Below are 144,179 nucleotides of genomic sequence, written 5' to 3'. Positions count from 1 at the left end.
TTAGACTGCTGCGCCCCTCGGGAGCCTAACGACGCACCGTTTTAGTGGTCTGAAGCAGGTGTTAGATTTCCAGTGCTTTCAAGTGCAACGTTAACAACAATGGTGCTCCTACGAAGGTTCTAACAATGAACTTCGCCATAAGATGCTTTTGGGAAACCGGGTCCAGAGCCAGTAATCAGTCTAACCTCATTATTCTAATAGAACATTGTGAGGAGTGTTCGCTGAAATCTCCCCACTTCTGTTTCAGAGCTAGTTGCTCTGTTAATAACTATCACTTTGTAATGAATGTGGATATTGATGCAAAAGCTGTACGGCGTGGGGAAAATGGAGGAAAAACTACAAATCACAAATTCCACTGAACCAGACAACCAGCCAATAATAAAGGAGATAGATACATTTCCATTGAAATAGCCCCGTGTTCCCCCTCCCTCAGGACGCCTCTCGCACCTTGTGTGTGTGTGTGTGTGTGTGTGTGTGTGTGTGTGTGTGTGGTCTCCCATGACAAACCAAAGTAGATTAGAATGTTAGAATAATGTCAGCTCAGTAGTCAGGTATGCTACAGTACCCAGTCCCCACTGCACTTTGAATCTTTTCTAACGGTTTCATCTCCTATGCAAAGAGTAACCCTCTTTCAGTTGTTTATCTCTCTCCCTCTATTACACACGTCCATGTATGCACACTCTCTCTCTCTCTCTCTCTCTCTCTCTCTCTCTCTCTCTCTCTCTCTTTCTCGCTCTGTATTGAAATAAGGGGAAGTATAATGTTCACTTATTTAGCCAGCTGCAACTCACATGAAAAGTATGTGTGTGTCTGGATTGACTTTGTCCTCCATTGGGCTGCTAAACTACCCTACCCAGCACTGATACCATTGCCATACGGCATAGACCAGTTGATCTACAGTAGCCTACTGTGCAGCACACATATTGTAACTGGGAGTGAGAATACTGTGGGGTGAGAGTAAGAGAGGGATGTTTATCATGTTATGTATATGAACGCCAATGCCAGCGAGCTAATTCAAATTTGTGACCAGACTCTCTGGATGATATATAGTGCTTAGTTTAAATTACATGGAAACGGCGCATGTATCAAACCATCATCTTAAACCAACACCAAAAAAATGAGACTCCCAAGATGCAGCAGCACTGCTACTCCCGTTTTCCAGTATCTCTCTCCAGCGTCTCGGTTTGATCCCTGCAGGAATTTCTCTCTGTGTATTAATATCCACTTCAAAGCAAATAGGCTTTTCCTGAACGCCTCTCTGCAGCGACGTCGCCACCGTCGAGGTCTATCCATCACCGTTGTGATCCCCCGGAGCTGAATACATGTAAACATATTTGCAAGCAGTCACAGAAATGCCGACCTGCTAATCTTCAGAGTCTGTGGCACTGCACGTATACATCTGTCTGCACATGTTTTGATACTCAGGCGTAAGGCGTTAAGAAGAACATATGCTGGGCGATGAGTTTATTTGATTAAAGTTCATCATTAGTCTATAACTGGGTAGGATTATTTGTTCAAGAACAAATACTTTCATTGATAATCTACAGGTAACTGCCAAAATAAATGAAACACCAACATAAACTGTCTTAATAGGGCATTGGGCCACCACAAGCCAGAACAACTTCAATGCACCTTGGTATAGATTGTACAAGTGTCTGGAAGTCTACTGGAGGGATGCAACACCATTCTTACATGAGAAATTCCATCATTTGGTGTTTTGTTGATGGTGGTGGAAAACCCTGTCTCAGGGTTTGTATATAAGATATGAAAAGGTAACAGAAATTGGGCAGTTACCTGTATATGAGAAGGTAATAGAAATGGGGCAGTTACCTGTATATAGGATATGAAAAGATAATAGAAATGGGGCAGTTACCTGTATATAGGATATGAAAAGGTAACAGAAATGGGGCAGTTATCTGTATATAGGTTATGAAAAGGTAACAGAAATGGGGCAGTTACCTGTATACGGGATATGAAAAGGTAACAGAAATGGGGCAGTTACCTGTATACGGGATATGAAAAGGTAACAGAAATGGGGCAGTTACCTGTATACGGGATATGAAAAGGTAACAGAAATGGTGCAGTTACCTGTATACGGGATATGAAAAGGTAACAGAAATGGTGCAGTTACCTGTATACGGGATATGAAAAGGTAACAGAAATGGGGCAGTTACCTGTATACGGGATATGAAAAGGTAACAGAAATGGGGCAGTTACCTGTATACGGGATATGAACAGGTAACAGAAATGGGGCAGTTACCTGTATACGGGATATGAAAAGGTAACAGAAATGGGGCAGTTACCTGTATACGGGATATGAAAAGGTAACAGAAATGGGGCAGTTACCTGTATACGGGATATGAAAAGGTAACAGAAATGGGGCAGTTACCTGTATACGGGATATGAAAAGGTAACAGAAATGGGGCAGTTACCTGTATACGGGATATGAAAAGGTAACAGAAATGGGGCAGTTACCTGTATATGGGATATGAAAAGGTAACAGAAATGGGGCAGTTACCTGTATATGGGATATGAAAAGGTAACAGAAATGGGATATGAAAAGGTCATAGAAATGGGAACACATCAACACAAACTAGGCCCTACCTTCAACTGGCCCAATGTGCTGCGTAATAGTGTTATGAACAGATCATAAATAGATAGAAAATAGTCATAAGCAATGACTACTTTACAGTGCCTTAATGCCAAGGATAGGTCTAAGGATAGCACATCATGTCACTGAAGGCAAACAGTTGCGTCCTGTTTTTTGACCGTTGCCCTGTCAGGTGTATTATGTATTTTGCTGTTGGAGCCCTCAGTTGTTGTTTGAGCTTCTGGCTTTCTAATGCATGTAGACTATGGATGAGTCCCAAATAGCTCCCTATTCCCTGTATAGTGCCCCACTTTTCACCAGATTCATATGGGCCCTGGTCAAAAGTAGTGCACTATAAAAGGAATAGGGTGCATATTCCCCTCAGGCTGTCATCACACTTAAATAGAGCGTCGTCTAGACCCCGCAGCTCCGCCCGGAGAAAAACTGCCAGTGGTGCAGTTCCCCCACTACCGAGGCCTTAGGGCCCATAATTCTCTTTGTAGGTTTGTCTGACAATTTGCTAAGCAGTTGAATACAGTGGAGTGAGGGATGGAAGCCTGAGAATTAACGTAGTTTAAGCTCAATTCACTGAACAGAGAGTTTTACTGACAATTATTCAAAACTCAAACAGTCGTAGACGCTTGGTGTCTTCCACTCATTTCTGTACATAGAAATTCTAAGGATTCTCCTTTCATTGTCAGCTTAGAGAAATGTTCATGAAGTCATCTGGATAGTCATTCTATGGATATTTGATTCATAACAAATCAGTCACAGCCGTACACTGACTTACGGATTAAAGATAATAAATAGAATGTGTGCATTCACAGATGCAGGGACCTGCACGCTCACACACACACACACACACACACACACACACACACTTGTTTGTATCTCTTTCAGCAAAACAGCCACTCATATTGGCACAATTTCCCAGTGGAGTTGAAATCATATTTTCATATTTTCTCTCCGTTTTCGCGCTCACAGTGAATCATTCCCAATCAACCTGTAATTGATTGTACGAATCCTCTAGCGCACATTGATAATTATGTGAAACACCCTGTCCTTACAACACAGAGTAAAGTCAATATTCTGAGTGAACTTAAATTGATTGAATGGGGACTTACTCTTTACACTAGCTATTATCTTGGAGCCAAACTGTGTGCAAGATCAAGTTTCTTATCTTTTCTGTGGAGGCTTTCTGGACTAATTATGTGATACAAAACACAGAAGAGAGTTAGTTCCAAGGTGACATGAAATGGGAGAGTGCGTAATTAATTAGGATGTCAAATTCAAAGAGCGCCCTCGCCTTCATTTTTCTTCTTAATTGGTCAATCATTTGGAATCTGGAGAGGTGTCGGATCGCAGGTAATGAAGATTGACACCTGTTATTGCCGTGACAACCGCCACATGCGTGGCTCCTTATTGACGGCTGGCGGTGACCTTCTGTTGGGTCGCCTGAACCTCCCGTGTTTTCACTATAAGGTCACAGAGGTCAGATCAACGAGTGATGACCCCAACGCCAGATGATAGCTGTAGCCTCTGTGGCTAGTGGCAACACGGCTACACTACCTGGCTGCTACTACAGTGTCACAGCCTTCTACAGTCGCTGGAACATATAGGACAGACATAGGACAGACATAGGGCAGACATAGGGTAGACATAGGACAGACATAGGACAGACATAGGGTAGACATAGGACAGACATAGGGTAGACATTGGACAGACATAGGACAGACATTGGAGGACAGACATAGGACAGACATAGGACAGACATAGGGTAGACATAGGACAGACATAGGACAGACATAGGACAGACATTGGAGGACAGACATAGGACAGACATAGGACAGACATAGGGTAGACATAGGACAGACATAGGACAGACATTGGAGGACAGACATAGGACAGACATAGCCTACAGCATGCACACACAGACACAGACATACAGCTTTGGACAGTCTTGTCATTCTTTCAACCAGCTTCAAGAGGTAGTCACCTGGAATGCATTTCAATTAACAGGTGTGCCTTGTAAAAAGTTAATTTGTGGAATTTCTTTCCTTCTTAAAGCGCTTGAGCCAATCAGTTGTGTTGTGACAAGGTAGGAATGGTATACCGAAGATAGACCTATTTGTCCTTCTTGGTCAAATAGCCCTTACACAGCCTGGAGGTGTGTTGGGTCATTGTCTTGTTGAAAAATAAATGATAGTCCCACTAAGCGCAAACCAGATGGGATGGTGTATCGCTGCAGAATGCTGTGGTAGCCATGCTGGTTAAGTGTGTCTTGAATTTTGAATAAATCACTGACAGTGTCACCAGCAAAGCACCTTTTCACCATCACACCTCCTCCATGCTTCACGGTGGGAACCACACATGCAGAGATCATTCGAGCCAACAAGTGCTCAACTTATGTGGGATCTCCTTCAAGACTGTTGGAAAAGCATTCCAGGTGAAGCTGGTTGAGAGAATGCCAAGAGTGTGCAAAGCTGTCATCAAGGCAAAGGGTGGCTACTTTGAAGAATTTCAAATATAAAACATATTTTGATTTGTTTAACACTTTTTTGGTTACTACATGATTCGATATGTGCTATGTAATAATTTTGAAGTATTCACTATTATTCTACAATGTAGAAAATAGTAACAAATAAAGAAAAACCCTTTAATGAGTAGGTGTGTCCAAACTTTTGACTGGTACAGCACACAGACATGCACACACAGACACAGAAACACATGCAGAGAGTCCCCGTCCCCGTCCCCCCCACACACACACATACACAATGAGTCCCTTACTTAAATCCTAATGCCAGTGTGCGAGCCAGACTAAAGCAGCGGTGCCGGAGCCCCCTAACCAGTGCTGCAGCTGTGTTGTCACCAGACAGTGGCCCTTAATCAAACACCGAGCTTGATAGCTCCATTATCGGCTTTTCTTCCCTGCGAGAGAGGGGAGGGAGGCAGGGAAGGGGGGGGGGGGGGGGGGGGGGGGGGAGGGAGGGAGAGCTGGCCTGAATCTGGTACCACAAGTCGGCATCAAAGGAGAAAGACAAAGAATCATTATTTTGCATGGTGGAAGAATGGGCAGCTTGAAAATGGTTAAGCGTGAGTGGATTAAAAATGCCAGCACACATCCATTTCCATCCACTAATCCTCTTAGTGCAGAATCCTAATACGTTTTTATATCTTTCCTATCTGCCGAGGTGAAATATCTGATTAATGGCCCGGCTTTGAGTATATCATATTACCTTCTTATCTAACACTGAGGGACTGACTGAGTAGTTGGGTTGATTCGGCGGAGATGGTTACAAGCATCAACGTTGGCAAGGGCTCAGCAGTTGATAATTTCTTATGAATATTGAAAAACAAAACCCAACTGAAATATGTTACTCCCTCCCTCTCCACTGTTATTACAGTTAAAAACCTCTTAAGGATCTGCCCCTTTTTTTCAATTTTCACCTAAAATGACATACCCAAATCTAACTGCCTGTGGCTCAGGACCTGAAGCAAGGATATGCATATTCTTGATACCATTTGAAAGGAAACACGTTGAAGTTTGTGGAAATGTGAAATGAATGTAGGTGAATATAACACATTAGATCTGGTAAAAGATAATACAAAGAAAAAAACCATGCGTTTTTTTGCAGTTTGTTGTACCATCATCTTTAAAATGCAAGAGAAAGGTCATAATGTATTATTCCAGCCAAGGCGCAATTTAGATTTTGGACACTAGATGGCAGCAGTGTTTGTGCAAAGTTTTAGACGGATCCAATGAACCATTGCATTTCTGTTCAAACTTTTGTATCAAGACTGCACAAATGTGCCTAATTGGTTTATTAATAATTTTTCAAGTTCATACCTGTGCACTCTCCTCAAACAATAGCATAGTATTATTTCACTGTAATAGCTACTGCAAATTGGACAGTGCAGTTAGATTAACAAGAATTTAAGCTTTCTGCCAATATCAGATATGTCTATGTCCTGGGGAATGTTCTTGTAACTTACAACCTCATGCTAATCTCATTAGCCTACGTTAGCTCAACCGTCCCGTAGGGGACCCACCAATCCTGTAGAGGTTTTAATATCTAAAATAGAAAAACAATTGTATATCCTGTGATTTGCGGGTAGATTCTGCTTCCACGCTCTCCTTGTTTACAACACTGTTGACAGAAATAATTTCCTTCCCACCAGTGAGGTGGCAGTTAGAAATTAATCGTTCTTCAATTGTGTACATAGATTATGTGGTTCTCCAACGTGCTCTGCGGTGGAGGTGGTTCATGATAAAGTCATTCCCTCTTGGCTTGCCTTGCTTATTTCACCATGCTAGGCTAAACCATCCCACTGAATACATGGTGTGCTACGTGTTTACTATATTTTACATGGGGGATGCCTGCATTCAGAACATCTGCATTACACAGGCCATATACAGACAGACAGACATATGCTCGCAATCATTCACACACACTATCATACCTGAATGTACAGTAGGCCTAAGCACAAACAATCACACACACACACACACACACACACACACACACACACACACACACACACACACACACACACACACACACACACACACACACACACACACACACACAGTTGCAATATGTTTCTCATAACCCACACCCATTCCCACGCACAATTCACGATGCCCTCGCTGGGGCCTACATTCAATTTACACATATCGCCTTTCCCCTGAACATCCCCTCCAAATTTTATGGAAGAACATCTTTTTTTTTTTACAATAGTTAATGAGAAATAAAGTGACATAGGGTGTCTAATCAATGCTTTCGTCCCCATGGCGATTCTCAAAGACCATGGTAAAACGGAAAATACCTTGGTTTCTCTACTGTGTACTGCATCATGTACATTAAGCCAGGATTACAATAGTCAAGTGTACTCCTTTCTGCTCCTTCAACAATATATCACACTAATTATTTCTCTCACATGACATCATGTGGGCTACTGTACAACATCTCTGCACCTGTTTCCGAATGAAAAATGTTACTGTACATTTCCATGTCCTCTGTGAGAAGAATACAAATAGACATTACACCAATGAATGAATACACCCGCTGGGCTTACACATCAGGAATACACAGTCCTTTCAAATCATCACAGCATAGTGAATCCAGCCAACCCTTCCCATAAAGAAAGTCCCCCTTTAAATCCAGCTTAAGATGGGCCTTGCTCCTGAGCCCAGTCTTATGTGAAGGGAAGATATCAGTGCTATGGCCGAGGAGAGGAGAAAAGCAAATGAGTATTTGCAGGATCTACAGCCGAGCTCTTCTAGCTACGTGCACTTGCTTACCTCCCAGCAGACAGCCAGCCTAACCTGGATATGTTGGAACTGTGCCAAAGACAAATAACTGCAAAACAAAAACAGTGAGTCAAAGATTGCTGCCTTTTGCTTAAAGAAACGCTGACTGTGGCTGTATAAACAATCTGACTTGTATAGCTCTCATATAAATGACTGGAATTGCAAATGCATGGTTAAGACACACTAATGGGGGAATCGAGAATGCTGGTGAAATCCCAGTGTGAATCCAAGCTATAGTAGGCTCTATGGCTAGCGGTGAGGGGAAATTACCCATGAATGAAACAACTGTTGACACAAGGAGAATTCTTCTTTCCTGCCTCCAAGCACAGGGCCGATGGATTGTGAAATACTGTGCTCTTTCCCCGGCGTCTCCGGTCCCTCAGGGCTTAGCAAACATTAGCTGACACATGGGGGCAAGGAATTCTCATAGCCCCAGGGATAGCTTTCCTCCTGGCACAATACGCAGCCCTGCTGCCCACTACCTGGCAAGGCTAGATAATGAAGCCATGAGGAATGGAGGCAGCAATTACCACAGGGCCCAAAACCAGGGAGGTGGGTATTAGTGAGTTTAGCAGTTTAACAAATGCCTCAAGAATGCAGAGCATCACACCGTGAACGAACAAACGAACATGCGACTGGGAGAGAAAGCTAGGGATAAGATGATACAACAATCTAGGAGAGCAGGGTTGACTTTGTGACATTCTGACCTATTGTTGAACCATGCATGCTGAGAAAGGGATGTTTGTCTCTTTAACACACCAGATACAGTCAGTCTATCTGTTACACCATGTACATCCCTATGGAAACAGAAGCAAACAGCAATTAGGTCAAGCAAATATCCGAGGTCCTCACCCGGATATTTTTTTATGACATTTTAAAACGCATTTCTACACAATTTGACATTACTTATTATGCCTCTGGAGGGGTATATGGAGGGGTATCTGGAAGGGTATATGGAGTGGTATAGTATTAAGAAGACACGAAAGATAAAGACTGAGTTTTTATAGTTGGAGTTCGCCTACCTTATGCCCAGTCCACATTTTTCTTTTAAGTATAGTAATTGAGTGTGGACATTCCATGGACATGGACTGACACTGGTGGCAGGAAGCCAAGCGGTTAGAGTATTGGGCCAGTAACTGAAAGGTTCCTAGTTCGAATCCCCGAGCTGACAAGGTATAAACTCTGTCGATGTGCCCTTGAGAATGGCGCTAATTGCTTCAGGGTTGTCATTGAGAATGGTAGATCCTGGCAATGACCCCACTCTCAGAGAGGATTTGCAAAAAAAACACATTGGGTTGGGATATGCAAAAAAACACATTTCCAATTCAATGAAATTGGACAAAAATTAGCACCCACCAAATTATTATTATTATTACACTTGTGCCGTTAATAAATTAACCCTACAGATGATTAACCATATACTCTGTATGTGCCTTGTAATTTTTCAGATTAGTGATGTTTTCAAATGTGATTATCTTCTGACTAACATCAAGAGTTGTTTAGAGACAGAAGTAGAGACATAGAAGTAGAGACATAGATGTAGATAGTAAAGGTTGTGTCCTTTCAGGTGATATAACATTCTAACTCCAAATCATTTAGATTGTTTACACAAATGCAACTACATCAGCTGTTAAAATAATTAAAAATGGAGATACATGGCTCTTCTTCTGTAAGGCTCAAATGTTGATCCCGACTCCCGAGTTTGTCTCCCAACCGTATTATGTCAGCATGCACTCTGTCATTCCAAAAGTTTTTCTTCTAATGACAACGACGGTTTTGGCGTGTTCGTTTTAGCCTGCCAGGCGTGCCTGGGCGTTATCATCTCGTTAAAGTCAATGGAGCAGCCCGAACATTATTACAGCCAACGGGATAACCAGAACAAACACATCTATTTTTCCCCAGATTGACATCGCTCTGACCCAATGAGAATGGGGGAGCGCCAAGGGTGGCCAATCACATTTCCGCCTCCCCGCCTCCCCCCTCCCCGCCTCCCCCCTCATACTGAAATGAGTCTGGAGGGGCATGAATAGACAGATCGGCTGTCTATACAAAGCACGGTTGAGCGGATGAGACGCAATGCATCGGAACAGGGCCGACTAACTCATTTGGGGCCCTGGCGCACCTACCTCCAGGCTATGCTGAACCCCTAGTTATCTAAAAAAAAATGATGTAAAATACAGTATAATCTGGCCACCCCAAACTTTTTTAATATACTGCATGTGCAATTAGGGTACACTAAACAGTATGCTTTGCCTTTCATATGCTATTTCCTTAATCCCCCCAACACTGCAAAGGAGAGGAAATGAGTCTCCCAAGGAAAGCAATCGCCGTTTTCTACACCTCAGATATCTGCAAAGGGAAACTGACACCTTCTCGGCTTGTTCCCTAAACCACCTTTAATCGCCAGCGGCATTAAAGGGGGCTAATTTCCATACTAATTTCTTTCTTCTCTACTCACTCGCCTTAATTCCAGTGCCGGGCGCCAGGCTAGCAGATGTGTGTCTCTTGATCCAATGGCGGAAGATTAATTGCATTCTGGGTTACACGCTCGGAATTCAGAATGTGAGGGGAAACGCAGACGGCATCTATGCAGGCAGACCACATACGACATAGTGACAATTAATAACCCTCCTTCAGGGAAGAGAAAATTGAACTGTCCAGCCATCCCAAAAGACTGCAGTGCTTCTGCCTTTATTGATATCTTTGGCCAGATAGAAGCACCATTAACGTCCCCAGGCAGCGTGACTCCACTGGGGCTAATGCTGTGACTCTGCTGTTACCAGTCCAAGTTAGTAGACCTGCACCAATCATAGCAGCGCAAACAAGTCCCACCACCGCCACTGAATGCTAAACCAGATTAGTCTCTGGGGTTGTTTGTCAGGTTTTATGGGAATAAAATAACATGACATGTGCAGTGAGGCTCACACACACGCCCACTCACACACACACACACCCACATACACAAATGTTTGGACACACACGTGCATGCTTATACACACGCACGCACATACACAACACCATCACCCACACACACCTTTCCCATAACCAATACTCAGTGAACCATCCATGATTGCCACATTGTGGGAGGTTGACATTGAACCGCCCATGATTGCCAAATTGTGGGAGGTCTACATTGCTTAGGGACCAATAAGCTCTTAGCAGAGAAGTGAAGATGAGTTGTTGGTTGATAAGGGGCTATATAAATAAACAGGGGTTCTGATTACACCTGCCTTATGGAGCCTGCCAGCAGTGTACATTCCAGCCCTGCTGGAGTCCGACGGCGAAGGTGATGAAGTGTAACATTTAAAGCTGGCACAATCATAGGGCAAAGTCCCCATTACCGTCAAGCCTGGTGGCACATTACGGAAAGCAATAAACACGAGGGCCTCTGTGCTACTGCGTTTATCAACAGTGGCAACATATGGGTAACACCCCTCCCCTCCCACGGGTGATAACCACAGTGCTGTGGACAGTGGAAAGGGGAAATTGTCACATTCTAATGACATGTCATCATTCATCAGAGGTATTATGAGGCAAGAATATATCAACAAAAGAAGATTAGGTGTATCCAGGTTTTCCCTGATTTCCACTCTCAATTAAACACTAACAATCCCCAGTGTCATTGAGAGAGAGAGAGAGAGAGAGAGAGAGAGAGAGAGAGAGAGAGAGAGAGAGAGAGAGAGAGAGGGTTATCCCCTGTCACTATAACCTCTTGTCCTCCTGATAAGCCACTCAATAGCCAACTGAGACTAGGGAGGGATTTAGAATATTACTGGGGATCTAAATCAGCCAGAGCAGCTGCTCATAAACTAGATTTTAGATAGACAGATTTGGGGAGGAAAATAAACATGGCAATATGTTTCTCCGACTTAAGTCCCCGCCTCCGTAAATACATATCAACTCACAAACACACTTACACATGCTGCTGGATGGAGACAGTAGTCAGTATACTTTGTGCTCTTGTACTGTAGTAGGCTGATGTCAATGACCTCTTTATCCTTCTGTTGCTGTCTATGGCCTTAAGCCTCAGCTCAGAGTTCGACATGCATCAGTACAGTTACATAGAGAGACTATACAGTATCAACCAGCCATAGATTTAAATAGAATGAAATGTATCTCTATGCTACCAACATCTGCCTTTCTGCACCCACAACATCTAAGGGGAACACAATCGGTAGCAGAGCGCTAATTTGTCTTGACTAGAAAACAGCTGTAAACACCCCAGAGGGGAAGCGGAGATAAGCGCGCCTGTGGTGGGTCGTGGAGATGCTATCAGACAGGGAGACATGCCCCACCAAGGCCTGATTCAGTTTTAGGTGTTACCATCATCCATGTTCCCCAATTAATCAGGGAGGGTGACACTGAATAAACACACTAAGTACAAAGCTAATTGAGTGTACACCAGGTACACTAGGACTATAGAACCAGGTCCTTGTGCATTCAGGACGTTGTGTTTGTGTGGCTTTCTTGTCAGGTGCCCCGGGGCTTCACAACAAAGGCTACTGATTTTGCACATTGTGGTAACCAGATCAAAATGAAAATCTCCCGAACTGCATTGTGTGTGTGATTGGGCCTATTGTGCTAAATGCTAGTGAACCGGTGGGAGGAATGTAAAATGTCAGGGTTCAAACAGGGTTCAGGTCTAGCAGACATCAATAGGGCAAACTCATTCAGACTTGGGTCCTGATTCATGGCGTTATTGCCTATACCTAAACTAGGGCCCTTCTCAAGCCTAGCTGAACCGCATAGAGGAAAAAGGGATACGTCGATACATTGTTATTTTATTTGAGTGCTCGTTCTCATTATTAGTGTGGAAAATGTATCAATATGCAAAGAACACATACTTCATAATAACCTATTTTTTGTCAGATGAATAAGTTATGACATCCAATATATTCATTTGGTAAACTTTCAAGGCCAGATAATTGCACATTGACAGGAAGAAAGAGCTAATTCAACAATTTGGGGAGGGGGGGTAGATATAATAGCTGTTAATTAGTCTGACATCTTCTAAGTTTAGCAGTTGTAGGAGAACATTTGGCCATTCCCATAGGGAGGACTACATAGTGCATGTTAATTGCCATCTAATGGCATAAATATTCAGATTAATCATGCACAAATATAGCATATTTCTCTTAAACATGTTTCATTTCAGAAGCAAATGGGTTATTGGGTGACTAATTATGAATTGCTTGAAAATCCACAAACCGCATATTAGATCAGCGTTTGGCAGCGTTTGATGACCAGGAACCCTACCAACCCTCCTGCACACTTCAAACAATATTCCTTTATTCACTTGCATCTCATTCCCCATTTAGAGCCACACAACCATTCCAATACAATACCATCTGCACGTAACTCTTATCCAGTGCCAAAACATAGGAGATAGAGGGGATAACATTTGGATCATTAAACCTGCGAGAGCACGGTTCCAGAAATCCATGACATATTTGACAAGAGAAACATCCAAATCAATCTGAGTGGAAACCGAAATGCAAATGTGCTGGCTGCTGGTTGCCGTGCCAACTGGCTGCTGGTTGTCGTGGTCATGTCGGGCAGAGAGGGCCACAGTATGTATCAACACCAGCCATGGGGAAAAGCCTCATATCTGGCCTCTGGTAACACACAACTGGATACTAGGAAATACGGTGCACAGACCAGAAACGGCTTCCCCACAAACACTACTCTGAATGTAATAATCACCTGCCATCAAACACAAATGCATCCACTTCATTCCTAATCAGAGCGCCACACAGAGAGAAGTGGTATTAATGTTAGGTGAGGGACACAGAGAGAAGTGAGAGAAGGGTGATATTAACAGATCGGAACACACCGTGAGCTCTCATCACTATCATACTTACAAACGTGCTCTACCTTTGACAGACAGACTGCAAGGTTTTTCTTGATCTCGCAATATGGAGTGATGCATATGAATGAGGTTTTAATCCATTGTAGCTCCATTCCTTTTCATGGAACAGAAATGACCATCAAAGGGAGCAAGGAGCATTGGCTGTTGTGCGTAGAGTGAGAGAAAGTCAGAGATGGGTTCTGCTGCCTCGGTAGTCTGAAGTGGGGAGATGAGATGGCTCTCTGTCAGAGATGGGTTCTGCCGCCTCGGTAGACTGAAGTGGGGAGATGAGATGGCTCTCTGTCAGAAAACACAGAGACTGGACTGCACGGAGATGCTTTGAAATTGCTATCAGGTGAAGTTGGGGGAGGGGAGAGCGGCTAATCAGAGATGACAAAGGCTGTTACAGTGTTTGAGGCAGCTCAGACTTTTTTCTTTGTACATTTATAGTGTACCACCATTGCTGATATTTGTTTGTTGCTCTCTGCACTGTTATCAGCTCTTTCTAAGAGCCAATTTATGCTTAATGTGAAAATGTGGTCGGAGGCGCCGTATGGATGGGGTGACAGAATTGCGGCGCCTCTGGAGACACACAGAAGCCAAATTGAGCTCCATAACGCATCGCTGTGCACCTCTCAAATGTTGTTACAATGAGGAGGGCTCCGTATACCGTAGCTCCGCAATGACATGATTGGTTGGTGGTAGGTGGGGGCGGGGGGGTCCTGTATAAACACAAACTCACTTCCTTGACAACTTCCTTCACAACAGCTCTGCGCTGCTCTACCAAGCGCAAGAAGTGTGGATGCCCTGACTTCTGCAGATGCCGTATCACGGTAAATGCTGCACGCCAATGCAGACATCGGATTGACCACGAAACGCCATTAACAGTGGAGGGTCCTCAGAGGAGGAAGTGGAGGACCATCCTCCTCAGTGAATTTCGAAAATATATATATACATCCTTTTTAAATTAAACTATACTAAATATATTCACATCACCAAATAATTTATTAAAACACGCTGTTTTGCAATGATGGTCTACAGTAGCCTCAACAGCACTCTGTAGGGTAGCACCATGGTGTAGCCGGAAGAACAGCTGGTTTCCATCCTCCTCTGGGTACATTGATGTCAATACAAAACCTAGGAGGCTCGTGGTTCTCACCCCCTTCCATAGACTTACACAGTAATTTACACAACTTCCGGTGGACGTCCTCCAACCTATCAGAGCTCTTGCAGAATGAACTGAATGTCAACCCAAACAAAGGATCAGAGAATTAATCTATTACTGAACATATACGCTACAGCTAGCTAGCACTGCAATGCATAAAATGTGGTGAGTAGTTGACTCAAAGAGAGAGAAAGACAATAGTTGAACAGTTTTGAACAAATTAACTTCTAAAAAAATGAAGAAACAATAGAGAGAGTGAGAACTAGCTCTGTTTAGTATTTTTTTTCACTTTCACTTACTTAGCTAGCGAATGCAGCTAGCTAGTTTAGCCTACTCAAACACCCGGCTCAAACAGAGAGGGATGCTATGTTACCTAGCTGACTATGGCTATCCAACACTGGACTCTTTCAAGTCAAGTCAAGGTAAGCTTTTGGTTTTATTAATTTATTGCCACCGAAGCCAACTGGTGTAACCGCTAAACTGCTTGCTAACTGTACACTGTACTGCATGATTGTTGCGGGTTTACTAACATGTTAGTTCTAGTAGTTATGTTGACTTGATGTTAGCTAATATGGTGACAATGATGTAGGCTGTGTAGCGGTTAGCGGTTATGATATGAAGGTTTGGCTTGGAAATGTTTTTTGCCTGGTCACAAACAGCTGATGTGTTGTGCACTGAAGTCCACAAGTGAATGTAACAAGAAGGAAGATGTGTGTAGATGCGAGAAGGAATTATCCAACGATCAAAGGGATCATTCTGTTTGTATGCGGCTACTATGAAAGTGAACTGTGTTTACATGTGATCAGGGGTGTATTCATACCACCAATTCTGTTAAAAAAAACGTTTCTTAAACGGAAGCAAACAGAACGAAACAGGGATAAACATAACTGAATTTGTCCAATAGAAACTCTCATTTTCAACTGTTGGATTAATGATTACATCCTAGATCAGCTAGATGTAGGCAAGATTGTGCAAGGCGGTATTAAATGTGTCAATGTCTGTCACCTTGATTAATCAAATTTCTCTCGACCTGTGCACCTACGTTGAGTATCATGTACATTTAACATTTACATTTAAGTCATTTAGCAGACGCTCTTATCCAGAGCGACTTACAAATTGGTGCATTCACCTTATAATATCCAGTGGAACAACCACTTTACAATAGTGCATCTACATCTTTTAAGGGGGGGGTTAGAAGGATTACTTTATCCTATCCCAGGTATTCCTTGAAGAGGTGGGGTTTCAGGTGTCTCCGGAAGGTGGTGATTGACTCCGCTGTCCTGGCGTCGTGAGGGAGCTTGTTCCACCATTGGGGTGCCAGAGCAGCGAACAGTTTTGACTGGGCTGAGCGGGAACTGTGCTTCCTCAGAGGTAGGGAGGCGAGCAGGCCAGAGGTGGATGAACGGAGTGCCCTTGTTTGGGTGTAGGGCCTGATCAGAGCCTGAAGGTACGGAGGTGCCGTTCCCCTCACAGCTCCGTAGGCAAGCACCATGGTCTTGTAGCGGATGCGAGCTTCGACTGGAAGCCAGTGGAGAGAGCGGAGGAGCGGGGTGACGTGAGAGAACTTGGGAAGGTTGAACACCAGACGGGCTGCGGCGTTCTGGATGAGTTGTAGGGGTTTAATGGCACAGGCAGGGAGCCCAGCCAACAGTGAGTTGCAATAATCCAGACGGGAGATGACAAGTGCCTGGATTAGGACCTGCGCCGCTTCCTGTGTGAGGCAGGGTCGTACTCTGCGAATGTTGTAGAGCATGAACCTACAGGATCGGGTCACCGCCTTGATGTTGGTGGAGAACGACAGGGTGTTGTCCAGGGTCACGCCAAGGCTCTTAGCACTCTGGGAGGAGGACACAAGGGAGTTGTCAACCGTGATGGCGAGATCATGGAACGGGCAGTCCTTCCCCTGGAGGAAGAGCAGCTCCGTCTTGCCGAGGTTCAGCTTGAGGTGGTGATCCGTCATCCACACTGATATGTCTGCCAGACATGCAGAGATGCGATTCGCCACCTGGTTGTCAGAAGGGGGAAAGGAGAAGATTAATTGTGTGTCATCTGCATAGCAATGATATGAGAGACCATGTGAGGATATGACAGAGCCAAGTGACTTGGTGTATAGCGAGATTAGGAGTGGGCCAAGAACAGAGCCCTGGGGGACACCAGTGGTGAGAGCACGTGGTGCGGAGACAGATTCTCGCCACGCCACCTGGTAGGAGCGACCTGTCAGGTAGGACGCAATCCAAGCGTGGGCGGCGCCGGAGATGCCCAGCTCGGAGAGGGTGGAGAGGAGGATCTGATGGTTCACGGTATTAAAGGCAGCAGATAGGTCTAGAAGGATGAGAGCAGAGGAGAGAGAGTTAGCTTTAGCAGTGCGGAGAGCCTCCGTGACACAGAGAAGTATTAGCCTAAACCTGTTAAACAGCACAGACCGCCACTTCTTTCTAACCCTGTGTGAAGTAAAGCATTGCGGAGGAGCATGATGACGCGCAGACGGTAACAAAAGCTAGGCTAGTTAGGGTGAAGGGGAGTTTCACACTCCAAGTCTGCTTTTGAGCATATTTAAGACTTTTTTAGCCTGGAAGACTTGAACCGCCACAGTTCAAAGTACACAGAGAATTATTGATTCTCAATTTTTTCTCCAGCAAGGAATGTCTGCATGGCACACACACTCTTAGAAAAAAAAGTGTGATCTAGCACCTAAAAGAGTTCTTTGGCTGTCCCCATAGGAGAACCCTTTGAAGAACCCTTTTTGATTCTAGGTAGAACCCTTTTTGGGTTCTACAGAGGGTTCTACATGGAACCCAAAAGGGTTCAAATCAAGTGTTACTGGTCACATGTTGGGGAAAAACTAGTGTTAGACTAACAGTGAAATGCTTATTTCCCAACAATGCAGAGAGAAAAATAGTAACACGAGGAATAAATACAAAATGAGTAATGATTACTTGGCTATATACACTACATGGGGTACCAGTACAGAGTTGATGTGCAGAGGTATGAGGAAATTGATGTAGAATTCTACATATAGGTAGGAATAAAGTGACTAGTCAACAGGATAGGTAATAAACAGTAGAAGCAGCATATGTGATGAGTCAAAAGAGTTAGTGTGAAAAGAGTCAATGCAGAAAGTCCGGGTAGCTATTTGGTTAACTATTTAGCAGACATATGGCTTGGGTGTAGAAGCTGTTCAGGGTCCTGGTTCTAGACTTGGTGAATCGGTACCGCTTGCCATGCGGTAGCAGAGAGAACAATCTATGACATGATTAGCGGGTCGAGAGCTTCAATTTCCTCGGTGTCCACATCACTAAGGAATTAACATAATCCACACACACCAACACAATCCTGAAGAGGGCACAACAACCCAACTCTTCCCCCTCAGGAGGCTAAAACGATTTGGCATTGGCCCTCAGATCCTCAAAAGGTTATATAGCTGCACCATTGAGAGCATCTTGACTGGCTTCATCACCGCTTGTTATGGCGCTACAGAGGGTAGTGCGTACCACCCAGTACATCACTAGGACCGAGCTCCCTGCCATCCAGGAACTCTTTACCAGGCGGTGTCAGAGGAAGGCCCTAAAAATTGTCAAAGGCTCCCTCCACTACAGCAATGTTGATGTGCTACCTTTAACCAAAAAGGGATATCCTATGGGGGCAGCCGAAGAACCCTTTTAGAACTGTACTTCTGTAGTCTGACTTTCTGTCCCTGCTGCTCGGCTCAAGAGTAGTTGCTGAGTCCCTCTATCACTGCATTGGCACTATCCTCACCCATCGCAGTCCAACACGCCTGTCCATGCCTCTCTGCCCACTGAAACTTGGCCCACACTCAGACACATAGCTACAGGTAGCTAGCGGAAGACAGAGACAGACAGTGGTGCATTGATTCGGAATGGGCAAGATGGCGGTGCTTGTTTTGGCTGTGGTGGAGGACAACCTTATTATTGGTATTCATCCACACGACATCGCAAGAAATTGATTCCCCCTCACCGCCCTTGCCAGAGGCTGAAGGAAGAGGAAGGGACAGGCTTAATCTGTCTATGAGCCCTGTCTCTCAAATATGTTATGCCCTCCATGCCATGGACATGGTGATGATATGTCCATTAATATCTCTTCAACTCTCTCTATCCGAGGGCACAGTCCTAGAAGCACTGGTATAAGTTTTTCTTATGCCAATATAACCAAGCATGTTGTTAGTTAGCCACAGTCCTTAAAGCACGGCTAGGTGGATTCCACTTGGACTCCATATACTGTATGTCAACATAACAGGGATGTTGTTTTGCCATAGACTCCAGTTAGACAACAACATGTATTTTTTTATCCATATGTGAATATAACTGGAATGTTGTCTTTTGTCAATTTGATGGTGTTTTCTTTATTATGAGCTTGACAATAAGCCATTGTCTGGATGGAAGCTTGTTGATGGTGAAGGGCACAGGGAGTTCATCCTTGCTTGGTGTCCCTCACCCAGTGTTGGAAAAAGTACCCAATTGTCATACTTGAGTAAAAGTAAAGATACCTTAATAGAAAATGACTCACGTAAAAGTGAGTCACCCAATAAAATATTACTTGAGTAAAGTTTTAAATACACTTAAGTATATTTTAGCAATTACATTTACTTTTGCTCCTTAAGTACCAAAATTAAAAGTAAAAGTATAAATCATTTCAAATTCCTTATATTAAGCAAATATTTTTAATTTCAGATAGCCAGGGGCACAGTCCAACACTTAGCCATAATTTACAAACAAAGAATTTCTGTTATGTGAGTCCGTTAGTCCGCCAGATCAGAGGCAATAGGGATTACCAGGGATATTCTCTTGATTAGTGCGTGAATTGGACCATTTTCCTGTCCTGCTAAGCAATCAAAATGTAATGAGTACTTTTGGGTGTTAAGAAAAATGTATGGAGTAAAAAGTACATCATTTTCTTTAGGAATGTAGTGAAGTAAAAGTAAAAATAGTCAAAAATATAAATATTAAAGTACAGATACCCAAAAAACTACTTAAGTAGTACTTTAAAGTACTTTTACTTAAGTATTTTACACCACTGCCCTCACCGAACATTAATACCACCCTTGTCTCACTTCTCTCTGTGTCCTTCACCCAATGTTTATAGTAGAAATTAATTACATATAGGTGTGGGTCATGACTCATAGGTAAACAGAACCCAACACCATCTGGGTAATGCTTAAGGTTCCTTTAATTGCAAACAAGTAACACCTTTCCCCATGCACAGTAGGGGTGTGCTGACTGTGCTCCACATGTGGTCCAATGTCTAAGGAGAAACACATTGTCATGGCCACTTTGTTAATGAGAGTTAAATTGGCAGTACATTCTGGTTAATTAGACTTTGAAACAATAAAAAGTCACAATCATAATGAAGGGAGAAGTAGCCTAGCCAATCACCATCGTCTCCTCTTAGATGACAGAGGAGATACAGTATATTAGTGTCTGAGATCAATATCTGGCTTCGACCAAATGATACAGATAAAACAACACCATGCTTAGAAATGTAAACAATTATCTTTACAACCACTCAACACAAAGCACTCAAATCATTAAAATCAAAAGGACAAACCAATGAGTGTAATTTGTCCAGTAGTCTACTCTATCGCCACTTCCATGGAGACAGAGACATAGCTAGTGGCTAGGCTACTGGCACTATTGATTTGTTCACCTTAATTCCCCTTTACTATGAAACAGCAACTTTGTTTCAACCTTTGCACAGTTTCAAATGGAACATAATACAGAATCAAATGTGCAGGTCTTTACTCTGCAACGGGATTAAAATATGGCGTCTAAGAAGCCTCGAGTAAAAAGCCCCACAGCCACCTATGGTTGTTTTAATTCCCTGTCCATTAAGAATTTATTACGAGGATACTGCATCTAGCCTCACAATCCACCCAGTGTATTGTCTTGTAAAAGCACACGCAATGTACCCTATTACAGGCTACACAGAGAGAAATGTTGCTTGTTTTGCTTTTCAAAGAAGCAGAATGACAGAGTAGTGTAGCCTGTAGTTGACAGTTAGAAGTAAAATAACTCAGAAAAACATTTATAATGCATCCATCCATCCAAGCCCATTCTATATCTACATACTGTTACAGTTCTATAGGGATTCTTGTCTTACTAGAGCCTCTTATTTCATGTGGCGTAAGACTGTGAGATACTCTGATGCATATTTCACAAGGAATCAGTGTTTTGGCCTTTTCCATGTTGGGGTGTACAGCCAGTAATTTGAATATAACAGTACCCCCACTCTGAAAGTGGAGGGCTGTTTGAGGCTTTGGTGTACAGGGGTGCAATTTTCACTGGGGACAGAGGGTACGGGGACGGGACAGGGGGACATGTCCCCCGAACATTCTGAAATTGTGATACAAAACGAGGCAACGGTGTGCTTTAGGACCGTGCGGACGCCTCCGAGCGGTCGGGTAGACTGTTTGGAGTGTTATCCGACAGGATAAAAAAAAAATATATAATATTAATATTATGTCCCCCCCACTTCTAAAACCAAAGTTGCGCCCCTGGTGTTGTATTACAGAAATATGGCTATTTGGTATAATAGTTTGATGTATGGCTATTATTATTTTTCATTACATCTCAGGTAAGATAGGCAGAATACAAAACATTTCTGTGAAAGCATAACTTGAGGACAAATACTGTATGTTGATCATGAGAAAACAATAATCACCTGTAATACAAACAGGAAATCAAGCAAACTACATCCAAACGAAATAAAACGTTGAAAAGCAAAATAACTGCATATCACAGAGCAAGATGGTCTGCCACAATGAGAAAGGTATTCGTTATGCAATTTAACAAAAGGCAGAATGTTTGTGACAAATGTTGTTGGGTCAATGTCAATAACCGAGCCAAGCAGCAAAAGGACGCTAGGTGTCACCCTTGTGACTTTTAAACCGGGTTACCCTCGATATGGTCTGGGTTGTCTGCAGCCAAGTTTACCAGATGGGGAGGAGTGAGCTGGGGAGTGAGAAGGCAGCGAAACCCACGAGGGATAAGGAGGTCTATTCTAAATGATAAATAAGCCTTACAACACACATACTAGGCCTAGTCGTTGCAAAAAAAAAAAAAACATTATTAGACTACATATCCAAGCAAATAGCCAACCTTTTTGACGACGGATAACATATGCAGTCTATCGCATCCTTAAAATAGTAATTTTAGGAATAGGACCTGGACAATTTTTATACACATGACACAAATGTTAGTAAAAATCAGTGTGCTTTCTGTACCATTAATACAACAATTAAATATTGCCACTCAGTGTCGTGAACTTCTGAATGTAAGTTGATATGAGTTTTCAGGTAGGCTTGCCTTCATTTCCACTGATTGACGTGGGAAGTTATATTGCTGATCCACCCAAAAGCAGATCGAAGTAGCCTAGTCTACAGGTAATTTACCGTACTGGCCTTATCAGGGATCAGCTCGCATGACACAAAAAGTGTTCATTTCAACAGACCAAAGGACTGCAGTGACCTATCGTAAAGAATTCTCTCAAATGATTTTAATTACAACATGTTTCTGCATCAATGCAATCATATATATATTTTTTGTTATACATTTTAGTGGCCATATCGTTTTCTTCACATCTAAGAAATGCAACGTGTGTGTTTGCGTGTGTGTGTGTGTGTGTGTGTGTGTGTGTGTGTGCGCGCGCACGTGACTGAGTGTATGTGTGAGAGAGAGGGAGATTTTGCAGCCTGCGACTACAATCACATTTGTTTCATTGTCCAGAAATAAGACATGATGTTACACAAATAATATGCAACATAACACTTGTCGTCGTTGTATTGGTAACGCACGTGTCCTCGTTTTACATGCCAAACTATACCTACCTGTTTCTCAAGAATGCTTGGTGTTACATTTCACGCATCTACAGTACAGCATTCTGAAGCAGCAAAAATAATCAGCGTTTCATAATCAAATTTGGCTCACCTTAACAAAATAGGCTACAATAAGATATAGGCTACGTCCATTATGTAAAAAAAATACTATATCAAATCATCGGGATGTCATCAGCAATCATGTGTGGATCAAGTATTATTTCGATTCATTGAAGGATTGGAATCTCTGTCCTCAGATCACAGTCGCCTTTGGGGCAAACACTGAATACCACCGGTATATCACACTTAGAAAGAAAGCATGTAAACACTCCGATTGCAGTGGAATGACGAGTAAACATACCAAGAGTTCTAACCATTAGGCTATATAGACGTAGGGTAGTTAATTAGTCCTACTACATTAACTACATGATACACATCGAGTAATAAATAAATACATGTATTTACACTACTTAACCCATTCCACAGCTGAACAAGTGTGCAGGTAGCTGGCCGAGTTTTCATTGCTGTATATTTCCCCACCAACCAGCAAATCCAACCCTCCTGTGTAACCTCTGATTGGTTGAGGGGATTGCGGGTCCTGGTCCGGAGAATTAGCGCTCAGCGCTGAGCTGTGCATTCGGCAGTGTGCAGCATTGATGCGAGCGGAGCCGGAGCGCGTGTTGGGGTGAACTAGTATCCTATTGACAACGATTGGTGCTGGATATTTTTCATGCAATTGGCTCTGCAGCATGCTTGAAACGAACTGCTTTTAATTGTGACGGCATAACATCCTTTTTTTGCCTCTATATTTTTACACTGGATTTGATATTGACCATATCTCCCCGGGACGTGTTCGGTGTATTCATGTGTGAGATTGGAGGAAATTAGTAAAAGAAAGATAAAAGACTTTGACAGAAAGAGAGTGAAACCTCTATCGGCTCGCCTGGAAATTAAAAGGTAACCGTGGTCTTCACTGACAGCATTAGGCCCGTAAGATTCTTTCTGTCAACAGCATTATTGGTCTACATTCGATGACTGGACTTTGGCTATTCACGGATTTTCTCAATGCGGATTCCTTTTTTACGTTTCCATCGGATATGTGGTGTGATATAATTGCCCATTGAAGAGGAAAAGTCAGTAAAACTTGAACAAATCATTCATATGAATTTGTGGACGTATGCGTAAAATTCAATGTGTCTAAAATTCTCCTTATGGTTGTTGAATCGGAATCATGATGCTGGGAAGAATTGAACTGGATTATTTTTAGCCAATCATTTAATCTTCAGTGAACATTATTTTTTGGGTAAACCAGTTCATTAGAATTTTCCTCCCTTTTGATTTTTTAATTCATTATTTGCATTGTTTTCCAGCCTGCATCGAAATGGTCGGTTTATTATGTCAGACGTTCCTATAGTTGTAGCTTGATATAAACAGCGCAGATGTACATGTTGTTCTGAGACCATCAGTGTTCTGAGACCATTCAGAATGTTTTCTAATATCTATCCTCAAGATCTCACGCGTTGCAGCAGATTGGAGAATGTGGTTTATCTCAGAAGAGTACAATGAGCTAGATGGACTTAAGACCATATCGATATAATCAAGTTACATATTTATCAGATAGGAGCCTTTTCTGTTATCGAAACCTATTCCAAGGATAACTTTTCGACGAGATCAGCTAACTGGTACATTTTGCCAGTTATCTCTGACATGCATAGGTGTGCGTGATCATACGAGGTCCCAATTAAATCTAAGGAAAAATCAACAGGTACAATGTACGTCAAGGAAATGGATTTTATGCAAATTCTTTGGATAGTCCTTTTATGCTGGACTGGGGCTGATTCTGTTATCAATTTGAAATACTCGATAAACGAGGAGCAGAAGGCTGGGTATATCATTGGAAACGTGACAAAGGACGCACAAACTCAAGGATTTGCCATTGCACCGCGTGCGCCGTACTTGCGGGTCATCTCGAATTCAGAGCCGCGATGGGTGGAACTCAGCCCGGCTGGACTTCTCCTCACACATCAGAAAATAGACCGGGATGTGGCTTGCCGACAGACGTCAAAGTGCACTGTCTCTCTGGAGGTGATGTCAAACTCCATGGAGATCTGTGTGATTAAAGTTGAAATTGTGGATTTGAACGATAATGCGCCCAGGTTCCCCACAAACCACATTGACATTGAAATCTCAGAGAATGCTTCCCCTGGAACCAGGTTTCCCCTAGAGGGGGCAAGCGATCCGGACTCTGGGATTTTCGGTGTGCAATCATATTCGATCACCCCGAATGAGCTCTTCGGGTTGGAGATTAAGACTAGGGGGGACGGGTCCAAGATTGCCGAACTCGTAGTGCAAAAATCGTTAGATAGGGAGACCCAGTCTCACTACTCATACGAAATCAGTGCAGAAGACGGCGGAGACCCCCCAAAGATTGGCGCAGTCCAGCTCAATATTAAAGTAATGGATTCGAATGATAATAATCCCGTTTTTGACCAGCCTGTGTATACAGTGAACGTGATGGAGAATTCTCCTATTAATACACTTGTAATTGACTTGAATGCAACGGATCCTGACGAGGGAACTAATGGTGAGGTTGTATACTCGTTTAACAGTTACGTCACCGAGAAAACTAGAGATGTATTCAAAATCGACCCTAGAACCGGTATTATCACTGTAAATGGCCCGTTGGATTATGAAGCAACCCATATTTACGAGATTGATGTCCAAGCCAAAGATTTAGGTCCAAATTCTATTCCGGCTCATTGTAAAGTCACGGTCAATGTGATGGATGCAAATGACAACCCACCTGTCATTAGTTTATTGTCGGTGAACACAGAGCTGATTGAAGTTAGTGAGAACGCGCCACGTGGATACGTTATTGCATTAGTCAGGGTCTCAGATAAGGACGCGGGCGCGAATGGCAAGGTGCAGTGTAGACTACAAGGCAACGTCCCTTTCAGGCTCCAGGAATACGAGAGCTTCTCAACCATCCTTGTCGATGGCAGGCTAGACAGAGAACAGAGGGACACGTACAATCTAACTATCCAAGCAGAGGACAGTGGCACCCCCCCTTTACGCGCCACTAAGTCGTTTGTAGTGAAAGTCACAGATGAAAATGATAACCCTCCCCACTTCCTAAAACCCCATTACCAAGAGATGGTCCTAGAAAATAACCTGCCTGGCTCATGTTTGCTGGCAGTGTCTGCTGTAGATCCCGATTTGGGCATGAATGGCACCGTTTCATACACCATCGTACCCAGTGAGATTAAACACATGGACGTAAACACATATGTCAGTATAAATCCTTCAGGACGTATTTACTCCATGAGATCATTCGACCATGAGTACACTAGGACTTTTGACTTCAAAGTTTTGGCCAGGGACCAGGGGAATCCGTCCTTATCCAGTAACGCGACGGTGCGCATTGTCGTTTTGGATGTGAATGACAATACACCTGTTATGACCACTCCACCCCTGGTAAATGGCACCGCGGAAGTATCCATTCCAAGGAACGCAGGAGTGGGTTACCTGGTGACCCAAGTCAAGGCCGACGACTATGACGAAGGGGAGAATGGAAGGCTGACCTATACCATTTCGGAGGGAGACAGGCCTTTCTTTGAGATAGACCAGGTGAATGGAGAGGTGCGGTCCACCAAGATGTTCGGGGAGCAGGTCAAGTCGACCTATGAGATCACAGTGGTGGCACGCGACCACGGGAAACCGTCGTTGTCGGCCTCTGCATACATTGTTGTCTACCTCTCACCGGACCTGAACGCCCAGGAATCTATTGGACCAGTAAACCTGTCATTGATTTTCATCATTGCCCTGGGCTCTATTGCAGCTATCCTGTTTGTCACTATGATTTTTGTGGCAGTCAAGTGCAAAAGGGATAACAAGGAGATCCGAACGTACAACTGCAGGTACTGAAAACAGCTCTTCATACGCATCTCATTACTTTGGTGTTTCAGTCAGTCATGGTTATAGCCAATGACCTATTTTCTTATTCTCATGGGCCTACATTTACGCCCTTTATTGCCCATTCAGTGGTGCGCGCGTGTGTATGTGCTGGCGATATGCGCGTCCTTGCGTGCGTGCCTCCTTGTGTGTGTTGTTCAGGCAAGTCGTGAGTGCACTTAGCTGTATTTCTAGTGCATGTTGAGGGCCCCAGATGTTAGGCGGCACTAAGGAATGCAGGTGCCCATAACTGATAAGAAAAAATGGCCAATGGACTCCTAGACCAGGCGGCGTTGCCTTACTTCTTTTTTTCAACACGCACAATTAACTAGGACTAATAATCTTGACTAGGCGAGGACAATTAGCTGAATTGTACGGCTATTGAATTTCTAGTGAATTCTATTCCCAAAGGTTTAAATGGATGTTCTAAAGAAGACAGCATGGACTACGATTCTGCAAGAATGATGACATAGTAGTGATGATAATGGTAATAATAGTGTTAATAATAATACAGAATAAAAAAAAAAAGTAATACAAATCAAGTGGGATCTACTATTATACTAAAACTACTAAGTAATGCAGCTTTGAACCATCTAGGCCTCTACTCCGTGTATGACTATGCCTCAGAAGGGAAGCACATTATTATCTTGATCCATCATAATACAAATATTTTTTTCTTCATCAATCTGTACAGCATCAGCTCTCACTTTCCTTGTGTATTACCACTTAAAATATATAAAATATATACAGTACCAGTCAAAAGTTTGGACACACCTACTCATTCAAGTGTTTTTCTTTATTTTTTACTATTTTCTACATTGTAGAAATAATAGTGAAGACATCAAAACTCTTTGCCTTGATGACAGCTTTGCACACTCTTGGCATTCTCTCAACCAGTTTCACCTGGAATGCTTTTCCAACAGTCTTGAAGGAGTTCCCACATATGCTGAACACTTGTTGACTGCTTTTCCTTCACTCTGCGGTCCAACTCATCTCAAACCATCTCAATTGGGTTAAGGTCGGGTGATTGTGGAGGCCAGGTCATCTGATGCAGCACTCCATCACTCTCCTTCTTGGTCAAATTGCCCTTACACAGCCTGAAGGTGTGTTGGGTCATTGTCCTGTTGAAAAACAAGCTGTCATCAAGGCAAAGTGTGGCTACTTTGAAGAATCTCAAATATAAAATATATTTTGATTTGTTTAACACCTTTTTGGTTACTACATGATTCCATATGTTTATTTCATAGTTTTTATGTCCTCACTAATATTCTACGATGTAGAAAATAGTCAAAATAAAGAAAAACCCTGGAATGAGTAGGTGTGTCCAAACTTTTGACTGGTACTGTGAATTTGTCAATTTAACTTGAAGCTATTATCATATTTCATATTTTACACTCAACATCATTTTTGTTGATGTGCTGCTATGTCAGGTCATTTCATACGTGTGGCAATTGGCTGACCCTGTATAAATCCTCCATAAAGTAGAGCAAATATACATCTCTCAGTAAGTCCCAGTGGATGAAGCTCTATTGACCAAAATGTTGGGTTGAGATCCATTAAACATACATGTAGCCAAAGAATGCCATTGTCTGGCAGTTATTCGTTTTTTTAAACATTGAGTTTCTTCTCCTTTATACACTTAAAGAACTACATAAGGTGTGCAGACAAATCTCTTGTTTAAAGTGTGGACCTTCACAGGCACACAGAACAGTTTATTTTCAAAACGCTATATCCACCAATTTTTCACATTTGTTTTTTCATCAGAAATGATTGCTTATGGGTACCTTCATATCTGTTTAAAATATTACTCATCTCAGATTTGTAAATCATAGATTTTAGATCTGCATGAAAATGTAAAAATAATACACTTGTGCAAAACGCTATATATCCATTGTTTAGCTGGAATAGAACGTTTGCATCCTGTATATTTGCCTCAACTACTGTAGCTATATTAAGATTAATGCACTAACTGTAAGTCACTCTGGATAAGAGCATCTGCTAAATTCCCCCCCAAAAATGTACATGTAAATGTTTTACATACAGATCTTATATTACTGAATTGATTATTTTGTTACAAAATATATTATTTACATATATTGTCACAAATGTATCATTTGTACAGTTCTTTATATAAAAAAATGCAATTTGTTACATTTGATGTGTAAAACTTAGCAGTACCACTTATTTCTCAGAGAGTGAGGCGGATATATAGTGTTTTGCAAAAAAATATGACTATTTGTTTAAAGTGATAGATTTCAAACAAATATATGTTTCTCATTCAACAACTCCATGCCATGATTAGATAGTGAACAAACACACCAATCTATTTCTTTGAAGAATCTCATTAAAGAATCTCTTTCATAAGTTCTTTAAAGAATAAACATTTATGTACCAATATTTCTGAAAATGTATATATTGCGTTCTGAAATGAAACTTTTCACATACTCATGGATAATGGTTAATATTGATCACCTATTGATTTGAAATCTAAAGCAGTCGTGTATTTGCAATATCATGTGATGGTTGGTGAGATATCCACATCAGGTTTCTCCAATCCTTATTCTTTAGAGATGTAGATTTGATGAGGGTTTCACCAGGGAGGAGAGCATCTTTACATTCAGTATTCTAAGTATGTAGTATAGCACCTAGAAGGCCTCACTTGTTAAGATACATAGCTTCTACTGAACAAAAATATAAACGCAACGTGCAACAATTGCAACAATTTTACTGAGTTAGATTTTATATAAGGAAATCAGTTAATTGAAATAAATTCATTAGGCCCGGATCTTTGGATTTCACATGACTGGGCATGGGCGCAGCATTGGGCAAAGGCCCACCTACTGGGGATAATTTGTTTTTTCTGAATTAGTTTTTCCCAACAAAAGGGCTTTATTACAGACATAAATACTCCTCCGTTTCATCAGCTGTCTGGGTTGCTGGTCTCAAACAATCCCCGAAGGTGAAGAAGCCGGATGTGGAGGTCCTGGGCTACAGTGGTTACACGTGATCTGCGGTTGTGAGGCCGGTTGGATGTACTGCCAAATTCTCTAAAACAACGTTGGAGGCGGCTTATGGTAGAGAAATGAACATTATATTCTCTGGCAATAGCTCTGGTGGACATTCCTGCAGTCAGCATGCCAATTGCGCGCTCCCTCAAAACTTGAGACATGTCTGGCATTGTGTTGTGTGATAAAACTGCACTTTTTAGAGTGGCCTTTTATTGTCCCCAGCACAAGGTGCACCTGTGCAATGATCATGCTGTTTAATCAGCTTATTTTTATACCACATCTGTCAGGTGGATGGATTATCTTGGCAAAGGAGAAATCCTCACTAACATGGATGTAAACAAATTTGTGCACAACATTTGGGACAAATAACCTTTTTGTGCGTATGGACATTTTTTGATATTTTATTTCAGCTCATGAAACATGGGACCAACACTTTACATGTTGCATTTATATTTTTGTTCAGTATAGTTTCAAAGTGACATTGTTGTCAACACAACAGACCACAGACTAATTTAACGACATAAGAATAAAAACATCTGTTTTCTGAAAACCCAATGCTCTTAGAGAACTATGCAAAAGACTCTCAACATAAGTTATGTTATTAAGACAATTTATAGGGGTTTTAGAGCATTTTAAATGATTTGAGGGCTGTCATTGTCATATTGACAAATATAGCCTAGTACATTTCTCAACATGCTTTCTCATTTGGATGTGACCCATAATGCACTATTTCTCTAATGAAAAAAACACAAGAAACCAACCAACCATTCAAACAAACAACTAAGGTAAATCAAATAATATCTGACCAACACCACCTAACCACCTAACCTTCCTCTTTAAAAATCCTGTTTTGTGGCATAAAAATCCTTTTCCTGCTGGGTACTTTAATCAATATTGATTTGCAGTGCTCCTGAGTAGTTAGCTACCACCTCAAACCTGAGCAGTAGCTTATCTGCAATTTATTGCTAATTCTCTTTGATTCTTCTGTCCATTTTCTGATTTTGGGCCCAGAAGCACTAGAGAGAACAATGACAGAACAATGCACTCTTTTTTTACCCTCAGTCTCTTCTCTCCCCTACTCAGACTCTAAAGATGGAGAGAGAGAGAGAGAGAGATAGAGAGAAAAAAATAACAGTTTCGAGATATCCTGAAAAAGAAACATTCTAAGTCTGCTATTACCATTTTCTTTGCTAGAATGAAGGCATGGAAGAGCAGACAGACCCAGACTTCATCATACATGAAAAGGAAAACCCATCCAGTAAATACTAAGGATCGGGAATCTTGCTAGGGCATTTCAGCATATGCAGCCAAGGCCTCAAGTGTTATTAGATGCAGGCTAGAAACAAGAGTAAATAACACACTATTTCCAACCAGGGCTAAAAATATACTTTTGGAGAGTGGGAGTCCATGCAAATGTTTGACACGTTAAAAACTCAGAGGAAAGGCCTGGGTCAGGAGGGATTCAAGGGTTCAGAGCACAAGCTGCTTAAAACACAGCTTCCCCTCATAAGAATTTGCAAGCCTGGATGGAGAATGGACCTGAGCATCAGCAGCATCCTTTCCATAAAGAATCTCCGGCTTTCTCATTTGGGCTGATTAGAATCAAAATGCTCTGCTCAAGTTAGGGAACAGCCACAGAGACTAGGCTCTAAATGAATTTGAATTTACAGTGCTCCTGCACTCCATATCGCCAGTGGGCCCCGCTTGATAATGAAAGAAAAAAGTGAATTAGCAGTGAGGCTTTAATATGATGCAGATTCTGGTTGGTGATCTTCAGTATCGTCTGTTGTTGTTGCCTTGTGTGCTTTTGTGGTTTGGCATGTTTGCGTTGTGTGTGCTTGTTGTTTGTGACATGTCAACTGTGCCGAGCATGCAAATAAAAACAAATGAGGGATGACGGCTCCATTGGTGGCCCGGGGAAGGCGGTCAGGCTTGGGTGGATGGGGGGGTCACTTGAGCGTGGCTCCTCTGTCTCGCTACCCCGGATGCTTACCAATGTGCTTGCCACCACCACGGCACACTTCGGTCAGCACTCTGGCATGGCTGAGCGGGCCGCCTCTGGCCGAACGGCGTGTGCCTGTGGGCGGGTACGACAGAGCACTGCTTTATTGAGTCTGTTCAGTTTCTTCTACTTGCGCAGGGTGGCGGAGTACTCGTATGGCAGCCAGAAGAAGTCGAGCAAGAAGAAGCTGAGCAAGAACGACATCCGCCTCGTGCCGCGCGACGTGGAGGAGACGGACAAGATGAACGTGGTGAGTTGCTCGTCTCTCACCTCCTCGCTCAACTACTTCGACTACCACCAGCAGAGCCTGCCGCTGGGCTGCAGGCGCTCCGAGAGCACCTTCCTCAACGTGGAGAACCAGAACTCACGCAATGCCGCGCCCAACCACGGTGGCTATCAGCAGCATCCCTTCGCCAGCGGGCAGGGTCCCCAGCAGCCTGACCTCATCATCAACGGCATGCCGCTGCCAGAGGTGAGACCACGCTTAGTTCGCTCTGATCTGATCTGTCCCTGCAGCGTGTTGCTGTTGTGCCAATCTGTGCCAATGCCCTGGGGGAGAGGGGGGACAGGGGGTGGGTGTACAGGACAGGGGAAATTGATGGTTAAGACGGGCCCAGTCGACTCTCAGTCTCAATACTCATTGTCATGACTGCGTAGTGCTTCAGCATCCAATGGGTGTATAGTTGTTGTGCGTTACAATATAGTCTTTGTAGGATGTATAGTCACTGTGGTTCATAATATAGTCTTGTAGAGAGTATAGTCACTGTGGGTTATAATATAGTCTTTGTAGGGAGTATAGTCACTGTGGGTTACAGATTCCAATGCGACTTCTGCAGTAGAGAGATAGAGACATTTTAAAATGTATGCTGATGCTCTTGCTTTTCAAGAGAGTGGAGCATGGCGTGTGTAGATTGTTGTTATTGTTGGCCAATCATAAGTCACCAAAGCGGCAATAGTCTACAGTCATAGATCCTCCATGGGTGGCAAAAGTTAGGAGATATCTAATCAGTGGAAGATGGAATTAAAATGGCGGAATTAAAAGTTAAAGGACAAGGATAGGCTACAACAACCAAGAGCCAACAGGTAGGCTGCTGCTTAATATTCTGGGTGGAGTTGTTGTTATTTGTAACTGTAGGATGAGAAGCACATCCACAGCAGCCTGAATTAGCCTAACTAGCTAACGTTATCTTAACTAGGTTCTCACGGTTTGATGCAGTCAAGACAGGTACTACGTAATCATATTGCATGATAAATAACCTAGCTATGGCAGCTGTTAGTCTACTACAGAGCGAGTCGATTTGGTTGGTTGCTGTCTCTTGTATCTCCCTCCCTCCTCCCTGTTCCCTGTGTCACTCTCTCACAGTACGGCCCCTCCCCCGCCTGCTACGGCGACACCTCTCTCTACTACGTTTAATAAAGTAGCTTAAAAAATGACTTTTCTGCTGCTTCTATCGCTCGGATCGGACCGGGTCTGGATCTGACCAGATCTGTACGGAACAGGTGTAATTGTCCTCAGGTCTGTTCGAAACGGGACTCTATATTTAACGAAGACCATTTATGTATCGGTTCGGGGTGGGAAAGCCCCAGGTTATTTTCGGAACAGGTCCAACTTTTTAGATCTGTGAAGACGTCTAAAGTGAATGAATGGTCACATTTACCGTGGATGTTCTGTCAACAGATTGAGCCACACCTTCTGGGCCAGTCATAAGCTCATATGTTCCAGAAACATAACAGATATTCTATACGGAGTCTGGTCAGACAGATACATTTCAGAGAAATAGATCAAGGCCTTTCAGAGGTTTATTTGTTTCAACTAATTATTATTAAGTAACTGGTTCCATAGCCTTTTTGTTTACTTAACTTTTCGATCCAAGTGTTACCAAACTTAGTTCCAACTTGAGAAAACATTCCGAAAAAATTCAGTAAATGTATTATGCTGTGTTTGCTCAACAAGTTGAAAACATTGTATGTTAAAAATACTGTAACTAGTTCCACAGCCTTTTTTTAGGTAAGATATCCAAATAATAATTTGTAGTTGTAACGTGGGCGCTGGGAGTCGGGAAGCAAGTTCAGGGAGTGCATAATTTAATAAACAAAGGAACAAAACAAGAAACACGAACAATACACAGACAGGAAACAGAAACAATGAAGCCTGGGGAAGAAACCAAAGGGAGTGACATATATAGGGCAGGTAATCAAGGAGGTGATGGAGTCCAGGTGAGTGTGATGACGCGCAGGTGCGCGTAACGATGGTGACAGGTGTGCGCCATAATGAGCAGCCTGGTGACCTAGAGGCCGGAGAGGGAGCACACGTGACAGTAGTTGAATGAACATATGAAGCAATTGGAGCAAACACATAATTTTTGCCTATGTTTTCTCATGTTGGTGCTAAGTTTAGGCAAACAAAAAAATATTAAGTTCAGGTAACACTTTGACAGAAAAGTTGAGTAAACAATAAAAAGGCTGTGGAAACAGTTACTTAATAATATTTAGTTGAAGTATCTTGTTGTTTTTTTTACAGAGTGCCAGACGCATTGATCCAGGTTATCAGCTCCACCACCACATGTTATTTTAGGTGGTAGCAGAAAGAATAATCATTGCTCGATGTTCGAACTGCCCAATCGTCATGCAGTGAAGGCCAAGGCTGCAGCTTTGCACTCTGCGCAGCTTGCTATTATATAGCTATAGTCACCCCACCATGAATAGGGGTTGATTGTATTGCCGTAGTGATGCAGAAGAAAGCAAAAGTCTCGCTCGAGTGGGCTATTCAAGCTGACAAAAGTGTCCACCAACCAGCTGATCTTAAGACTATAGATTTTTGCCTCTATGACGTAGTCTACTGGATTCCTGGACAATCTCTCTAGCTTGACCTACTGCTATGGCCCTCAGCTGGGTAGGGGGTTCTCACAATCCTGTTCAGCTCCAAGTAAAGCAACCCCAACCCACCCATCACATATTTGACGACTCCAAATCCTGTTTGACATTCAGCAAGAAGAAGAAAAGTCTAAAAACAAAACCAGAAACATAAGAACGATTATTGATTCATTGATTGGCGGATCCAGTTAGGATCGAGACCCAATAAGGACACTTATTGGGTCTCGCGAGGGTCAAAGAGGCCCCATTTACAGCCACAATGATTTACTGCAGACTGTCTGGGACAGATGGAGAGAGAGGGGGATGGGGAGAGGGAGAGAGAGAGGGAGAGGGGGCAGGCGGAGAGAGAGAGAGACAAAGAAAGAAAGAAAGAAAGAAAGAAAGAAAGAAAGAAAGAAAGAAAGAAAGAAAGAAAGAAAGAAAGAAAGAAAGAAAGAAAGAAAGAAAGAAAGAAAGAGAGGGAGAGGGGGCAGGGGGAGAGAGAGACAAAGAAAAAAAGAAAGAAAGAAAGAAAGAAAGAAAGAAAGAAAGAAAGAAAGAAAGAAAGAAAGAAAGAAAGAAAGGGTGTAGAGCCATCCCGTGGAACTGTGAAGTTAAGCGTTAGTAGAGGGGAACGAGTGCATGCCGCTATGCTGTGTCCAGGCCTTTATCTACCCACAGGTAGCATTCAGGTCACAACCCTCTCCATGAGCAAAACACAAGGATAGTCCAGCCGGCACAAAGGAATTCCTGAGCAGTTGTTAAACCCAGGCGTAGTAGCCTGTCTTGGCGGCTTAAGCATCCAATAAAAAAGCACCTTAGCCGCGGGATTAGGGAGGCCTTTCTTTGTTTCGGTTCATGAAAAGAGGAGAGAGGGAGAGGGAGAGGGGGAAACAAATAGGGCCGCAGATCGAATCTGATGATCTCATATGCAAAGCTTGGAGGTGTCTGATAGGGCTGAGTTAGGGGATGGCTGAATAGAAGAAAGGAGGGAGAGGGATGGAGGGAAGGAGGGAGAGTGTCTTAATGCCAGGTGTCTGGGCCCTACCGCATTTTCTCATTTTCCTAGCGCCTGTGATTGGCTTGATTAAGGCAGAGGGGCTGCTTAACATGCAAGCATCGTCGCAGCTCCGCGTTCCACATGACGTTGACAAACATCCCTTTGACTGCGGCCCCATGCATATTTCCTGTGGACTGATGGAGAGAGGAGGTGCTGATAGCTAGTCGATGGAAGAGAGGGAAGGAGGGAGAGAGAGAGAGAGCGAGAGAGAGAGCGAGAGAGAGAGAGAGAGAGAGAGAGAGAGAGAGAGAATGTTCATGTACGTGTGTGAATTCTCCCCCTCAAGCAGGCTGCAGCTATCTCCAAATATTTCTTCTCCACTCTGACATTTAGAAAAGACAGTAACTCCGTAACCACACATTGCTGTTAAATTACAAAAACTGTTGTCAAGTGCAATTACATAGCCATTTATGAAAAGTGTAAACAAACAGCGCATCTGTAAAGTTAATGAAAATACAGCTGTAGGATCTTAACTTGACTAGTATTATAGCAGAAAAAGAATCCTGCAGCAACAGGATTTGAATGTTTAGTTCATAATGTTGCTTGATCGGTAGATAGGCGATTAGCTGGCCAAAATGAGACTATAATAAAGTGCAATAATATCAATGCGTGTTAGTGCCGGTTTTGACTGAATGTATGTAAATCATAAAGCTCATCTGCGGTGCAGGAAAATTCTCTGTAACAAAATTAAGATCCTACATCTGTAGCTCTGTCACGGTGAGCAAGCCCGGGCTTGAAACCCACTTGACTCCACAAGTCCACATTTCCCCGAGGTCTAGCTAGGACACTAGAGCACTGTTGTGATTAGTGAGGCTTTTGCTTTGTCCCCAAAAACATTTGTCATCACCTTGGCCCCAGGGCGCCGTCATAATCATTTGTGAGTCAACCACTGTTTTACTGGTTTAATTTCCAACCTACTGTATGAAGCCTAGGCCGAGCCTCATGGAATTATACTATTAGGATTTGAATAAGAGGAGAATAAAGAAGAAGAATAGAAAAGAGGAGAGTAAAAGACTTCATGTATAATAATGAGGATTTGATTTTAGGAGATTCATTATTGTTATTGGATTTGGCTTGTTGGTGTAGATGGGTCTCATCAACACCCAGTACAAGTATCAGGTCTGCTACAGTGGTTGTAGTATTCTACTTCAGATAGAGAGAGCTTTTTAGTAGTACTTCACTGACCGGGTATTTACTGAGAAAGAACATGGTCAAATGGTAGTTAGGCAGGAAGCATCTATGTACAGTATTACTTGTTTGTTTTCAGGGATTCACAAAAAAATAACCACTGGGCACCATTGGTACCAGGTAATCACCAACAGTAATGAATTGCACCCATTGTTACCCCAGAATTTACAATAAAACACCAGATAAATACCAGTGGAAAGAGTAGCATAAAATGAACTGCCATCAGCTGTTCCAGCAAGGAGACACAGGCAGACTACACATAGCAGCAGACTGATGCATAGTATACAGTAGTTGGCCAAGAAAACAGTGGCAACGCTTCCCCAAAGGCTTTCTACCTGCAATTGCATTGTGTGTACAGTATTCCCTCTCCCGAGACACATGCAGCTCCAATAGACATCCCAGAGGAACCCCTGTCCATTGTTGAGAAGCAGCAGCAGCAGCTGAGAGATGTTTGGTTGACCTGCCTGTGGTTGTGGTTGCAGATGAAAAGACTAGAAGTCACTGGAGAATAGAGCCTTCTTCCATGGCTTAATTATATCAGATCAGTTGGTGGAGAGAGACAATTAGACAGTAAGCAATGGCCTTTGGCTATAATGTGTTTTTGAATTGGTAATGTGTATTACTATGACTTGATTTTTCCTCCACCTGTGTTTCCAGAAAATGAATACAGCAGAAAGAAAATAACTTATCTTGGGTATTGATTCAGTTTATGCTTATCCTTATGCGGGAAAGAGATTGAATTTTATAAAATTGTTATTGGGTTTCATTATGGTGTTCAATGAAATGACCAAAATAAAATCTAGAATCGGCTTCCTATATCGCAACAAAGCATCCTTCACTCATGCTGCCAAACATACCCTCGTAAAACTGACCATCCTACCAATCCTCGACTTCGGCGATGTCATCTATAAAATAGCCTCCAACACTCTACTCAACAAATTGGATGCAGTCTATCACAGTGCCATCCGTTTTGTCACCAAAGCCCCATACACTACCCACCACTGGGACCTGTACGCTCTCCTTGGTTGGCCCTCGCTTCATACTCGTTGCCAAACCCACTGGCTACAGGTTATCTACAAGTCTCTGCTAGGTAAAGCCCCGCCTTGTCTCAGCTCACTGGTCACCATAGCAGCACCCACTCGTAGCACGCGCTCCAGCAGGTATATCTCACTGGTCACCCCCAAAGCCAATTCCTCCTTTAGTCTCCTTTCCTTCCAGTTCTCTGCTGCCAATGACTGGAACAAACTGCAAAAATCACTGAAGCTGGAGACTCATATCTCCCTCACTAACTTTAAGCACCAGCTGTCAGAGCAGCTCACAGATCACTGCACCTGTACATAGCCCATCTATCTACCTTATCCCCTTACTGTATTTATTTATTTATTTATCTTGCTCCTTTACACCCCAGTATCTCTACTTGCACATTCATCTTCTGCACATCTACCATTCCAGTGTTTAATTGCTATATTGTAATTACTTCGCCACCATGGCCTATTTATTGCCTTAACTCCTTTATCTTTCCTCATTTGCACTCACTGTATATAGACTTTTTGTTTTCTTTTTTTCTACTGTATTATTGACTGTATGTTTTGTTTATTCCATGTGTAACTCTGTGTTGTTTTATGTGTCAAATTGCTATGCTTATCTTGGCCAGGTCGCAGTTGCAAATGAGAACTTGTTCTCAACTAGCCTACCTGGTTAAATAAAGGTGAAATAAAAAAAAATGTAATAAAAAAATGAAAAAAGGGAGGCAGTCTTTTAACTCTAGTGTTAGACTTTCTGTGGAGAAACTGTAAGAAGACCATTATTCTTGAGTTCTATCATTTTTATCAAATTTAGTCAAATGAAATCAAATGTTATAGGTCACATACACATGGTTAGCAGATGTTATTGCGAGTGTAGCGAAATGCTTGTGCTTCTAGTTCCGACAGTGCAATAATATCTAACAAGTAATCAAACAATTCCCCAACAACTACCTAATACACACAAATCTAAAGTGGTGAATGAGAATATGTACATATAAATACATGGATGAGCGATGGCCCGAGCGACATAGGCAAGGTGCAGTAGATGGTATAAAATACTGTATATACATATGATATGTAAGATATGTAAACATTATTAAAGTGGCATTGTTTAAAGTGACTAGTGATCCATTTATTAAAGTGACCAGTGATTGGGTCTCAATGTAGGCAGCAGCCTCTCTGAGTTAGTGATTGCTGTTTAGCAGTCTGATGGCCATGAGATAGAAGCTGATTTTCAATCTCTCGGTCGCAGCTTTGCTGCACCTGTACTGCACCTGTACTGACCTTGCCTTCTGGATGGTACAGTAGCGGTGTGAACAGACAGTGGCTCAGGTGGTTGTTGTCCTTGATGATTTTTTGGGCCTTCCTGTGACAACGGGTGTTGTAGGTGTCATGGAGGGCAGGTAGTTTGGCTGTGATACAGCCCGACAGGATGCTCTCGATTGAGTTTGTCAGGGATTTGGGTGACAAGACAAATTTCTTCAGCCTCCTGAGGTTGAAGAGGCGCTGTTGTGTTTACTTGATAGCTACCTACACAAATAGCTAGCTAGAACAAAGTGTTAATAAGATTAAAATTCATTAAAAAGATTTAAGAGCAATACAACTCTTGCTCAAAGGCTTCGTGTCGTGTTGAACGTTGTTCAGACGTTGGCTCGACTTTCTCACAGCTTTTTGTTTTCTACACAAACATCTAGCTACCGTATGGCATACTGTCTGTACGGTTCCGTGCAAGACCAGCAGTAGCAGTTACACAGACTCAGACTTTGTGAGAAAGACAGAGAGAAGACAGGTGAGTAGAAATGCACGCTGTCTGGGCGCTGTTGCGCCTTCTTCACCACCATGTCTTCCTTGTTATTGGGCCGCGACGGTTGCACTGTACTTTCCTCAAAGCGAGCAAAGTAGATGTTTAGTTTGTCTGGAAGCGTGATGTCGGTGTCCGTGACGTGGCCTGGTTTTCTTTTTATAGCCCGTGATTTCCTGTAGACCCTGCCACATACGTCTCGTGTCTGAGCCGTTGAATTGCGACTCCACTTTGACCCTGTACCGGCATTTCACTTGTTTGATTGCCTTTCGGAGTGAATAACTACACTGTTTATATTCAGCCATATTCCCAGACGTTTTTTCATGGTTAAATGCGGTGGTTCGTGCTTTCAGTTTTGCGTGAATGCCGCCATCCATCCACGGTTTCTGGTTAGGGTAGGTTTTAATAGTCACAGTTGGTACAACATCTCCAATGCACTTCCTTATAAACTCACTCACCAAGTTAGTGTATAGATCGATGTTGTTCTCTGAGGCTGACCAGAACATATCCCAGTCCGCGTGATCAAAACAATCTTGAAGCGTGGATTCTCATTGTTCAGACCAGCATTGAATGGTTCTAGTCACTGGTGCATCCTTTTTGAGTTTCTGCCTATAAGATGGTAGGAGCAAGAAGGCATCGTGGTCGGATTTGCCGAAGGGAGGGAGGGGAGGGCTTTGTATCCATCACGGAAGTTAGAGTAGCAGTGATCAAGTGTATTACTCCCTTCGTAGTGCAATCAATATGCTGATAGAATTTAGGTAGCCTTGTTCTCAAATTTGCTTTGTTAAAATCCCCAGCTACAATAAATGCAGCCTCAGGATATATGGTTTCCAGTTTACATAGAGTCCAATAAAGTTCCTTGAGGGCCGTCTTGGTGTCTGCTTGAGGGGGAATGCACATAGCTGTGACGATAACTGACGAGAATTTTCTTGGTAGGTAATATGGCCGGCATTTGATTGTAAGGAATTCTAGATGTGAGCAGAAGACTTGAGTTCCTGTATGTTGTTATGATTACACCATGAGTCGTTAATCATGAAGCATACACCCCCGCCCTCCCTCTTCCCAGAGAGGTGTTTATCTCGGTCGGTGCGATGAATGGAGAAGCCCGATGGCTGAACCAATTTGGACAACATATCCCGAGAGAGCTACAATCTCTGATGTCTCTCTGGAAGGCAACTCTTGCTCAAATTTCGTCTAACTTGTTGTCAAGAGACTGGACATTGGCGAATAGTATACTCGGGAGCGGTGGGCGATGTGCACGTCTACGGAGCCTGACCAGGAGGCCGCTAAGGCTGCCCCTTCTGCGGCGTCTGGGATTAGATCCATTGTCCTGAGTGGTGGTCCAAACAGAGGATCCGCTTCGGGAAAGTCGTATTCCTGGTCGTAATTTTGGTAAGTTGATGTCGTTCTTATATCCAATTGTTCTTCCTGGCTGTATGTAATAAGACATAAGATGTCCTGGGGTAACAATGTAAGAAATAATACATAAAAACGGACTCGAAGCGAGGCAACCATCTCTGTCGGCGCCATCTTGTCCAATTAGTTCAGAGCTACATTGAACAAATTGATGCTAATTGAGTGCTAATTGAGGTAAATCCGCTTCCAGATGCTTCCATTCTGTTACTTGTTAGAGGACCACATAAGTAGCTATTGTATGCATAATGTATAGCATATGCAGTACAGTTCAAATTCTGGCTTTTTGTTGTTGGGCACAACAAAAGGCATTTCTGTGTCTGTGTCTTGAATTTGTTCCTCTCACAGTCAAGGATCTCCATGCTGTAAACAAAACCAAGGTAGCTAGCTACAGCAATATGCTAATCGCTAACTGTTTTGTGAGAAAGCTAGAAATAGTCTACATTTTAATATTGTTTCAAGAGAGGCGATAGGGAGTGGTACTGGGTTCCATATTCCACATGCCTACACATCATCCTGCCCCCACGCAATCTCTTTCACATCAGGACAATATGCACAGAACACATTCAAACTTGTCATATTGAGAATGCAAAGTAGATGTCATGCTGTCAACACATAGTACACATCAGCTGTGCCTGCCAATCACCTTCCATCTTCTATCCCCCCTCTTCCTGTCTTCTAATGTGCTGTCATCCTGTGTCCCTGAAACATATAGGGTGTATCCTAAATGGCACCCTATTCCCTATATACATATGTGGGATCTTAATTTGATCACCCTGTTGTTGCAGGAAATTTGCTGCACACCAGCAAATGCTAACTTTTAGTGTACTCATTTTTTTTTTTTTTTACGTTTTTAATCTAAAAATGTATCAACCCCTACAAAATGTCCAGTAATTATAATGCACACAATAATTCACTTTTCCTGTCGCTACAGGATTATTTTCCTGCTGTGAGAAACTGGTCAAATTAGGATCCTATATCTGGAGTACACTACTTTTGACCAGAGGCCTATGGGTTCTAGTCAGAAGTAGTGCACTATAAAGGGAATAGGGTAGGGTGCCATTTGGGACACAGCCAAAGACTGCAGCTTTGCCATATAAAATATAATTACATTCCCGAAGAGAACAATAGAGGAATTCCAAGCACATTGCCTTGCCTCTTACTAGAGTGTTGGGTCTGGTTTGAGTGGCACAACACAAACTCAAGCTGCTCCACGTTTAGTCTCTGATCTTCCATTGTAATCTGACTATCTAACCCCTCCCTCCCTCCATCTCACTTTCCTTTTTCTGAGAAAAACTTCTGTCTCTTCTAATCTGGTCACCTTCCTCTTTAAGCCACTAACCAATACATGTGACAACACATACAGTATGACGGGCTAATATGTTGCGAATTACAGAATTTGATATTTTCGAAGATTCCCATCGAGGCACCCGACTAGGGCTTTTGTATTTCTCAGAATTTCATCAACCTAATCGAATTAATCATCTCTGCATCCCGTACACAATAAAGTAAAGGTCACAGCATGCTGTCTCGGCAAGGGGCTTTGTGCTGAGAAGAAGATTCAGTCAGGCTCCAGGAGAAAGCTCTGATGAGGCATTTAAACACGTTCAATAAGAGACTTCTCAAAGCGCGGGAAGGAGAAAACAGACTAATCTAGTGGAAAAATGAAACAAAGATTTTACAGATTGGAAACTGACGGATCCTTGACTACTTGAACTTGAAATGTTGCAATGTTAGTGTGTGTGTGTGTGTTTTATCTGTTGAAGGAGTTTAGGGGCAAAGCTTTGCGTGCTTTAATGTCTCCTCTTCAGAGCAATGCGAGAGAGTGAAGCGTCTTATCTGAAGCCCCTGATTGAGTAACTGGCAGATGAGCGTGGGAATTATAGCAAGAAAGGTTAGATTTGTGAGTGAGCCGAGGATTTGGGAATGTCTTGCTCTTTGAGTGTAATTTTATGCCAAGACAAATAAAGCATCAGTCAGTCTGACAGTCAGTTAGTTAGTCAAAGAACCAAGCAAATATTTCAACATTCATGCAGTCATTTCTATGTGTCAGCCAATGGTCATGTCGGGCCATTTCATTTCCTTTCACTGAAATGATGCTGTGATGAACTCTGAAATGGGTTGCACTGGAGCCTCAATGCACTAGTAACATTATCCTATGAGATGCTTTTGCTCATAGATATAGACCCTTTTCACACTACGGTCTAGCCAAGCTGAGCTGTACTGGGCTGGCCTGGTTATGCATCCCACCATAGTTCCTGGCACCTTGCTGCAAAGGACAATGTGAAAAGAAAATATCCAAGACAGCACAGTACGCTTCAGGTCAACACTATAGTGTGGAAAGGTTATCGTGACTGACAAGCCAATGCCAGTTCAGTGTATATATAGCCTTGGCCCTTAAACACTATTCATTGCTTCATATGTTGGGGAGGTACAGTAAATATGTCACAATAAGAGCCAATGGCAGCCTAGTCAAGCCCCAGGCCGCTGCCCTCTTGTCAGGATCGGTGCATACAGGCATCAGCTGAGGTGTAAAAACATACATGAGTGACAGAGCCTGACATACGTATGTCACTATAGCCTGCCTACTACCATGTGTGATGGCTGAGCAGCAATCTGTGCATTGGGGCCAGGGACACTGGACAGGGAGTAACGCCTGGAATAATGAGGAAAGGAAGGAGGAAAGGAGAGAGAGAGAGGGAAATGTAATTCTATTGTAAAGTACAGATAACGTTATTAAACTGAAAGCCCCATCATTTGTTCAGAATATAACCCATATGAAACTGTACAGCAGGAGATTAATAATTTGTTCAGAATATAACCCATATGAAACTGTACAGCCGGAGAGAAATAATTTGTTCAGAATATAACCCATATGAAACTGTACAGCAGGAGAGAAAGAAAATGTCTTTCTTAATGTTGGCTCAGAAGGAATTCTGTGTGCTAAACGAAACATCCAGTCCAGGTCTGCAGCTCCAAATGGTGGATTGCACCTGAACATGTGGAAATACTGTAGTCATTCACCAGAATGCTTATTTTTTTTTGCATGTGCACATTTCGCCTAGAAGCAATGGCGGTCCGAACATTAAAAATATTATATGGTAGACGGTATGAAAAGGTAAGCACTAATTGTGCTTTGAAAACCGAGTCTAACTTTAAAAATAGAATGTTGAAAGGAAAGCACATGAATACCCTTAATTTAACAACTGGCATGCTACACAAGTGTCCTTGCCATGTGATGTTAATAAATTAATAGTATGTTGTTGTACCCAAACCCCTGTCTAAAACAAAATCATAACTCACTAATATAATGATACATTTTACCACCCATCCCAAGATGCAATTCACCTATTGAATTACTTTCTCACTTTTTCAATACATCATCCAGCACTCATGACTAGCAGATGAAAAACAACAACCTCAATTATAAATCCATATTACATATATTACTCAATTATAACTTGACTTATACTTACTGTGAGCCAAGCCGTGATCCATTACAGATGGCAAAACACATTTTGTGCACAAACGTAATGAGTTTCACAATGGCATCAGCGCATTGCAAGTCATACATTAAACACGTAAACTAGCCGAGCTCTTCCATAGATCCCAGAAAGGCAATAAGGAGATAATGGCTTTGGGCCAGGACTGAAGGTATGACATTGGGCCTGGACTGAAGGTATTGCTTTGGGCCTGGACTGAAGCTATGACTATGGGCCTGGACTGAAGCTATGACTTTGGGCCTGGACTGAAGCTATGACTTTGGGCCTGGACTGAAGGTATGAGTTTGGGCCTGGACTGAAGGTAGTAGAGGCATACATGAGGGAAGAAAGTGAGAACGAAACCACCAAAAATAAATGGAGTGAGTGAAATGGACAGAGAGAGAGAGAGAGGGGAAAGGGAAAGAGAGGGATGATGTTTATTGTCGGGGAACATCATTGCGCACCTTGTTAAGCCCTGCTAGCGACGCCGAGTCTCGGACGTAATTACCCATTTAAATGAGTTTCCTGCAGTCACTGTTTTTCTTTTTCAAATTAAAGCCTGTGACACAAATATGCCATATTCGGTTTGCGATTCGCTGCAATCTCTGGACTCTAGTAGATAGGCCTATACCTCCAGCATTTTTAAAATCTACTATTCTATGTTTTTCAACTATATCTCGGAGCGTGTTTTGTCAGGATAAGTAGGCCTACTGCATCCAGTGTTGGTGATGTTGGCAGTTAGAGATACATGGTTAGAAAAAATGACCGCTTCGCTCAAATTCATAATGTCTTAAATACTGTAGACATATTTCTGTTCCTATCAGCAGGATGTATCTTCATCTCATCTTAATCTTGGGTAAGATTTTAAGTGTAGAATATATTTTGGGTCTTAAGCATCTCCCACGGCGCTCTGTCGGTGTGAGAGAAATCCAGTCTACTGCTGGCTTTACTTCCCATCTCATTTTTAAGAGAAGCTTTTGGAAACCAGCACTGAGGGTCGCAAGAAACATAACAATTTCTTTTCATATCATACACATTTCATGTGTTAGATTTCCTACCATCTTCGGTGGAAAACAATTCAAATGAAGGTTGCAAAAGCATACCCAATAAAAGATGACTGGTCTCAGGGAAGAAGCATTTGGCATCGAAGGAAAAAAATATTTTTGTCTCTCCTAGCCTCATCTCTCATTAATACAGATTTGTCTCCTAGCTTTTTTTAAACTCCCGCAGTTCAATTAATGGGGTGGGAAAGGTCGGCCTACATTCCTCAACACAAGCTAGACAACTTGTTATTGCCGTGGGTTAAGGAGGAAAGGCTATTGATCTTTATACAGTGGCCTAGACTCAGAGTTTTTGTGCCAGCAAAAGTGCTGGATAGCTAAGTCTGTCACTCATAGTGCAGGCTGAGGAACATTGAGGAATGGGTGTTTTTGTTTGGAATGCAGCCTTGGTATTTAGGTCCTTCGGATTTGGGGAAGTAGACACCCCTCCAATATGTTTGTCCCTGTTAGCGATAAGACTGACAAGGGACTTACAGGCTTTGAGTTCTCTTTGGGGAAATCTATGTAAATTATCTTCCAAAGTGTGAGGAGCAACAAAACCTAACCATTCCCATCGTGGAAAAAGTAATTAATTATGACTTTATAATGACCACCATTATTCGAGTGCACAAAAATGTATTCAGTCCAAAATGCAAATGGAAAGGTATTAATTAAAATGTATGAATAGCTAGCTCTTCTTTTGGGCTCCCACACTCTCAGCTGAATTGCTAGTTACACCACCAGACTTCCCACCGCTCTGGCTGACAAGGTTTCTCACGACCTCAGCTTGAAGTGGTGATACTGTGTGATAGTTAGAGTGATTGAGTGATGGGGGAGGGCCGTGGTGAGAACACAACAATGCTCATTGTGAAGGAAAATACTATTTTTCCAGGCATCCAACTCAGACAACTAGGAGAGAATGACCTTTCCAAGTGTCCTGCTTTGCCTCCTTAAAACAAAGAGGAGGTAGGGAGGATGTTAGTTAGTTAGCATTTCTCCACCATCCGATTAAATGTCAACTTCTGCATGTGTAATTGTTGGATGGTACAGGAAGGAAAGAATGAGGGGGGGGAAAGGGATAGAGAGATGAACCAATTTGCTGGTGGGTGAAATGGACCCATTGTCTTGTTATCCTTGGCAGTGCTAGGGAAATAGAAGATATGCGTCACTATATTATAGTCATGCACCTTAGGCATGACTGGTCGCCTATTAATGTCATTGAATCTGAATCTAATAAAAGATAGATGGCGTTTGGCTGTCCATGTCCATTTCCATTTCGGCACATTCCTGTTTTGGGTTTTGACCCTGAATGACCCTAAGTCAATTGAAGATAAATGAATTAGGCACTTCATTTCCTCATCACATGTTTTCTTACTTTAATGTCTGACTTTGATATCTATTAGAGCGAGCTGACCCAGAAAAACACAATTGCATTATAAAAACCACATGATAAAAAAACAAACAGCACATTACCTTGGTGTATTATTATCTATCTTAATGGTACACCATACCTCCCCTCATTTCATAGAAACTGATTTACATTTGTTCTTCATAGACATTTATTATCATAAATGTAGCATTAGCATAGCTAGTAGCTATAGGAGTAGTTTAATGAACATAGAAGCCTGTTGGCAGGCTATAGACACAGCAACAGTAGCCTGTTGGCATTCTATAGCCACAGCAACAGTAGCCTCAGAGGCAGACAGTGGTAGGCTGTGGAAACAGCAGGGCGGCGTAATTGTGCATTGTTCATCCCCAAAACAGGAGTCAGAGCATGTAATGAGCTGTAGCACTCTCTCCCCGCGCAGGCCTAATGGGCTATGACCGGCCATAGGACTCAAAGGCCTTTCAGAGCTAACCCCCCCATGCATCTCTTTACCCCAAGCATTTCAAGTCACCATTGCCTCTTTCTGTCTCTGTCTTTGGTTCTCATCTCTCTTTCTCTTTTTCTTCCCCTGCCCCTACCCTCTCTTTTCTCTCCTCCCCTTCCCCCTTCTACCCTCATCCCTCTCTTTTCTCCCCTCCTCTTCTCTCCGCCCTATGTCACCAATGCCTCTGTCTCCATCTTTATTTCTCTCATCTTCCCCTTGCCCCTACCCCTATCCTCATCCCTCTCCTTTGTTTCCCCTTTCTCTCTCGTCCCCTTCCCTCCCTTTGTCCCCTGTCTAAAGAGATGGTGGGACCCCTAATGTGTCACAATGTATCACAATGCCTCTAGCGTTTTCTGTCTGGAAGGCCCCATCAGGAATTCCTCTATTCTGCTGGCCCTAAAGAAACTAGAGAGAATAGCAGTAGTCCATTGACTGGGAGGGTCTGAGATACTACATTATACTATATAATACTACATTCTATTATATAATACTACGTTATGCTATATAATACTAAATTATACTATATAATTCTACATTGTACTATATAATGCTACATTAAAAAGCCAAACACAGAGCAGATGACTACAACGTTTAGGAGGAGAAATGCTGAAGTTATATGTGTACGGATTTGCGCTTTAGAGCTTTGGTGTTTCGGATTGTATTATTTAATCTCGTTTCCTGGAGGCGGAGGAAAGACAAGAACGTCTGCCTCCTGTATATATATTACATAGGTCTATATACTCTTGGTTGACCATGAAAGCAGTAAACAAGTAATGGTGATAATAGCTATGTGTCACGATCCTCGTCTTCTGACGATATGTTGAAGTCACTGTCAGAGAAAGTGGACCAATACGCAGCGGGTTGCGTGCTCATCATCTTAATTTATTAAATAAATGTGAACACGTGAAAACAAAGAACGACTAGTGACAGTTTCACAGGCTATACATTCCCTAGCAGTGCGAAATACAACTACCCACGAAACACAAAGACAAACACACCCTACTATATAGGACTCCCAATCGAAGGCAACTCAACACACCTGCCTTCAATTGAGAGTCCAACCCCAATCAACTCGACATAGAAACACAGACATAGACCAGTGACAAACCCATAAACATACATCAACTACCCTCTGCCACGTCCTGACCAAACTACAATAACCAAATATACTCTATACTGGTCAGGACGTGACACTATGGTTGTGAATTTATAAATATACCACCATTATCCAGTCAGAAAACAACTATAACTATATCACCATTATCCAGTCAGAAAACAACTATAACTATAGCACCATTAACCAGTCAGAAAACAACTATAACTATAGCACCATTAACCAGTCAGAAAACAATGTTCACAGGTCCAGCAGCCAGTGTCTGTGGAAACACAATAGGAAGTAAAGCTTTGAGTTTTTGCTCACGTCCAACGTTTGACATCCCGCTGCACAAGTGGCCGAGTTAATGAATGAAAGCTCCTGGGCTCTGACGTGCTGAGCTGTTCTGGGCTGTTCTGAGTACAGTGCTTACAGCAGGAGCCCTAAGCTCCCTTACTCCCCTCTGCTTTGGCAGCTGTTCCCAGACCTGCCTTACGGGGGAAGGAGTGGAGATTGTGACTTATTTTGCTTGCTGTAATAATGATTGGGATTTAATGTTCCCTCTGGGGGAGTATAGTAGAAGGGTCACCATGGAGTTGTGCTTGGGTGATCTGATCACACCCACCAGTGCTGAGGGATCATTATCCACACACACACACACACACACACACACACACACACACACACACACACACACACACACACACACACACACACACACACACACACACACACACACACACGCACACAGCTACAATGTAATTGCGGGAAAATTGGGTGCATGTGGTTTTCAATCACAACCATCTTAATCTGAGCCATGTCACACTCTAACCATTTCATTTTGGGTGTGTCATGACATGAGTCAAGACATTGTGCACTCTAGGCTTTTTACAAGTTCCATGAGTAATGGTTTTGCACATTGCGGGGAACCGATAAGTAACAAATCATTACTTTCAGCTGTTTTCCTACTGCAGAGCCCTGGTCGATGTACAGGTGTGGGATCTTAATTTGATCACTCTTTTGTTGCTGAGAATTCCTGCACCGCAGGAAATGCAGATGGGCTTCGTGATTTATGCAGATGGACTTCGTAATTTCACTGAAAACCCTCACTAACACATGGTTATATTGACAGTATTGCACTTTTCATGTAGCCTACTTTTGTTGCCAGTTAATAGCCTAACCACCGATCAAGCAACATTATGGACTTAACGTTCAAATCCTGTTACTGCAGGATTATTTTGATCTGACGAAAGAGGACACATTAAGATCCTACACCTGTAGCATAGTTCCCTCGGGTATAGAAATCACTCAGATTCTCATTTCAGTGGTGTTCAGATGCCTTGTTGTTGTTCTTCTTCTTCTTTTTTCTCCTTCTTCTTCTGCTTCTTCTTCTTCTACAATAAACAATAGCCTCTCCTGTGTGTGTATGCTTGTGTGTGTGTCTGCTTTTCCTTTGTGTGTACCACAGCTAAGCCAGGCCAAATACAGTACTGGGAGGAAGTTAGAATTAGAAATGGGGAGTGGCACTCTGACTTTTCATCTGTTTGTACTCCTTAGTAATGATTATTTCCCCCCTCCATCCACTAAGCCCCCCAGATTTGGCCTTGTTTTGCCTGGGAAGCAGCAAAAGTCAACTGGGGGATAGTCAGGGCAGCAGAAGCCTCGCCACGGCTGGCTGGCTGAATGAGAGACTTGTCTGGCTGGCTGAGAGGCTAAGCTGGGTGGCAAAGAATAGGAGAAAAAGAGACAATGGGTTGTTGGAAGGCCAGCTGGGGAGAGGGGGGAGGGAGGAGGAGGGAGGAGGAGGGGTAGGAGTGGGATGGGACAAGGCTTGGCCGATCCTGCTAGTACCTGGGTGCCCAGGGCCAGCAACAGACAACAGAGCAACATAATTCTATTATTCTTAATATTCTAATAATAGCCCTAACCCTTTTCTGATCTCCTTGTTCTGGTTGGTTGGTGGTTGGTGGCCCAACGCCAAACAAGGCAAAGCAGCAGCTTTCATGAGCAACGGCTAGAAAGCTTACTTTTGGTTTAATTTGGAAGGACTAGGCCTAATCCAGACTAAGTCTCTTAAAGCTGCAGCTTCCCCTCAGCGGGATTACCAGGTGGCGTCTTTAAACGGATAAGGGGCTGCTTATCACCGCCTCCCTCAACACTTCAGCTTCCTCCCAAATTACACTGTATTCCCTATTTAGGGCCCATAGGGCTCTGGTCAAAAGTAGTGCAGGGAATATGGTGCCATTTGGGACACACCCTTCTAATAGCAACTTTTTCAAATATGGTGGGAAGATGGCAACGTCATAGAATGGGGCTAGTTTTATGTGTGTGTTATTTGTGTCGTCGTGATTAGGCCATCTGACATTAAGATGATAATCGGGATAACAACAATTTAGAGTTTTTTAATCCTCTGAAGTTATAAAGGCATATGGATTTTAACATAAGCACACACACGCAGGCACACACACACACACACACACACACACACACACACACACACACACACACACACACACACACACACACACACACACACACACACACACACCACTGAATTAAGGCAGTAAGTAAAATCTGACTAAATGTAGCAGCAGAATGGCATGTCCAGCTGTTCTGTTTAAGCTGTACGGTTCACGCCTTTATAATCACTTACAACTCACGCACTTAGCAACTCAATTTGACACGATTGCCCGAGCCTTTACGAAAAGATAAATAAGGATTTAAGCCCAAATGTGAATGCATAAATACTTGAATGTCAAACCGGATCAAAGCAGCATTCTAAAGTTAGCACATTCGCTTAAAGTTTATCTAGTTACTTCTGGATACTTGTTTACGAGGTGACACCTTCTGACTTGGTTTACTAGTACCTGGCTGCACCTGACTCAAGCCGTCTCTCTCTCCTCTCTCTCTCTCTCTCTCTCTCTCTCTCTCTTTGTCTCTTTGTTTCTCCCTCTCTTCCCAGTATTAATTATTGGCGATAAGAAAAGGTAAACACAAACAAACAACATCAGACTTTAACTACTGAACGTAGAGCACAGTGTGGTCCTAGAGCCGTGGTTGCACCCCAAAGGTAAGAGGTAGAGAGAATCAATTTCGGTTGATGTGAATTCACAGCTAGTCCGCTCCCTGGTAATGACCCTCAGAATTCAATCATAGATCCATTTTCACCTTGTTAGATGGAACCCTACAGTATTTGCTGTCATAATAGGTTTTCAATATTGATTTTTGGGAGGGGGGTTGGTTAACAAATGACCATTTTTGAGAGGTAAAACGGAAGCTAGGTCATATAATATAGATCTTCAATACCCACTCCTCTCCTCACCCACTTTCTCCCCACTCTTCTCTCCCCTCATTCTCTCTACCACCCTCTCTTTCCCATTCCCCATGCAGTGTGCATCCTCACTATACAGTAGCATTAATTATTGCCATCACAGAGTCCCTGTAAACCACACTGCTAATTAGATTGGATTGAAGGGACAGTCCTGCCATTCCTCACCAGCCCCATATGGGCTACGTTCCAAATGGCACCCTATTCCCTACATATTCTGGTCAAAACTAGTGCACAATAAAGGGAATAGAATGCCATTTGGGACTTAATCTCAGACTGCTGTCAATGTGGGTGATCTAAACCCTGAAATAGGTTAATTTGGGTGATACAGTTATACGGTAGTAATTAGAGTTACAATCATTAACATGGGTAGTTAGAGCAACAATAAGGATGATGCTCCTAGCTATTAGAAATAGGTCCCGAATTAGTCCAAATGAGGAGGAAATGTACTGCCAAAGAACGAGAGAGATCAAGAGAGAGAGACAGAGGAGAGAAAGACAGTGAGAGACAGAGAGAGAGAGACAGAAAGAGAGAGGAGACGAGGGGGGCAGAGAGAGAGACGAGAGGGCAGAGAGAGAGAGGGGGCAGACGACGAGAGAGGCAGAGAGACGAGAGAGAGAGAGAGGCAGACAGACAGAGATAGAAAGAGACAGAAAGAGAGACAGAGAGAGAGAGAGAGAGACAGGAGGGGGGGCAGAGGGGGGCGCGTAGAGAGAGACAGAGGAGAGAGAGGGAGAATGTGAAAACGTTGTGTAATGCTCGTTCCTAATTACCTTATTACAGAGTCATATCTCTGTCGCTTTTTTTCTGTACTACCTCACCACAACGCCATAGATGTTTTAACAATGGTATGAAAGAGGAATTTTCAAAGATTTGAGAAATTACCCATCAATGCACAGTAGGGTCAGAGGAGCCCCACTGATGTCAGATCTGTTGCATATCTCACGGCGAGCGAGTTAGTACAGGAAGCGATATTTCTCAAAGCTTCCCACATAAACAGAACGGGGGCAGTCGGAGCACTCTTTTGGCTGGCGTGCTACTCTTGCAATGAATCTAAGCGGGGCTCTATTATTCTACTTTCTAAGGAAGAAATAAATAGAAAGAAAAAAGCATTGCTTCTCTGAGTGCTGTTTGATAATCTCCAACGAAGGAACTCTGACAGTGTTTTCTTGTTCTGTCAGAAGGTCTAGCCTAGGCCTCCAAATCATCTTTAGATCTCCTTAGGTTTTCCTCTCTTTCTTCTTTTAATGTTGTTTAGATCTGCTCTGTAATAAAACAACTTTCCCCAGTGCATGGTACATTAGTTTGCTCAGGGAGCCTCATGAAACCTGTCACCTGAGCCAGAAGATATAAAGGAGGTTTTAGATGACCACGGCCTTTGGGCTATAACAGACTTGATGGCTACACAGCACTGCCATATTTTTCACAGCGTGCTATTGTAAATGTTCAGTTGCTAGGAGGTGTACTTATTCACTGGAATAGCCCACGCTGTTATTATTCTCCGGCCGCTCAGTTTTCACTTTTTATTTTCCTAGGCCCGCAGCTCAGCTCTGCAGTTTCCTTTCTCTCTCTCTCTTTCTGTGTTACGGTGTATGTTGTCGTCCGTTGACTTCGCCAGTTGAGTATAAAGAGGTATGTAAAGTTCTTCAATCGTGTGCAGATTTCTACCCATTTTCATTGAATTAATTCCCCAGATTACAAGTAAAGCACATTAGATATCTACGGGGTAAATAAAAGGATTCCTCTATCCCTTATAGGATATCAAACTACATTAGCCTGCAAGGAATAAAATAGCCTGTTAATCAGGAAGCTATGAATAAGGAGAAGATGAATGTCATTATCCTGCCATGGCTGCTGTGTTGAGACAAAGACTAACTTCACCCAATCTTGCATCAGAATGGATAAACATCAACCCCCAAGATATGTTCTCAGCAGATAACCACTGACAGTGTGTGTGCCTAGCATAGCATACTATACACCCACACATACACACACACAATATTTCTCACACACACACACCTACACACACAGCCCTGCTGATAAGCCAACAACAATTACGACAACTTGTTTACGGCGGCAGAACAGAAGGATTTCAGCTCTTCATTTCAAGGAAGTCAAGGTGTGGAGAGTCAAGGTGTGGAGAGGTCAAGGTGTGGAGAGGTCAAGGTGTGGACAGGTCAAGGTGTGGAGAGGTCAAGGTGTGGAGAGGTCAAGGTGTGGACAGGTCAAGGTGTGGAGAGGTCAAGGTGTGGAGAGGTCAAGGTGTGGAGAGGTCAGGGTGTGGAGAGGTGTCGCATTAAGGCAGGCGACTGACTTCATTATGTTGAGGAGGTAAAACACATGCTATCAGGTGTGCTAGAACACCGTGGCCTGGTGACTCCTGCCTCCCTGCAGTATGTAGCAGATCCACGCAGCTCCAGGACTGTAGTATGGAGACAGGGTGTCCGATAATGTAGTACGGAGACAGGGTGTCCGATATGGTAGTACGGAGACAGGGGGTCCGGGACTGTATTATGGAGACAGGGGGTCCGGGACTGTAGTACGGAGACAGGGTGTCCGATATGGTAGTACGGAGACAGGGGGTCCGGGACTGTATTATGGAGACATGGGGTCTGGGACTGCAGTATGGAGACAGGGTGTCCAATGTTGTAGTATGGAGACAGGGTGTCCGGGACTGTGGTATGGAGACAGGGTGTATGGCACTGTAGTGTGGAGACAGGGTGTCCGGGACTACAGTATGGAGACAGGGGGTCCGGGACTGTATTATGGAGACAGGGTGTCCGATATGGTAGTACGAAGACAGGGGGTCCGGGACTGTATTATGGAGACAGGGGGTCCGGGACTGTAGTACGGAGACAGGGTGTCCGATATGGTAGTACGGAGACAGGGGGTCCGGGACTGTATTATGGAGACATGGGGTCTGGGACTGCAGTATGGAGACAGGGTGTCCAATGTTGTAGTATGGAGACAGGGTGTCCGGGACTGTGGTATGGAGACAGGGTGTATGGCACTGTAGTGTGGAGACAGGGTGTCCGGGACTACAGTATGGAGACAGGGGGTCCGGGACTGTATTATGGAGACAGGGTGTCCGATATGGTAGTACGGAGACAGGGGGTCCGGGACTGTATTATGGAGACAGGGGGTCCGGGACTGCAGTACGGAGACAGGGTGTCCGATAATGTAGTACGGAGACAGGGTGTCCGATATGGTAGTACGAAGACAGGGGGTCCGGGACTGTATTATGGAGACAGGGGGTCCGGGACTGTAGTACGGAGACAGGGTGTCCGATAATGTAGTACGGAGACAGGGTGTCCGATATGGTAGTACGAAGACAGGGGGTCCGGGACTGTATTATGGAGACAGGGGGTCCGGGACTGCAGTACGGAGACAGGGTGTCCGATAATGTAGTACGGAGACAGGGTGTCCGATATGGTAGTACGAAGACAGGGGGTCCGGGACTGTATTATGGAGACAGGGGGTCCGGGACTGTATTATGGAGACAGGGGGTCCGGGACTGTAGTACGGAGACAGGGTGTCCGATACTGTAGTACGGAGACAGGGGGTCCGATACTGTAGTATGGAGACAGGGTGTCCGATACTGTAGTATGGAGACAGGGTGTCCGATACTGTAGTATGGAGACAGGGTGTCCGGGACTGTAGTATGGAGACAGGGTGTCCGGGACTGTAGTATGGAGACAGGGGGTCCGGGACTGTATTATGGAGACAGGGGTCCGGGACTGCAGTATGGAGACAGGGGGTCCGGGACTGTATTATGGAGACAGGGGGTCTGGGACTGCAGTATGGAGACAGGGTGTCCAATGTTGTAGTATGGAGACAGGGTGTCCGGGACTGTGGTATGGAGACAGGGTGTCCGATATGGTAGTACGGAGACAGGGGGTCCGGGACTGTATTATGGAGACAGGGGGTCCGGGACTGCAGTACGGAGACAGGGTGTCCGATACTGTAGTACGGAGACAGGGTGTCCGATACTGTAGTACGGAGACAGGGTGTCCGATACTGTAGTATGGAGACAGGGTGTCCGATACTGTAGTATGGAGACAGGGTGTCCCGGACTGCAGTATGGAGACAGGGGGTCCGGGACTGCAGTATGGAGACAGGGGGTCCGGGACTGTATTATGGAGACGGGGTAAGGGACTGTAGTACGGAGACAGGGTGTCCGATACTGTAGTATGGAGACAGGGTGTCCGATACTGTAGTATGGAGACAGGGTGTCCGGGACTGTAGTATGGAGACAGGGTGTCCGGGACTGTATTATGGAGACAGGGTGTCCGATATGGTAGTACGGAGACAGGGGGTCCGGGACTGTAGTATGGAGACAGGGGGTCCGGGACTGTATTATGGAGACAGGGTGTCCGGGACTGCAGTGTGGAGACAGGGGGTCCGGGACTGTATTATGGAGACAGGGTGTCCTGGACTGTAGTATGGAGACAGGTGGTCTGGGAACACAGTATTGAGACAGGGGGTCTGGGAGCACAGTATTGAGACAGGGGGTCTGGGAACACAGTATTGAGACAGGGGGTCTGGGAGCACAGTATTGAGACAGGGGGTCTGGGAACACAGTATTGAGACAGGGGGTCTGGGAGCACAGTATTGAGACAGGGGGTCTGGGAACACAGTATTGAGACAGGGGGTCTGGGAGCACAGTATTGAGACAGGGGGTCTGGGAACACAGTATTGAGACAGGGGGTCTGGGAGCACAGTATTGAGACAGGGGGTCTGGGAGCACAGTATTGAGACAGGGGGTCTGGGAACACAGTATTGAGACAGGGGGTCTGGGAACACAGTATTGAGACAGGGGGTCTGGGAACACAGTATTGAGACAGGGGGTCTGGGAGCACAGTATTGAGACAGGGGGTCTGGGAACACAGTATTGAGACAGGGGGTCTGGGAACACAGTATTGAGACAGGGGGTCTGGGAACACAGTATTGAGACAGGGGGTCTGGGAGCACAGTATTGAGACAGGGGGTCTGGGAGCACAGTATTGAGACAGGGGGTCTGGGAGCCCAGTATTGAGACAGGGGGTCTGGGAGCACAGTATTGAGACAGGGGGTCCGGGAGCACAGTATTGAGACAGGGGGTCTGGGAGCGCCGGAGAGACAGGCCTTCTGTTGTTGTTTTCTGTGACCCTGGCTTCCCTCTCTCTCTTTAAAAACCTGTTTGCTCCCAAAGCCAGGGCCTAATACAAATTAAATTAAATCAAGTTCGTGTAGGCTATGCTAATCCCTGTGTTTATCAGCGGGTTGGAATCCCCCCGTGAGCGAGTGGGTCAAGCGCACTGCATCTGGCCACCTATCGGCCCTAGCCGCGCTCTCAAGCTGCTCAGCCATTCCCTGTTCGCTCCCTGACTGAAGATGACTGCAGGCCGCTATTCGACCCCCCGCCCCCAATGAGAGTGTGTATGTGGGGATGTGAGTGTGGGTGGGTGGTTGGTTGTGTACGTGTGTTTCTCTCCAAGTGTATGCATGCTCATATATGTATATTTAAAACCTTTGCACTCCCCTAGCCCCGTTGTCAGGTAAAGCTCTATCCTATCACTACATTTAGAATCATCCTGGGGAAATACATTTTATAAAGCTCTATCCCACCACTACATTTAGTAGCAGCCTGGGGAAATACATTTTATAAAGCTCTATCCCACCACTACATTTAGAAGCAGCCTGGGGAAATACATTTTATAAAGCTGTATCCTATCACTACATTTAGAATCATCCTGGGGAAATACATTTTATAAAGCTCTATCCTATCAATACATTTAGAATCATCCTTGGGAAATACATTTTATAAAGCTCTATCCTATCACTACATTTAGTAGCAGCCTGGGTAAATACATTTGATAAAGCTCTATCCCACCACTACATTTAGTAGCAGCCTGGGGAAATACATTTGATAAGCTCTATCCTATCACTACATTTAGTAGCAGCCTGGGGAAATACATTTGATAAGCTCTATCCTATCACTACATTTAGTAGCAGCCTGGTGAAATACATTTGATAAGCTCTATCCTATCACTACATTTAGTAGCAGCCTGGGGAAATACATTTGATAAAGCTCTATCCCACCACTACATTTAGTAGCAGCCTGGGGAAATACATTTGATAAGCTCTATCCTATCACTATATTTAGTAGCAGCCTGGGGAAATACATTTGATAAGCTCTATCCTATCACTACATTTAGTAGCAGCCTGGGGAAATACATTTGATAAGCTCTATCCTATCACTACATTTAGTAGCAGCCTGGTGAAATACATTTGATAAGCTCTATCCTATCACTACATTTAGTAGCAGCCTGGGGAAATACATTTGATAAAGCTCTATCCCACCACTACATTTAGTAGCAGCCTGGGGAAATACATTTGATAAGCTCTATCCTATCACTACATTTAGTAGCAGCCTGGTGAAATACATTTGATAAGCTCTATCCTATCACTACATTTAGTAGCAGCCTGGGGAAATACATTTGATAAGCTCTATCCTATCACTACATTTAGTAGCAGCCTGGTGAAATACATTTGATAAGCTCTATCCTATCACTACATTTAGTAGCAGCCTGGGGAAATACATTTGATAAGCTCTATCCTATCACTACATTTAGTAGCAGCCTGGGGAAATACATTTGATAAGCTCTATCCTATCACTACATTTAGTAGCAGCCTGGGGAAATACATTTGCTTATTGAAATAAGGTGGTTGAACTAGAACAACATGGCAGTGTGAATGACATTCCCTGTAGAGATGTGAGAGATAGAATGCTGTTGTTATGACTATGATGCCTTGGTAGCAGCCTGTCATGGCCCCTGGTGGCAGCCAGTCATGGCTCCTGGTGGCAGCCTGTCATGGCCCCTGGTGGCAGCCTGTCATGGCCCCTGTTTACCAAGCTGTTACTTGGCTGTACAGATGTGTGAGTGACGTGCTAGAGGAGGTATTGCGACTCCCGTCAATCCCACCCCTAGCTGACAGCTGCCTAGAAAGGCCAATCTGAAAAATGAGGGTCAGATGTGCCTCACATGTAACCACCGGCACCAGGGGGGCTCAGAGCTAACTAGGGCCTTCCATTACTGGATGGGAGCCGTGATTGGAACAGCCCTGTTGTGGTTAGATGCCACAGATAGTACATGCAGATCTGTCTATTAAATGCCCCCCTCTCTATGATTCAGTAGTTAGCAAGCTGCCCTATCATATCCACCATTCACCTAACCCTATCATGTCCACCATTCACCTAACCCTATCATATCCACCATCCACCTAACCTTTTCATATCCACCATTCACCTAAACCTATCATATCCCCCATTCACCTAAACCTATCATATCCACCATTCACTTAACCCTATCATATCCCCCATTCACCTAAACCTATCATATCCCCCGTTCACCTAAACCTATCATATCCACCATTCAACTAACCCTATCATATCCACGAGTCACCGAAAACCTATCATATCCACCATTCAACTAATCCTATCATATCCACCATTCAACTAATCCTATCATATCCACCATTCAACTAATCCTATCATATCCACCAGTCACCTAAACCTATCATATCCACCAGTCACCTAAACCTACAGTGGCTTGCGAAAGTATTCACCCCCTTGGCATTTTTCCTATTTTGTTGCCTTAACTGGAATTAAAAAATTTTTTTTTTTTTTGGGGGGGGGGGTGTTGTATCATTTGATTTACACAACATGCCTACCACTTTGAAGATGCAAAATCATTTTTTATTGTGAAACAAAAAAGAAATAAGACAAAAAAAAATAAACTTGAGCGTGCATAACTATTCTCCCCCACAAAGTCAATACTTTGTAGAGACACCTTTTGCAGAAGCTGCAAGTCTCTTAGCGTATCTCTCTATAATCTAGCCACTGGGATTTTTGCCAATTTTTCTATTAAAAACTGCTCCAGCTTCTTCAAGTTGGATGGGTTCCGCTGGTGTACAGCAATCTTTATGTCATACCACAGATTCTCAATTGTATTGAGGTCTGGGCTTTGACTAGGCCATTCCAAGACATTTAAATCTTTCCCCTTAAACCACTCGAGTGTTCCTTTAGCAGTATGCTTAGGGTCATTGTCCTGCTGGAAGGTGAACCTCTGTCCCAGTCTCAAATCTCTGGAACACTGAAACAAGTTTCCCTCAAGAATTTCCCTGTATTTAGCACCATCCATCATTCCTTCAATTCTGACCAGTTTCCCAGTCCCTGCCGATGAAAAACATCTCCACAGCATGATGCTGCCACCACCATGCTTCACTGTGGGGATGGTGTTCTCGAGGTGATGAGAGGTGTTGGGTTTGTGCCAGACATAGCATTTTCCTTGATGGCCAAAAAGCTCAATTTTAGTCTCATCTGACCAGAGTTCCTTCTGCAGTATGTTTGGGGAGTCTCCCTCATGCCTTTTGGCAAACACCAAACAAGTTTGCTTATTTTTTTTTTTTAAGCAATGGCTTTTTTCTGGCCACTCTTCTGTAAAGCCCAGCTCTGTGGAGTGTATGGCTTAAAGTGGTCCTATGGACAGATACTCCAATCTCCGCTGTGGAGCTTTGCAGCTCCTTCAGGGTTATCTTTGGTCTCTTTGTCGCCTCTCTGATTAATGCCCTCCTTGCCTGGTCCATGAGTTTTGGTGGGCGGCCCTCTCTTGGCTGGTTTGTTGTGGTGCCATATTCTTTCAATTTTTTAAATAATGGATTTAATGGTGCTCTGTGGGATGTTCAAAGTTTCTGATATTTTTTTATAACCCGACCCTGATCTGTACTTCTCCCCAACTTTTTCCCTGACCTGTTTGGAGAGCTCCTTGATATTCATGGTGCCGCTGGCTTGGTGATGCCCCTTGCTTAGTGGTGTTGCAGACTCTGGGGCCTTTCAGAACAGGTGTATGAGATCATGTGACAGATCATGTGACACTTGCACACAGGTGGACTTTAGTTAACTAATTATGTAGGTAATTGGTTGCACCAGATCTTATTTAGGGGCTTCATAGCAAAGGGGTTGAATACATATGCACGCACAGCTTTTCACTTTTTATTTTTCACTTAAGTTATTTTTTTCATTTCGCTTCCAATTTGGAAATGTTTGTGTATGTCCATTACATGAAATCCAAATAAAAATGAATTTAAATTACAGGTTGTAATGCAACAAAATAGGAAAAACGGCAAGGGGGATGAATACTTTTGCAAGGCACTGTATCATATCCTCCATTCATCTAAACCTACCATATCCACCATTCAACTAACCCTATCATATCCACCATTCAACTAACCCTATCATATCCACCAGTCACCTAAACCTATCATATCCATCGTTCAACTAACCCTGTCATATCCACCAGTCACCCAGTGATGTGAGGACATAGCTAGATAGAGGCTCTCATTTGTGTGACAGGAAAGTGCATCAGTAGTGGTGCTGCACAACCAGTGTATACAGGTACTGTGTGTGTGTGTGTGTGTGTGTGTGTGTGTGTGTGTGTGTGTGTGTGTGTGTGTGTGTGTGTGTGTGTGTGTGTGTGTGTGTGTGTGTGTGTGTGTGTGTGTGTGTGTGTGTGTGTGTGTGTTCGTTGGATTGGGATGGGAGTGAGTGAGTGAATGAGAATGTGTGTGTATAGGTTTATACGTCTGTGTGTGTGTGTGTGTGTGTGTGTGTATGTATGTGTGTATGAGCCTCTTAACCCCTGCACACACGCCCTGGCTAGCGTCCACCCCCACCACCCGTTTGGCCACAATGGCCATCCCAAGCCCAGTGTGTAAACATGACTTGTTTGAGTGAGTATTCAGGGCAAGCAGGATTAATGAGCACTGATGAAGTTCCACCTGTATCCCAATCGGCCGCTGCCTCCCCTATTTGCCAGAGCGGCTCTCTCTGCCTTGTCTGGAGGCAGAGAGTGTGTGTGTGTGTGTGTGTGTGTGTGTGTGGTGTGTGTGTGGTGTGTGGTGTGTGTGTGTGTGTGTGTGTGTGTGTGTGTGTGTGTGTGTGTGTGTGTGCAGACTGTTACTCCCTTAGTCCCTTAGTCAGTGTGACTCATTCCTTATCCAGTGTCAGATTAAAGCATGTCAATAACACGACCCACTCAATCCATCTCAGAGTGCATCCGCTCGCCGAGCCTCCCAGTCTGTAATGAGCTGCCGCAAATCTTCATCCAACAAAAATGTCTGGAAAGATGCCTTGTCATTCTGTTGAAGACGGGGACGAGAGAGAGAGAGAGAGAGGGAGAGAGAGAGAGAGAGAGAGAGAGAGAGAGAGAGAATATGGAATATGAAACGACAACCCAACACGGCAGCCATCTGCCTGCTAGATATTTTGGTGGAAAATATAGCCCCTTGAGGTACATCAGATATGTTGAGGGAAAACATAGCCCCTTGAGGTACATCAGATATGTTGGGGGAAATATAGCCCCCTGAGGTACATCAGATATGTTGAGGGAAAACATAGCCCCTTGAGGTACATCAGATATGTTGGGGGAAAACATAGCCCCCTGAGGTACATCAGATATGTTGGGGGAAAACATAGCCCCCTGAGGTACATCAGATATGTTGAGGGAAAACATAGTCCCCTGAGGTACATCAGATATGTTGGGGGAAAACATAGTCCCCTGAGGTACATCAGATATGTTGGGGGGAAATATAGCCCCCTGAGGTACATCAGATATTTTGGGCGAAAACATAGCCCCCTGAGGTACCATATCAGGTTGTGTCATGTGGTCACAACAAAGTGCGCTGTCCTGGATTGATAGCTTTCTGTACACCCGCTAGAACCCAGAGACATCAAACGTTATGTCATAGGAAAATGTTTATTCAATAATTGAATTATGTACAATAATTCAAGGTTTGGCTTGTTCGTCATCCTGCGGCACACAGCTGTACTGTGAATCATATTTATATACTGTACTCAGTAATACTGTATCCTACAATATATCCTACTATACTGTATATTTGTATTAGAGTGTAAAGCAGCACAGCCTACTCATTAAAGTTCAGCCTACTTCCAGTGCCACTCTTAGTATGTAGGATTATTCGCTAAGAATGTGGGCGAGATGCTGCAGAGTTGCTCCTATTTGAGATTTGGATTTAGTGAAAGGGAAGGAACATTCACTAAAAGCGGTGGGAATTATGATTACATTAAATTAGTCTCCCCTCTCCCCTGTTACATTGGTGAACAGATAGAGGCCACAATTGAGAAGAAGTCCTTCGAAATCCTCGCTAGGTTAATTCACTTGGAAAGCTAAAATGACTGGTAGCAACACCAGTTTCATACCTATCGCCGGAAGAACAGGAAATTTGGTAAATCTGCATGGATTACACATTCCGATTAAACGTTCCAACTTCCACCATTCATCTAATTCCAGGTATTTCTGGAATTCCAGGGCCTGTTCAGGGAATTCCGATGTATCTGTCCATCTGTCTCAGATGACAGGTTTTGGGATGAGAGTGATTTTATTTAGATTTTTCCTTATTTTTCTGTCCTGACTTCCAAATGAAGGGAAATCCCCTGGGACTGCCTCAGGGGAAGTTCCCTCTATTTGAGTTTGATTAGGTTCCACAGGCTTAAGAGAAAAGTAAGCCGATTCATCCCTTTGAAAAAGCTAGTACGTGATAGCCAAGTTTTTTCTCCCTCCCCTTTTTAGTATGTAAAACCCCAAATCTTAATCTCGATGCATTCCTTCAGGATTTTGCTCAAGACAGACGGGCATAATAGATAGCTTTAAAAAAGGCACACGCTGACACACAAACATACACACACACACCCAAACGCGCATACAAACACGCACACACACTTATTGTCTTAACACACTTGACACACACAAGTCTCAAATGTAACCACGGTTCCCCATCCTCCCTTCTCTATATGTCAATGGCGTGACTCTACTGAACTTGATGTTACACAGGTAACCTGCTACTCAGTGGATACATTGTCTTCGTCTCATTTGCATTTTACCACAAAGGCAGATACACGGACAAAGCACAACACAGGTGCTATTCCACTCCTCTCCGACTCTCTCTGACTGGGTGCGGTGGGCTAGAACAATGCTTCTCTCTAGTAAGACAACAACAAGATCAGGCTAAAACAAACCCTCTCAGGCCCCGTCCTCTGGAATGCAGCAACAGACTTCTGGACGGGGGTCTATTATTAAAAATCTTTTCATCACGCTGAAAGGGAGGGAAAGTAGCTTTGACGTTTGACGACCTCATGAATTATTCATACTTTTGCTATTAATGTATGTATAATTAATCACATCTCCACTCACTTGCACACAAATGGAGCCGAAGGAGACCAAGCTTATACAGGCCTGACTGGGATGTTATAGCCTGTGCTTGGCTATTGAGGCTTTTACACTATTACAGGATCAAAACACAAGGGAAATCTCTGTCTGTCTGTCTGTCTGTCTGTCTGTCTGTCTGTCTGTCTGTCTGTCTGTCTGTCTGTCTGTCTGTCTGTCTGTCTGTCTGTCTGTCTGTCTGTCTGTCTGTCTGTCTGTCTGTCTGTCTGTCTGTCTGTCTGTCTGTCTGTCTCTGTGTGTGTGTGTGTGTGTGTGTGTAACCAGAGATGCCGAGGCAGGAAAAAAATAAAAAATATCCACACCTCTTCATCTTTCCTTTTCCTCAATTTATTAGGATGAACAGTTGGCGATTGTTTTCAAACAAAATGGGCAAATATTTGTTCCGTTTCACACAGGAAGGCAGAGAGAAAGATCTGAAATAGAGAAAGACTTGAACCAGGAAGTAGGAGTATTGTGTTGACATATCTGTTTCATTGTGTTTCCTCCCTCGGTAGACCGGTTGTATAGTTGGGTCAAAACAATGCCGACGACACCGCAACACATGTGGTCAAGGTCAGTCCTGTGTTTGATTCACTATTAGTCTGCCAATGCTTTTCTGTTTGTGTGCCCCAAATGGCACCCTATTCCCTACATAGTGAATTACTTATGACTTGAGCTCTAGGGGCCATGGTCAAAAGTAGTGCACTATATAGGGAATATAGTACCGTTTGGGACACAGTCTCTCTGTGTGAACATAGTAGCAATACCACAGTGCCTGCTGACACAAAGAAGTGGTAAACTCCATTTCTTAGCTCAGCTTTCAGAAAGCCATTACTACATTCCCTCCTCGCTCACTTTCATAATAAGATTGATTCCCAATTGTGGCAATTTGAGTTTGGGGGCTGAATTGACAGGTGATGAAGTGAAATGATGTCGAGGACGTGGCAGGTTATTCGTCAGACGTGCCCTCTTGTCACCATAGATCGGCCGTAATTTGAGTTTGCTGGTTGACATTAAATGGTAACAACTCTAACCCTTGTATTCATCATATGGCGGACTTCAGAAAGAGAATGTGTAGTCTCATCCACTAGTTCCATGGGTGTGGTGCCTCAGGCGCTCTTTCCCCCCTGTTTACTGGTTGAGCCTCCCTGAGGGGGCTGGGCTTCTCTGACGGAAGAGGGAAATCTATAGCCTAGAAAATGGTACAGCATCAATAGGAAATTCTATAAGTCTGTGTGTGTTTGTGTGTGTGTGTGGTGAAGGGGGGGATATTAGCAACCCATACAGTCTAGATGAGCGTTTCCACCCTCTCTTGTTGGTAAACGCTGCATAACTCCCACTCCTACCAGGTGCTATGGTGGTCTGGTGTGTTGTCATGGGTAGTGCCACACAGAGCAAATCTGAGCTGGTTAGGGGTTCTACAGTAGCAGGTCTGTTGTGGCGTCAGCAGTAGCAGTGGTGGCGGGGGCGGAAAAACAGGCATGCAAATCAGAGTTTGTCAGAGCAGCGTTTTTTGGAGAGGGGAAGAGAGAGAGACTTGCGTGACAGAGAGAGTGTGAGAGGCTTAAGGGTGAGTATTTCTTTTCACGATCAGAATGTGCAAGAGCAGGGTGTAGGATGAGAGGCTGCACAACCATAACCACGCACGCACGCACACACACACACGCACACACACACACACACGCACGCGCACATGCACACGCACATGCACGCGCACAGACACACACACACACACCTCTCTCTCACTGATCCCTACTAGCTGTCCCCTTCCTGCGGAAGAGGATATAAACAAAATGTCCTTCCCGGGACTCAAGGGACCCTATGAGTAAGCCCTGCTATAAGATGAGTCAACACTGAGACTGCAGACCGAGAGTGTGAAGGACCAAATCAGGCGTGAAAATAAGCCTGATGGAACGCCATCAATCCGTTTTAATTGAGGAAGTTCATGTTTTTTTCTACGTTGATGATGTTGTGGACTATTTTCTTATTTATAGATGTAGTGTTGAAGGAATGGTGTAGCCAGAGGCTGTGTGACTCACTTAAGTGATACAGCCTCGGCCGAGTGTGTCTGCAGAACAACTTGACAGGATTAGAGGCCTGCATCCATGACAGACATGGAGTGCTCCTCTTTCCAGACCTCAATGGCACGTTTTTATTTACCACCACTCACTCAACTCCTCACTGCAACCAAGTCCCAGCAAGGTTTTAGTCATTTGAGTTAAGTGTTTTGCTCTTCTGAAAGGAATTAAATGGCAAACTAATGGCCATTTTATCTACAGCGCCGAAAACAAGGACACGGCACAATAATGAATAATTTGCGGCGAAAGTGTGGCGCTTCAATTAGTCCACAATTTTTTTGCATCCCTCCCTTGTGTAAATGCTAATTGCATTGGTTGATGTATCGGGACTTGACAGTGATAAAAAATATAAAAAAAACATAAATTGCTGAGGCGGTGGTGTGACAAGATTTCTATCATCTGTTATAATTTTTTCTATTTTCCTGACACCTTCTGAACTGGCCTGGTGTTTGTATCTGCTCCCAACCCGTCTTTTCCTACACACACACACTCTCTCTCTCTCTCTCTCTCTCTCTCTCTCTCTCTCTCTCTCTTTCTGTGTGCCCCCTTCACCCCCATATACAATGAATACACTTGCATCCGTACTACGGAACCAATTGTCACACTGGGAAGGAAGACAAATCAAATCTCACGGCAGCCACTAAGCGGGGAGATTGCTTTTCCTCTCTCTGCTGCGGGAGTAAGAGCGCCACAGAGGAGGATCCCACTAGTGCCCCCTTCACAGGAGGAATCGAGGGGAAATGTGGAGGCCTTAGGGCTGGAGCTAGAGGGCTAGGAGATAGAGAAGACTCCTTGGGGGTAAAGTGTCACCTATCTCCCTCATTCCCTCCCTCCATCCCCCTTTCACTATGACACCACCTATCAGTCACACGGCAACAGAAAAATGGCCCGCTTTTGTTTAACTCCCCAAAACGCTGCAAACCTACTGTCCTCCTCTTCTCCAGACGAAACAGAACAATAATTACGGGGATAGAGTAACTCCGGTCGTCAAACTGGGGCCACTCAGATCACAACAACACATTATCCAACCTGATTAAGTACCATTTGCGGTGGCCTCGCGGTAGTTAAGCGGGCCTCTCCTCATCCTCCATCGGCCTGAAACTCAACCTCAGAGCGAGAAATATTGACATGTCCTCCTCTGGCTTTTGAAAGCCGGTCATCTACAGTAGATAGAGGTGGATGGTACATTTCTTTACAGGAAGCCACCCTGCTAATGTATCTGTCCGTATTCTGCCTCAGAACGACCCTCTCCAGAGTGCCTCCTTATCAATGCACTAGGCAAGGTTGTGCACTTTTCTGTTTTGTGTTTGCCTATGTGATAATAGAGGAAACCCACAGAATCAACGTTTTTTTCCACGTCATTTCAACAAAATTCCATGTGGTGATATTGAATCAATGTGGGAAACTGATTGCATTTGCAAAAAGGAATCAAAGAAGAGGAATTTCATAATTTTTTCAGCAAACTTTTAACCTCAATAAGTCTTTTATTGATTTCATGTTGAATTCATATTAGTTGACAACTCAACCAAATGTAAATAAAAAATAGAGGTTGAACTGACGTCTATGCCAGTGGGGATGCACTCACTTTATTGCCACCGATTTTTCTGATGAATAGAGTCCCTTGGGGGAGCACGGGTCCATGTAAGCTGTTCTAGTGTACAGTTGAATGACAGATCAAATCATTTTGAGGGCAGAAGACCTAGAATAACTCATTTCTGGGGACCACATTTATTCCACCAGAATTTCTGGGGACCACATTATTATTTTAATTTTACCCCATCCCAAATCTAATGACAACCTTAAAATCAGGACATTTCTATATTTACGTCAACAAATAACCTTAAATTCATTGCATTTTCATCTTTTATCAAAATGAAAAGAAACCAATAAATATATTTACTCAATAAAATTGTATTTTTTCAATTATCTTTCTCACAAACATTTGTATATTGTCCCATACAAATAATAACAATAAAAAAATGGAATACCACTCTTAAGGGGTTACAATGACATGACTTGTGGTGAACACTGAGCAGTGCATTTTGGGAAATGCAGTCTTTATGACGTAGCCCAGTGTGTAGATAACTAAACCACCATAGAGCCTAAGTATCATCCCTCCCTCCACCACTCCTCTCAGGACTACCTTCCACCACTCCTCTCAAGACAATCCTCCACCGCTACTCTAGGGACTACCCTCCACCACCCCTCTCGGGACTACACTCCACCACTCCTCTCTGGACTACATTCAATGCCATGCTTGCTATTCCAAACCAATTACAGGGCTCGATCCAGAGTAAGATTTATCAGGAAATGTGTATGTCTTTAATAAAGTTTTCCCCTTGTTACTCCCACATTAGCTTCTCACTGAATGCCCGGGCTAGATGGAGATCAAGACATTATAATGAGGGCTCACTGGGACCGAAGTGGAGCACAGGTGGCGCACTCCACCAAAAAAACACATGATACGATATATATTTATATATCTACATACAGTGCGTACACGTCCAACCCCGGTAAGACTAGCGAAAATAATTGCAGACACCCAATTACGTTTGATATTAATGGAGTCAAGCCTGACAGGAACAAAGGAGTTTTGTTCTCTATCCACTGCTTGTTGAGCAAACACGCCATGGTGCGCTCTGAATTAAGGGCAGCTAATAAAATGTTAATTAAAATGGCTTTTTACTAATTATCTCCTTGATAACAATGAGTTAAAGTTTAATTAGACGGAGGGGAAAAAGCGGCCCGCCGCAGCTAACTGCTAACCTTCAGTGCGTCCAGATGCATCGTCATCTCTCAAATCTCAATCAGGAGGCCGCCTGCCCTGCCGTCTTCGCTAATTACAATATTATCTCGCTGCAGAGGTAATTAGCCAGCGTGGAGGTGAGACGACAAACAATGGCCTTATTTGGCCTGTGATTGAAGGTATTTTGGCAGGCCTAGTCTACTAGACAGAGGCGGTGGAAAAAACAAGACATTTAACCCACAATAACAACTGTGACTTACATTGGTGTACAATTAACCATTGTAGTACACCAGGGCTATTCAACTGGCGGCCTATGGGCCAGAACTGACCCATTTACTAATTTAGACTGGTGGTTGAGTTATGAAAATTAATAAAAGTCTGCAAAAAATCCCTGCCAAAATCCAAATTTCAGTTCCAAAATGAGGAGCACTATTTTGGATGTCTATAGTGTGGTTCCTCAAGGTTTCTAGCGCCTATGTGGCATGTTGATCATTTTTTCTTCACATGAATGTGGCTCTAGAATTTGAATGGTTTAAGCATTATGACCCCATTCCTGAAAGCTACGACTCTCAGAAACACGTACGTGCCTTCTGTTTCCATCTCTGATACACAAGGACTCGTTAGAGGAAGTGTGACAAAAAACACCTAATGACTGAGGGAAATTATTTCAAAGCATAACTTCAGACTGGAATTTTTCAGTACCTGATTTTAACTATATTTGTGTTATTTATTGAGATGCTTAGTTTTCAGATCATTTTAAAATGACCTAAGCTTTTAATAGTTAATAATAATAATAAAAATTTTAAAAAATGGTGAGTGAGCATTTTGCCCTATCAAATGTTTTGGTTGCACCTTTACTCACGTTGGTTGAGTGCCCTCCACTTCTTTTCTAATTAACCCCCCCCCCCCCCCTGCAAATAGACTTTTTTACATCTGGCCCCTATAAGAATATAGTTGAAATAGACCTGTTGTACATTCTTAGAAAAAATGGTTCCAAAAGTCTTCTTCAGCTGTCCCTGTAGGATAAGCCTATTTGGTTCCAGGTTGACCCCTTTTTGTTTCCAGGTAGAACCCTTTTGGGTTCAGACAAATGGTGAGCATCAATGGATGTAACGTGATATCTAGAAATGCCTATATAGGAAAATCCCCCTAATTTACGGTCTGCAATTAGTGGCCTCTGCCCTGAGATTGTAAGGTTGCGAGTTCAATCCATGAATGAGTCATACCAAACACTATAAAAATGGGACCTGTTGTGTCTCTGCTTGGCATTCAGCATCAGGGAGATAGATTGGGGGTAAGGCCCTGTGATCGACTAGTGTCCTGTCCAGAGGGTTTACTTGTACATCAAGCTGACTCACGCAACAGAAACAGGAGATAGGCTCCTGGCCTATGAGCTGTTCCAGCTCGCACAAGACAAGGCTACTTACTTACTTTACACTTCTGTGAACTAAAGTACAGTACTTTGTTAAAGCATGGGAGTTCCTCTAAGAACAATGCTAGCGCTGATACCTTTATGATATTTATGATAATGCTTGCATTGTGTTTGTATTTGAAGCTCAGGGAGAAAATTCCAGTGTTACTAAAGAGTAAAACAAACACAGACACATGCATTTACCTAGCATTAACAAGCTGTTCCACTGTTTCAAAGACCACAACGGGATCACAAGGTGCTATTTCGGGGTGGCAGGTAGCCTAGTGGTTAGAGCGTTGGGCCAGTAACCGAAAGGTTGCTAGATCGAATCCCCGAGATGACAAGGTAAATAGCTGTTGTTCTACCTCTGAACAAGGCAGAATAACTGTTCCTAGGCCGTCATTGTAAATAAGAGTTTGTTCTTAACTTACTTGCCTAGTTAAATAAAAACATTTTGGGTCACAGGGTGCTATTTCCCACAGGTAACACTACCCCCCTCCCCTCTCTCTCACTCTCTTTGCTTTTTAATGAAGGGTGGGGGCATGTTTTATGGGGTGTTTTTAAGTCAGTCAGGATGTCTCAATAAAGACCATCAAAAGCCTCTCTTTCTCTTCTGCATTGTGGTTCCTGCCTCAACCTACACAGGTTCAGCTGGAGAGGGCGGGGATTAGGTTTCACCGTCTAACAAGGTGAAAGCAAAACTCAAGTGCCATTTTTAATCCAAATCTGTTTGGTCACCCTGCGTTGCTGCCTCGCTGCCTCAGCGTTGCACGCGGCTCCCCGCTCCCCTGAACAGCAGGGCCGAGCCGGCAAGAAGTGTCCCTCATTTGATAATCAGTGAGTTCGCTCCACCGCCTGCATTAACCTCGTTCATCTAGGGGTGATTCTTTTTTCAGGATGTTTGAGAAGTAACACTTCCTCACCGGATGGGAGCCATTGACTGTCTCTCTATCCCTTTATCTGGGATGTAATGAGTCCATGAGAGGAATTTCTCCCTCTTCCCACAGGAAAACAACTGCATATTATCAAAGTATGTTGAAAGGGTCAGATCAAGGAGTTTTTTATGGGCCGCCTGGGGATGTCCTTTGAGAGTGCCTTTGATACCCTCTTGACATGTTATCTGGATGTGAGTGGATGTTGGCCAAGCACAAAGGACTACCTGTTCAATGTCCCCTCTCTCCCCTGTCAGTACTCTCCTCTCTAACTCACTACAACAGTCTTCTATACATGTTGGGGGATTTTATTTTTATGTTGAATGCTGGATTCCTTTTACTGAGTAGATTCTCACCAGACACAAGGGGATGCCTCAACGTCCTCTCTCTCCGCTGTCAGAGCTCCCCTCTCCCTCAACCTCTTTCTATAAATATGTGTGAAGTTAAAAAGTTAAACGCATGATGCCTTGGAACTATGTGGGTCAGAGATCCATCATATGCAGATTCTTCCGTGCTGGATTTTCATCTGCTATTGCTCAAAGTTAAGATTCCCCCTGGTACGCTCTTAATTTCTTCTTTCCACACTTTTATTTATTTAATATTTATAGATTCCAATCTGCTCAAAAGTGGTTGAGGAGAAAGAGAGAGATCTAGAGAGGAGAAAAAAGGGAAACTTCTCTTCCTCCTCTCTCTCGCTCTATCTCTCTGCGTGATGCACTGTCCTCCCTAATGATCCCATTTTGAAGACTGTGGTCTGACGGAGGGAGGGAGAGGATGGAAGGAGGGTGGGAGGGAGGGAGGAGAGGCCCTGCTCACTGCAGCACTTTCCTCAGCTCTCTCAGCTCCTAGTCTGCCTTTCTCTCTCCCTGGGTGTGCTTTGAAAGAGAATGGTTTCTGCCTTTGAAAGCAGAGGCTCGCTCACCAGCCCTTTGTGTAAAATAAAATGTATATTGAAAGGCAATTACCGGTGTAACATTATTTGGTTCCCTACGTAATTAAATGCATCTCTTCTGTGTTTTTTCTCCCCCCCCTCTTCCCCCTCTTTCTCCTCTTCCCCCTCCTCACCCAATCTTCTGTTATAGACGGAGAACTATATCGACTCCAGCTACGTAAACAGCCGAGCACACCTTATCAAAAGGTACTTGTCGATTAGACAATTTCATTCTTTTCGCTATCAATCATTGTGATCCATAATTGTCTGATGGTATTGGCTGCAAATGCATGAGTGCGCATGTTGTGAAAATCAGTGTTTGTTCTGTGTATTCGATACAAATTGACAGAATCAAGAATACAATTTGGAATTCAACTGTAAAATGTTCCCTCCCTGCTCTGTTAGGTCACCTGTATGACTCTCTATTTTCACATCATGAATAATTCTACCCATTCCCATTAAAAAACAATTATCCATCTTGCACGTTAAGCAATTATGAAAAACTCCTGCTAAATCGCGGCTCTTAAAACAACTTACACATCACGATAAATAAGATTAAAAGAAATCAAATAACATTTTTGCCGGGAAAGTGATTTCAATATTGCAAGAGGTTCGCAGCGCAGTTGGATCCCAGTGTATAAAAATACATCAGCTCAATGCTGTTACGAAAGTACCAATAATGAAGTTAATTTGTCTGCCATTTTGAGAACATTGAGCTGAGCACAAGTGTTGTCTTTGTGAGGTATTAGTAATAGTGCATTCCTGAGTCCACCTGAAGCAGGATATTAGGGGAGTTAGTGGTTCTGAGGGGGGTAGTGTAGACAACCCTAATAACGGCCTGCAGCGATTCGGGGGGGGGGGGGGGGGTTTGCAGCCAGGACTATAATTCCCCCTTTTTACCTGCAGCTAGGAAACATTCCAACCTCCCTTTGTTTGAGCCCATCCCCATTTGAGATTCCCTGTGTTTATGTAAACAAAGCGCCTGAGCGGGGCCTCTGCAGCACACTACAAAGCTATCCCCCCTAGGAGCATGTGGGCCTGTGGTCTGGGACAGATGCCATAACACTGATAACATCACAGAGATGTAGAGCCATCATTACCACCACTGCACTCCCTCTCTCTCTCCCTTTCCCAGGCAGGCTTCTCACAGGAAAGATGGGAACTGCTGCTGCTACTATTTATTTTGTCTTTTCTTTTCTTTTCTCTTTTCTTTACTTCTCTTTTCTTTCCTTCTCTCTTTTCTTTCCTTCTCTTCTCTTTCCTTCTCTCTTCTCTTACCTTCTCTTCCCTTCTCTTCTATTTCATTCTCTTCCCTATCCTTCTCATCTATTTCCTTCTCTTTCATTCTATTTCCTTCTCTTCCATTTCCTTCTCTTTTTTCCCCTCTCTTCTATTTCCTTCTCTTCTCTTTCCTTCTCTTCTATTTCCCACTCTTCTCTTCTATTTCCTTCTCTTCTCTTCTATTTCCTTCTCTTGTCTTCTCTTCTCTTGTCTTCTCTTCTCTTCTCTTCTCTTCCTTCTCTTCTATTTCCTTCTCTTCTCATTCATTCCCTTCTCATTCCTTCCCTTCTCATTCCTTCCCTTCTCTTCTGTTCTCTTCTATTTCCTTCTCTTCTCTTTCCCTCTCCTCTCTTTCCTTCTCTTTCCTTCTCTTCTCTTTCCTTCTCTTCTCTTTCCTTATCTTCTCTTTCCTTCTCTTCTATTTACTTCTCTTCTATTTCCTTCTCTTCTCTTCTCTTTACTTCTCTTCTATTTACTTCTCTTCTCTTTCCTCCTCTTCTCTTTCCTTCTCTTCTATTTACTTCTCTTCCCTTCTCTTCTATTTACTTCTCTTTCCCTATCTTCTATTTCCTTCTCTTTCTTTCTCTTCTCTTTCCTCTCTCACTCTGCTACATGTTGATGTACATGTATACATTCACCCCCTCCCTCAATACCAGTCTTGTTTGCATAGCACAATTTGTTCCAATGGGGTGGCAATCAAATGAATGGAATTCATGCATGAGCTATACAGCTGCTGATGGCCTTTCTCCCCTGCCTCTATTCGCTGTAAGCCCCGAACAAGACAGATGCAATCTGTGCACATACTGTATGTGCGCATAGCATTTTCTATACCCCTTTGATTGAACAGTAGAGAGTGATTGATTGCATCCCATTTTAAAGGCCCCCTCCTTTTTTTTGAAAAACAACACAACGGCAGCTATGACACTTGGTTTGCTATAAAGCTGAGGGAAGGGCTTTCTCTTACATTCTCTTTCCTTCTCTTTTCTTCTCTTCTCTCATTTACAAGTGATATTCTTAATGAATCAATGCGTATATAATAATCTCGTCAATTTAAATGATAAAAACGTCTGTCAATGTCCAGAGTGGGTCTTTAAAGTCACAACGGTTCACACTAGCGATGCCCTTGAAGTCAGTGCATCGGCACCCACGCTGTCCCTTTTAGAAACAGCCTGCAGCCTCTCTGCTCCGCTATCAGCCGAGTAAAATAATGGCCTCTTAATCCCAAAAAGCCCCAACAGAGTTTATCTGTGCCTCCACCACCAACATCACAATCACCACCTTCCGATTACTGCAGGAGTAGCAAGGTTCTGTTCCCTACACTAATACAATGTGGAAGGCTGTGAAGTCGTGTCCTTTATACAGCTGAGGCCAGAGTTAAGAGGAGTCCTCCTGAAGATGCCTATCATCTCTCTCCTTGTGTCAACGTTTCCAGTGCCTCGAGAGCTGTGTGAGAGTGAAGGATGCAGAGAGACACGTTCATTTAGCAGTCAAGGAGGAAAGAGTGAAAAAGGGAAAAGATTGAGAAAAATGTAATAAAGCAAAGAAAGAAAGAGCAAAAAAATAGATCTACAAAGAGAGAGAGAGAGATTGAGGGGGAGAGGTGCTGAAGGAGAAAGGAGAGAGCTTCTGATTGAAGTTGATGTGACAGGAAATCAACATTCTCTCCTCCTCTCCCTCCCTCCTTCCCTCTGTAGCACATCGACATTCAAGGACCTGGAGGGCAATAGTCTGAAGGACAGCGGGCACGAGGAGAGCGACCAGACGGACAGTGAGCACGACGTCCAGAGAGGCCACTACATAGACACGGCAGTCAACGATGTGCTCAATATGACCGTGCCCCCCAACGTCTGCCAGCTGCCTGACCAAGGTAGGAGAAAAGGTGTGGAAAGCTGTGTGTGTTACTCATCATTCATCCCTTAGTGTTAGAATAAGAATTCCCATCAGTTACTTGGTAACTGTGTGTTACGGTTTACACTGCCACCCAGAGCACCTTTAAGCGGTACATTATGCCCACTCCTACCTAAGCCTGAGAGACCTGTGTGTGTGTGTGTGTGTGTGTGTGTGTGTGTGTGTGTGTGTGTGTGTGTGTGTGTGTGTGTGTGTGTGTGTGTGTGTGTGTGTGTGTGTGTGTGTGTGATCATGTTCAAAGTTGTCTGACAACCACCAGAACACTTCAACCACAACGCCATTCTCCCAGAATCCTTTTGCTGGCTTTGACTGTCATATGTGGTTGTTTATCTACCTTAGTTGAATGCACTGACTGTAAGTCCCTCTGGATAAGAGTGTCTATTAAATGACCAAAGTTTAAAATTGAAATGTAGAATTAATTATATTTCTAAGTGTGCATCTGTGTGTTTACACCCAGCAGAGCATTATGCCCACTTTCAGACAAGGGCCCTCAGATCTGTGTGAATACCTCAGTACTTTCCTTTGAAGTCCCGGTGCTAATGTAGAGGGATCCCTCCCAGCCAGGGCAGCCTTTGATACAAGGCTCCGGTAACATTATTGCCTGATAGTAGGCCTAGCCATGTCTGTCTGGCAGTATTCGTTGGCAGCAGACTTCTGAGGCACTTGAATGGCAGATAGCAAGAGCAATTAGGCTGACAAAGGTGGAAGGTGGGTGGGTGGGGGCTCTACATATTGTTGTAACCTCTCTCATACATTATTCAGCAGGATCGTTTAGCGGAGGAATTAATGTTGATGTTTCTTTGCCGACTTCCACAGTTTAACGACACATCCGAATCCCTGGCAGGGGAAGTGGAAGGGGTCATGTTCGTTCTCCACTACTGCTAGTCAGTTAGTGGTTCCTGGTTCCATGGTTCTAGTGTAGTGGAGAGGGGGAGCTTATGTGAAGAAGTGTCATAGAGAAAGGGGGGGTGAGAGGGAATGAGTGTGAGAGGAAGGGAGATCGAGGGGTAGAGGGAGAGCGAGAAAGGGACTGAGCATGAAAGGGAGGGAGATGGAGGGGTAGAGGGAGAGCGAGAAAGGGACTGAGGATTAGAGGGAGGGAGGTGGAGGGGTAGAGGGAGAGCGAGAAAGGGACTGAGGATTAGAGGGAGGGAGGTGGAGGGGTAGAGGGAGAGCGAGAAAGGGACTGAGGATTAGAGGGAGGGAGATGGAGGGGTAGAGGGAGAGCGAGAAAGGGACAGAGCGTGAGAGAGAGGGAGGTGGAGGGGTAGAGGAAGTGCGAGACAGGGACTGAGCATGTGAGAGAGGGAGATGGAGAGCGAGAAAGGGACTGAGTGTGAGAGGGAGGGAGATGGAGGGGGGAAAAAAGAGAGAAAAATGGTTTGATGAAGAATGCAAAAACCTAAGAAAGAAATTGAGAAACCTATCTAACCAAAAACATAGAGACCCAGAAAACCTGAACCTACGCCTTCACTATGGTGAATTCCTAAAACAATACAGAAATACACTACGGGAAAAGAAGGAACGGCACGTCGAAATCAACTCAATGTAATTGAAGAATCCATAGAATCTAACCACTTCTTGGGAAATTGGAAAACTCTAAACAAACAACAACAGGAAGAGTTATCTATCCAAAATGGAGATGTATGGATTAACTACTTCTCCAATCTTTTTGGCTCTTTAACATAGAACAAACAGCAACAACATATACATGATCGAATACAAATCTTAGAATCAACTAGTAAAGACTACCTAAATGGAAGTGATTCCCAAAACGTCCATAACAAAGTCATAACCTACAGATATATTAACCTGGAGAAGAGCCCCCTAAGCAAGTTGGTCCTTGGGCTCTGTTCACAAAAACAAACAGACCTCACAGAGCCCCAGGACAGCAACACAATTAGACACAACCAAATCATGAGAAAACAAAAAGATAATTACTTGACAAATTAGAAAGAATTTACAAAAAAAAACCAGAGTAAACTAGAATGCTATTCGGCCCTTAACAGTGAGTACACAGTGGCAGAATACCTGACCACTGTGACTGGCCCAAACTTAAGAAAAGCTTTGACTATGTACAAACTCAGTGAATACTGCCTTGCTATTGAGAAAGGCCGCCGTATGCAGACCTGGCTCTCAAGAGAAGACAGGCTATGTGCACACTGCCCACAAAATGAGGTGTAATCTGAGCTGCACTTCCTAACGTCCTGCCAAATCTATGACCATATTAGAGACATGTTTCTCTCAGGTTACACAGACCCACAAAGAATTCGAAAACAAATCCAATTATGATAAACTCCCATATCTATTGGGTGAAATACCACAGTGTGCCATCACAGCAGCAAGATGTGTAACCTGTTGCCACAAGAAAAGGGCAACCAGAAAAGAACAAACACCATTGTAAATACAACCTATATTTGCACTTCCTTACACCACTGTATATAGACATAATGACATTTCAGATGTCTTTACTCTTTTGAAACTTTTGTGAGTGTAATGTTTACTGTTAATTTTTTATTGTTTATTTTACTTTTGTTTATTATCTATTTCACTTGCTTCGGCAATGTAAACATATGTTCCCCATGCCAATAAAGCCCTTAAATTGAAATTGAATTGAAAGAGAGGGTGTGTGTGTCAGAGAAAGGTAGTGGGAACTGGCACAGACCTGTGAAGAAATGTAATTATATTTAATTTAATTGAGAGTGAATGAAAGATAGGCCTATAGACCGCGATAGAGAGAGAACACGAAAGGATGGAGAATGAGAGAGCAAGAGAGCAGTAGGTGGATAGAAACTGGCACAGACCTGTGCGCTAGTACTGTATGCACCTGGGGGTGTTTACCCAGCTCTAAGGAAACACAGGTGCTCAGACTTGGGAGAGCACAGAGCAGGGGCGTCAGTGTGTGAACTGATATTTTAAACTGGGTGGTTCAAGCCCTGAATGCTGATTGGTTGACTGTCATGGTATATCAGACCGTATACCACAGGTATGACAAAACATTTATTTTTACTGCTCTAATTATGTTGGTAACCAGTTTATAATAGCAATAAGACACCTCTGGGGTTTGTGGTATATGGCCAATATACTACGGCTAAGCGCTGTATCCAGGCACCCCACGTTGCGTCGCACTTAAGAACAGCCCTTAGCCGTGGTACATTGGCCATATACCACACCCCCTCGTGCCTTATTGCTTAAATGAACAGCAGCCATTTGACTGGCTTGCCTCCTACTCTAGTTAACAATTATTTTATTTTCTGAGGAGACAAGAAGCTAGATTTGCCATGCTTTGTTCAGTCTCGATGACAAGGCCTTTCATCTTAGCAACTTGAAACAATCAAACAAGTCCATTGGTCAATAGGGAAAACTACATCTGCATATTACCCAGGATGCTTCACTTCAGTCTATCTTTCAATTTGTAGAGTTAGCCTACATACTTGGTCATTGGCTTCTGCTATGGAGGAAAACATGAATATAGGACATGTATGGTGAAATGAAATTCTAGCCAAAGTGTGATTTTGTCCAAATGTAGGCACTTAGCAACCGCCCCGTCTACCTGATTTTCCCTCCATTTTCTCAAACCACCGCTATCTCTGGCTACACTTGCACATTTTCAGTCTTCCTTTTTCATGCTCCCTCATCACTTCTCTCAGCCTCGCTCCAGAAAGAGAGCCCAATAAGTGAATGAAAAAATGTGTAAGGAAGTTATTTATGAGGGAGTCAGGTTTTTTTTCCTGCTTCCTTTTCCCCACAGAGAACCTTCTCAATAGTGGGGAATGGGCTGCAGAGCCAATTAGGAAGTTGTTAGCTCAGGATCACGTGGCCTCACGTACAGCTGTTCTACTGGGATAATTTGCCAGCCTTTTACCCCAAAACATTATGGGTAGGGGAGAGAGGTGGCATGATGTTGTGATAGGAGGGCAATAGGGAAGTTTAGTTTAGTCTCTTCCACTTCTGTTTTCATCTGTAGGGGATGCTGCTGTTTAAGGCATGTGGATTGAAGTGGATCTGGCTTAGTGGCTAGTGTTGAAGTCCAGCATGGTACTGGTTGGTTGGGCGGGGCTCATCAGTGCCAGGGCAGGGAGTGTGTGTGAGTGTGTATGAGTGTGTGCATGCGTGCTTGCGTGTGAATGAGTTGGCATGGCTGCACGTGTTGAAGTGTGTATGTGTGTGTGTGTGTGTGTGTGTGTGTGTGTGTGTGTGTGTGTGTGTGTGTGTGTGTGTGTGTGTGTGTGTGTGTGTGTGTGTGTGTGTGTGTGTGTGTGTGTGTGTGTGTGTGTGTGTGTGTGTGTGTGTATCTGCATGTTACCTGCATGGGGAGGCTAGCTGCAGTTGGACTGCTGCCTCTGCAGTGTCAAACAGTAATGAACAATGATTAGTGAGTTCGACACCTATTGGTTAGCTGGACGTCATTATTTCACAAGCCTCTCCGCAAAAATGCCAGCGCCTCCAAAAGATACATACTGACAGGTCTAGGGAACTCATTATTGAATACTGACAGGTCTAGGGAACTCATTATTGGAGACAATTAAAAAATATGTACATGAAGAATATTATGTGGAGAAAGAACGACAGACTAAAAGGGATAGATAGAGAGAAATAGAGAGAGAGGGATAGAGGCAGAGAAAGAAAGAGAGAGGGAGAGAGCTTTTTTCGCATCCAGCTCTTTTTTCATTAACGCTCGTGGTGATTGTATCTGTTTCAGTGAGATGGATGCACACTCCTGGAATGTAGAATGTAAGTAAACTGGTAAACAGAATGACGGAGGCTATTTCACACTGCCTGGCAGGCGGGCACTACTTGCTTTGACCATAGCAGAATAGATAAGGACAAAATATCTATTCGGAATTGGATCCTCGTCTCTATTGTTATTGGGCTCTTCTTCTTCTCCTCTAGATCTAGTTATAATATGGTCTTGCTACTGGCCATTTTCTCCCTCACTTGAAAAAGAAGAAGTGAGAAGCACTGAACAAAATGGCTTAATTCCTCCTCTAAGCTTGCATCCCAAATGGCACTCTAACCCCTATATAGTGGGCCTATGGTGGGCCCATAGTGGGCCTGGACAAAAGTAGTGCAGTATGTAGGAAATAGGGTGCCATTTGAGATGCGACAATGTCTGTCTTCTCAATGTCTTTAAAGGGAGACTGTGGCAGTAAAGCTGCATAAGGGCTCGTCAGTAATGAGGGCCTGTTCATAATTATTAAATGAATTGACCGAAAGACCCTTACACATGCACTAACGTAACGACATAGCCAAATGGAATTGTACTACCATTACCATCTCAGTGGTCTAATTACACAGTTAAAGTGTATGACGGGGCCGGGGCTAAGCTCGACAGAATCAACACAGCCACATTATCTTCCTCTACCCCTCAGACAAGGTCCTATCATAATAAAGCTCTCTCTCTCTCTCTCTCTCTCTCTCCAAACCTATGTTAACATTGCCAAAGCAATGGTCAAAAGTAGTGCACTATATAGGGAATAAGATGTGAGAGCCACAATGGTTCTGAGTGAAGTGAAACCACGGTACGCTCAGACACATCCATTTAATTGACAGTAAGTAAACAAACACTGACCATGCAGTAGCCCCGTTTACCGAAGGGAAATGTGTGTGCGCAAAGCAAATAGTCAGGTTTGTAAAACACCCCATCATTTAGATGTGTTTGGATGGAAATACCTCAGATCTGCAGTTTGCCTCCCTTTCTCATACTACAGCAAAACACACTGCAATTGCCCCAAAGGACACAAACACAGGCTCTGCATCCAAAGGCTTGCCTTTTGTGTTTTTCTTGTGATGTTTTCTTGTGTTTGGAAGAAAAACGCACACAGGAAATAATGAAAGAGGATAAGGGGAGTGCAGTAAATCCCTTCCTGTGCGTTCCCTAGGCTTACAGTGCAAATGTTTACTATTCTCACAGGTGCCATGTAAAGGTGGCGTTTGCACAGTGGGACGTACCGTTACCTCTGTACAAAGAGGGACGCGCACACACACACACACACACACACACACACAACCCCCTACCCCTTGTCTTATAAGTCCCAGTGCGGGAATCCCCCAATATAGAGATGTCTCTGTGAGGCTCTGGGTTTCTCTCACACCATACACAGGCTTCCTCTGTTACAGGCTTCCTTTCTGCACTCTATTACCGGCTTGTTTGTCCATTTCCTGCATTTCTATTTATCCTCCTGGTCTTGATTTGTGATACTCCATAATGTGTTGTGTGTCTGGCATCCAGCAGTAGCTGTACTATAGTCTGAGTCAGTAGAGAGGGCTTTGACAGTGAAAGTCAAGGGGATTTTCTTTCGAAAATGTACTACATGCTAACTTTTGCTCTGGAGGACCATTAGTGTCTCACAGGAGAACAGGCAAACCCCCCCCTTCCCCCCCCTCCCCCCGCGCATCCTTTGATTATCGAAGCGCTTACTTAATCCCTTGCAGACATGGATGAGCCATGTTTTTTTTTAAGGACTGGAGATTCTCTGATTCTCTAGTTAAGCATGGAAGTTATCAATGCGTGGAAACTTGACTTTTACATGCTCTGTCTTTTTTTGTTGCCTTTTATGTATTTTTCCTGTTGACCATTTTGAGGGTTTTAGTTAGCCAGGGGTCTTTTGTTTTGGGATTATGACTGTAAGGGGCAAAGTATGGGTCAGAAAAGCTATTTGTCCTGGCTTTAGCACCAGAGGGGCACAAGTCAGCTAAATTAGCGGCCGCAGGACACTAGTCTCTCTCTTTCCTCACATATTCCATATCGTTCACCCCTGAGGGGCTTTCCCATTCATCATTCCCATCCATGCCCCATGGGTGTGCTCCCTAAACAGAAGCCCAGGAATGAAGCCCCTCCATGGGGCACAGATTCCTCTCTACTTTGCCCCACTCATCCTTCCCCCATCTCCTTGTCTCTCCATCTCTCTCGCTCTTTCACCTCAGACAGGGCCCTATCATCCTATTAGCAAGCTAGCTAAATAACTTGATACTAATCGACTTGAGGGACTGAGGCACAAGTGGGACAACTGGGGTTTGTATAAAAATAAAAAATACACAATGCAAAGATACTTTACTGAACTATGTCTGTGTCTGTAATCCTCTGATCTGCTAATGAAAATGCTGATACAGTGGGGGAAAAAGTATTTGTTCCCCTGCTGATTTTGTACGTTTGCACACTGACAAAGAAAGGATCAGTCTATAATTTTAATGGTAGGTTTATTTGAACAGTGAGAAACAGAATAACAACAAAAATATCCAGAAAAACGCATGTCAGAAATGTTATAAATTGATTTGCATTTTAATGAGGGAAATAAGTATTTGACCTCCACTTAATCAGAAAGATTTCTGGCTCCCAGGTGTCTTTTATGCAGGTAACAAGCTGGGATTAGGAGCACACTCTTAAAGGGAGTGCTCCTAACCGCAGCTTGTTACCTGTAAAAAAGACACCTGTCCACAGAAGCAATCAATCAATCAGATTCCAAACTCTCCACCATGGCCAAGACCAAAGAGCTCTCCAAGGATGTCAGGGACAAGATTGTAGACCTACACAAGGCTGGAATGGGCTACAAGACCATTGCCAAGCAGCTTGGTGAGAAGGTGACAACGTTTGGTGTGATTATTCACAAATGGAAGAAACACAAAAGAACTGTCAATCTCCCTCGGCCTGGGGCTCCATGCAAGATCTCACCTCGTGGAGTTGCAATGATCATGAGAATGGTGAGGAATCAGCCCAGAACTACACGGGAGGATCTTGTCAATGATCTCAAGGCAGCTGGGACCATAGTCACCAAGAAAACAATTGGTAACACACTACGCCGTGAAGGACTGAAATCCTGCAGCGCCCGCAAGGTCCCCCTGCTCAAGAATACATATACATGCCCGTCTGAAGTTTGCCAATGAACATCTGAATGACTCAGAGGACAACTGGTGAAAGTGTTGTGGTCAGATGAGACCAAAATGGAGCTCTTTGACATCAACTCAACTTGCCGTGTTTGGAGGAGGAGGAATGCTGCCTATGACCCCAAGAACACCATCTCCACCGTCAAACATGGAGGTGGAAACATTATGCTTTGGGGGTGTTTTTCTGCTAAGGGGACAGGACAACTTCACCGCATCAAAGGGACGATGGACGGGGCCATGTACCATCAAATCTTGGGTGAGAACCTCCTTCCCTCAGCCAGGGCATTGAAAATGGGTCGTGGATGGGTATTCCAGCATGACAATGAACCAAAACACACGGCCAAGGCAACAAAGGAGTGGCTCAAGAAGAAGCACATTAAGGTCCTGGAGTGGCCTAGTCAGTCTCCAGACCTTAATCCCATAGAAAATCTGTGGAGGGAGCTGAAGGTTCGAGTTGCCAAACGTCAGCCTCGAAACCTTAATGACTTGGAGAAGATCTGCAAAGAGGAGTGGGATGCAAATCATTTATAACATTTTTGAAATGCGTTTTTCTGGATATTTTTGTTGTTATTCTGTCTCTCACTGTTCAAATGAACCTACAATTAAAATTATAGACTGATCATTTCTTTGTAAGTGGGCAAACGTACAAAATCAGCAGGGGATCAAATACTTTTTCCCCCACTGTAGGTGTCAGAATCAGGACATCAACAGGAGCAGGGTTTGTGCTGACAACCTGAGAGAGAGAGGGAGAGAGGGAGGGAGAGGAATTTAAAGTCTAGTAAGCAGTCTTGAAGAGGGAAAATAAAAAGGGAAGAGAGAAAATTATCTCTGATTCTCTCTCTCTCTCTCTCTCTCTCGGCAGGCAAAATACCCCCATGAGTGTGTCAAAGGATTCGACAGCTGCTAAAATAAATATTAACATTTGATTGAATCAAACTCCAAAGACTTTTAGTTGTTTCTGCCCGGCAACAGTCCATGTTGTCTTCTGTGTAGAATGATGTAGAATTGCCTAGTCAAATATGGAACTGTTTGAACGACTTGAGATGAAATGTTGACAACAAGTAGACTGGTAGGCAGCATATTAGACAAACCAAATGAGTATAAAAACTCATTCTACCAGGGATGCCATCTTTTGAAAAAAGCTTGGAGTGGATCTCCTATGTGAATTTCATTGCACCCTGGCATATCTCCTAGATGGAAAATTTTACTTTTTAAAGCTATTTTTCTGCAATTCTACATATTTTGACATGGCTTAGGTGTATGACCAGGGTAAAAAAGTAATAAAAACCACAGGTTAGGTGTATTCAGGATGCTTTGAACATTAAATTAACACTCAAAATACACCAACTTTGTTACTTAGAGATCTTTTGAAGATAACATTTTAAGTACAATTGTAATATTGACGGTTGATGGCAGTGGATAACCAAATCATAGATTACAGTCTCCTTGTTCATAGACTGCTTTCAAGTTAAGGACACAAATATTTTCTCTTTAAAATAGGCTGGAAGAAAATCATGCTTGCTCTCCAAGAGGGTTGGCCTCCCCTGAAGTGCTGGGTGTTTGAAAATGTTCTTGTTATAACAACTAACTCCTCAAAATCCCCCAACCTTCAAGAAAAATCGAATGAATATCAATATTCCGGTGGTTTATGCCTACTAGTTAAAGATCCTTGCCATCATTTTACTCTACATAGACAAAATATGACGTGTTTGAGTTGTGAGTCACCCTACCATCTCTGCCTAGCATGTGCACAATACTAAAATGTCTAAAATTATATTTGATTCCTGGAGCATTTTATATCCAATGCTTATTGGTATGACATATTCAAAAGTGTCCATGAATGGCTGCAATAATACATAGTCTCATATAATTCATTTTAAAAGACACAATTAGCCATATCAGATTTCAAATATGCAATTACACTGGACAAATTGGGAAGAAGTGAAATAATAATTGTGGGGAATAACAGTAGTGTTCTTGTTGACAAGCACAGTAATTACATTTATTTTTGCCCATTGTTAAGAATGATAATTGTTCCAATGATCGGAGTAAGTAAAGTAAATAAGTAATAAAATCTCCTGAAGACAAGATTACAGAAATCTGCCCCTACACCCTAACCAAATAATGTTTATATTTATTGTCCCCGCTCTAGAATAATAACGTACACATGCAAGTGTGGATTAAATCGACTTTAGTACATGCTGTCAAAAGGCTGCCTTCTGCAATAGGGAGTAACAGCAACCAAATTATGTTGACAACATTGTACATAAAACAGCGCTACCATGCTGCTCTTTTTACAGTTTTATACACTCAGCGGAGAAAGTTCTCTCTCCATTCAGCCCCACTCTAAACTTGAGGGGTGTTTCTTTAAAGCATGTATCCAGTCCCCTTGAATACTTACAGAATTAGACCAATCATATGCTTCCAGTAAGTGTTCTGCGGTTCACAGTGCTGTGGCAAGACAGGACAATGATAGAGGTTCAGCTCGTGATGTTAAATTGCAGGCGCAGATCCTCTGATTTCAAAAGGATTTGGAGCACAGTTGAAAAGTTAACGCCCTGACTATACAGTGGACTAACTAGAAAAATAAACGCAGTACTTTTCAATGCGTGAGATATGAGGTGTGCCGTGAGAGCATGAGAAGAGGGTGAAATGCGTGTCTTCGACTCAGTGTTGAGGCCCTCTCCTCTCTCTCTACCCCTAACATGGCTGCTGCTCGCTTTGCACCACGCACACACACAAAATATATCTCCCGCCTTCCCTCCTCTCCATCCTGTGACTCACAAGACAACGTCGCTCTAACGTTGTATCAACGTCCGCTGAACCTTCGCCTAACATTCCCTTAACGTCCCAGCCTTCCACAATACACCCAAAGTATTTAATCAGCTCGAGAGGGACGACTGCTTAACTCACATGCACTTGACATGGATAGGAGCATATTGAAGGTATCAGGGAGAAACGGAGGAGCGCTTCATTATTTCCTAGGGCTCCTCCAATGAGCCTGATGCATCTCCCTCCCTGACAGCTCATTTTCCACACAATCCCTGGTATTCATTAGAGAGAGAGAGAGAGAGAGAGAGAGAGAGAGAGAGAGAGAGAGAGAGAGAGAGAGAGAGAGAGAGAGAGAGAGAGAGAGAGAGAGAGAGAGAGAGAGAGAGAGAGAGAGAGAGAGAGAGAGAGAGAGAGAGAGAGAGAAAATAGGGCTCTTGGATACTTCTTTCCATTGCTTATTCATGATCCCGCTGTAGTTACTAGGCATGCTAGGCTAGGTGTGTTAATAATCTCCTCACAAACCAAGTGGAATCACAATTGTTTGTCGAACACGTAGCGAGTAGTCGATGGAGGAGGCCTGAGCTGGGCAGCAGAACAATACAGGGGGATCAGGGATCAGGTACTGAACAGAGGGGGAGAGATTAAGGACATGTCATGTGCCTGGAGTTGACAGGGAGTGGAGAGAGTAGTATTACAGCACCTGAATTTCAAATCTGTGTGTTTATGTGTGTCTGCGTATGCACGAGTGTGTGTGTGAAAGAGAAAGGTAGAGAGAGATTGTGTCTGGAGGTTGTGTGTCTGGAGATTGTGTCCATGTGCATGCATGTGTATCTGTGTGTCTGCATCTGTGCTGGATCGAGCAAATGAGTGTGTGTGTGTTTAAAGGTTAATGAGAGAGAGCGGGGCAGAGCGATAAAGCTAGAGAGGAGGGGACTGTGGGTGGAGGAAAGAGAAAACAGACTGAAATATGAGTAGCCCAGCCCGGGCCTCGTGCTAGCCGTCTCCAGTCTGCCAGGCTATTGTGGTTCTGATTGATTTGGTGTTTATGGGCTGTGGAAGTTTGTGGAAGCACTAAGTAGTCCCCACTCCCCCTCTCCCCCTTACTCCCATCCTCCTAGTACCTCCAGAGTCCTCCTTTGGGTTTGGCACAGCCCCATCTCCATTCCAACACACCCCTCATCGGTAACAAGGCTCAGTGGGCAGAGATCTGTAGGGAGGCTCGGGGTGACCCCAGTGGGGGTTCTAGACCATTTCAACTGGGGGGGCCAAGCTGGGGCCATTTGTACTGTTAGAGGGGCCAGTTACATTAGACGTTATTGTTGTCATATCGTTTTGCATGTGGTACGATACTGTTGTGTTCCGCCTAAAGCCGTCCCTCTAGAAAATGTGTGGGTTAAATTAGTGTTCCGCGTTGCCACTGTCTAATAACGGATGTAAAAAAAGAACGATAGCAAAAATTAGTCATGTAAAAATGATTTCATACTCCACATTTAGGGGGCCACAAGGGGGTCCCCAGCCATCTCTCAGTCATCCCTCTCTGTATCCTAATCACATACTAAATAACGGCCAGGGGACCATAGGCTGGAACCAGGGGCCGAGCCCAGTGGAGATGATCCGGCCCCCTCTGCTCATTAAATTTCAGATGTAGGTCTTAACCACTACTGGAAGCTTTGCTTATGTGCTGGATCACTAATCAAAACACATTGGAAATGGTATGATTATATATTGGCTTGATTGAAATACCATGTAATCTACGGTGTCTGTACAGAGTGAATGAAAACGCACTTTGGTGATGACATTTCACTTGTTATAAAATACAGTTTACCAAGAAAAATAGGATTCTTCATTTTCTGAATCGTTCAGTGGGGTCTTTCTCTAACATATATATCATTAACGTTATTTTAAAAAAGTCTGATTTCGCAACCTAATTCATCCCATAAAATCACAGTGCTCTGTTAACAGAGTGGTCCAGCTTTCTTTAGGATTTCACATGCTGTGGTGTTCATCTGCAAAGTTGTTTCCGCGGGTCGCAAAAAGACTAACATGACACAAACTGAATAAAATGTAAAAGACCTTGAAAATAAAATATGTTGAGTTCAACAGTGTGCCTCTCAGTTAGCCTTAATTGTCACTCAGCATCCAGCCTAGCTGACACAATGCTACGGTCCTGATTTATGACACATTTTATTCTCTGGCCTCCATTGATTTAGTCACCATAATTCTGGCCATTTTACAAGGGTAGAAACACCAATAACTTTTGAACGGATTATGATAGAGACATGAGGTTTTGACCATTGGTTTTCATAGCGGAGTATCTTCACAATTTACATATTATTTTACCCATTGGTCAAAAGATGAGTTTTTGATTGGACACCCTATGTAATCTTAATCTTAAACTTTTCCTGAGGGAACATGCTTTGTACGTATATTGATGATGCCGATGTGGCACTCTACTCGCGGGAGCTGTGTGTGTAGCAATAACCGAGCAGGCCAGATAGCGTTGGGAGAGGCTTTGTGTGTGTGCGTGTGTGTATATGTGCTTGTGTGTGTGCGCGGGCTGCCAAAGCAAAGCTGGGCCTCGTATTACAGGGATCCTTGGCTATCAGACGAGCCTGTATGCGCTCCCTCTAGGAGTTACCTTGCAATGAGCCAGCTCTAATCAACTCCATTAGCTACACTGCAGACTCCTATTTAGGAACACTTTACAGTACTACAGTCAGAATGTCAGTAGGGTATAGGCACAAGTATATGAACAGCCATGCAGGCACAATGAATGAATATGCCACTCACAGACATGCATGCTACAGGCAAGCGCATAATATGCTTACACACGCATACACTCATCGTAAAACAGAAAAGCATACACAAACCAGACGCAAGCACGCATGGATGCATGCACACACACACACACACACACACACACACACACACACACACACACACACACACACACACACACACACACACACACACACACACACACACACACACACACACACACACACACACACACACACACACACACACACACACACACACACACACAAGGAATGGGGGGAGATTTTCTGGGCATTACAGTCCTTGGCAATAGGTGTTTCTTTTATCTCATGCCTCCACCAAAGGGAAAGATTAAGCATATACTGGACTCTGTTTAAGGGAGAGAAAATCAGCTGTCTTCTGACAAGTACATTGTAACCCTGCAGTTTTCTGTCCAGAATACAAGGAGACATTTATCACTGCAGCTGGGGAGAGGAGGTGAGGAGAGCGAGAAATAGAGAGAGAGAGAATGAGAGAGACAGAGAGAGAGAGAGAGAGAGAGAGGCGCATCTCTCCACTGCTACAATGAGTGCATCTCTGCTTTTAACCCTCTTTCACACTTCCTGACAGATAGAAGGCTTCTCTCCTCCTCATTTAAAGTGCATTCTGAATTCTTCCACATTTTGTTACATTACAGCCTTATTCTAAAATGGAAGAAATGTCCTCATCAATCAACACACAATACCTCATAATGACAAAGTGAAAACAGGTTTTTAGAAATGTTTGCAAATGTATTAACAATAAAAACTTTAAAAAACGTATTTACACGAGTATTTAGACCCTTTCCTATGAGACTTGAAATTGAGCTCATGTGCATCCTGTTTCCATTGATCATCCTTGAGATGTTTCTACAAATTGATTGGAAACCACCTGTGGTAAATTCAATTTATTGGACATAATTTTCAAAGACACACACCTGTCTATATAAGGTCCCACAGTTGACAGTGCATGTCAGAGCAAAAACCAAGCCATGAGGTTGAAGGAATGGTCTGTAGAGCTCCGAGATAGGATTGTGTCGAGGCACAGATCTGGGGAAGTGTACCAAAACATTTTTCATCATTGAAGGTCCCCAAGAACACAGTAGCCTCCATCATTCTTAAATGGAAGAAGTTTGGAAGCACCAAAACTCTTCCTAGAGCTGGCCGCTTGGCCAAACTGAGCAATCGGGGGAGAAGGGCCTTGGTCAGGAAGGTGACCAAGAACCCGATGATCACTCTGACAGAGTTCCAGAGTTCCTCTGTGGAGATGGGAGAACCTTCCAGAAGGCAACCATCTCTGCAGCACTCCACCAATCAGGCATTCATGGTAGAGTGGCCAGATGAAAGCCACTCCTCAGTAAAAGGCATAGCCGATTGGAGTTTGCCTAAAGGCAAATTAAGGACTATCAGATGATGAGAAACACGATTTTTTTAGCGGCAGTGACTGGGAGACTAATCAGGATCTAGGGAAAGATGAACGGAGCAAAGTACAGAGAGATCCTTGATGAAAACCTGCTCCAGAGTGCTCAGGACCTTAGACTGGAGTGAAGGTTCACCTTCCAACAGGACAATGACCCTAAGCACACAGCGAAGACAACGCAGGAGTAGATTCGGGACAAGTCTGAATGTCCTTGAGTGGCCCAGCCAGAGCCCGGACTTGAATCCGATCTAAGGTCTGGACAGACCTGAAAATAGCTGTGCAGCAGCGCTCTCAATCCAACCTGATAGAGCTTGAGAGGATCTGCAGAAAAGAATGGGAGGAACTCCCCAAATGCCAAGCTTGTAGCGTCATACCCAAGAAGACTCGAGGCTGTAATTGCTGCCAAAGGTGCTTCAACAAAGTACTGAGTAAAGGGTCTGAATACTTGTGTAAATGTGATATTAGATTTTTGTATTTTTAATACATTTGCAAAATAAAAAATGTAAAAACAGTTTTTGCTTTCTCATTATTGTGTGTAGGGGAAAAAAAGTTGAATCCATTTTAGAATAATGCTGTAAAAATTTGGAAAAAGTGAAGGGGTATTGTTGATGTGTCTCTCAGTGTTGTGTCTCAGTGTTGTTGTGTCTCTCAGTGTTGTTGATGTGTGTCTCAGTGTTGTTGATGAGTCTCTCTCAGTGTTGTTGATGTGTGTCTCAGTGTTGATGTGTGTCTCAGTGTTGTTGTGTCTCTCAGTGTTGTTGTGTTCTGTCAGTGTTGTTAATGTGTGTCCCCCAGTGTTGTTGATGTGTCCCAGTGTTGTTGATGTGTCTCAGTGTTGTTGATGAGTCTCTCTCAGTGTTGTTGATGTGTCTCTCAGTGTTGTGTCTCAGTGTTGTTGTGTCTCTCAGTGTTGTTGTGTTCTGTCAGTGTTGTTGATGTGTGTCCCCCAGTGTTGTTGATGTGTCCCAGTGTTGTTGATGTGTCTCAGTGTTGTTGATGTGTCTCAGTGTTGTTGATGTGTGTCTCAGTGTTGTTGATGTGTCTCAGTGTTGTTGTGTCTCACAGTGTTGTTGTGTCTCTCAGTGTTGTTGATGTGTCTCAGTGTTGTTGATGTGTCTCAGTGTTGTTGTGTCTCTCAGTGTTGTTGATGTGTCTCAGTGTTGTTGATGTGTCTCAGTGTTGTTGTGTCTCTCAGTGTTGTTGATGTGTCTCAGTGTTGTTGATGTGTCTCAGTGTTGTTGATGTCTCTCAGTGTTTTTGTCACCTTCCTTTTATGCTGCGTTTAAATTTTCCTCCCCTCGTATTTCACCCCCTTTGACGTCATTACATATATGGAATTTGTTACGGCGAAGACGCCACTTCCTCTTTCGTCTGTGGTAATTAAGGTGGTGACAAAAGATTACTGCCCTGGGCATCTGGCATTTCCATATCTCTCACTCTGCTTCATGTATATTGAGCGCCGATTGATTTATTCTTTAACGTTCAGTCATTTGGAATGCAGACCCCCTTTTATCTGAGCAGAAACACTAACCCGCCAGCTGTGCCAGAACACCTATAAAACATACATAATTAAGTATTTTTGTGGATTTCCTTCATAGGGGCCACAGGTTGAGGAGAAGTAAACCAAACCTCTTTTCTCTGTCTCGGCCTCACTGATTAGTGTCTGAGTCCCCTTGGTTGTCCCCTATGATGATCACGGTATTGAAATGAAATTCAGCCATTTTGAACAGGGTAAAATTTGATGTTGAGGGAGGGACTTCCCCTTGGTACAGAATGACTGCAGCCAAAACCGACCTGTTGACCAGCCAGGGTCCAGATGATCAGCTATTGATGAAAGATTAAAGGGAGGGAGGGGATCAGTAAACAGCCTGTGAACTCCTGTAGCCTTCCTCACCTCTCCAACCATGCCAGAAGGTCTCTGGCCACTACTGATAAGCTAGGAGCCTGCTGATGCTGACGACTCTACTTCCACCACACATACACTGCCCAGACCATCATGTGCACATGCCTCCTCTCCAGCCACTCTGAGTTTACGCAACCTCCATGAGGTCCAAGAGAAAAATAAGAAAACAACAACCCCAAGTGCATTCTGGGTATGCCAATCGAATAGCTTTCCCTTGGTATGTGGGTTATTTTTTTCTATCTCATAAAGGAAGGAATTCCATTCAATCACTTCATTCTCCTTGGTGAGCCAATTATCATTTTTCGGCCCTTCCTCCTCTTCCACCCCTTTAAAAAGGAGGATAAAAAGTAATGGGAGAGGTTAGCTGTTAAATTTAATGGCAGACAGGAAAGCTTCAAAATGTTTTTTTTTTAATGATGCGCTGGCTTGTTCTCATGCATTCTCTATTAAAACTCAGGCTGCACATAAACAGCAGAGAGAGAGACCGACCGGCAACCGCCAAACCCCAGACAATGAACTGCTCCAGACACACGGGCCGCCATATATACATTAGGGGTCTCGAGCCCCTTAGTTTTCACCAGGCCATATTAATAACACACATTACTATAATGGGAATATTGTACTTCCTTGACTGCGTCCCAAGTGGCACCCTATTCAATATATAGTGCACTACTTTTGACCCATAGGGCTCTGGTCAAAAGTAGTGCACTATGTCTGGATTAGAGTGCGATTTGGGAAGTACACCTTCTCCCAGGTCGGCTCTCATTAGCATCACAAAGAGATCAAAAACAACCGTATAAGTCTAGTTACCATAGACACTGATATCATTCGGCACTCACAGTAAATGTCTTATTTAATATCCCGCCATACAAGGAGTTCCTTATGACATGGGTGTCCTTGAGGACATGTCTGGGCCCTCCCGTCCCCACCTCCAGCCCCAACCCCCATGCTACAAATCTTGTTATGTGTGTGGTCCATCCCTACAAGGGGTATTCCAGCTGGCATAGGGGGTGACACGGTGCCAAGCTGAGTTCTTGCTCCCTTGCCACAGATATGGCATTTAATGTCAATGAGTATGTTTACAAGTAGGGTTGCAAAGGGTCGGAAACTTTCCGGTAAATTTCCAAAGCACGCAACAGGCTGACTAATACAAGGGTTGAAAAATTGGTGGACATCCGGGCAAATTTGAGGCTTTTTGAACCTGACAACGAGCCATCCTCAACAAGGTTGGAAAGTGACAGTGAAGATGAGGCCTCAGAGTCTGATGTTCAAGAGGTGGACATTGAGGAGGTCCAGGGAGAAGACATGGAAGCCTGAGAGGATGAAAACCAAAGCTTTAGTTTCTAGACTATCATTTTACAGACGCAATGGATCATTGGGGATCATTCAATGTTCCCTTTCTTTTGTTGTTCAGTGAAATCATCCCATGTGAAGAGTCAACTCATTTAATTAAAGTTAAATTCATAACTAAATTGTTTTTTTTTATTTCTATTGGAAGGATTTAATCATTTGCAATAATGTCTATTTATGATAAGGTAAAATGTTTATGTTTCTATCTCCATATTATTATTATTTGATTTTTTGACCTTTATTTATTCAGGTTGTTCTCCATTAATATAACATCTCTTTTCCAAGAGAGACCTGGTCAAAATGATATATGGTAAATATATCCAATGCAAAAAACATTAACATCAAAATCATATGATATGGTAAATATATCCAATGCAAAAAACATCTACATTTAAATGGTATTAATAATAATTTGCAAATATTTCGGTTAATTCCCATATATTCCCGTTAATTGCCATGGAAAGTTTCCACCTCTGAATATTCCCTAAAATGTGCAACCCTATTAACAAGCACACCAATAATTTGATATTAAACTGATTATGGCAGTAGGCAGATTATAGTAGGCAGACATGTTCTTCCCTCACTCTCTGTCTGTCTGTACTGCTGACAACCCCCTCTCCACTGAAGTGGCTAGAGAAATGTTAGAGACCCCCTCTCCGCTGTAGTGGCTAGAGAAATGTTAGAGACCCCCTCTCCACTGTAGTGACTAGAGAAATGTTAGAGACCCCCTCTCCACTGTAGTGGCTAGAGAAATGTTAGAGACCCCCTCTCCACTGTAGTGACTAGAGAAATGTTAGAGACCCCCTCTCCACTGTAGTGACTAGAGAAATGTTAGAGACCCCCTCTCCGCTGTAGTGACTAGAGAAATGTTAGAGACCCCCTCTCCACTGTAGTGGCTAGAGAAATGTTAGAGACCCCCTCTCCGCTGCAGTGACTAGAGAAATGTTAGAGACCCCCTCTATGCTGTAGTGGCTAGAGAAATGTTAGAGACCCCCTCTCCGCTGTAGTGGCTAGAGAAATGTTAGAGACTCCCTCTCCACTGCAGTGACTAGAGAAATGTTAGAGACCCCCTCTATGCTGTAGTGACTAGAGAAATGTTAGAGACCCCCTCTCCGCTGTAGTGGCTAGAGAAATGTTAGAGACCCCCTCTCCACTGTAGTGACTAGAGAAATGTTAGAGACCCCCTCTCCACTGTAGAGACTAGAGAAATGTTAGAAACCACCCTCTCCACTGTAGTGACTAGAGAAATGTTAGAGACCCCCTCTCCACTGTAGTGACTAGAGAAATGTTAGAGACCCCCTCTCCACTGTAGTGACTAGAGAAATGTTAGAGACCCCCTCTCCACTGTAGTGACTAGAGAAATGTTAGAGACCCCCTCTATGCTGTAGTGGCAGTGGCTAGAGAAATGTTAGAGACCCCCTCTCCACTGTAGTGACTAGAGAAATGTTAGAGACCCCCTCTCCACTGAAGTGACTAGAGAAATGTTAGAGACCCCCTCTATGCTGTAGTGGCAGTGACTAGAGTAATGTTAGAGACCCCCTCTCCACTGTAGTGGCTAGAGAAATGTTAGAGACCCCCTCTCCACTGTAGTGACTAGAGAAATGTTAGAGACCCCTTCTCCACTGTAGTGGCTAGAGAAATGTTAGAGACCCCCTCTCCACTGTAGTGACTAGAGAAGTGTTAGAGACCCCCTCTATGCTGTAGTGGCTAGAGAAATGTTAGAGACCCCTCTCCACTGTAGTGACTAGAGCAATGTTAGAGACCCCCTCTCCTCTGTAGTGACTAGAGAAATGTTAGAGACCCCCTCTCCACTGTAGTGGCTAGAGAAATGTTAGAGACCCCCTCTCCGCTGCAGTGACTAGAGAAATGTTAGAGACCCCCTCTATGCTGTAGTGGCTAGAGAAATGTTAGAGACCCCCTCTCCGCTGTAGTGGCTAGAGAAATGTTAGAGACTCCCTCTCCACTGCAGTGACTAGAGAAATGTTAGAGACCCCCTCTATGCTGTAGTGACTAGAGAAATGTTAGAGACCCCCTCTCCGCTGTAGTGGCTAGAGAAATGTTAGAGACCCCCTCTCCGCTGTAGTGACTAGAGAAATGTTAGAGACCCCCTCTCCACTGTAGAGACTAGAGAAATGTTAGAAACCACCCTCTCCACTGTAGTGACTAGAGAAATGTTAGAGAACCCCTCTCCACTGTAGTGACTAGAGAAATGTTAGAGACCCCCTCTCCACTGTAGTGACTAGAGAAATGTTAGAGACCCCCTCTCCACTGTAGTGACTAGAGAAATGTTAGAGACCCCCTCTATGCTGTAGTGGCAGTGGCTAGAGAAATGTTAGAGACCCCCTCTCCACTGTAGTGACTAGAGAAATGTTAGAGACCCCCTCTCCACTGAAGTGACTAGAGAAATGTTAGAGACCCCCTCTATGCTGTAGTGGCTAGAGAAATGTTAGAGACCCCTCTCCACTGTAGTGACTAGAGAAATGTTAGAGACCCCCTCTCCGCTGTAGTGGATAGAGAAATGTTAGAGACCCCCTCTCCACTGTAGTGACTAGAGAAATGTTAGAGACCCCCTCTCCGCTGTAGTGACTAGAGAAATGTTAGAGACCTCCTCTCCACTGTAGAGACTAGAGAAATGTTAGAGACCCCCTCTCCACTGTAGTGACTAGAGAAATGTTAGAGACCCCCTCTCCACTGTAGTGGCTAGAGAAATGTTAGAGACCCCCTCTCCACTGTAGTGACTAGGGAAATGTTAGAGACCCCCTCTCCACTGTAGTGACTAGAGAAATGTTAGAGACCCCCTCTCCGCTGTAGTGGATAGAGAAATGTTAGAGACCCCCTCTATGCTGTAGTGGCAGTGACTAGAGAAATGTTAGAGACCCCCTCTCCACTGTAGTGGATAGAGAAATGTTAGAGACCCAATCTCCGCTGTAGTGACTAGAGAAATGTTAGAGACCCCCTCTCCACTGTAGTGGATAGAGAAATGTTAGAGACCCCCTCTCCACTGTAGTGGCTAGAGAAATGTTAGAGACCCCCTCTCCACTGTAGTGACTAGAGAAATGTTAGAGACCCCTTCTCCACTGTAGTGGCTAGAGAAATGTTAGAGACCCCCTCTCCACTGTAGTGACTAGAGAAGTGTTAGAGACCCCCTCTATGCTGTAGTGGCTAGAGAAATGTTAGAGACCCCTCTCCACTGTAGTGACTAGAGCAATGTTAGAGACCCCCTCTCCTCTGTAGTGACTAGAGAAATGTTAGAGACCCCCTCTCCACTGTAGTGGCTAGAGAAATGTTAGAGACCCCCTCTCCGCTGCAGTGACTAGAGAAATGTTAGAGACCCCCTCTATGCTGTAGTGGCTAGAGAAATGTTAGAGACCCCCTCTCCGCTGTAGTGGCTAGAGAAATGTTAGAGACTCCCTCTCCACTGCAGTGACTAGAGAAATGTTAGAGACCCCCTCTATGCTGTAGTGACTAGAGAAATGTTAGAGACCCCCTCTCCGCTGTAGTGGCTAGAGAAATGTTAGAGACCCCCTCTCCGCTGTAGTGACTAGAGAAATGTTAGAGACCCCCTCTCCACTGTAGAGACTAGAGAAATGTTAGAAACCACCCTCTCCACTGTAGTGACTAGAGAAATGTTAGAGAACCCCTCTCCACTGTAGTGACTAGAGAAATGTTAGAGACCCCCTCTCCACTGTAGTGACTAGAGAAATGTTAGAGACCCCCTCTCCACTGTAGTGACTAGAGAAATGTTAGAGACCCCCTCTATGCTGTAGTGGCAGTGGCTAGAGAAATGTTAGAGACCCCCTCTCCACTGTAGTGACTAGAGAAATGTTAGAGACCCCCTCTCCACTGAAGTGACTAGAGAAATGTTAGAGACCCCCTCTATGCTGTAGTGGCTAGAGAAATGTTAGAGACCCCTCTCCACTGTAGTGACTAGAGAAATGTTAGAGACCCCCTCTCCGCTGTAGTGGATAGAGAAATGTTAGAGACCCCCTCTCCACTGTAGTGACTAGAGAAATGTTAGAGACCCCCTCTCCGCTGTAGTGACTAGAGAAATGTTAGAGACCTCCTCTCCACTGTAGAGACTAGAGAAATGTTAGAGACCCCCTCTCCACTGTAGTGACTAGAGAAATGTTAGAGACCCCCTCTCCACTGTAGTGGCTAGAGAAATGTTAGAGACCCCCTCTCCACTGTAGTGACTAGGGAAATGTTAGAGACCCCCTCTCCACTGTAGTGACTAGAGAAATGTTAGAGACCCCCTCTCCGCTGTAGTGGATAGAGAAATGTTAGAGACCCCCTCTATGCTGTAGTGGCAGTGACTAGAGAAATGTTAGAGACCCCCTCTCCACTGTAGTGGATAGAGAAATGTTAGAGACCCAATCTCCGCTGTAGTGACTAGAGAAATGTTAGAGACCCCCTCTCCACTGTAGTGACTAGAGAAATGTTAGAGACTCCCTCTATGCTGTAGTGGCAGTGACTAGAGAAATGTTAGAGACCACCTCTCCACTGTAGTGGATAGAGAAATGTTACAGACCCCCTCTCCACTGTAGTGACTAGAGAAATGTTAGAGACCCACTCTCCACTGTAGTGGCTAGAGAAATGTTAGAGACCCCCTCTCCGCTGTAGTGGCTAGAGAAATGTTAGAGACCCCCTCTCCACTGTAGTGACTAGAGAAATGTTAGAGACCCCCTCTCCACTGAAATGACTAGAGAAATGTTAGAGACCCACTCTATGCTGTAGTGGCTAGAGAAATGTTAGAGACCCCTCTCCACTGTAGTGACTAGAGAAATGTTAGAGACCCCCTCTCCGCTGTAGTGGATAGAGAAATGTTAGAGACCCCCTCTCCACTGTAGTGACTAGAGAAATGTTAGAGACCCCCTCTCCGCTGTAGTGACTAGAGAAATGTTAGAGACCCCCTCTCCACTGTAGAGACTAGAGAAATGTTAGAGACCCCCTCTCCACTGTAGTGACTAGAGAAATGTTAGAGACCCCCTCTCCACTGTAGTGGCTAGAGAAATGTTAGAGACCCCCTCTCCACTGTAGTGACTAGAGAAATGTTAGAGACCCCCTCGCCACTGTAGTGACTAGAGAAATGTTAGAGACCCCCTCTCCACTGTAGTGACTAGAGAAATGTTAGAGACCCCCTCTCCGCTGTAGTGGATAGAGAAATGTTAGAGACCCCCTCTATGCTGTAGTGGCAGTGACTAGAGAAATGTTAGAGACCCCCTCTCCACTGTAGTGGATAGAGAAATGTTAGAGACCCCCTCTCCGCTGTAGTGACTAGAGAAATGTTAGAGACCCCTTCTCCACTGTAGTGACTAGAGAAATGTTAGAGACTCCCTCTATGCTGTAGTGGCAGTGACTAGAGAAATGTTAGAGACCCCCTCTCCACTGTAGTGGATAGAGAAATGTTAGAGACCCCCTCTCCACTGTAGTTACTAGAGAAATGTTAGAGACCCACTCTCCACTGTAGTGGCTAGAGAAATGTTAGAGACCCCCTCTCCGCTGTAGTGGATAGAGAAATGTTAGAGACCCCCTCTCCGCTGTAGTGGCTAGAGAAATGTTAGAGACCCCCTCTCCACTCTAGTGGCTAGATAAATGTTAGAGACCCCCTCTCCACTGTAGTGACTAGAGAAATGTTAGAGACCCACTCTCCACTGTAGTGGCTAGAGAAATGTTAGAGACCCCCTCTCCGCTGTAGTGGATAGAGAAATGTTAGAGACCCCCTCTCCGCTGTAGTGGCTAGAGAAATGTTAGAGACCCCCTCTCCACTCTAGTGGCTAGATAAATGTTAGAGACCCCCTCTCCACTGTAGTGACTAGAGAAATGTTAGAGACCCCCTCTCCACTGTAGTGACTAGAGAAATGTTAGAGACCCCCTCGCCACTGTAGTGACTAGAGAAATGTTAGAGACCCCCTCTCCACTGTAGTGACTAGAGAAATGTTAGAGACCCCCTCTCCGCTGTAGTGGATAGAGAAATGTTAGAGACCCCCTCTATGCTGTAGTGGCAGTGACTAGAGAAATGTTAGAGACCCCCTCTCCACTGTAGTGGATAGAGAAATGTTAGAGACCCAATCTCCGCTGTAGTGACTAGAGAAATGTTAGAGACCCCCTCTCCACTGTAGTGACTAGAGAAATGTTAGAGACTCCCTCTATGCTGTAGTGGCAGTGACTAGAGAAATGTTAGAGACCACCTCTCCACTGTAGTGGATAGAGAAATGTTACAGACCCCCTCTCCACTGTAGTGACTAGAGAAATGTTAGAGACCCACTCTCCACTGTAGTGGCTAGAGAAATGTTAGAGACCCCCTCTCCGCTGTAGTGGCTAGAGAAATGTTAGAGACCCCCTCTCCACTGAAATGACTAGAGAAATGTTAGAGACCCACTCTATGCTGTAGTGGCTAGAGAAATGTTAGAGACCCCTCTCCACTGTAGTGACTAGAGCAATGTTAGAGACCCCCTCTCCGCTGTAGTGGATAGAGAAATGTTAGAGACCCCCTCTCCACTGTAGTGGATAGAGAAATGTTAGAGACCCCCTCTCCGCTGTAGTGACTAGAGAAATGTTAGAGACCCCTTCTCCACTGTAGTGACTAGAGAAATGTTAGAGACTCCCTCTATGCTGTAGTGGCAGTGACTAGAGAAATGTTAGAGACCCCCTCTCCACTGTAGTGGATAGAGAAATGTTAGAGACCCCCTCTCCACTGTAGTGACTAGAGAAATGTTAGAGACCCACTCTCCACTGTAGTGGCTAGAGAAATGTTAGAGACCCCCTCTCCGCTGTAGTGGATAGAGAAATGTTAGAGACCCCCTCTCCGCTGTAGTGGCTAGAGAAATGTTAGAGACCCCCTCTCCACTCTAGTGGCTAGATAAATGTTAGAGACCCCCTCTCCACTGTAGTGACTAGAGAAATGTTAGAGACCCACTCTCCACTGTAGTGGCTAGAGAAATGTTAGAGACCCCCTCTCCGCTGTAGTGGATAGAGAAATGTTAGAGACCCCCTCTCCGCTGTAGTGGCTAGAGAAATGTTAGAGACCCCCTCTCCACTCTAGTGGCTAGATAAATGTTAGAGACCCCCTCTCCACTGTAGTGACTAGAGAAATGTTAGAGACCCCCTCTCCACTGTAGTGACTAGAGAAATGTTAGAGACCCCCTCGCCACTGTAGTGACTAGAGAAATGTTAGAGACCCCCTCTCCACTGTAGTGACTAGAGAAATGTTAGAGACCCCCTCTCCGCTGTAGTGGATAGAGAAATGTTAGAGACCCCCTCTATGCTGTAGTGGCAGTGACTAGAGAAATGTTAGAGACCCCCTCTCCACTGTAGTGGATAGAGAAATGTTAGAGACCCAATCTCCGCTGTAGTGACTAGAGAAATGTTAGAGACCCCCTCTCCACTGTAGTGACTAGAGAAATGTTAGAGACTCCCTCTATGCTGTAGTGGCAGTGACTAGAGAAATGTTAGAGACCACCTCTCCACTGTAGTGGATAGAGAAATGTTACAGACCCCCTCTCCACTGTAGTGACTAGAGAAATGTTAGAGACCCACTCTCCACTGTAGTGGCTAGAGAAATGTTAGAGACCCCCTCTCCGCTGTAGTGGCTAGAGAAATGTTAGAGACCCCCTCTCCACTGTAGTGACTAGAGAAATGTTAGAGACCCCCTCTCCACTGAAATGACTAGAGAAATGTTAGAGACCCACTCTATGCTGTAGTGGCTAGAGAAATGTTAGAGACCCCTCTCCACTGTAGTGACTAGAGCAATGTTAGAGACCCCCTCTCCGCTGTAGTGGATAGAGAAATGTTAGAGACCCCCTCTCCACTGTAGTGACTAGAGAAATGTTAGAGACCCCCTCTCCGCTGTAGTGACTAGAGAAATGTTAGAGACCCCCTCTCCACTGTAGAGACTAGAGAAATGTTAGAGACCCCCTCTCCACTGTAGTGACTAGAGAAATGTTAGAGACCCCCTCTCCACTGTAGTGGCTAGAGAAATGTTAGAGACCCCCTCTCCACTGTAGTGACTAGAGAAATGTTAGAGACCCCCTCGCCACTGTAGTGACTAGAGAAATGTTAGAGACCCCCTCTCCACTGTAGTGACTAGAGAAATGTTAGAGACCCCCTCTCCGCTGTAGTGGATAGAGAAATGTTAGAGACCCCCTCTATGCTGTAGTGGCAGTGACTAGAGAAATGTTAGAGACCCCCTCTCCACTGTAGTGGATAGAGAAATGTTAGAGACCCCCTCTCCGCTGTAGTGACTAGAGAAATGTTAGAGACCCCTTCTCCACTGTAGTGACTAGAGAAATGTTAGAGACTCCCTCTATGCTGTAGTGGCAGTGACTAGAGAAATGTTAGAGACCCCCTCTCCACTGTAGTGGATAGAGAAATGTTAGAGACCCCCTCTCCACTGTAGTGACTAGAGAAATGTTAGAGACCCACTCTCCACTGTAGTGGCTAGAGAAATGTTAGAGACACCCTCTCCGCTGTAGTGGATAGAGAAATGTTAGAGACCCCCTCTCCGCTGTAGTGGCTAGAGAAATGTTAGAGACCCCCTCTCCACTCTAGTGGCTAGATAAATGTTAGAGACCCCCTCTCCACTGTAGTGACTAGAGAAATGTTAGAGACCCCCTCTCCACTGTAGTGACTAGAGAAATGTTAGAGACCCCCTCACCACTGTAGTGACTAGAGAAATGTTAGAGTCCCCCTCTCCACTGTAGTGACTAGAGAAATGTTAGAGACCCCCTCTCCACTGTAGTGGCTAGAGAAATGTTAGAGACCCCTCTCCGCTGTAGTGGCTAGAGAAATGTTAGAGACCCCCTCTCCACTGTAGTGGCTAGAGAAATGTTAGAGACCCCCTCTCCACTGTAGTGGCTAGAGACATGTTAGAGACCCCCTCTCCGCTGTAGTGGCTAGAGAAATGTTAGAGACCCCCTCTCCGCTGTAGTGGATAGAGAACTGTTAGAGACCCCCTCTCCATTGTAGTGGCTAGAGAAATGTTAGAGACCCCCTCTCCACTGTAGTGGCTAGAGAAATTTTAGAGACCCCCTCTCCACTGTAGTGGCTAGAGAAATGTTAGAGACTCCCTCTCCACTGTAGTGGCTACAGAAATGTTAGAGACCCCATCTCCACTGTTGTGACTAGAGAAATGTTAGAGACCCCCTCTCCGCTGTAGTGACTAGAGAAATGTTAGAGACTTCCTCTCCGCTGTAGTGGCTAGAGAAATGTTAGAGACCCCCTCTCCGCTGTAGTGACTAGAGAAATGTTAGAGACCCCCTCTCCGCTGTAGTGACTAGAGAAATGTTAGAGACCCACTCTCTGCTGTAGTGGCTAGAGAAATGTTAGAGACCCCCTCTCCACTGTAGTGACTAGAGAAATGTTAGAGACCCCCTCTCCAGTGTAGTGACTAGAGAAATGTTAGAGACTCCCTCTCCGCTGTAGTGGCAGTGACTAAAGAAATGGTAGAGACTTCCTCTCCGCTGTAGTGGCTAGAGAAATGTTAGAGACCCCCTCTCCGCTGTAGTGACTAGAGAAATGTTAGAGACCCCCTCTCCGCTGTAGTGACTAGAGAAATGTTAGAGACCCCTTCTCCGCTGTAGTGGCTAGAGAAATGTTAGAGACCCCCTCTCCACTGTAGTGGCTAGAGACATTTTAGAGACCCCCTCTCCGCTGTAGTGACTAGAGAAATGTTAGAGACTTCCTCTCCGCTCTAGTGGCTAGAGAAATGTTAGAGACCCCCTCTCCACTGTAGTGACTAGAGAAATGTTAGAGACCCCCTTTCCGCTGTAGTGACTAGAGAAATGTTAGAGACCCCCTCTCCACTGTAGTGGCTAGAGAAATGTTAGAGACCCCCTCTCCGCTGTAGTGACTAGAGAAATGTTAGAGACCCCCTCTCCACTGTAGAGACTAGAGAAATGTTAGAGACCCCCTCTCCACTGTAGTGACTAGAGAAATGTTAGAGACCCCCTCTCCACTGTAGTGACTAGAGAAATGTTAGAGACCCCCTCGCCACTGTAGTGACTAGAGAAATGTTAGAGACCCCCTCTCCACTGTAGTGACTAGAAAAATGTTAGAGACCCCCTCTCCGCTGTAGTGGATAGAGAAATGTTAGAGACCCCCTCTATGCTGTAGTGGCAGTGACTAGAGAAATGTTAGAGACCCCCTCTCCACTGTAGTGGATAGAGAAATGTTAGAGACCCCCTCTCCGCTGTAGTGACTAGAGAAATGTTAGAGACCCCTTCTCCACTGTAGTGACTAGAGAAATGTTAGAGACTCCCTCTATGCTGTAGTGGCAGTGACTAGAGAAATGTTAGAGACCCCCTCTCCACTGTAGTGGATAGAGAAATGTTAGAGACCCCCTCTCCACTGTAGTGACTAGAGAAATGTTAGAGACCCCCTCTCCACTGAAATGACTAGAGAAATGTTAGAGACCCCCTCTATGCTGTAGTGGCTAGAGAAATGTTAGAGACCCCTCTCCACTGTAGTGACTAGAGCAATGTTAGAGACCCCCTCTCCGCTGTAGTGGATAGAGAAATGTTAGAGACCCCCTCTCCACTGTAGTGACTAGAGAAATGTTAGAGACCCCCTCTCCGCTGTAGTGACTAGAGAAATGTTAGAGACCCCCTCTCCACTGTAGAGACTAGAGAAATGTTAGAGACCCCCTCTCCACTGTAGTGACTAGAGAAATGTTAGAGACCCCCTCTCCACTGTAGTGGCTAGAGAAATGTTAGAGACCCCCTCTCCACTGTAGTGACTAGAGAAATGTTAGAGACCCCCTCGCCACTGTAGTGACTAGAGAAATGTTAGAGACCCCCTCTCCACTGTAGTGACTAGAGAAATGGTAGAGACCCCCTCTCCGCTGTAGTGGATAGAGAAATGTTAGAGACCCCCTCTATGCTGTAGTGGCAGTGACTAGAGAAATGGTAGAGACCCCCTCTCCACTGTAGTGGATAGAGAAATGTTAGAGACCCCCTCTCCGCTGTAGTGACTAGAGAAATGTTAGAGACCCCTTCTCCACTGTAGTGACTAGAGAAATGTCAGAGACTCCCTCTATGCTGTAGTGGCAGTGACTAGAGAAATGTTAGAGACCCCCTCTCCACTGTAGTGGATAGAGAAATGTTAGAGACCCCCTCTCCACTGTAGTGACTAGAGAAATGTTAGAGACCCACTCTCCACTGTAGTGGCTAGAGAAATGTTAGAGACCCCCTCTCCGCTGTAGTGGATAGAGAAATGTTAGAGACCCCCTCTCTGCTGTAGTGGCTAGAGAAATGTTAGAGACCCCCTCTCCACTCTAGTGGCTAGATAAATGTTAGAGACCCCCTCTCCACTGTAGTGACTAGAGAAATGTTAGAGACCCCCTCACCACTGTAGTGACTAGAGAAATGTTAGAGACCCCCTCTCCACTGTAGTGACTAGAGAAATGTTAGAGACCCCCTCTCCACTGTAGTGGCTAGAGAAATGTTAGAGACCCCTCTCCGCTGTAGTGGCTAGAGAAATGTTAGAGACCCCCTCTCCACTGTAGTGGCTAGAGAAATGTTAGAGACCCCCTCTCCACTGTAGTGGCTAGAGACATGTTAGAGACCCCCTCTCCGCTGTAGTGGCTAGAGAAATTTTAGAGACCCCTTCTCCACTGTAGTGGCTAGAGAAATGTTAGAGACTCCCTCTCCACTGTAGTGGCTACAGAAATGTTAGAGACCCCATCTCCACTGTTGTGACTAGAGAAATGTTAGAGACCCCCTCTCCGCTGTAGTGACTAGAGAAATGTTAGAGACTTCCTCTCCGCTGTAGTGGCTAGAGAAATGTTAGAGACCCCCTCTCCGCTGTAGTGACTAGAGAAATGTTAGAGACCCCCTCTCCGCTGTAGTGACTAGAGAAATGTTAGAGACCCACTCTCTGCTGTAGTGGCTAGAGAAATGTTAGAGACCCCCTCTCCACTGTAGTGACTAGAGAAATGTTAGAGACCCCCTCTCCAGTGTAGTGACTAGAGAAATGTTAGAGACTCCCTCTCCGCTGTAGTGGCAGTGACTAAAGAAATGGTAGAGACTTCCTCTCCGCTGTAGTGGCTAGAGAAATGTTAGAGACCCCTTCTCCGCTGTAGTGACTAGAGAAATGTTAGAGACCCCCTCTCCGCTGTAGTGACTAGAGAAATGTTAGAGACTTCCTCTCCGCTCTAGTGGCTAGAGAAATGTTAGAGACCCCCTCTCCACTGTAGTGACTAGAGAAATGTTAGAGACCCCCTTTCCGCTGTAGTGACTAGAGAAATGTTAGAGACCCCCTCTCCACTGTAGTGGCTAGAGAAATGTTAGAGACCCCCTCTCCGCTGTAGTGACTAGAGAAATGTTAGAGACCCCCTCTCCACTGTAGAGACTAGAGAAATGTTAGAGACCCCCTCTCCACTGTAGTGACTAGAGAAATGTTAGAGACCCCCTCTCCACTGTAGTGGCTAGAGAAATGTTAGAGACCCCCTCTCCACTGTAGTGACTAGAGAAATGTTAGAGACCCCTCGCCACTGTAGTGACTAGAGAAATGTTAGAGACCCCCTCTCCACTGTAGTGACTAGAGAAATGTTAGAGACCCCCTCTCCGCTGTAGTGGATAGAGAAATGTTAGAGACCCCCTCTATGCTGTAGTGGCAGTGACTAGAGAAATGTTAGAGACCCCCTCTCCACTGTAGTGGATAGAGAAATGTTAGAGACCCCCTCTCCGCTGTAGTGACTAGAGAAATGTTAGAGACCCCTTCTCCACTGTAGTGACTAGAGAAATGTTAGAGACTCCCTCTATGCTGTAGTGGCAGTGACTAGAGAAATGTTAGAGACCCCCTCTCCACTGTAGTGGATAGAGAAATGTTAGAGACCCCCTCTCCACTGTAGTGACTAGAGAAATGTTAGAGACCCACTCTCCACTGTAGTGGCTAGAGAAATGTTAGAGACCCCCTCTCCGCTGTAGTGGATAGAGAAATGTTAGAGACCCCCTCTCCGCTGTAGTGGCTAGAGAAATGTTAGAGACCCCCTCTCCACTCTAGTGGCTAGATAAATGTTAGAGACCCCCTCTCCACTGTAGTGACTAGAGAAATGTTAGAGACCCCCTCTCCACTGTAGTGACTAGAGAAATGTTAGAGACCCCCTCACCACTGTAGTGACTAGAGAAATGTTAGAGACCCCCTCTCCACTGTAGTGACTAGAGAAATGTTAGAGACCCCCTCTCCACTGTAGTGGCTAGCGAAATGTTCGAGACCCCTCTCCGCTGTAGTGGCTAGAGAAATGTTTGAGACCCCCTCTCCACTGTAGTGGCTAGAGAAATGTTAGAGACCCCCTCTCCACTGTAGTGGCTAGAGACATGTTAGAGACCCCCTCTCCGCTGTAGTGGCTAGAGAAATGTTAGAGACCCCCTCTCCGCTGTAGTGGATAGAGAACTGTTAGAGACCCCCTCTCCATTGTAGTGGCTAGAGAAATGTTAGAGACCCCCTCTCCACTGTAGTGGCTAGAGAAATTTTAGAGACCCCCTCTCCACTGTAGTGGCTAGAGAAATGTTAGAGACTCCCTCTCCACTGTAGTGGCTACAGAAATGTTAGAGACCCCATCTCCTCTGTTGTGACTAGAGAAATGTTAGAGACCCCCTCTCCGCTGTAGTGACTAGAGAAATGTTAGAGACTTCCTCTCCGCTGTAGTGGCTAGAGAAATGTTAGAGACCCCCTCTCCGCTGTAGTGACTAGAGAAATGTTAGAGACCCCCTCTCCGCTGTAGTGACTAGAGAAATGTTAGAGACCCACTCTCTGCTGTAGTGGCTAGAGAAATGTTAGAGACCCCCTCTCCACTGTAGTGACTAGAGAAATGTTAGAGACCCCCTCTCCAGTGTAGTGACTAGAGAAATGTTAGAGACTCCCTCTCCGCTGTAGTGGCAGTGACTAAAGAAATGGTAGAGACTTCCTCTCCGCTGTAGTGGCTAGAGAAATGTTAGAGACCCCCTCTCCGCTGTAGTGACTAGAGAAATGTTAGAGACCCCTCTCCGCTGTAGTGACTAGAGAAATGTTAGAGACCCCCTCTCCGCTGTAGTGGCTAGAGAAATGTTAGAGACCCCCTCTCCACTGTAGTGGCTAGAGACATTTTAGAGACCCCCTCTCCGCTGTAGTGACTAGAGAATTGTTAGAGACTTCCTCTCCGCTCTAGTGGCTAGAGAAATGTTAGAGACCCCCTCTCCACTGTAGTGACTAGAGAAATGTTAGAGACCCCCTTTCCGCTGTAGTGACTAGAGAAATGTTAGAGACCCCCTCTCCACTGTAGTGGCTAGAGAAATGTTAGAGACCCCTCTCCATTGTAGTGACTAGAGAAATGTTAGAGACCCCCTCTCCGCTGTAGTGACTAGAGAAATGTTAGAGACCCCCTCTCCACTGTAGTGGCTAGAGAAATGTTAGAGACCCCCTCTCCACTGTAGTGACTAGAGAAATGTTAGAGACTCACTCTCCGCTGTAGTGGCAGTGGCTAGAGAAATGGTAGAATCCCCTCTATGCTGTAGTGGCAGTGACTAGAGAAATGGTAGAGACCCCTCTCCACTGTAGTGACTAGAGAAATGTTAGAGACCCCCTCTCCGCTGTAGTGGCTAGAGAAATGTTAGAGACTCCCTCTCCGCTGTAGTGACTAGAGAAATGTTAGAGACCCCCTCTCCGCTGTAGTGGCAGTGGCTAGAGAAATGGTAGAGACCCCCTCTCCACTGTAGTGACTAGAGAAATGTTAGAGACCCCCTCTCCACTGTAGTGACTAGAGAAATGTTAGAGACCCCCTCTCCGCTGCAGTGACTAGAGAAATGTTAGAGACCCCCTCTCCACTGTAGTGACTAGAGAAATGTTAGAGACCCCCTCTCCGCTGTAGTGACTAGAGAAATGTTAGAGACCCCCTCTATGCTGTAGTGGCAGTGGCTAGAGAAATGGTAGACTCCCTCTCCGCTGTAGTGGCAGTGGCTAGAGAAATGGTAGACTCCCTCTCCGCTGTAGTGGCAGTGACTAGAGAAATGGTAGAAAATACTGAGTGGTGTTGCCATTGGCTCAGTGCTATTATGTGCCATCACAGCGAGGCCCTTCTCAGCTATGAATAATGGAGACCCTTGGATAGAAACAGCAGTTCTGCAGACACCAAACAAAAATGGCCTTTTGTGGCTGGAGAAAATCTCAACAAGCCCCTGTGCAACATTAGCCTCAATGTGTCTGTATGTAATACTAAGGTGTGGGGGGTGGCAGGGACTACTGCTGTTGCCGCGGCGACTATGGTAATTGTTTCTTTTTCCTTCTGTTTTCCTCTCATAAAAATTCCCCAGGACTTTACCTTGGCTAGGGGTTGGTCCATTGAACCGGTGCTGTGAAAGTTAGGTTGACCCGCGCCAGGCAGAGCTGGCTGACTATGTCTCTCTCTTATCATGCCTCTCTACTGGACCACTAGCCTCTCCCCAGGGGGCCATTCCTGCTTAGCAGTGTTTTCTGCATGCACAGCCAAATCAGCCCAGCACACTCGGCAGCCCCCCACGTTGTCCTACTTCCATAGATTGTTCAAGTGAGCAGGAAAAAAGGGATGTGGAAAGATATGGAGACAATGTAAGAAATAATAACAGGAGAAAGAGAGAGAGAGATACAGGAAGAGTGTGTGTGTGTGAGAGAGAGAGAGAGAGAGAGAGAGAGAGAGAGAGAGAGAGAGAGAGAGAGAGAGAATGCTCATGTGTCTTTCTGCTGAGAGATAAAACGGAATATAAAACACATAGTCCCGGCTGACACAGAGTGAACATGACTGAATGAGATGGCACATTACATTAATTATGTAAGGGGCCTCTGTTCAAGCAGTGCCGAGTCTCGCTGGGAAGAGACGGAGATGGGATGCATCCTAAATTGCGCCCTACTCCCTATTTAGTGCACGACGTTTGACCAGGGCCCATAAGCAGAGCCATAGAGCTCTGGTCAAAAGTAGTGCACTTTATATGGAAAAGGGTGCCATTTGGGATGAAGCCAAGGAGTCTGGAGATGTTAGTGTATTCTATGCCTCGGTGTGCTGGGCCCAGCTGTTTAGAGAAAGACACATTGATTTGTTGAGCTCAGGCTGCCGGATGTCCAGGTGGGTTCATGGTCTGATGGGTACTGAGCTATTGTGTTGGGTTTCCTGAGCGAATAAAACACCACACAATAAAATACAAAATGTAAGGGTTGGTTTATGGTAGCACTAGGGTGAGAGTGGAGTTGCTATGTGTGAAGTGCATTGACCTGAGGTATATTGGAATATGTTGTCTGTCAATGCCCAATCGCACATCCATTCCCCTCAACATTATTTGGTCATGTGTTAGATTGTGCTAGGGCATGAACGTGTATTGCAATACTGAAATCATCTCAATAATATAGTAGTGTTAAGTAGCATGTGCAGCATGTTACACATCGACGTTGTCCTTTGTGACAATAGCATTCCTGAAAATACTATTCTAATATATTCCAACTCTGGTTCTACAAACTCCACAAATAGACTCATTTGAGAACTGTCCAATAAGTGTCTCCTTAGCTAAGACTGTTTCCCTGGAGATGAGTAGAAAACCTCAGGACCTCAGCTTTTCCTGTTCTTTTCTCACAGATCATTTTATCCTGCCTACACTGCCAATCGGTTAACATCCTCCTGCCTCACCCTACTCTTCCCTCTCCATCCCTCAACCCCAAAAGCCCAGCTCTTCCTTGTCTCCCCACCACAGATGTAATTTACTGTCTGCGTTTGTCCCCCCTCGCTCCCTCTCTCAGACTCAAGGGTTTTTGCCAAAGCAAATTAGCTCGCTAGCTCGGTCAAGCTTAAACACAGCAGATATACGCCATTTGATACAGTGTATTTAAAGATGTCCTTCCTTCCGCTGCCGATGCCATTATGGAGAGGAAATTTGTGTTCTGGGGGTGTGTGCCACTGTTGTTGTGGGCCTGCAGTGAGCCAGGTTAATCTGAGGGTCTGCCATTAGGAGGCCAACTTTAGTGGGTGAGCACCACTACAATGGCTTTTTCTGCATCTGATGAGCCGGTCGCCCATGATGCTATGCAGTTAAGGCTCTGATAGGTTGGCCTGACCTGGCTATGTGTGTGTGTGGAGTCCTCCACTACCCTCTTAGCCCGGTTTGTCCTGGTTCAGCCCAGCTCAACTCATCTTGCATGTACGCCTGTTTAAGATCCAGTCGAGATGGGCTGTCGTCGAAATCAGCACCCCGGGCAGCCCCCCCCCCCCACCCACCCATCGCATTAATTATTACAACGTACTGATCCAAGTCGCCTACATCACACCAGATCAGTCATGATCACTTTGAAACCTGCCCCTCTGAGTGTCCTCTATCTCCCTCTATCTCCACGTTCCCAGTAAAGGCTAAGCCCCCGGAGCCAGCGATAGCATTTTTTGTACAGGCTTCTGTGACCTCTAGTTGCCATTGATGGTTACGTCTCCTACACTCTTAGAAAAAAGGGTTCTAAAATGGTTCTTTGGCTGTCCCCATAGGAGAACCCTTTTTGGTTCCAGGTTGAACTCTTTTGTGTTCCATGTAAAACCCTCTGTGGAAAGGGTTCTACATGGAACCCAATAGGATTCTACCTGGAACCAAAAGGTTTCTTCAAAGGGTTCTCCTATGGGGACAGCTGAAGAACCCTTTTAGAAAAAAATAATTCTAAGAGTGTAGGAGATATAACCATCAATGGCAACTAGAGGTCACAGAAGCCTGTACAAAAAATGCCATTGCTGGCTCCGGGGTATATATAAAACACTGTATGATAGGGTGTGGAAATGTGCCTCCCAGCAAAATCGAATTAGTCGCCAGACAGGGCGCGTGGAAAAACCGTCCCACCAGCCCACCACGCGTATGTCATCATGACAACGAGCTCGTGCTCGTTACCACTATATCAAGCAGTCCATTGGCTCGCCGCTTCTGCCTTTAAACAAAACAGTGCAGTAGGCAGTGATGACAAAGTGATTTATAAAAACAGCAAATGCTTTTGCTTTTTTTTCTCCCTCTCTCTTCTCTTCTCCCCACCGCAGTTACACAGCTGTTAAACAGATGCTGTTTGTACCAATTTAGAAGCCACTGCATTGTTTGTCAACACCGGTTTGGAGATTCATTCTTTAAAACAGGGGGAACCTGTGATGGAATGCACACGCGCCGCGGGTTGATGGAGCAGCAGAATGAAAAGGGAGGGGGAAAATGGAGGAAAGAGGGGAGAGGAGGCAGGGGATGGTTGGAGGAAAAATGCTCTTCTGGAATTTGGCATGAATTTGGCTTTCAAAATAATTAATGAAAACACTACTTGTAAAAGAAATAGGCAACGGTCGTGGTGGTGGTTGTTGGTGTTGACCGGAGATATAAGTTAACCTGTCAGCTTGCGTTAGCCGCCGACAAGCCGCACCCGGGGCCTTCACGGAAGAGACTGGCCTGTCAGACACACTTACCCGTCTGCTCGGCAGACTAGGTAGCAAATCACTTCCTTGATAAATTGACTGGTACTAATGCTCCAAAATGGAACCAGCTAGGGCTGCATGAAACCCCGCTCTCATGGTTCCCAATCCGTACGACAGTCTTAACATGGCTTCCCAGCGACTCTAATTTCCTCCATAATTAATAATCTGACTGATGGAAAAGAGGTTGAGAGGAAGAGGAAGTCTGGAGGGGTCAGATACAGATAACAAAAAAGGAGCGATTTTTGGGAAGAAGGGCAGATTTAATAAAAGCGATGTGCTGTATGTGAGACAAGAGAGAAAACAAGAGATGAGGAGAGGAAGGAGGAGAGAGAAAGGAGGAGAGAGGAAGGAGGGAAAACAGAGCATGGGGAGGAGAGACTCATGGATGGGAGGAGGAGGAGGACGGAGTAGAGTGAACCAGATGCTGTTGGGAGTTGGAGGCAGTGCAGGGAGAGGAATGAGTGGAGGGATAGGCCTCGGCTTCTGTGACGATGCTGGGAGAATGATGGGCTTGTGCGGCGCGGTAAGGGTGCCCCTCCACTGTTTGTAAAAACAAGACCATCACACTCCATCTTGCGCTCCTGCAAGAGCCAGGGCTCGCGGCTGATTAATGGCACCGGCCGACTGAATTGGCTGGCTGGGTTGACAGCAGCGCTTGGACTCCCTGGTGGGTAGTAGTGGGGGAGGCTGCCTCACTGGCAGGCCCCGCTCAAGCCCAGTGATAGGATGGAAAATAGAGTTAGCCCTAGCACTAGCTAAAGCAGACCAGATAGCGATAGCCCTAGCACTAGCTAAAGCAGACCAGATAGCGATAGCCCTAGGACTAGCTAAAGCAGCCCAGATAGTGTTAGCCCTAGGACTAGCTAAAGCAGACCAGATAGCAATAGCCCTAGCACTAGCTAAAGCAGACAAACCTGTAAAGGCCCTGACCTACTGTGTCTAGGTAAGCCACGACCAAGTTAATCAGGGTTGTGCTCATTGGAGTACCGTTTTCTTCCGTTTGGTGCCTAATGAACACAACCCAGGTTTTCAGCACAGTCCAGGGTTGCCTGAGAATTCAAATTCAGCTCCAGCACCAACCAACCACACAGACACTCAATTCCACTAGTTCCCTGTTTCTGAAATTCCTCTCTCTAATTTGTCTGCTGAGGGAGCTTCTGCTTTAGCGGTTGAGCATTGAGAGGCTGCGGCAACAATTTAGATGTAATCTTGATAATTTAGTGTGTGGCTGGTAGAATGGAAAATTAATATGGAGAGCAATTAGAAAACAGCAATTCCACTGTCACAGATAGGGACTGGCACTTCGAGTGCAGGAACGCAGGGGCTTGGTTTGTGGTGCATGAGGAGTAATGTCACACAGACAGACAGACAGACAGACAGACAGACAGACAGACAGACAGACAGACAGACAGACAGACAGACAGACAGACAGACAGACAGACAGACAGACAGACAGACAGACAGACAGACAGACAGACAGACAGACAGACAGACAGACAGACAGACAGACAGACAGACAGACAGACAGACAGACAGACATGGAGGAGGAGAGCTGGACCGCCACCAGCCTTGTCCTTAAAGGGGTCAGCGGGTGGATAACTGCTCTGTTGATTTCATTCTCATTTCATACCAGTCAGCCACAACCAGCACCACTCATGCAGCGAAGTGAAAGAGACAAAATAAAATGGCAACCTTGGCGGTTTGCTCATTCGCTCTCTCAGAGACTATTATTTTGTCCTCTCGCAAAGATAATCTTCAAATGCATTGTTTCAGAAATTGGACACAGACAGCAATATCAAAGATGGCATGGGGGTGAAACAACAACCACAGACTGACAGTAGAAAGTAAAGCTTTTTGAGGGCAAAATAAATTAAAAGTTGAAAATATCCCCAAATTATGAGTTTGCCAGAGTAGCGTCTGATGAATGATTTGGACATGATATTGTCTGACGATTTCCTTTATTTTGGGTCAGCATAAAGTGTTGCTACGATATTATTGGGTTATTGTAATCATTAAAAATTGCTCTAATCATTGCTAAATAAAGTGGTCTTACCCATAGGGAGACTATTAGTATATCCAATTATCTTGAAGCATATATCCTCATCCACCTTTTTCTAATACTACTTTTTATAGACTCTTACTGCTCTAAATTCTTTTTAGGGCTCATCGTTCAGCAAACCCAAACTGACTGAATGGTGTCATACAGAGGATCTCACAGCCCTATGGCCGCAATTAAGCCCTCCAATAGAAACAGAGTGTGCATAGTCTCCAGAATCTGGGTTTGCATCAAGTCACCACTGGCTTTCTAGTTAGGACATTACTCTGCCTTCCTCCCCCTCATGTTGTAGGATTACATCACTGTTTTGAACCTGGAGGATCTCTTGTTGAACTTTTTGGAGGGAAAACAGTGTTTGTTTTTCAAGTGAGACCACATTACCCTGCCAAACAGGACGAGTTTAGGGGGTAGAGTCTTTTCTCCATGTGATAAAAATACTTCCCTTATGTGTTCATTGTTAGGATATTTCATCCTTAGCCATTCACCGATTCAGATGATTCTCTCACTTTTGCTACATTAGCCACAAACAAATAGCCCCTCCTGGTGTGCGACTAGGGAGGATCGTTAAAGCCCACTAGCAACGGTAAACTGAGGGATGGCTGTGCAAGGCTCATAGAGCCACCTGCTGACTTCCTATCTGTCGAGACCTAAGGTTGTAACTCCTTCCCGTGAATGAGGATGGGGACAGGAAGTGAGGCGGTTGAATGAGCGAGGCTACTAGTGCATGAATACAGCCGAGGATGCTGGAGTGAGGGGGAACAGGTGGGCTCTCTTCTTCATGCTGATGTAAACTGATGTTATTCCAGGTAAAACACAGACGATATCTATCAGGAAATTACGGCTTTTGAATTTGAAGTGGTAATATTTATTAATCACCAACACCGTGCGACGTGTGCATAAGGACATACATATTTAAAGTGCTCCCCAAAGCCTTTGATACTTTTTGGAACTCCCAATTCGGAATTAAAAGCACAACATTTCCGATTTGTCAGCAGTGCTGAGGGACTTGGATCCTTGTGATTTTGTTATTTTCCCCTTCTCTCCATTTAACTCAATTTCTATTTCAAATCTGGAATGACTGAAAAACACAGGCGAGCTTCTGGCTCCCGATGGAGTGCCCTCACTAATTAATAGGTATTAAATCCTAGTTAGGAAATGTTCCTACTGATATAGAACCGCACTGTACTTTAAGTCTTTTTCCCGTAACTGATTAGCAAGCTTATTTTCCTGATGACTTTCAATAGGCATTCACAGCAGGAGGGTGCCTCCTTCTTGGTCTTCCTCTTGGCTTGTGGTGTTTCAGACCTCGGCAGAGCTATAAAGAGCTTTTAATTGCTAGATTTAGCTTCTTTCGATTTTTCCCATTAAGAGATTGGGCTTTGTCAGGGGTCGACCGATGGCCCGTCGCTCTCCTTTCTTTTTCTTTCTTTTCAATGTTGTTCTGTCGTCTTCTAGGGGACCTTTGACAACGACATCTGCTTGTGTGGTGAGCCTCTAAGCAGAGGCAGGATGTGAATGTTCTGTTGATGGCGCTCAGGCTTTCAGAACGATGTGAGTTACAACAGAACCGCTCTCTCTCCGGAGATCCCCCTAAAGGAAGAGGGTGAGAAAAGGGGTTTATTCACTGCTGTTGCATGGACGGCTCAGTAGAAAGCGTAGTGTTTGAATATGTCTTCTTTGTGTCCTGAGACCATTCAGTCAGGCTGCAGGAAAACACGTTTCAAATCTATCAATCCAAGTCCCTTGGAAAAGAAGGAAGAGTCTCATAAGAGAGCAGAAGTTTTGAAGGGGAGATTGGGATTGTGCAATATGCCAGGTGTTCTATAACTAGTCTCTTGATGCCAGGTGTTCGATAACCAGTCTCTTGATGCCAGGTGTCGTATAACCAATCTATTGATATCAGGTGCTCTATAACCAGTCTCTTGATGCCAGGTGTTCTATAACCAGTCTCTGCCGCGAGCAGTATGGATAATGGTAAAGCTCAACCCCTTGTTGCCATGGTGATAACATTGACTATTGGTGATGAAAAGCCCCTTTCAAGATGTGGACTTGAGTGTGTTCACAGGCCCTGGTAATTACAGACAAAACTTTGGCCACTTGAGCCACCAGTCGATCCCGAGCTTTATTTTCTATTCCTTTTTAATTTCACAATTTTCCCCTGTGCACATCGGAGTGTGTGGGCGGGAGCGGGTATGGATGTGCGTGTGAAGAGAGGAAGGGAGTGAGGGAGGGTGTGGCCAGAGTACGCAGACACAGTCAATATGTGTCAGGGTACACAAACCTACACACACACACAGCAAAGCTCAAGGTAATCCTTTAGCACAGCTCTCCCATGAAACATTCATGATGGAATTGACGTTGGTCACCCATGGTCCTGGCTACCCGCTTGGCCTCTTGAGCTCTAGTGTCCCTGGCCATGAACGACCCCCATAATCCTATACTGAGATCAGCCATAGCATGGTTTAAATGGCCCACTAACCCAGCCAGTCATTCAGTCGTGTCAGTCTCATCAGATCACAGTTTATGAGGGAGACAGCTTCGGCAGCCTTGTCCCTGGAAGGCAATCTTTAAATATAGATTGGCACGCCCAAAGCAGAGGTGCCCCTCAGAGTGCAGAAAAGAGGGGAAGAAAACAGATAATTAGTGATTTTAATTAGGTGATCTGTCAAGCTGCGAGTGCCAAATCTAAACGTGTGGCGTGCTGAGGGTCGATGGCAATTCCTTCCCACAATCCCTTCCTGTCACCTTGGGCCTCTCTTGTGGGAGGAGGGCCCCTTGCCCCTAGGAGGCGAGGACCAATCGGGAGGATGAATGGTTAAGGTAAATGACTGTCTATTTGGCTTGTAACATGGTAGCTACAGTATACTGTAGATATTATTCATGTTATGTTCAGTCTTTTTCACAAATGCGACATCCTTTGATTCTCATGACAACACTTGCCCTTGACATGTGTTCAATATGTCTGTATAAAGCCATTATTTGCCTGCTTTGTGAGTGGGTGTGATTTGGTGAGAGGCTAACACTCTTTGATGATATTCGTAAACACGAGGGCATCTTGAATGTGCCCTTGTTAGGTTATCAGTCCAGATGGCCAATAATCAAATATGTATGGATTCAAAGGCCTCAGCATCAAGTACTCACTCGACTGGCCTATGGATAAAAATCCTAAATACAGTTCTTACTTAGATAACAAAGGCAGAGAAGAGGATGACAGCTCTTCAGTTCCAGACAAGAGTGCTTGGCTCTTTTCGTTGTTATTCTAATGATACAAACATCGTCCTGAAAGCCCTTCCCTCCGACACAAAGGATATGTAGTAATACAGACTTTTTGTCAGCATTAAAACATCATTAGATATTTATAACTCAGCGCCAGATGACAGACTGAGCTAGATGAACTAGGCAGCGATATGGCAACGCAGCTGGTGTCTCTTAGTGGTAATATTTAAACCCTGGCTTTCATCAAGTGTTGCTACAGAAAACCCAATTATGCATGAGCTGGAAATGGACTTTGATTTAACAATACGTCCTTTAATTGACGCATTAGAAGTGCCTCAAACTTGCAGATCTCTATTCGTCTGGAAGTAACGGCAAGTCTTGTAATCTTGTGTAAACGGCAGAAACACCAGACATGAGAGAGAAATTACCCACAGAAAATATAACTGGGGCTGTTTGGGTTCCAACAAACTTTGCTTCATTTTTTAAAAGTCTCTGACATGTAGCTAAATAAAATAAAAGGACCAGAAAGAATGCATGGTGAAATCCATGAAAGCAAAATGAGTTAATGTCCTGGCAAATAGGCCAATTCAACAGACAAATCTAACTATTCCCTATTATTTCACCCTCCCCCTTCTTCCCTCTCTCTGCAGATCCCAGCGAAGGCTTCCACTGCCAGGAAGAGTGTCGTATCCTGGGCCATTCGGACCGCTGCTGGATGCCCCGTGTGCCTGGTCCGGCCCGCGGCAAGTCGCCTGAGCACGGCCACCCACGTAACAACGTCATCGCCCTGTCTATTGAGGCCACCACCGTGGATGTGCCCCACTACGAGGACTGTGGCACCGGCACCATCAAAAGGACTTTTGCCACCTTCGGCAAGGATGGCCCAGAAGACCCCGAGCGGGGCGAGCTAAAGGGCAACAAGCGGACAATGATGGAGTCTCAGGTGTGCAGCCCCAAGGCTAACGGCGGCGCTGTGCGCGAGGCGGGCAACGGGCGCGAAGCAGCCAGTCCCATCACCTCCCCTGTGCACCTGAAGAGCCCGCTGGCCAAGGTGCCATCCGGCTACAACACGCTCAGGTGCCGTGGCGCCGAGCGCATTGCCAACCACAGCATGCTGCGGCAGCCCGAGGGGAAGGACAGCGAGCCGGCCGTCCGGGAGATCAACACTCTCCTCCACGACGGCAGCCATCTTGAGAAGGAGTCTCCCAGCAGCAAGCGCCTGAAGGACATTGTGCTCTAACGGGCCTCAGGGGAGCCTACTCACACACATACACTCACACACACTTACAGACACACACACACACACACACACACACACACACACAGCACACACACACACACGTGTGTGTATGCACACAGTGTATATACAAACACGTGTGTGTATATATATATATATATATATATATATATACATACATACTCCGCCATAGCTGTGTGTACGCAGGAGAAAGTCAAGCCGATGAAAGAAAGAAAGAGAGAAAGAAAGAAAGAGAGAGAAAGACACAACTTGAGCGTAGTATACAGTACCAAGGACAAAGCCCAGATGTGGAATATTACTGGAAAATGCTGAGCTTCATGTTGTGTTCCTCCAGAAAAGTGAAGGCCGTGGATGTGGCTTTGTTGTAGTCGCAGTACTTTTCTTGTTTGCTTTTCCGTTCGTTTTCTGCAGCCAGTGGACAGGCAGGTTGCTGTTGACTGTGTGACTTGCCCCTTCGGCCGGATTCTGCCTCTCCCCTGTTCAGATTTATGAGGACCTGACACCTACGGTGGCGGATAAAAAAAGTACAGAACTTTATGCCTTTTGACTGTTTTTGCATCACTAACTGAGATTGCCTTCTTTGGTTTTGTCTCGGCTGCCAAATGGACTCCTCGTTTCCTTTGTAAAGCTCCCCACAGTGCAACAGACGGCGACAGACAGACATGCACATGATTCTTCTTCTGTGAACCATTGCCTCTATGTGCATCTTGAACAGTGCTCAGTAGTGAAGACAGAGAAGGGAAGAACACATTCCCAGTCTCATTTTCTTCTCGGTCTGATAAGAGAATCCGTATTCTCTGTATACACCCCCCCCCCCCCACCCCCCCACCCCCACCTGGAGGACATCCCAGTGTCACCAGACTGTGAGGTCTGCACAGTATTTATGGTTTATCACTGATGGAGCTTAATGAACTCTTGCTATCTGCCCAGGCACTCCCAACACTGGGAAGTGGGACAGACTTTCGACTGAGCTATGAGGAAGATAAAAAAATACTTATTGCTTTTGAAATCTCCTGTGCCCATTCTTGATTGTAGCCAGTGGAGCACAATTAGAACTTTGTGCTCTGGTCTTGTACTTTTTCTGACTTTTGACTATGGGGCTAGGATAGAAGGGATCGTCACTCACGTCTTGCTATGTGAAACTCTGTATAGGGTTTACTATTATCATTTTTAATAACCTGTTGTTATGTGACAATCCCTTTAATGTTTTGTTTCAAGAGTAAAAAAATTCAAAATAAACATTGGTGTTCAACTGAAGCTACAGTAGCGTTGTTACACAAACAAAAACAAAAAAACATATGCCAAAATATATTTTATAAATAATTTAAAAATGTATAATGAGAATATTTAATTCTGTGTAGTTATTTTATCAGTAAGTTATACTTGAAATTAACTGGCTTTTGTTTATTTGGCATTTTTTTAATGATTATGATTATTTTTCAAAATGAACTTGGTTTTTTGTTTTTGTTTACTGTGTTACCCCTGGCAACTGTTGACTTGCAGTCTACCTTGTTGTAAAGAGTTTCTTATTGGTCAGTTCTTGTGCCATCAAGTTTCTGTGTGGACAAATAGAAAATGTAAAAATACAAAAAATATTGCAATTTCAGCACCAATAGTAGTGTGTCAGTTCAATGAGCTTAGAGTGAGATAGAAAAATAAACCAAAAAAGAAGCAAACAAAACCGTAAAGATTGCTTAATCTTAATATTTAAGTAAGAAGAAGATGGTTAAGCTAGTTTTTTAAGCTAGTGAGATAATTCCACCTATTTCTGTGTCTGTTTTTGGACTAAGGTTCCCTGCTAGTTCCTCACCTCAGAACTGGCCTTAGTGATATGAACCAGAGAATCGGCCCTGTCAACACTTCAAGTAAGAGACTAAGGATGAAGGTATACAGACTAGCTTTGCTCAACTGCTGTGTCATCATGTATCATCTCCTTTGAATTGAGTCTGAAAATATATTTAAGAACAGCAAGACAAACCTTTCAGTCATGACCAAACAGATTTGGTGGAATCGTATGTTTAAAGGAAATGAAGGTCTTCGAAGAACCATCTTGCAAATCAGCAATGCGGTTTTCAGTTGCTTTACAGTTAAACTATGTACAACATGGAAAATTGTAAATGAAAAAAAGGACAAAATTACATACAATGAAATAGATCTTGTAGCTGAATGTTTTTGCTTGTCTCACCCATGGCTTTTGGCAACATGAACATCGGAAATAATCACTGAATGTATACAGCAGCTTATTATTAAACTATTAAATGTTCTCCACTTTGTTTCCTCGTTTTTCCTGAGTGTATGAGAGAGGAAGTCATCTTCGATAACATACTCCTCGATATGACCATCAAATACCTCATAATGAAATAAATGTGTGTTGAAACGATGAGAGAGAAAGAGAGAAAGAGAGAGGAGAGTGTGTGCATTGTTGTAAATTAATGAGCATGACCACGACCCAGCATATTGCAATTATCCATTTTTAAATTATCTTTTGTCTTGCCATAATTCATTAAAATCTATAATGTGATCTGAATATCATCTGAAAGGCTTCCTTGAAAATGGCATGACGGTGCATAGAGTGATGACTATTAAATCTATCATGATAAAATGGAAATGAACAGTTTCTGTTCAGGCTCGCTCACAAGTCGCAATTAGGATTCCAGGCAGGTGCTGATGCTGCTCTCTCATTATAAGTGCTCTGTGACATCATTTTTAGATCTCCCGATTGACTAATTTGAGCAAATAAATGAGGAAGGGCCTCCAGTATCAGGTGATGGACGGTAACTACACCTCAAGCTGGCCAAGCAAGGAAGTCTTTAGGGACTGCTCCAGCCAAAGTGTCTATTTCTAATGTCTGAGATCTTTTCATTTGCAGGAGTGGGTGATACATACCATTTTAGAGGCATTGAACATTCCCTAGCTCTTCTTTCGATATCATGAAACAGATTTTGATACCTGTGAAGCCTTGCGTTGCCACTCCTTTTACATTGTTACGTTCCCCAGTAAGAAAACCAAAATGTGTCTCTCAAACAGAAAGGGGAACTAACAAAGATTCACTGAAAACAACCAAAATGAAACAGGTGGTGTTTTAGGAGGGGTTCTGAAAGACACTCATGGGGGTGTCCACTGAAAATTGACTAGCATCAAGAACTGGGATCTAAATACACCCACCATGAGTGTCCACTCAATTTCCCCAAGAAGAGGCAAACACAATTAAAACCTACACCAAACTTAAAGACAGGAATCAAACCAAAAAGGTGCCGCAAAATTAAATCAAGGAAATCTGACAAAATAATGTTTTTATAGAACTCAAATATGGCACGACAACTAAAGGTGTTTATCCTCCACATCTCTCAAGACAACTGGAGCACTGGGCCAGCCACTCTTAAATATCACCTGGGCCAGCACAGGAGAAACAACTTTCCACTAACGAGATGACAAACCAGCACAGGTGTAACACATACTGACTACCGAGGTGACACCAAATGGCACGCCCCACGTGCAACCTCGAAACACAAATGGAATAACCAAAACTTGTAACACCTTCTACTTTAAGACATCAAATATATCCTATATTTTTGTTAAAACAAGTTCGCTCACCGCTAACAGAAGCAACTTCCATTTCACAACATGATCAATTAAAATGCTTTGCTACTTAAAAATGTGTTTCCTCCAATATAAAAACATGGTGTCTACTGGCTTTCAACAATTAAATATAAGACAAAACACACACTTATTTTGTAAATATATATATTTTTTACAATCTTTTTGTTTTTTGGAATCCACAGTAACTTTCCTCTCGTGCGGAGCTACTCTCTCTTTTCAGGGTTCAGCTGATAGGCATGTTGTAGGATCGGGGCCGAGTCCCCATCGTCAATGTCATGCTTTAGTACATTTGTCTGGCTTGGCACATCCGAGAATAAACCATGATATTGTAAAAACAGTGTTGCATTTTTCCTCCGGAGACAAGTGTGCTCTTATGTCTACTCCCACTTTTCTGCTCCGGTGCTCGATGTCACTGGTCTACTAACCACCAGTCCTGGCAACCCATCGCACACCTGCGCCTTATCATCAGTCACACCTGGACTTACTTACTTACCATTTATCTAGCACTCGGTTTTGTCAGTCATCAGGTAGTATTGTTTGTGTTTCCATGTCAGACGTTGCGCTTGTTTTGTATCAGTCCATATCATTCCATGTTCTTTGTCATTAAACTCACTAACTGCACCTGCTTCCTGACTCCCTGCGTTATCGCATGTGATGTTGTGGCTACAGAGTCCCTGTGTCACGTCCAGGACAACCCGTATCCCTTGGTTCTTCTCAGGGGTTCCTCCATCTGGCTTCCGTGTATACACTTGCAAGTTCTAAGCATATAATGAAGCAGCATCACAGGCAGCCCAGATCATGATTCCATATTTTGCAGGTTTAGACGGTATATACTGCCTGAGGGGGCAGCTGCCTCTAAATGGCATAAGCTGCTCATCAACAGTAACGTTGGGCCCAGGGTTGTAAAACAGGGAAGGCTGACCTGACCTGATTGCAGCTAGCTTGTCTCTCTGCACTGACCTGATTGCAGCTAGCTTGTCTCTCTGCTGCCAAGCTGGTCTGGTGTCTCAGTTATCGAAGCGGATAATCCTGGAAATAATGTGGAAGTTTTCCAGAGACATTGTTTTACGGAAAGGTTATCTGCCAGTTTCTGCATCCCACAGGGATTCTGTGGATACCCCATTGAATCTAGGTCCAAAACCCATGTAGGTCCAAAACCCAGCAAGGATAAGAACCCCAAAGTATGCATTTAAATGAGTTTGGTCCATCTCCTTCCATCTCTCTCCAAAAACACACCTTTCCTCCAAATAGTGCAGTCCAGAATGATTTTCTGGATGGTGTCTGGGATGAACAGTTCAAAAGATGACGTTATGTCCTGCACATGAGTAACCACCATCCGCGTCAGCCCTGGTTGCATCTTTTTCACATTGGCAGCCATGCGGGGGGGCTCATTCCTTGGGCAAGAAGACCGTTCAATGGCAAAACATTTTAACATCCATATTTATCCTTCTGCAGGCTGCTGACGGGCTGGTCGTGGGTGGTCCTTGGGCTGGCTGAGGGTTAAGCTCATCCTCTTCTTACAACTCACTGTCAGAATCAGAATTGACAAATCAAATCAAAGTTTATTTGTCACGTGCTCCGAATACAACAGTGAAATGCTTACTTACAGACTCTAACCAATAGTGCAAGAAAGTCATTAGGTGAACAATAGGTATGTAAAGAAATAAAACAACAGTAAAAAGACAGGCTATATACAGTAGCGAGGCTATAAAAGTAGCGAGGCTACATACAGACACCGGTTAGTCAGGCTGATTGAGGTAGTATGTACATGTAGATATGGTTAAAGTGACTATGCATATATGATGAACAGAGAGTTGCAGTAACGTAAAAGAGGGGTTGGCGGGTGGTGGGTGGGACACAATGCAGATAGCCCGGTTAGCCAATGTGCGGTAGCACTGGTTAGTCGGCCCAATTGAGGTAGTATGTACATGAATGTATAGTTAAAGTGACTATGCATATATGATAAACAGAGAGTAGCAGCAGCGTAAAAAGAGGGGTTTGAGGGGGCACACAATGCAAATAGTCCGGGTAGCCATTTGATTACCTGTTCAGGAGTCTTATGGCTTGGGGGTAAAAACTGTTGAGAAGCCTTTTTGTCCTAGACTTGGCACTCCGGTACCGCTTGACATGCGGTAGTAGAGAGAACAGTCTATGACTGGGGTGGCTGGGGTCTTTAACAATTTTTAGGGCCTTCCTCTGACACCGTCTGGTGTAGAGGTCCTGGATGGCAGGCAGCTTAGCTCCAGTGATGTACTGGGCCGTACGCACAACCCTCTGTAGTGCCTTGAGGTCAGAGGCCGAGCAATTGCCGTCCCAGGCAGTGATGCAACCAGTCAGGATGCTCTCAATGTTGCAGCTGTAGAACCTTAGACTTGGTTACGTTGAGGGATAGGTTGTTATTCTGGCACCACCCGGCCAGGTCTCTGACCTCCTCCCTATAGGCTGTCTCGTCGTTGTCGGTGATCAGGCCTACCACTGTTGTGTCGTCTGCAAACTTAATGATAGTGTTGGAGTCATGCCTGGCCATGCAGTCGTGGGTGAACAGGGAGTACAGGAGGGGACTGAGCATGCACCCCTGGGGAGCTCCAGTGTTGAGGGTCAGCATGGCAGATGTGTTGCTATCTACCCTCACCACCTGAGGGCAGCCTGTCAGGAAGTCCAGGATCCAGTTGCAGGGGGAGGTGTTTAGTCCCAGGATCCTTAGCTTAGTGATGAGCTTTGAGAGTACTATTGTGTTGAACGCTGAGCTGTAGTTACTGTAGTCAATGAATAGCATTCTCACATAAGTGTTCCTTTTGTCCAGGTGGGAAAGGGCAGTGTGGAGTGCAATAGAGATTGCATCATCTGTGGATCTGCGGTATGCAAATTGGAGTGGGTCTAGGGTTTCTGGGATAATGGTGTTGATGTGAGCCATTACCAACCTTTCAAAGCACTTCATGGCTACGGACGTGAGTGCTATGGGTCTGTAGTCATTTAGGCAGGTTGCCTTTGTGTTCTTGGGCACAAGGACTATGGTGGTTTGCTTGAAACATGTTGGTATTACAGACTCAATCAGAGACATGTTGAAAATGTTGGTCAGCACATGCCCGGAGCATACGTCCAGGTAATCCGTCTGGCCCCGCAGAATTGTGTATGTTGACCTGTTTAAAGGTCTTACTCATGTTGGCTACGGAGAGCATGATCACACAGTCGTCCGGAACAGCTGATGCTCTCATGCCTGCCTCAGTGTTGCTTGCCCTGAAGCGAGCATAGAAGTGATTTAGCTCATCTGGTAGGCTCGTGTCACTGGGCAGCTCGCGGCTGTGCTTCCCTTTGTAGTCTGTAATAGTTTGCAAGCCCTGCCACATAAGACGAGCGTCGGAGCCGGTGTAGGTCGATTCAATCTTAGCCCTGTATTTACGCTTTGCCTGTTTGATGGTTCGTCGCAGGGCGTAGCAGGATTTCTTGAAAGCTTCCGGGTTAGAGTCCGACACCTTGAAAGCGGCAGCTCTACCCTTTAGCTCAGTGCGAATGTTGCCAGTAATCCATTGCTTCTGGTTGGGGCATGTCTCTGTGTGTGGAGTACAGGTGATCTAGAATTGTTTTCCCTCTGTTTGCACATTTAACATGTTGATGGAAATTTGGTAGAACTGATTTAAGTTTCCCTGCATTAAAGTCTCCGGCCACTAGGAGTGCCGCCTCTGGGTGAGTGGTTTCCTATTTGCTTATTTCCTTATACAGCTGACTGAGTGCAGTCTTAGTGCCAGCATCTGTCTGTGGTGGTAAATAAACAGCCACTAAAAGTATAGCTGAAAACTCTCTAGGCAAGTAGTGTGGCCTGCAATTTATCACAATGTACACAATATACACAATGATCCTCATATTCGGAAAATTCTTCATCTTCCAAAGCGGAAGTCACTCCTTCCACACTAGGTTCTCTCTGCAAAAATTATTTCCAAGGTCCTCTGAGCAGAGATTATTTTTGCCATACTGATTGATTGTGGTAAAGAGCCACACATGCAAAGCTATTTATTTGTTGTGTCCCTCCCCCAATTTGCACCAGGCTGGGATAGAGTGTGGGAAAATACTGGATTTTTTACGTGTCTAAATAATATTTTGAAATACCATTCTGCAGGTTCCGGCAAGACATTGTGTAGTTTCACACACTACAAAGGGTAAAGAGTGCAAGAAAAGCGGGAGACAGGCAGGGAGACCGACAGGTTCTTGGTGCTATTTTGAAACAGCAGGCCCAGGGAGGAGGAAGACAGAGTGAAGGCACAGCAAACCTTTTACTTTAATTGTTACTTGTTTTCACCTACACACACACTTTTCCACACGTTTATTACCCTTTGGTCCAGTGGAACCGAACACCACATATGTAATATAAATGTGTAGGGGGGTACACAGTGTGGACTCAATGAAAATGTGTTATTTTACATGTTCTTCACTGAATATGAGCTTAGGCCACTGAATCTCACGTAGAAAAAAATCATTAATTGTATCATTTTTGTTTTAGTAAACATTGAAAATGGGTCCCACAGACCCGAACACCACACAAAGGTTAATCAAGACATTTCCCAGATGGTCGACAAACAGGGACACCTACTTCGTCAACACCAGAACCAGCTGGCTCATTTGGGAATTGCTATAAATAAAGTCCTCCGAGTTCTTCAATGAGTCAACATCACTCAAGGGGAGTCATCAACAAACATCAGAGGATTCTCTACCACAAGTTGACCCAGCGAGCCAGTACCCCAGCCCATTCAGCAGTCCATCCTGGTCAGTGATGCCCGATTGTCCCTCCTGGCCAAATATGACGGGACTCCATTGAAATGACGTGGCTTCCTACTCCAGTGCTCCCTCTATTTCGCTCATCAGGAGGGAGCCCCCACCACCGAGAGGTCCAAGGTTGCCACGGTTATTTATTTCCTGACCGGACGGGCGTTGGAGTGGGCCACGACTGTCTGGGAGAGACGAGAGGAAGAGCTGGGTTCCTAGGAGGGGTTCATGGCTCTGTTCAGGGCGGACTTCGACCATCCACCGGAGGGCAGAGAAGGGATTGAGCACCTACTCCAAATACGGCAGGATGGCCAAACCGCGGCAGTGGCAGCATCCAGTGGATGGAATGAGCCGGCACTCTGCACACTATTCAGAGGAGGATTGCGCGAAGAGGTCCAGACAGAGTTGACGTGCCGAGACGACAACCTATCCTTGGACGACCTCATCGCTATGGCCATCCATCTGGATACCCTGCTTGTTGTTGGTAATGTCTTCTTAATTGGTGTTGGATCCCAGGAAGATTAGCTAGCATTACGGTATTAGCTAATGGGGATCCTAATAAAATTGACAAAATGACAACCAGCACAGGGTGTATTGAGCTTTCCTCGTACTCTTGAGGAAGACTATAGTCAACGGTGACAGCAGTGGACACAGGCAGAACATCACTACCGGTTTCCACTGACTTCGTGGCCGATCGTAGCGGGTGAAGTATGGTTTCAACATGTTGACAGGGTTTTCTCCTGAGCTCCTGTGTGGCGATGATGTAATCCAGATTACAATTTTTTTTCACTATGGGGTAAGGGCCTGAAAAGCGAGCTGGAAACAGTGACCCCTGAATGGGCAGGACTTGGTCACCCACATTGAAAGTCCGGGTTCGCGCCTTCCGATTATACCAAACTTTCATTTTCGTTTGCGCCCTCTCCAGATTCTCACTGGCAAAGTCAAAGATGCGGTGCAATCTGTATCGAAAAGCGTTAACGTGCTCCAACAGATTTGTTGAGGTTTTTAAGGTGTCGCCCTGCAACAACCTCTCTCTCAGCAAACTCAAAGGACCTCTGACATGATGCCCAAACACAAGTTAATTTGTACTTAAAACGAGATTCCTGAACAACCTCCTGCACAGCAAACAGCACAAGAGGGACCCCTTCATCCTAGTCAACTCAAAGCAGTAAGCTCTCAACATAGACTTCAAAGTCTGAGGAAATCTCTCAAGAGCACCTTGAAACTCTGGGTGGTTGGCACTAGAGGGGAAATGGGTTAAACCCAACTGTTGTAGCACTTGTAAGAAGACCTTTGACATGCAATTTGGGCCTTAACAATACTGGGAGCTGTGATTTTCCTGGAATGGCCTCAGGGAAACAAGTGGCACCACACATGATGGTTAAGATAAACTGGTTACCACTCTTGGCTTTGGGCAAAGGACCAACACTGTCCACCAGAACCCTGCTGCAAGGTTAATCAAAAGCGGGTATAGGCTGAAAAGGTGCAACCGGTACAGCTTGGTTCAGTTTATCCGTCTGCTGGCAAACGGCAGAGGAATTACAGTAAGCCACAACATCCTGTGTCAGAAAAGTCGAGAAGAAGTTACGCATAAGTCTTCTTGACCCAAGATGGCCTACCATACCACCATCGTGACCCAACCTCAGTATCTCTTGTCGAAGCATAACTGGAACAACAATTTAAGATACACTGGACCAATCGTCTTGCCCAGATGTGGAAAAAGTAACCGACAAAAACGTTATCAATCTACAACAATTTGTGTTTCTCATCATGGACTACTATTTTAGCGAATTAGCAACTTTGCAACTACTTACTACATTTGAGCTACTTTGCAACTACTTAGCATGTTAGCTAACCCTTCCCTTAACACTAACATTAACCCTTTAACCTAACTCCTAACCCCTAGCCTAGCTAACATTAGTCACCTAGCTAATGTTAGCAACAACAAATTGGAATTTGCAACATATCATACGTTTTGCAAATTCATAACATATTGTAAGAATTGCAATTCGTCACATATAATATGAATTGTAATTCGCAACATATCATACGAAATGGATGATGGACATCCACAAATTAATCCATACCATATGAAACGTAACATATCATATTAACTGGAGTATCCTGGATTTACATTACTATATGATATCTACCCTTGAGTCCAGGTTGCCCCCATAGGTGCAGTTAACTGCCTTGAGTGAGTTACAATGGATTTATGCTCCAAATAAGAAAATGCTAATTGACTAGGAGACATTGCAGAACTAGAGCTACTTAAGATGAAGAAGAACACCCCACAGTAGCTGCCACACAGAGGCGGTGTCCTTTCTGTATTTGCTAATTAATTTGCCATTGCCTCTCTACCCTCTGGTCGAGCCAACATGAAAGTTGCTGTAAAACCTACTCGCTAACAGTCCCATTAATCTATTAGGAGGATCTGGACTCCTCCAGCTAACGCTACCTCATCTTCCTCCCAGGCAGTAGCATGCTAGCTCTGTCCCCATTCACATGGAGGACTCATGCCATTCTATTATAGTTTAGAACCCTGGGTTCTTCCCATATATATAACCTGGAGCTAGCCAGCTTTACTCTTTAAGGTCAAAACCTGCACTTCAAAGAGGCCTATATCATTACCATTACCATTACAAACCAGCTAAATACTGCAATACAGTAGCAAACACATACTGTATACACTCAAAACCTTGTGTTCATTTAACCTGGCGCTAGCAGCTACTGTCTTCAAGGTCTTTGTTTACTCCCATTCATCATCGTTCACACACTCTTAAGTCTTAGCCTCGCCACACCCACACATGTAAACGTATGTGAGTCAGCATGGAATTGTCCTCCAGAAAGTACTCTCTCTACTTAAACTTTCTCCCAGTGAGCTTTGTCGATATCAACAGCAACATTCAGGGCAGCAATGTTTTTGAGAGCTGTAGCAACAGTTTTGCAGTTGTCCATAGCTACAATATTCTGTATCTTTCAAAATGTCTGCGGTAGAAAATATTATCTATATACTGACCAGGGAAGCTCCATTCCGTTATAGACAGATGCCTATGACATGACAGACCAATCAGGACTCATCTATTGGCATGTCCAACCACACCATTATCTCAGCCAATCATGGCTAGCCAGGAAGGATCCGGTCTTCTCCCTGTATTGCTCAGTGCTTTCTCCTTGGCTAAACTAGGCTCATCATTTTACATTTTATTTATATTTCCAGATCCCAAACAAGTTTGTAATTAAGGTACATGAAAGTTCACATGTTCAAGAAGGCATTTCAAAATAAAATGAAAACATTTCAAAATAAAATGAAAACTAGCGTCAAAAGCTTCCGATCCAGTAATTCTCACAGCCTTGTGTGAATACTGTGGCCTTCACTATCAACAGAGTCCCCTGAGTTTATTAGCTGTATTTGCAAATCGTTACCCATATTTATAATTCAAGCCATCCCCAAATGGCACTCTCCTCATATTTAATTCTTTCTGATTCCCATTAGTCAGGGTGAAATCTCCCCCACTACAGCGCAGAGATTTATTTAAAAGGTTACCGGAACACACGTCCTATTAACGTCTTATTAATGTTTCAATTAGCATTTGCCGAAATGGTGAGAGGGGGAATCAGAGAACAATTAAAATGATATATTTCTGACACAGACATCCATTGAAGAGGGGGTCCACCACCATCAACGACCGAACATTCCTCCAATACAAAACAGTTTGTTGCCTGTTCCTCCTCTTCCCCTCCTCCTGCAATCACAGCCACCGATCTCCATTCCTACACCAACCTCATTCTTTCAAAAGGCACTGCAGCTGCTTCTCCTGCAGAGGGATAGGCCTCATTGTGGCCCACTATTCCTATTCACTGTAACCTCTGGGACCATGGGACCAGTTCGGGAGCCCCACGACACTTTCACAGGGGGATTATTTTGTCAGCTAACAAACTGTCTGCCTACAGAGTCCAGCACCATCAAATAGCAAAGGCTTGAGTTGCCACTAAAGCAACATCAGATCTCAGTTCCGACACATCGAACACCTTCAGAGAAGTCAGAGGAAAAATAACAACTATAATTTGGAGGTCCTACAGAATTAGGGATCATGAATACAGTATATAGACTTTTGTTAGGAAAGAATGGATGTAGACCTCATGTTTGTCTTAAACTCTGGACAATGGGGGCATTTAGTCCATTGAAATGCATCAGCTATTCAAGCTGGCTTGAAGGCCGAAGCTGCGGCCAGTCAACAATGGCACCATTAATTGTTTTAGGGAGGTCTGTCTGGTGCCTGGGCCATAAATATCCAAGCCCTAATGTGCTTTCTTCTCGACTTAATTGCCAAATGCATTCAGTTTGGGGCAGGTATTCCCAAACTGGGGTATGCAATGCCGTTGGGGGTACTCCAAATAAAAATATGATTCACATTTAAAAAAACAAAAAAAACATTTAATTATTATTCAAACAGTCCATTTATATTTTCCAACTGGGCTATACATTTGGGTTTTTTTCTCACCTGAGTAGCCTCGTTTTACTGCCAAAAATAAAATGAAACCATCTAGTGTTCAGCGAAATAACAACACAATGTCAAATACAGGTAGCCTAGTCAAATAATTAACATCCAATCACATTAACCGTTAGTCTCTCGCGGGAATTCCACTAACGGTCCGTATGTAGCCAAACGTAGCTGCTGCCGAAACTGTTTGCTCGAAAATTGATAAATGGTTAAAAAAAGTAAGGCCCGCATCCATAGAGACACATACCAGCTCTAGTGGTAGTACTGCTACTATCAGCAGTACTACACCTGCACCTGTTGACGACACAAGTTGTTCTGCTTCCACGAGCACATCCAATGCTAGCATCAGTTATTCTACATTTGTTGTTAGCCCAGCTAGCATGGACACTGACAGTTGTGAATCTGATGCAGCCGAAGAGCTACTGCCCCCTTACCCGGGAAAGCACCGAACAACAGACAGGAACGTTGGACCATCGAAGAGGCACAAATATGATGAGAACCGGGGGTTCACTTATATTGGGAGTAGTGCCTTTCCTCAGCCACAGTGTGTTATATGTGCAAAAGTACTATCTCACAACTCAATGAAACCTTCACTCTTGTGCAGAGATTTAGAAACAAAACATGCCAATTTAAAAAATAAGCCACTGGAGTTTTTGGAGTGAGAAATAAGACGACTTTCGAGTAGTAAGACATGTATAAAAGCAACAGATACCATTAATAAGAAGGGTCTAGAAGCGTCTTATATGGTGAGCTACCGAGTGGCTAGGATAGGCAAGCCCCATACTATTGTGGAGGACTTAATTCTTCCTGCTGCCGGAAGTTGACTGTGCCTTTATTAAACAGCTTGGAAAATTCCAGAAAATGATGTCATGGCTTTAGAAGCTTCTGATTGACATAATTTGAGTCAATTGGAGGTGTACCTGTGGATGTATTTCAAGGCCTACCTTCAAACTCAGTGCCTCTTTGCTTGACATCATGGGAAAATCAAAAGAAATCAGCCAAGACCTCAGAAAAAAAATTGTCTGGTTCATCCTTTGGAGCAATTTCCAAACGCCTAAAGGTACCACGTTCATCTGTACAAACAATAGTATGCAAGTATAAACACCATGGGACCATGCAGCCGTCATACCGCTCAGGAAGGACATGCGTTCTGTCTCCTAGAGATCAAATAAAATCAAAGTTTATTTGTCACGTGCGCCGAATACAACAGGTGTAGTAGACCTTACAGTGAAATGCTTACTTACAGGCTCTAACCAATAGTGCAAAAAAGGTATAAGGTGAACAATAGGTAAATAAATCAATAAAACAACAGTAAAAAGACAGGCTATATACAGTAGCGAGGCTATAAAAGTAGCGAGGCTACATACAGACACCGGTTAGTCAGGCTGATTGAGGTAGTATGTACATGTAGATATGGTTAAAGTGACTATGCATATATGATGAACAGAGAGTAGCAATAGCGTAAAAGAGGGGTTGGCGAGTGGTGGGTGGCGGGACACAATGCAGATAGCCCGGTTAGCCAATGTGCGGGAGCACTGGTTGGTCGGCCCAATTGAGGTAGTATGTACATGAATGTATAGTTAAAGTGACTATGCATATATGATAAACAGAGAGTAGCAGCAGCGTAAAATGGGGGGTTGGGGTGGGGCACACAATGCAAATAGTCCGGGTAGCCATTTGATTACCTGTTCAGGAGTCTTATGGCTAAAAACGGGTAAAAACTGTTTAGAAGCCTTTTTGTCCTAGACTTGGCACTCCGGTACCGCTTGCCATGCGGTAGTAGAGAGAACAGTCTATGACTGGGGTGGCTGGGGTCTTTGACAATTTTTAGGGCCTTCCTCTGACACCGTTTGGTGTAGAGGTCCTGGATGGCAGGCAGCTTAGCTCCAGTGTTGTACTGGGCCGTACGCACTACCCTCTGTAGTGCCTTGCGGTCAGAGGCTGAGCAACACTCGAGCAACACTCGAGTGGTTTAAGGGGAAATATTTAAATGTCTTGGAATGGCCTAGTCAAAGCCCAGACCTCAATCCAATTGAGAATCTGTGGTATGACTTAAAGATTGCTGTACACCAGCGGAACCCATCCAACTTGAAGGAGCTGGAGAAGTTTTACCTTGAAGAATGGGCAAAAATCCCAGTGGCTAGATGTGCCAAGCTTATAGAGACATACCCCAAGAGACTTGCAGCTGTAATTGCTGCAAAATGTGTCTCTACAAAGTATTGACTTTGGGGGGGGGGGGTGAATAGTTAGGCACGCTCAAGTTTTACTTATTTCCCTCATTAAAATGCAAATCATTTTATAACATTTTTGACATGCGTTTTTCTGGATTTTTTTGTTGTTATTCTGTCTCTCACTGTTCAAATAAACCTACCATTAAAATTATAGACTGATCATTTCTTTGTCAGTGGGCAAACGTACAAAATCAGCAGGGGATCAAATACTTTTTTACGTCACTGTATGTATCAAAAGTAAATGTAATTTCTAAAATATACTTAAGTATCATTTGAAATTCCTTATATTAAGCTGATGGCACCATTTTCTTGTTTTTTTTTAATTTACGGAAAGCCAGACATCTTTACAAATGAAGCATTTGTGATTAGTGAGTCCACCAGATTAGACAGTAGGGATAGGCAGTAGGGATAACCAAAGATATTCTCTTGATGTGAATTTGACAATTTTTCTGTCCTGCTAAGCATTCAAAATGCAACAAGTACTTTCAGGTGTCAGGGAAAATGTGTGTAGTAAAAAGTATGTTATTTTATTTTGCATGAAGAAAATGTAAAAGTTGTCAAAAATATAAATAGTAAAGTAAAGTACAGATACTCCGCAAAATGACTTAAGTAGTACATTAAAGTATTTTTACTTAATTACTTTACACTACTGCTACTTGGCAGCATCCTGAGGCGGCTATTGAATGTGATCAGCCTGCAAGGAATAGAGCCCACCCAGTCTTGATTATTTATATAATACACTGACTGCTAATCTGCCTGCTAGGAGCTTTACCTATGCAACAGCCTAGAATAAGTAGAATCCTCTGATCAAGCTCTGAAGCTGAAATTGAATCTGATTAGCCTGTCAGGAATGGAGCTCACCCACTCTTTAAATGTAAATATTATCCATATAACATGTGTCCGTTACAATTATACACATATCAGTTATGCAAGCTAACAACCAGCATTGGGGTGGCAGGTAGCCTAGTGGTTAGAGCGTTGGGCTTGTAACCGTAAAGGTTGCAAGATCAAATCCCTGAGCTGACAAGGTAAACATCTGTCATTCTGCCCCTGAACAAGGCAGTTAACCCCCTGGTCCGTCATTGAAAATAAGAATGACTTCTTAACTGACTTGCATAGTTAAATAAAGGCAAAATAAAAAAATATAGAGCAAGCTAGCTAGCTAACACTAGCCATGTTACAGTGCCTTCAGAACGTATTCACACGCCTTGACTTTTTCCAAATGTTGATCAACAACAAATTTGACAGAGCTTGAATAATTTTGAAAATAATAATGGGCAAATGTTGCACAATCCAGGTGTGGAAAGCTTACAGACTTATCCAGAAAGACACAGCTGTAATCCACAAAGTATTGACTCAGGTGTGTGAATTTAAAATGGAATACATTTAGATTTTTTTTGTCACTGGCCTACACACAATGTCCATACTGTCAAAGTAGAATGATGTTTTTCATCTTTTTTTTACAAATTAATAAAACATTTAAAGCTGAAATGTCTTGAATCAATAAGTATTCAACCCCTTTGTTTTGGCAAGCCTAAATAAGTTCAAGATAAAAATAACTTGCATGGACTCACTCTGTGTGGAATAACAGTTTTGAACATGATTTTTGAATGACTACCTCATCTCTGTACCCCACACATACAATTATCTGTAAGGTCCATCAGTTGAGCAGTGAATTTCAAACACAGATTCAACCACAAAGACCAGGGAGGTTTTCCAATGCCTCACAAAGATAGGCAGCTGTTGGTATATAATAATACATTTAAAAAAGCATACATTGACTATCCCTTTGAGTATGGTGAAGTTATTAATTGCACTTTGGATGGTGTATCAATACACGCAGTCACTACAAAGATACAGGTGTCCTTCTTAACTCAGTTGCCAGAGAGGAAGGAAACTGCTCAGGGATTTCACTATGAGGCCAATGGTAACTTTAAGTTTAATGGCTGTGATAGGCGAAACCTGAGGATGGATTATAGTAGTTAATTCACACTACTAACCTAATTGACAGAGTGAAAAGAAGGAAGCCTGTACAGAATAAAAACATTCCAAAACATGCATCCTGTTCGCAACAAGGCACTAAAGTAATACTTGTGTGGCAAAGCAATTACCTTTTTGTCCTAAATAAAATGTGTTGTATTTCGGGCAAATCCAATATAACAATATAACAGCTCTCCATATTTTCACACATCGTGGTGGCTGCATTATGTTATGGGTATGCTTGTAATCATTATGGACTAGGGAGTTTTTCAGGTTGAAAATGAAACGGAATGGAGCTAAGCACAGGCAAAATCCTAGAAGAAAACCTGGTTCAGTCTGCTTTCCACCAGACCCTGGATGGAATTCACCTTTCAGCAGGAGAATAAACTAAAACAAAAGGCCAAATCTACACTGGAGTTGCTTACCAAAAAGACAGTGAATGTTGCTGAGTGGCCAAGCTATAGTTTTAACTTAAATCTACTTTAAAATCTATGGCAAGACCTGAAAATGATTTCTAGCAATGATCAACAACAAATTTGACAGAGCTTGAAGAATTTTGAAAATAATAATGGGCAAATGTTGCACAATCCAGGTGTGGAAAGCGCTTACAGACTTATCCAGAAAGACACAGCTGTAATCCACAAAGTATTGACTCAGATGTGTGAATGCTTATGTACATTTGATATTTTTGTATTTAATTTTCAATACATTACAAACATTTTTTTTTAAATAAGTACTTTGTCATTATGGAGTATTGTGGGTAGATGGGTGACAAAATTCAGGCTGTAACACAACAAAATATGGAAACAATCAAGGGGTATGTATACTTAGTCTATCCCTTAGTGTAGCAATCAATAAAAAGTATGCACTGATCCAACGTGGGCTCTGAGGAAGGGGTGGAAGGGTCAGGAGGAAGGGGTGGGAGGTCAGGAGGAAGGTGTGGGGGGTGTCAGGAGGATTGTTGGGGGTACAGGAGGAAGGGAGGAGAGGAGGAGGGTGTCAGGAGGAAGGGGTGGGAGGTCAGGACCTAAGGACCTTAGATTGAGGTTGGAAAGGTGCAGGGAGGAAGAGGTGGGGGGTGTCAGGCAGATAATGGTCTTGGTCTGAAGATCCACACCTTTAGGAGAAACCATTATCATCACGGCAGGAGAGTAATCGGATCGACCCAGCGCCGGGGCCCTGCCACCCTGCATGCAGCCCACACACAGCCCATCTGCATGGGGCTCAGAGTAGGCCCTGGATGGGGCTTGGATGAGGACTGTGGAGCTGGGAAGCAGCACACAGGAGTAGTGGATAAAGCATCTCCCACAACGCGTTATAATGTCACAGTCATTTGGAGGTGATGAGGCCCAAGAATACCACATTATCTGACAAGAGAGACTGATTTCACTCAAGAATAAGACTGGGAATCAGTCAGAGCCTTTGAGAAACTTTTTTCTCATGAGGTTACTATGCCTTTCTGACACTAAAAGGTTAAGATTTGAACCCATCATTTTGGCGATTAGCAATGTCAAAGAAAAGGGGTGTGTATTTTGCTTGTCATGCAGTAAAGAGGTCAAAATCAAATCAAATGTTATTTGTCACATGCACCGAATACAACAGTAAAATGCTTACTAACAAGCCCTTAACCAACAATGCAGTTCTAAGAAAATACATTAAAAAAGCAAGAGATAAAAGTAACAAATAAATAAAGAGCAGCAGTAAAATAACAATAGTGAGGCTATATACAGGGTGTACCGGTACTGAGTCAATGTGCGGGGCCACTAGTGTCGAGGTAGTTGAGGTAGGGTTAGTAAGTGACGATGCATAGATAATAACAGAGAGTAGCAGCGGCGTAAAAGGGGGGGGGGGCAATGCAAATAGTCTGGGGAGCCATTTGATTAGATGTTCAGGAGCTTATGAGTAGAAGCTGTTTAGAAGCCTCTTGGACCTAGACTTGGAGCTCCGGTACCGCTTGCCGTGCGGTAACAGAGAGAACAGTCTATGACTAGTGTGGCTGGAGTCTTTGACAATTTTTAGGGCCTTCCTCTGACACTGTCTGGTATAAAGATCCTGGATGGCAGGAAGTTAGGCCCCGGTGATGTACTGGGCCGTACACACTACCCTCTGTAGTGCCTTGCAGTCGGAGGCCGAGCAGTTGCCATACCAGGCAGTGATGCAACCAGTCAGGATGCTCTCGATGGCGCAGCTGTAAAACCTTTTGAGGATCTGAGGACCCATGCCAAATCTTTTTAGTTTCCTGAGGGGGAATAGGCTTTGTCGTGCCCTCTTCATGACTGTCTTGGTGTGTTTGGCACATTCTAGTTTGTTGGTGATGTGGACACCAAGGAACTTGAAGCTCTCAACCTGCTTCACTACAGCCCCATCGATGAGAATGGGGGCGTGCTCGGACCTCCTTTTTCTGTAGTCCACAATCATCTCCTTAGTCTCGGTTACTTTGAGGGATAGGTTGTTATTCTGGCACCACCCGGTCAGGGCTCTGACCTCCTCCCTATAGGCTGTCTCGTCGTTGTCGGTGATCAGGCCTACCACTGTTGTGTCATCTGCAAACTTAATGATGGTGTTGGAGTCGTGCCTGGCCATGCAGTCGTGGGTGAACAGGGAGTACAGGAGGGGACTGAGCACGCACCCCTGGGGAGCTCCAGTGTTGAGGATCAGCGTGGCAGATGTGTTCCTACCTACCCTCACCACCTGGGAGCGGCCCGTCAGGAAGTCCAGGATCCAGTTGCAGAGGGAGGTGTTTAGTCCCAGGATCCTTAGCTTAGTGATGAGCTTTGAGGGTACTATGGTGTTGAACGCTGAGCTGTAGTCAATGAATAGCATTCTCACATAAGTGTTATTTTTGTCCAGGTGGGAAAGGGCAGTGTGGAGTGCAACTGAGATTGCATCGTCTGTGGATCTGTTTGGGCGGTATGCAAATTGGAGTGGGTCTAGGGTTTCTGGGATAATGGTGTTGATGTGAGCCATTACCAACCTTTCAAAGTACTTCATGGCTACATACGTGAGTGCTACGGGTCGGTAGTCATTTAGGCAGGTTACCTTAGTGTTCTTGGGCACAGGGACTATGGTGGTCTGCTTGAAACATGTTGGTATTACAGACTCAGACAGGTAGAGGTTGAAAATGTCAGTGAAGACACTTACCAGTTGGTCAGCGCATGCTCGGAGTACACGTCCTAGTAATCCATCTGCAGCCTTGTGAATGTTGACCTGTTTAAAGGTCTTATTCACATCGGCTGTGGAGAGCGTGATAACACAGTCGTCCGGAAGAGCTGATGCTCTCATGCATGTTTCAGTGTTACTTGCCCTGAAGCGAGCATAGAAGTTATTTAGCTTGTCTGGTAGGCTCGTGTCACTGGGCAGCTCTCGGCTGTGCTTCCCTTTGTAGTCTGTAATAGTTTGCAAGCCCTGCCACATCCGACGAGTGTCGGAGCCGGTGTAGTACGATTCGATCTTAATCCTGTATTGACGCTTTGCCTGTTTGATGGTTCGTCAGAGGGCATAGCGGTATTTCTTATAAGCTTCTGTGTTAGAGTCACACTCCTTGAAAGCGGCAGCTCTACCCTTTAGCTCAGTACGAATGTTGCCTGTAATCCATGACTTCTGGTTGGAGTATGTACGTACAGTCACTGTGGAGACGACGTCATCAATACACTTATTGATGAAGCCAGTGACTGATGTGGTCACTGGTCATTGCTATCACTGGTCATTGCTGCTCATTATTATCAATGAGATTGTGAGAACACTCATTTCCCTCTCCATCTCCCTTCACCATCACATGTCCAGTAGACCTTTTGTGGTGCGCAACTTCCTTTTGTGGTGCGCACAATGGAAATTTGATCGCCCTGCTGAAATGAAGGGGACAAACAATGCTTTGCATTCATGGTGCGTTGCTGCAGCCCCAATGAGACAAGAACCAGAGACCAAATACCCTCCACCCCCCTGTAAATGGCATTGATGCTAGACAGATGATATCATAACCATTGGAGATGTCCTGATAATGCTGACCTGGAAACAGGGCTCTCTGAGGATCCTCTGTCTGGAGAAGAGCCCCCATGCCGTCAACCTGCCATCTCCAGCAGCAATCAGACACTGACCCCAGGGCACCTCTCTCAGCTCTCAAAGCCCCAAAACGAGGCTCTGTGGCTGGGGAACAGATGCCGTTGACCTCCCCTCCTCTCTCTGGAGGATAAAAGCGCTGATAGCCGGGACTAGTAATTAAAGAGTCTGGCCTTTTAAAGCCTCCATTATTGTCAGCGCTAGCAGGGCAGTGAATCTCCCCAGGCCTCTCCATGGACGTGCATTATGGCAGGGCTGATTAGTTGACCTAAACTCCCTGCCCGCCAGTGATTTATTTTACCCTTGCACAGGTAAGCTACCTGACCTCTCTGATCCTAATAGAGGTTTAAGAAGAGTGACAAGAGAAGGCCAAAGTTTGCCCGGCGTTGTAAGGAAGGTTGCCAATCTGTTAGGTTGTCTGTCAAACTGTGGTAGGAGTTGAAGTATGATACAATCAAAAGTATTTCCTTCAACAAAGGACTACTTTATGAGATCCACTTTTTTTAATCTGTCTTTGAATCTAACTCAAATGTGTCCCTGTCTTCCTTTCTGGTGGGGTGGCAGGTAGCCTAGTGATTAAGTGCACTGGACCAGTAATCGAAAGGTGGCTGATTCGAATCCCAGAGCCGACTAGGTAAAAAATCTGTTGATGTGCCCTTGAGCAAAGTGCTTAACCCTAATTGCTCCTGTACGTCGCTCTGGATAAGAGCGTCTGCTAAATTACTAAAATGTAGCAAAGCCTTTTAGTGGAATATACTATGGACTTAAAATGATCGGATCAATTGTTCCGGAGCTATAGTAATTCTGCTGGATCACAGTCCAAATACCAAAAATGTGCTGTGGATAGCTAAAATCATAGGAGCATATCACTTTAAATGTCAGTTCCCATGGTAACTGAGGTATGCTCCGAGACAAGGGAATAGAATTTTATGAAATATGCAATATCTTCCACAACTTTCTTCCTGGAATATCCTTTCATTTCACTCTCTTTTTTTCCAGCGGTGATACAAGACATTTTGATTTTAATCTTGTGACTCACTCAGGTTGGAGTCACAGTTATCACTTTCAATCAACTCTTAGCTATATATATATAATTGAAAAAGAGTGAAAGACATTGGCCCCACAGGCAATTAATTGTGATATTCTGTTCTGGTGTGAATACCTATATTGGGCCTATTACTCAAAACGGAGTGACTCACATTACTTATGTAATGAGGACATGGAGTGCTATCCATATGGAGTGCTATCCATAACATGGTGTTATGGATAGCACTGTCCTCCATTCATGCATTTTATGAGGAAGCTCCATCTTTATATTAAGCTGTGTGCAGTACATAATGCATGTAACAGTGCAAACATAATTCACCCTGATAACTTAGGGCCCTTATTATTAATGATCATAATCTTAACCAGGGGGCCAGGGGCCTAGAACCAACATGCCCTAGGTGAGGTCGAGCTGAAGGTATTGTTCTCGTGTGTAGGAAAGCAGCGAAGGTCACCCACACGTTGAGAGAGAGAGTTGATAGGTGGACAATGGTTTTGCCCAGATGCATGAGCACTTTAGTAAGAGCTGGACACATGCGAACGAAGGCAGAGTAGCACTTATGTTGAATAACAGCTGTCATACTTTATTTCTGAGAGAGGAGGTGGAGATGTAGGTGTGGAGGTGTGTAGGAAAAGTAGTCTTACTCTGTGATCAGTTGGAATATAAATCGAACCCAAGGGTGTCGGCGTGAAAGCCGCTACTACCTTCCAAACACGTCTGGATCGGGGCCTAAGACAACAAACTTGTTTCTGTACTTACTGTTGTTAATGAATTAATGTTTTTGCTGTATGTACAGTGCCTAGTTAAAGTCTACACACTCCTTGCAAAGCCTTCACATTTTGCTGCCTTAAAATCAATCTAAAAACAGATTAGATTGTATTAGAAATAAGTACATGGGTCTTTCTATAAACTAGGGTACCATTGAGGATTTCCTACACTGGACAACTTGAAACTGTTGATATGTCATTGATAATAACCAGCAAAATATTTTCATGTCATTACATTATGATATAACTATACTGCTCAAAAAAATAAAGGGAACACTTAAACAACACATCCTAGATCTGAATGAAAGAAATAATCTTATTAAATACTTTTTTCTTTACATAGTTGAATGTGCTGACAACAAAACCACAGAAAAATAATCAATGGAAATCCAATTTATCAACCCATGGAGGTCTGGATTTGGAGTCACACTCAAAATTAAAGTGGAAAACCACACTACAGGCTGATCCAACTTTGATGTAATGTCCTTAAAACAAGTCAAAATGAGGCTCAGTAGTGTGTGTGGCCTCCACGTGCCTGTATGACCTCCCTACAACGCCTGGGCATGCTCCTGATGAAGTGGCGGATGGTCTCCTGAGGGATCTCCTCCCAGACCTGGACTAAAGCATCCGCCAACTCCTGGACAGTCTGTGGTGCAACGTGGCGTTGGTGTATGGAGCGAGACATGATGTCCCAGATGTGTTCAATTGGATTCAGGTCTGGGGAACGGGCGTGCCAGTCCATAGCATCAATGCCTTCCTCTTGCAGGAACTGCTGACACACTCCAGCCACATGAGGTCTAGCATTGTCTTGCATTAGGAGGAACCCAGGGCCAACCGCACCAGCATATGGTCTCACAAGGGGTCTGAGGATCTCATCTCGGTACCTAATGGCAGTCAGGCTACCTCTGGCGAGCACATGGAGGGCTGTGCGGCCCCCCAAAGAAATGCCACCCCACACCATGACTGACCCACCGCCAAACCGGTCATGCTGGAGGATGTTGCAGGCAGCAGAACGTTCTCCACGGCGTCTCCTGTCACGTCTGTCACATGTGCTCAGTGTGAACCTGCTTTCATCTGTGAAGAGCACAGGGCGCCAGTGGCGAATTTGCCAATCTTGGTGTTCTCTGGCAAATGCCAAACATCCTGCACAGTGTTGGGCTGTAAGCACAACCCCCACCTGTGGACGTCGGGCCCTCATACCACCCTCATGGAGTCTGTTTCTGACCGTTTGAGCAGACACATGCACATTTGTGGCCTGCTGGAGGTCATTTTGCAGGGCTCTGGCAGTGCTCCTCCTGCTCCTCCTTGCACAAAGGTGGAGGTAGCGGTCCTGCTGCTGGGTTGTTGCCCTCCTACGGCCTCCTCCACGTCTCCTGATGTACTGGCCTGTCTCCTGGTAGCTCCTCCATGCTCTGGACACTACGCTGACAGACACAGCAAACCTTGTTGCCACAGCTCGCATTGATGTGCCATCCTGGATGAGCTGCACTACCTGAGCCACTTGTGTGGGTTGTAGACTCCGTCTCATGCTACCACTAGAGTGAAGGCACCGCCAGCATTCAAAAGTGACCAAAACATCAGCCAGGAAGCATAGCAACTGAGAAGTGGTCTGTGGTCCCCACCTGCAGAACCACTCTTTTATTGGGGGTGTCTTGCTAATTGCCTATAATTTCCACCTGTTGTCTATTCCATTTGCACAGCAGCGTGTGAAATTTATTGTCATTCAGTGTTGCTTCCTAAGTGGACAGTTTGATTTCACAGAAGTGTGATTGACTTGGAGTTACATTGTGTTTAAGTGTTCCCTTTATTTTTTTGAGCAGTGTATATTCAATAAAATTCACGAGTTGATTTAAAAGCTATGTTTAACCCTTTATCATGGTTATTAATTATTAAGTTCTACTGCTCCCTTACAATTATCCATAATTTCATTTTGATCCATTTTTTTGGTGAGAGATATGGCCATTTTTGTTTGTTTCCCGACGCTTTAATTGAACTGTGTTGCGCTACTCTGTTGCGGTAAAACCATGTGTGTTTTGAGGACGAGTTGAAGCCGACATCTAATGTTGGCTTCAACTTGGCTTTCCATACAAATCCTTCCATTAAAAAAGGAAGCTGATTTTTGGTCACTTTCTCATTATAAAAACAACGATGGTGAGATTCAAATGGTGAGATTAATGCTACTGCCATTTATTATGTGTGCCTGCTTTGATCACATAGGCTACAGAAAAATCGCCATGCATACAGTCTATTTAGTCAGGCAATGTCCACATTATTCTCACATATTTTACAATGTAATAATAATTGTAATATCAATGCATTTGTAAGGCCTAAAAAAAGAAAATATTCTTAAAGTGGTAATGGCCTACTTTTTTTAGAGGGGGGAGGGGGGTTCTATATTAGGCGCATTATGCACAATATATCTTTTTTAATAACATTGAGGTCCTTGAAAATTACAATTAAGTGCTTGAAAAAGTCTCTGAAAGTCCTAGAATTTGACTTGCCAATGTCTGTATGAACCCTGCTTAAAGGATGTATAGTTCTAGGCATTTGTTGTTGCATAGGTGGAGTTATGGGCCAATTTGCATATATTCACTTTAATTCCTCTATGTACACATGTGAAACTGCATAATTTTTATGTAGCTTTTTTTTGTTTCAAACGATTTTGTAATGTTGATCAATGTCACACATTGGTCCCATTATTTATAGAAATACCCTTATATAAACAATACACACATTTACAGCTTTCTCCTTCCATTAA

At 44.2% G+C, this 144,179-nt stretch overlaps 1 protein-coding gene across 6 annotated transcripts; it reads left to right on the top strand.

Moving 5' to 3' along the window:
- Positions 1-23,363: 23,363 nt before the first annotated feature.
- On the top strand, positions 23,364-118,540 carry pcdh19 (protocadherin 19). 6 transcript variants are annotated; one of them, XM_014199082.3, is made up of 5 exons: positions 23,364-26,659; positions 31,842-31,953; positions 72,370-72,425; positions 75,194-75,366; positions 117,872-118,540. In XM_014199082.3, the coding sequence occupies exons 1-5, from the start codon at positions 24,513-24,515 to the stop codon at positions 118,459-118,461; spliced, it is 3,078 nt and encodes a 1,025-aa protein (XP_014054557.1). In that variant the 5' UTR covers positions 23,364-24,512; the 3' UTR covers positions 118,462-118,540. The 6 variants fall into 6 exon arrangements, with proteins under 6 accessions (XP_014054557.1, XP_014054556.1, XP_014054555.1 ...); XM_014199081.3 differs by having other exon boundaries at positions 31,824-31,953; positions 75,194-75,378; XM_014199080.3 differs by having other exon boundaries at positions 23,365-26,659; positions 31,842-32,175.
- Positions 118,541-144,179: the final 25,639 nt, after the last annotated feature.

The sequence above is a fragment of the Salmo salar genome, chromosome 05 (genome assembly GCF_965601325.2).
Source record: "Salmo salar chromosome 05, fSalSal1, whole genome shotgun sequence".
NCBI classification, from domain to species: Eukaryota; Metazoa; Chordata; class Actinopteri; order Salmoniformes; family Salmonidae; genus Salmo; species Salmo salar.
The sequence above is the reverse complement of the archived record's forward strand: the minus strand, read 5'-3'. Positions and strand labels throughout refer to the sequence as shown.

Excerpts from the sequence above, each read along its gene's own strand:
- pcdh19 (XM_014199077.3), top strand. The coding sequence starts at position 24,513 with ATGTACGTCAAGGAAATGGATTTTATGCAAATTCTTTGGATAGTCCTT. Across the intron at positions 26,660-31,823 it reads ATCCGAACGTACAACTGCAG|TTTCTTCTACTTGCGCAGGG; the intron begins GTACTGAAAACA and ends GAGTCTGTTCAG. Across the intron at positions 72,426-75,193 it reads CGAGCACACCTTATCAAAAG|CACATCGACATTCAAGGACC; the intron begins GTACTTGTCGAT and ends TTCCCTCTGTAG.